Genomic DNA, 144179 nt, shown 5'->3' on the forward strand with positions numbered 1-144179 from the left:
AACTAAAATAATTTCTCAAGAAAAGAGAACCCAAATTAAAATGGAATAGATTGCAAATGTTGTGATAGAGGTTTCTCTGATCAGGCCTACAAATTCAAAGTACAACAACTATATTTTTTGCATTTATCAATGTATTTGAGACATTCAAAGATGTTTGCTAGAATGAAGCTGATGTTGAAGCTGACGGTCGACCTGGTTGAGTGCAGGCTGTTGAGCAGATGGCAGTGCAGTGGAATCTTGCAGACCTGCACACAGAACACCTTGTGACTGGGGTTCACTGGTTATCGATGTATGAGTGCTTTTGTCTGTCATCTTTGACCACTCTTACCAAAACGCTGTTTAATTCTTACTCATCCAAACAAGGCCAGTGTTTGGACGAGGACGACCTCAGTGGACTCCCTCGAATCCAAACCTCTGATCTTCGAGAGAGAGAGGGAGACTCTCCTCCAGCTCTCCAGGCTTTCTTCTGTCTTTTTCTTTCTCTTTTTTTTTTCTTTCTTTGCTGAGCACCCCAGAGCTTTGCCCATCTAGATAGGACACTGTCCACGGCTCGGGTTTCCTCCAAAGTCCAGAGACCATAATGAGGACAATTATTCCTGGACTCCATCTGGATCCCGTTCCACATGACACTTCTATTGCTCCTGCTATCTTGGGAGAACAATCTCACGCTAGTCCCCAACCCAGACTGCAAGAATGTAAAATATTCTCATCTTCTCTGAGGGGTCTCCGTCCCTCCTTCTCCTCTCTCCCCTCCCTCTGCAGGTCTATCATGCTTACATGCTGCCTGCATGAAGCTTAATAACACTCCCACGACCATTCATATACATTCATTGGTGTTTATGACAGCTGACAGGGAACACCTGCAATCACAATTGTGTGTGTGCTGTCAGTAGCAGTTAGTTAGCAGTGTTCGCAAACGCTTATGACAAGCTTTTCAACATATAACAGGGTTCTGTTTTCCTGCAGACATTTTACAGGTCTCATGTAGCCTTCCTAATTTCACACTTCACCGTCACTTTGAGCTCACGTTGTTGTGTACTTATATGCATTTTTTATATGTGACCTGCATAGGTACAGCAAACACTAACATTACTGTAGTAACAAAATCTGGGTTTAGAATTGGGATGCCCTCCTTCCCTCTCTTCACTTAAGAATCTTGCAGGCACCTTTGGAGCAAGAGAAGAGGGCATAAAGAATCATAACCAGAAATATAATCAAATCCTCTCTGATTTAAGCCCCCAACGCACACATTCACACTAACCCGCCTACATGCACACACACACGCAGATGCACACACACACACACAAAAAGAAGAGAGAAGTAAGACAGTGAGTGATTCATGGAAGTCAGTAAGCCACACGTGCTTCTTTTTCGGGGAGGGAGATTTCCACTGCTCGTCTATGGCACCCTGAAAAAGTCACAGTTTGGCAGCGCGTCGCCCTGGTCGCCCGCGGGGCACTGAGCACCAAGCCTCTCGCCCAGTGGGGCTGCCCTGAGCTGAGCCGATCTGATGTGAAAGACTGCCACTCTTAAAACTCTTAAGATTCCTCCGGTCCTTGTTGACACACACATGAATGGGGAAAACATCAAAGAAAAGCATTCTCGCTCCCCCCACCCCACTTTCCCGCGACCCCAATCTTCTTTAATTTTGCAGATGAAATCAAAGAGATTAATTTTCCCTTCTCCACAGAAGCAGAGCACTGAGGCGCTGAGTCCGTGAGGAAAATCAATCTGGTCTAAGTGACAGATCAAACTCGGCGTGCGTGGTTTGCTTTTTTGGTCACCGAGTGAATGTGTCTGTGGAAAGGGACGCGCTGCCGTCGCATAGGTGCAGCTTATTCTGCTTCAGTGTTGCCTTTGTCTCTGGCAGCGTCCGTGGGACGGCTTAAAAACAGTGTCAAACCATGCCACAAACAGCAATCCAAGCTGGCCGAGTGACACTGCACAGCACGGCTTTGAGGAGGACAGGTTTCCATTAGAGGAAGCTCTTTACTGAACATAATAACTAATAACACACAAAACCTATATGTATGTGATGTGTGAGATTTGTGAATCAAATTCTCTCATTGCTAGAAGTACTTTTAGACACATCTCAGTACTACTGGTCGCACTACTGACAGTAAGAATAACAATAAAGTCATTAATAAAATAAGTTTAATTATTATTTCTTACAGTTGCAATCATTGTTAATATTTTCATAGTTGTAAGATACTCATCTAGCCATACAGACACTTCCATGCACAGCTTATGATCATACAGAATAAATATACTGCTGTACTCCAACAGAGTAGCTATAACCCTGTAATTCATTCTCCTCTTTAAATCTGTCACTTTCTGTTTATCCCCAAAGTAAAGTTTTACAGCATTTACAAATGTAAGTCCCTGTACAGAGCAGTGGAGGAATCTCACTGTTTTGTTGCTGAAGGCCCTGCAGAACCTTCCAGCAAATGCGGTATTATTTGTAATTTTTATTGTAAGTTCTGATTGTCAGTTTTTTTTTTTTTTGGAAACAGTTCTGCGAATCGGCATGAAGAATGGCCTTGACAAGCCGGCAGTGTGGGATTGGCCTTAGGGCACAGCGCTACGCAGTCATTTAACTCCCTGCACGTTCCCACAGGGACAATGGCAGCTCCGGGTGACATATAATAACTACTCTTTCAAATGACGGACGCAGTTTTTTCTCTGCTCCATTACAAATGAATTGAATCAACTTCTGACACCCCCGGCAGTACTGACACATGCAGACATGCACACACACACACACACACACACACACACAAACGCATGTACACACAGCCCCCTCACACACACACACTTACACACATGTGCAGAATGAATAGTGAATTAAAAAGAAAGGAAGAAAAAAAAAAAATATATATATATATATATATATATATATATATATGAATTTACACCATAAATAATGTATTTAGAGTTTTTAAAAATGTGCATCTGGATTCCATATGTGAACTTTGTACTTAGAAACAAAAAACATGGAAAGTATTTTTAAATTAAAATATTTTCCATTTTGAATGTGACCTGACTCAGCTTTACATATTGAGAATTGAATATTCAACATTTTTCTTTGAGTATCTCGTATTTTAACCTGAGAGCATGGAGATAAATGATTTCATAAAGATATCTTATATTGGATAAGGAAAAAAGAAATCTATATCAGTCCATCATTTGAAATACTTAACTCAAAGCACACAATATGAATAAGGACAGCTCTATTTAGAAGCAGTTCTGATATTTTCTTAGCAGTTCCCATGTGTACTATTCTACCTTTGGTATTGTGTAGCCAGATGAAGTGGCCCTTCTTCCTGGAATGTCTTTCAAAATGTAAAAATTCACCATCATATTAACCTTCTGTCTGCCTTATTGGGTACTTCAAGGTTATGAGATATTTGTCTCATTTAAAAAGGGAAGACACAGAACTACAGTCTTTTTAAAATGTGAGGTCTGCTCTTTGTGGGCAAAGAAATCCTCCCGAAAAAAGCTGGACCCACTTTGACACCGTTGTCAGCAGAACTCGGAGTGGAGGCTGAAACAAAAGTGAATGAAGCTCTCGGGAGTACAGTTCCAAACCTCTGCAATCAGCAGTAGTTTGTGCGCGTTTTCCCCACTCAAACTTCACTCGCGCACGCTACGCTAAAGGTAGCAACATCCACAACCCATCACACCAAAGCAGACTGCTTAGACTGCAACCTGAAAACTGTTCACGGATTATGGTTCAATCTGTGAAAGGGAAAGAGGGAGAGAGAGGGAGGGAGAGAGAGATAGAAAGAGGGTGAGAGAGAGGGGGTGAGAGCGAATCTTTCATTCTGGTTGATTCTAAAGACAGAGGGAGAGAGACTGTATGAAGGGGGCCGACACGCAGTGTGTGTTAGCTGCTGGAACAGGCATGCATTCACTCCCCCAAACCAACAGAGAGAGCCCCACACAACATGTGCAATCTTTGTGTTCTGTGTTAATTTTAAGACCTCAGGCCAACTCTTTATATACCCCAGCCCTCCCCTCTCCCACACACACACACACGCACACACACACGCGTGCGTGCGCGCGCTCTTGTGCTGTCAGAATTCGTCTTCATCCTCACGGTATTTACTTCCAATCAAAGTCAACACGTCATGTCATCTCTGGCTTCTGGGCTAGCGGCGAATGTATCTCTCCAATCATTAGAAAACTACACCGAGTCTCCAAGGGATTTCTACCTTGTCTGTTTCCTCTCCACTGAAATAAAAAAATAAAATAATAAAAAAAAAAGAAAGAAAGAAACTTTTTTTTTTTGTTAAAAAGTATTAAGTCTCCCAGGAAAGCAGTGACAGCTAGAGGCCATTAGTGGAGGAAGTGACAGAAGTCTCGCTATGGCAGGCTCCCGTTCCTGCGCTGCCTGCTCTCCTTCGTCTGCGTATTGATGTACTGTATCTCCCCCCCCGAAACAAGTCATGATTTATTAACTGCTACCACCACAAGTGTCATCTCATCAACTCAGAGAAGAGCTGCAGACCCTGTGCTAACTTGGTGCCTGTAATAGCAGGGGTTTTTTTGATGGGGAGGGGGGGGGGGGGGGTTGCTGTTGCTTCAGGATTACTTCCCAGCTCATCGTGCGTTACAGGGGACTCGCGTTTAAGCGGCACTGTGCGGCGCGGGCGACCGGAGCTGACCGCTCGGCGAACGTGTGATAAACGCTTCGAGAACGCGGCGGGATTCGGCGACGGGGCCCTCGGCCGCTGGAGCGCTTCTCCGTGGAAACGCGCTCTCACAATCCCCCGCTTCCTTCTGAGCGTGCTCGGTAGCGTCCACTTCGCCCTGACGGATGAACACACTGTTTCTCAGATTAAAACCCCCTGTGCAGCTGAGGTTTTGGGTTTGGAAATGGTTGGGAAATGGTTTCTAATAGATAATTATATCACAGTATCAGAGGCAGAGTATCTGGAGGAAACGTCTCACTACCCACTCCCAATGGAACATGTGTCTGCTTGTTAAAATGCTTTTTTATTTGCAGGTTAGTCATGTGGTACATATATATCGCATTGCCGGTGTAAAGTAAAATCATGAGCTTACATTTTTGAAAATGTGTGAGCATTATTTCCGGTGCATTGTTGCTTACACCCAGTTCATGAGATTACATTACATTAAATTACATTGTTGTCATTTAGGATAAACTCTCATCCATAACGAGTGAAACAGCGCATCTAATAACATGCGACGTGAGAGGCTGCACCACCCACTGCTAACCGCATATGAACACGCGTCAGTGCCAAACACAGTTGCTGAGGTTGTACTTTATACCTTGGATCATTTTCTCAGTGCGGCGCACGCTTTTAAAAAGAAACGGAGCAGTCCCCACAAAGCTGACAAAAACACGCAACACAGAAACAATGCGGAGCAGCAACACAGGCTCCGGGCTGACATGCTGGCAGCGGGATCCCCACAATGATCTAACCAAACGTGCACCATAATTAATAATATTGTAATATTATAATAGACCAGACGAATGAGCGCTATATGGTAGTGGTGCCAAGCTAGATTGATTTGCTTTCATTTTGATTTCCTTTAAAGGTAGCTGTAAAAAGCCAGAGCAGGGTGGAAGCTCTGATGGTGGCCGTGGTTCCCTGCACGCCTCTGTACTGCGGCTGTCACTGACTCAGTCACATGACTCTGTTTACAGCCACTGCAGAAAAAACTAATGTCGAAGGAATTCTCAATGAGTTAAATTTTGTTAGTTTATTGGGGTCATCCAATCTTTTCTTGTGTGTGAAGACAGTAGAAATGTACAAGATACTTTCAACCAGTAATGGAGAAAAATCCATCACCCCACAACAGCTATTTGTATTTTTGTAATCATTGCACCTTTAATTAGAGCTTGTGTGGGCCAATCACAGGTAGGCTATGAACTCACCTGAGGCACGTGGTTTGTGTTTTTTTTTAAAAGAATGGCTAACTCCTGGGACTGGCTCACACAAGCTCAAATGAGACTCATATGAGGTTCAATGAAAACCCAGAGGAAGAGCTGAAATGAGCCGACCTAGAGAGAACGCACGAACTGCCGCACAGACTCATCAGTCTCGCCGCAATAACCCGTTCCAGCCGGGTCCCGGCTCTCCGAGAGGCCACGGTTATGAGAATGATGTGTGAAAACGCAGCAGGGTGTCTCTCACAGTAAAGGCCTGCCCTGCCATGAGGCAGAAAGTGGTAGCTTAGCAACATTAACCAAAACAGCCAGACCCCCGCACAGCACGGTTGTGGGTCCCTCTTAGTGTCATGCTGCATTGCAGCTGAGATCGTTACAGTGACCTGTTACAATGGCCGTCCCTGTGAACTAGCACATCGATAGCACAGGTGCCAGTCTACCTCTGACACATGCAAGAAGCACAGGAGTGTCTTTTTAATTACTACATGCTATGCTGGTCATTATGCATTGTCAAAGCTGCTCTTGAGTGAATATTTATCAGTCATGAACATGCAGATGAAGGTATGCTGTATTTAACCAGCTCTGACCAGACAAGATTTCACCGCCCTGAAGTCAAAATCCTGGTGAGATTTTTCAGTACCCTGGAAAGGGTGTTTCCAAACTACTTTTGAATTTGCGTCTCAAATGTCCTTGAAAGGTGGTGGCTTGGCTGCCTCCTGTTTACGGGTTTAAAATACTTTTTTATTACTATATTGAAATATAAATTGAATAATGTACATTAGTGAAATAGAAAATATAGTCTAATATTTTTCTGATGGTGGAGTGCAATGGCTCCAGAATTTCTTATTGATTTATTTTTGCGAGTTTGGGTTAACAGAAATGTGTGAGGAGACGGTTATCACATGCTGAGTGGAGTTGATGATGATAATAATAATCATAACTGCGTTTATCACAGATTATCTGAGAGTGTCCCATCCCTGTGGACAGTGTGAATGATAATATTTTGGGTATGACTTCAGCGTTAGAATCCCAGCAGAAATATTTTTGGACATAAAAAGAAGGAAGCATTTTTTAACAAAACCAAAAAAAAAGAATGCAATAGATTATGTTATTATTACTTATACTTACTTATACTCACATTGGTGAGATGCATTATTTTGATTTCCGCAGTTTTGGTGGAATGAACAACAGCCAGGCAGTTCCTAAAATCTGCCTGGTTGGGTTTTGGTGGCGTTTGGTTTCACTTTAGCTATGCAAATAATAAGGCAGGAAGGAACATTTCAAAAGCATCACCTTGCCTCGCCTCTGAATAAAAATTGGGCTCTTTCATCCTGTATTGATCAGAAAGGCATCTTTCAGAGCCATGAAAGTACCAAAAAAAAAAAACGCTTACACTTAAAAAAGATGCTATAAATTCAATACTCAGAAGAGAATAGCTATGAAACAGCGATGAAGGGAAATTGCTGAAATAGTAATAATGGAATCAAAGATGAAGCAGGAGGCTCAGCAAGGTCAGGGAGGGTGGCACAGATGCTGCAGTCAAATGCCTTTTTTGCCACAATAAGTTGTGGTGGGGATTTTCACGCAGAGAGGATTGTAATTACTTCACAGAAAGACTCACAGCCTTCCCAAAATCATTATTCTCCTAAAAAAAACTCCCCCCTCCTCATGTCCACACTAATTCAAAAAAATTCAGATAAGTGAGGATCAATGAAAAGGGTTTGTTGAAAGGCAAAATAATTATTCATCTTTATGTAAACAATGTATTTGAAAAATTCTTTTAAAGATACAGAAGAATTTCAGTGGTATGGTGTTTTAGTTACAGTACTCAGCACAATGGCATGAGAATCAAACATATGCTAAGGTTGCTCAGAGAAAAGAATATAAAGTGAAACTATAAGAATAAAACAGTTACAAGACCAACATCACTAAACAGGAACACAGAGGAAGATGTCTCTTGCTCTGTCAAAATACAAATAGACCTAGACCTTCCCATAACAAAAACAAGGAGAAACTAATTGTGTTTGCAAAAGCAGAGGCTTTGAAAGAAAATGAAAGTAAAATCGATAAACAGAATTTGAATGTATGAATCTGTCGAGCTGAATCTCTATAAAGTATTTATATAGTCATATAAAGTCCATCATTATTTTTTCCACAATTTGAACAGGTAAATCAATGAATCACAGGAAATGATCCTAATGAATAACTGGCAGCATAACATAAAGACCATCTATCAGTGCCTGATACCTTATTATTTCTTTGAGTTTGATTTGATATATTAAGCAAATTATGCCAATGATAATGCCTTAAATTAATCAGATCAATCACACTGATTGTAATAAATAAATGTAAGATTTGTTTTTCATTATTATTAAAACTCAGAAACTTAAATAAAAAATGGATGCAGAAGGGGTGATGTCTGTTTAATTTGGCATTAGGTTAATAATAAAAGTCAATTAAAAACAGGTTAAGGATGACTGTAAAATAACAGTAAGCTCTGCCAGTGTAGCTGCAGTTAGATCACCACCCGCTGTCTCTCAGCTTACCCGAGTTCTTCTTTTCATAAGGCAAACGGGTCATTTATGAATACAACAGGACTACACCGTTGCCCTTGGAGCACAAAGCTACTGATTTTCAGAATTGAATCACACTGAGTCAATTCCTCAGGTCCACACAAAACCTGTGAGGTTGTGAGGCTGTGTTTGCTGCAGGATTACAGAGACAGAAGGTAGTTTGAGGTTGAATTTGTCTGTGATTTCATGTGTAGACTGTGCTGTGTTCTGTTATTAATTATGTGTTCTGCTTTAAATGAGGATATGTCAAAAAACTAGGACTTTTACTCATTCTCTGTTTAGTGTTTTTATTAAATTATAAATTGCTTAATGTCAAATTCTACACATGTTATAATGCTTTTATAAAGGATATATAATGCATTGGCCACAGTCTAGAACACATTTGTACAGCCTTTACAGCTGTTTAATCTCAAAAACAAATACAAGATACAACCCTGGAAAAACTCCTGACACAAAAATGTGAAAAACTGTTACCATGTGCAAAAGATATTACCTTATACAGCTGCTTTCTTTATGATTTTAAAATATTTCATTTTATACTGACAGATAATTTGCTGTTACAAAAAAAGAATGAAAAATAACTACAAGCAGAATGCATGAGTTGAGGTTAGGCAATCACAGTGAAATATGCAGCTCACTGGTTACCTACACACTGTACAGATGGGGGATTCACATGGAAGAAGTTTGAGAGAATAACTTAAACACATCTCCCTTGCAGAGATGAATTATGAAAAAAGAAAAAATAATAATTGTAGGAAAAAAAGCTTGGTTCAACGCCATCACAGAGAGAGAGGATTTGGACATGCATCTTGGTTTCTGCTTAATTGTTCTATGCAGACCGAGGAGTTCCCAGATTGATTCCTAGGAGGGGCACTGCTGTTGTACTTTTGAGCAAAGTATTTATCTGAATGATCTCAGTAAATATCCAGCTGTATAAATGGATGACGTGCAAGTCCATCTGGATAAGGGCCTCTTCTAAGCTAAGTAATAATGATAAAATGACAACAACAACAAATGCTTGAATCACAGCTTAAGATACGATGGGAACTCTGTGTGAAAGGAGATTTCATCTTTATGAAGATCCATCAGATAGTAAATAAAATGACACTTTGCCTTTGACCCATACTATATGGTGATTTAGTATAAAAAACAAAGAGAGTTCCTGACCTTTTCAATCACAGAGGTGCTGTTTTTTCTACCACAGAGAATCTCTGTCCCTTCTAGAGTGTCTCTCTCCTTTCTACCAAAGAGAGACTCTTGAAAATAGTCCAAATGCTCAACTTTTGAGTTCCTCAAAAATTACAGGATTTTCTGAAGATACCCTACTTCTTTCCCAAAGCTTACCTAGCTAGCTACAAAGTTGGTTAGCTTGTTAGCGTTGATTATAGCTCATCAAGCGACAAGCACCCAATCTTATTCGTAGCTTACAGGGCTTGGCAAGCTAGCTACCATTTACACCAAACCACAGCTGGCCAAATTAATCAACGTTGCCATGATTAGTGCACATAGTACCAAGATAGCTAACTACAAACCTGCCTATGTTGACTGACTAATACTGTTGCAAGTGTAGCACAGGCTACAATACTATTTGGTATAAAACATCACAGAAAGAAAATGTACTGTATGTAAGGTGTAGGTGAAAAATCAGAAGGCAAAACTATATTTCCCATGATTTTAGTAGGGATTACCATTTTGGGTAACCATGTGAATCTTGGGATGGGGCCACAGGAGATGGAGTCGATGTCACCATTATATGCAGCTGAAACTGTCTACTAATTGATAGCTGACCTTGTGAGTTTACTTGGGTTTCTAAAACATTATTTCTTGAAGCGGCTGGTTGTTAGCTACTTTAACTGCATTTTGCAGTGTTTAAATCAGTGCTAATCGCTGGAACTTGGGAAAAGCTTCAGCGATCACTCTTCTTGTTAAAGTTGCTTTCCCGTTGAACCTTTAGTCATGCACAACATTGTTTTTCCAGTATTAAATTTTGTAATGTAACATATTATTCCGCTGGATCCCAAACTGAGAAAGCTGCAGTAGTTGCCAGTAATGTGGTTGGATACACTTGTGTGTGTGTGCGCGCACACACATGTTCGTGTTTATTTAAAGAATGGCATTAAAAATTGGTATTGCAGAGTTTAGTTCTCGGTTAAGGATAGGGAAATGCTAGCTGAATAGCCGAAGATTAATTTATTATTCAGGATATGATAACAGTGGATTGTTGTCATTATTTGGAAGGTTAATGATTGTATACATTACAATCAATCATTTTTTAAACTTGAATTTAAATTTTGAATCAATCCTTTTTATGTATACCCTTGTTCCATTCAGATATTTGAGTTGCTCTACTTTGGAGGTGTAAATTGTAGGTGTGTGCTTTGTAAATCTATTTTATTATTGATTATAAAATACAAACCATCAGAAAAGACATTGATAAATGTTAATAATGTCAGATTTCTTTTCCCAGAATTAAGCATTATACCTTAATTCATTCCTTTCTAAAGATCCTCTGAGTTCAGTCCATTCTTGTGTCATCTTACAGGCTGAAAGACATTGTGTGTCAGTTCATTTACAACTGTGCATTTCCTGGGAGACATTTTAGCACTCTATTGTTACTTAGTTATTCTATGTGGAGGCACCACTTATCCTGACCCTGACTTTAACAAGTGAAGTAACCCCTGGTGGACTACAACATCTGCTTCATTGAAAAACTCAGGACCACAGAATGTAGGTAGGCACTGCACAAGAAAATTCACAAATTATGAGGCGACACTCCTCCTCCCCCCGCAGATATTGCAATGTTGGATTTATCCTTGTGAATTGATCAGCAGTGGCCCAACCTAGCCATGAGGCAGCAGCCGGAGCTGAGGATCATGGGTATAATTTAATCACGGAGAGTGATTGGCTGGTTCCAATGACCAGTAAGCTTTGACTGGCAGAGCCCTTAATATAACCTCCAGCTCCAATCTGTTCAGAGCCCAATTCCGGTGAGAAAACTAAATATTTTAAAATACCACACCTGCTAAGACCAACACTGCAGGTGTGCTGTTAGTGGAGTGTGGGACAAATACTGAACATCTGCTCTCCTGGATGTCTCTCTAAGGAAAATTCTTCATTAACTTTAAACCAGTAAAAAAAATAAATTACCCAACTTTATGCCTTTTTGTATTTTTAGTGTGAGAGAAGTAGTGGATAGCAGGCTCAGAAGACCAAGTTTGGTGTTTGACTCTGAGAGATCAAAGTAGCATTTAAGCTCTTTTCAGCAGGTTGCCCCTGCCCCCAGACAGGAAACCAGTCTGTCTGAGCTCATCCACTCACACCTCACTCCCCTTACAATTAAAATTTTACTGCCAATTATAAGAAGCAATCATAATAATCTGCTTATTCTCATGACAGCAGAGGAGGAAATCTGTCTCATAAGCATTTATTGTACCATTATGCATGATAGATTATTAAACAAATTCATTAAAATACAACCTTGGCAACCTGAATGATTTCATTCAGTCCAATTAAAAGGAGTGCGTCTGGCCACATCTCCCACACAGAGAGGCAAAAGAGAGGGAGAGCGCTGCTGTTCCTGTTACAGCACTTGTGAAAACCATAGCACTGAGTGCAGAAGTGGAAAGTGAGTGGAGGGGGAAGGAAAAGTGTGTAGGTGGACCTGAAGGCAGGGTGTTGGTCCAGGGGCAGGACAGTGGAAACAGATGGCAGTGAGGCTTTGAGACTGCTGGGGTTTACACAGCCTCCCCAGAGCTACCACTTTCTGAGGTCTGTCTGCTTCTGATACAGAGCAAGGAGGCTCCAGACCCAAAGAGCAACACACAAGTCTCAGTAGAATAATCTGTCCATACTTTAGTCTCTTGAGTCATTTTGTTGCTTCAGAACCGTATATCAGAGCAGTAGGCATGTTCTTCAAATGGGTTATGTGTGACAGCGTTAATGTCTATTGTCAGATGAAACTGAAAGTCAAGGTCTGGTTTCATTGCGGTCATTTGAGACCCCATGTCCTACATTCCAAGAAGCAGGAGATTCCCCGCTGTCCTGACCAAATTCCCAAAATTCCTGTATAATCATCCTCCCAGTTTAATTGGCTAAATAAGGCCCTCCCTCTCCACCTCAGCAGGATGCTGATTGGAGGAGGTGAGCCACAGTGAGTCATGCTGTCACTGAATCACTGAGATCCATCACAGTGATGAAAGGTGCTGTATCAACTCATTCATTAATAATATTCATACAGAAAAATATTTATTTAAATTGCTTCAGTGTCAGATTTTCAAGAATTTTACACTTCTACAATTGTGTTAATTTACAGCCCGTTTATAATTTGGTCCAAAAATAATCCAAATATCTTAATTAGACAGTTTTGAAGAGAGGAGAAGGTGGGTGACATCACGTGAATCGTGTGACCCCTCTGAGCGCAAGGAGACACACTACACAGCAAAGTGCAGTGTCCAGGGTTCGCCTTCTTTGGCCAACAAACACAATCACGCTCAAGAGGCACAGCAGCTCACGATTTGTTGGAACTGTATGAGACTCAGTATTAACCCTTTGGGCGATCGATGGTGATGTTTCACACAGAGTGCATGCCCAAGTTCTCTGGTCTTTCTATGCTGGGGATTCTGGGATACTGAGACCCGCAGGTTTTGAAGGAACAAGGAAGCGGTTTGCCTGCCATGAGGACCACAGACGCCTGCCGAGGGTCAGATTGTCGAAGCCCAGACGTCTGCCCAGGGTCAGATTGTCGAAGCCCAGACGCGAGAAGAGGGCAAGCCGTGCCACCGTAAGGAATGCCACGTCTTGGCTACAGGTTACACCTACACCTGTGTTCACACCCATGTCTCAGGCCTCATTCATTATCATTACCATACCGTGGTCATTCAAGAATGCTCCAAAAATGTGTATTTTACTTTTAAACTTAATTGACAGGTACCCTCAGCCTAAACCCTTTCAAAGTCCTTCCTCTGTCTAAGTAGCTGTGCTTTCTCTGGATGAGCTGAAGTGAAGGACTGGACTCAAGTACTGCTAACCTAGGATTTGAACTCACAACAGTGATTGATCCACAGCTCAACACCTAAACCCCGACATCACGTGGCAAACAGACCCCTGACCGAAAAGGCTGTGGGCACTCAGAGAAGGAGGAAAAAGGCAGAGCAATTTGCACATACTAACTCTTTTATTAATACAGAACTGCATGCTACAGGAACTGTACAGCATAAACATTTATTCATTACAAAAAAATGGTTTTGGAACCATTAAAAATGATAACGAAAAAACAAACAAAAAAAATGAAAGAAAAAAGAATAAGAGCATAAAATCGAACAGGAACATCACAGCCGTTAGGAAACATTCAAACTATTCATCATTAGCATCTTAATAAACCAGAGAAAAGTCGAGACGGTCTACAGTCGCGTCATGTCAACTACAATGGCACCGAATGGATGATTTTCTTGTAGCTTTTTTTTACAGCCTCTTGCAACATCAACATGCCTATTTTTTGCTACCTACCTATATGTAGTAGTGTACTTAAAAGTGGCAGTTTGTGTATTTTTTTTTTTGTATTTAATATTTTTTTTATGAACCTCCTAATATACAGGGTTTGGCCCGTGTGGGTTTATACAGTACAACGTTCCGTCTTTTGTTCAGTTTAGATTTAATATTTGACAATCTGCTACCAAACACGTTTGTTATAGCAACATTTATACTACATACATAGCAATCTATGTAACGTCACAGCAAAGTATGGTTTAAAAAAACAAACAAACAAACAAAGAAACAAACAAACAAAAAACTACAGCGTTAGAGAGGGGAGAAGGAAATTATCACAAATTTTGGCACGGAAATCTGTACACAATTCTACAGTCTGGTAGAGATAAGACTGCGCATAAAAAAAAGAAGGAGGGCGTTTTCCCCACTGCTGAAGACACTGTCCCCGAAACGCTTTCAAGTTTTTATTTCTTTTGTATAATGGCTTATAAGGTGTGTTTCTTGTGTTGTGCACGTATCTGTTCTGAAAAAGCATCTACGCGGTTCATTTGGTGGAATCCAGGTTTCATTGAGGAAAAAACAAAAACACAAAACAAAAAAATACAATAAAACTTCAAAACTCCTTGTAAAAATGGATCATTTTCATATATATATAAGTTGCTTACGCTAAGGAAAAAAATATTTATACAATGTATTAAGAAAAGAACATATTTAAAAAGGGACAACGTACAAGATACAACAAGCAATCTCTAAAGCAATAAATACTACTGGTCCTAGCGTTGTGACTTTTTGTATTGAACGACCCCCCCCCCCCCCCCATTTCCCCTGCCACCCCACAACAACCACCCCCCACCCCCCACCCATCTACTACCCCCAAACAACAAAAATAAAAAAATTTAAAAAGACAACGCCATGGAACGATGCATATTAACACAGTATCCCCCAAATATTTCTGTACATTTAAACAATAACAAGTAACATCACAATTAAAGTTGTTCCGCACAGTTGAAGAGGTTACAGCGTTTCCTCATGCCCTCTGTATCTGAACAGATGGAAAAATGATTGGTTCGCAAGCTCGTATTTAATACAAATAATAAAGAACCAGAAACTCTTTTGGAAAGGGCTAACATAAGTCATTAAATGATCTAATCCTCTGCTTCTTTTTAATCTACTCATTTTTAAATTTCCTTTCTTTCAAATGCATCTATGTGGAACTACATAACGATTGTGTTTTCTGTTTCAATGTTAAAACACTAAAAAGACTTAGAACGTTTGCTGATAAAAATTTTGGCAGATTCACAAAGCTTACAATCTACAATTCATTGTACTATTTTTTCTGTAATATTAATTTTTTTTTGAGATAATGACAGGTCAAATATTGACCAATGAACTCGGTAAAAGAAACTATTTTTTTTTTTTCAAAGCCAAACGGCAAAATAAGAGGAAAACAGGAAAAGAAACTGAAAACCAAAAAAAATGAAACGAACAAACAAGAGAGCCCAACAACAGGTGACCGTAAAAGACAGCAGAGCCTAGCGGAGCTGGAGAGGCGAGCTATTCTATAGACTTGGTTACGAGCGAGAGGGGCTGTGGGAGCAGAGAGTGGGGGTGACACAGGTTGGGGGAGGGCCTGCTGAGTGCGGAGGACCCCGCCTGTCGGGGGGAGGTGTCGGGGTGGTCCAGCGGCCCGTTGGCAGCGCCCGGCTTGCTCGCGGCCGCCGCCGTTTCCAGCAGAACTAAAGATGTGGGCATGGACAGGTGGGAGGGGAGGGGCGCGGGTTTCATCGTCAGTGAGAGAGGCTGAATCTGATCAGTCTGAGCTTTGGAGTCTTTCGAGGGGGAGGTGATCAGAGAGGGGGAGGAGGGGGGGGAGTCTAACAAGCTTCCGTCCGAAGAAGGAGGGCTGGCACAGCTTCCCTCACCTTGAATGTAGCGGATACACTTTTTTTTTCTCCTGGAAACAGAAAAAAAATACATAAATGAATAAACAAACACCACACGTACAAAGTCGAACAAAACACTTAGCAGTGGATGACAGGACACGGAACAGGCATGCTGACTGGCTCACTCCATGTCTGTGGCAGTGAATGCTGATTGGCTATTGGGCTGTCACAGTCCTCTCTGCTGTTTAAATACCATCTACTCTGCCAGGCCCAGCGATGGACCTAATTCTAATTACACTTACACCAACCTACACCATCAGCATAAATTCACAACCTTTTCTAGCCCCGCAACACTTCTTTTTAAATTTCCTCTGGTGAGTTCTGAAGAAAAGGTGGTGAATTTAAGGTGTGAATGAATTCTGCAAACAGTGCCAGTGAAGCTGGATGCCTGATTCTGTCATCGATCATGTGACACTGGAGAAAAAGTAACAAATGAATAGAGAGGAGGAGAGGAGTGTGAAGAAGGCTGGGAAGGGAAGAGGAGATGGAGGAACGAATGAGGGTAAGGGGGTTTGGGTGGCGTGTAAACTAAGTCCCTAACATGGCCCCCTATGCGTACGGAGAACCCAGTGATGGGAACAGCATGTCCTCCATGTGAGGGAAGAATAAAAAGCTCTTCCTCTCAAGGCTCTATGCTGGATGGTTTGATTAAAGGAACATACGATTTACAGCGATTTCTCCTTCTTCCTCCTTCTGTTGTTTTTTTTTTTCCTTTTTATTTCTCTTTTCTTTCCCTCCACGTTTCTTTGGGGAATCCGCATGCAGGGGTTAGCACAGACGCGCTACACGCAACCTGCCTCACAGACATGTCTGCACCAGAACGCAGAGGTCAACGCGCCATGTTTCCATTTCTGCTGGGCTTTCCCTGCCAGGTCGCGCCCCCCCCCCCTCCCCCGCCCCCCCCCCACCTCGCTTGGCACGCCTTGGGCCAGTGGAGCGCGACTGTGGGAGACTCGAACCCGCTGCCGGGTGAATCGTGCTGACCTCAGAAAGGCCGGAGTACAGCTATCATTCAGGAAGAGGGAGGTAGAGGGATGGGTGTCTCTGAGGGGACGAAGCTCAGTGCAGTGGGGGTGTCTGGATAGGGTGGCTAGAGAGTGCCCCCCCCCGCCCGCCTCCTTCCTGACCCCCCACAGCTCCTCTCCACGAGGCCTTTGCCCGCCTGAGGGGCAAAATCGGCTGGGCTCAAGAACAAACAATACGGAAAGATTCAACATTTAAACTCAGCTATGCGCGTTCAGAGAGAGAAAACGGAAAGGAAGAAGAGGGAGTTGGAGAAAAACAGGAGCGTGATACAGAAATAAAAGAAGCAAGGGAACCGAGAGAGAGCGGAGTCAAAGAAAGCAGAAATTGAAGAGAATAAAAGAGAGGGTTGGGCACTGAATGCGTGTGCGTTTGCTTGATTATTAAAAGTCAGCACTTCTGTTCTGTGTTTAAAAAAAGAATAGAGATGGATTCTGAGAGGGAGACAGTGGCATAATCTGTGCCACTTGGGTAAGGTTCGTTTCTCAAGTCATACCCCTGCCTGTACCGATGAGGGTTCACGTTTCATACAGAAAAAGTGTGTGAGAGAGACAGAGAGGGAGAGAGAGAGCAAGGGAGGGAGAGAGAGACTTCTGGAGGTGATTCTGTTACAGACACATACGGCAACAGTTTATGTCGAGAACATGCCGAACTAAAAGAGCACATGCAGCTTTGGAAGAGTGGCCACAGACAGGAAGAATACAACACCCCCAATGAACTGAATGAAGTAAGAGGTACAGAAATGAAACAGACAGACGCAGAGAGACCTTTAGTGCCTCGACCGAATGTTAATAAGCCATTATAATGCGACACCCATACAGGTCAGGGAACGAGCTCTGAGCTGATCAGGCTAATGCCGGCATAAGCACCCGTCAAATGGTTGTAAATAAGGTGATATCCATTTTTAAAAAGACGTATTGATTCCCGCTATTTGCCTGTGCACGGTATCGATTCGGGGGCCCTACGGGGAATTCCCGCAGACACATCTGAAGGCAGCGAGTTCTTTTAACCCCACTGCACCTCAAATTTACACTCAATTACCAGCAGCCCGAGTTTGCGCTGCTATAGACTGCTGTGTGTCGTCCCCCCGCGCGGGTGGGGTGTCAGTGCGGCATTCCGACCGACGCCCGAGAGGGTTTGGGGGAATTTTACTGGCTACAAGACCAAAACGCTGAGAAGATCCATGTCTGGTTTTTCGACATGCTTTTAAATGAAGAGCGGTGGAGGTATGCGACTCACGCCCAAGAGTGAGGATCATTGGGGTTCACACACATACACACGTATGAGTATGCAAGTGCAACTGCACTAATTCAGTCTCAGAGAGGGCTTCCCCGCGATCACACGTGTCCTGGCTGAGAGTTCTGACAGGAGGGACACCTCCTTTCCCCCGGATTCAGGGCGGGGCTAAATGACTCACAGTGTTGACTCCTCTGATGCTGAACCAAAGCCATTACAGCTTCAAAGCCCAGACGGGACCGTCTTGGGTAGCACAGGAACAAACAGGAGGACTTCTGGGTCAGGGAACGATGTGGAGTGCCATACAAGACGGGTCAGAACACTTGAAAAAGAGGGTCCGACCCAGAACAGAGAAACTCTGGCCTCTGATAACATGCCTGGGATTGCAATGGTCGGGATGAGGTCATATCGAAAACATCAAAGTGCTTTTGGGCACTACCACTGGGGGGGTTACTACCCCAGTGTTTCAAACTCAAATCAGGCACCTTTTATCCCAGGTAAAGGACAAGGTGAAGAGGGAAGTAAGAGATAACCTTAACTTGGAAGAGGTTACCATGTAAGGATGCGAATTGTAAGCTTCACAAAGCGAGGAGAAGCACAGAGTGAAGCCCTCTGAGAACGATGGGCTGTAACATTATCAGGCCGTCTCTTCGGCTCTGTCCTGAAAGAGAGCTTTTCTTTCTGCTTGCATTTATCGTTAATGATGTTCACCCTTTACAAGTTCAAGGCTGTATCTCCTTTTCTTCAGATACGTTTTTACCATTTGGAGCATCTATTCTCTCCCACTAAGCAACACTGTCTCAATCTAACGGCACCACCCCCTGCAGTCTAGCCATACACACCCGCCTGAACTACAGGGAAAGAAGAGAGAGGTCTGAGAGTCCAAACGCTGAAAAAATGGTTAAAAAAAAACAAAAAAAAACAAAAAACAATGCAATGTACAGCAGGGGCTGGAGAAAAATCAGGAGTGACACTGTTTGCGTGTGTGTGTGTGCGTGCGTGCGTGTGTGTGTGCGCATGCGTATATGTCTGGCCCAGCAGATCCCAATCAGAACAGCTTTGGTGAAGCTGGAAAATACCATGTTGGGACCGCAAAGATGAAAAAGAAAAAGTATTCTTTGAGACATTTCTGGCCTCTGTAGATTAAACAGCACAAAGTGATAGTGAAACAAACAAAAAAAAAAAAAAAAACAGTGCATCGTCATGAAACTGAAGGGTTCTGTGGGCGTGAATAACTGACATCTAATCAAACACTTACCTACATGTGTCTCTACAACTGACTGACCCACCTCTTAGCATTAACAATACTAATGACTTTTCATTAATGACACAAATTAAAATGGATTTTACAACATGTCACCAGATAAAACAGAAATAATGACTCACAACCACATTTAATGAAAAAACGAAAAAATACTGGTAAATCTGGTGTGTAAGCTGAGGGGGAATCTTACCACAGAAAACCAGAGGAAAGTACCACAGAAACACCAAAACCACCTGTCACTGCAGCATTTTCCCAAATCTGTCCACTCAAATGGAGGGGGTGGGACTTATCTGCAGAGGTTAGCTGCACACCAGACTTGACAGTATCTAAATAAGGAATAAACTGATAAAAATTATGAAATAGTAATGGAACGTTAAGGGACTGGGCATGCCTCTTGAAGCACGGATGTGTTTCACAGCACCAGGGTCTACGATGGATGGGGTGGGTTGGGAGGGGCAGAGCAAGCAGGTCACAGAGAAGGGTATTACTTAGCAGAAACAAATACCTACCATGAAAATATTCCCAATTCAAAGACTGCTTGTGTCAGAACAGAAAAACAACAGAATGGGACTGAGTGAGGTCATAGAGATCAAGCAGGAGATAATAGGATTGGACAACACTGGTCCCTCCACCCAAAATTTAAGCTAAATCTATAAACAGACCAGACCATGGAAAGGTAGAGAGCTAGCAGATAGAGTTATGGGAGCAAGAAACGCAGGTATTTGCCCTGGTGCAGAAAATGCATTTTAATCTTAAACATATGAATTATCTTAAACATATGAATTACTGTATATTTACATATAGCCATGCTTGGGAAAAGATTCTGAGCTAGAATTTTAAACCCCTGGCCTTTCAGGACTTGCATGATAAACAGTTACTGGAAGGTGACACTCATGCTAGAAAAGGCCTGCTCCCTCAACAGCCAGGCACACGTTGGAGATCAGTCTAGCACCAGCACCAGTTAAATATAAGCCCTCAGGAAAAGAAAACAGCTGTTCAACATAATATGGTATTTACAGATTATATTGTATATTGTATATTTACACCTACGACATGATGAGTATTATGGTTTTCTATTAAATGTTTAGTAATAAGTAAAATTTTCATCTAACTCAGGGAAAGCATTCTATTGGACACTCCAAGTTATAAATGCTTGGAAAGTCCAACAATAAACTTTCACAAGGTTAAATTTTGTAAAAATGTATAAACTGTGAGAAGCTTAATTAAAGATAAAATGTGTTGAAACTTATTCTGAAAATAACAAAAGGTGCCTTCAAATGTATGCATGTGTCATATATATATATATAGCAGACTTACATGGCCAACAGCATAAATCAAACCCATCTGCTGCTGCAGTATATTCTGTACCAAAAGCAAAGTGGGGCTGTCTGGCTTGGCCTTACAGTGACATGGGATTCAATTCGCAAAGAGCTCTGACTGACAGCAGTGAGAGTGTGAGATAAGAGAAATTACACAGGACAGAAAATGAAGACATTTTAGGAGGAGGACAATAAGTTGGACTTCATTGTGCTTATCATCATCGTCACCATCGCCATCCCCAGAGGTACTACAGGGAATATACCTGCAAGGTTTGCACCATAAACTCAGCCGCTCGAGCCCGAACAAGGCACGACACTTCTTTGGGGTATTTGCATCTGTTAGCCAAAAGGTAAACACAAAAATACAACAGAAAAAAAGAAAGGTGGACACTGGTCATTGCGCTACACACTGCAGGCAGCCAGACAGCAGCCTTCAGCTGGAGTAACTGGCTTACCCCCCTGCCTCCCCGACTTACTGAGCCGGCAGCCCGTGCACATCCATCCCCACCCCCCACCCGACATGAGTGTGTACAGAACTTCCTCTTCATGATGTGTGATGCTCTGTAACATGTGGTGCAAAGGTCTGCACTATGACGTGTTATGAGCTGGGCTCTGTAAATGTATAAGCACCATGACATGTTATGACAGTTTTTAATGTCTGCACTATGAAGCGTAATGAGCTGTGCTCTGTAAATATACACACTATGATGCATTATGAGCTGTGCTCTGTTAAAGTACATACTATGACACATTATGAGCTGTGCAATGTAAATGCATACACTATAATGCGTTATGAGAGTTTTTAATGTCTGCTTTATGAAGCGTAATGAGCTGTGCTCTGTAAATGTATGTGCTATAATGCGTTATGAGCTGTTATCTGTTGTAATGTTGTTCTCTCTTTAAATGTCTGCAGTATGTTCTCTGTAAACACAGGGTCCAAACACAACGTGATGAAGAGGAAGTGCTGTACATACATACATGAGCTCTGTCATCCCAACAACACACACGCACACGCACACACACGCACACGCACACACGCACACACACGCGGAAAAGAGTGCTTTGGAATCAGGCACCCATGCTGCATCACCCAACAGCAGAGGGAGAGACTGAAGAGAAGACTGAAGATTGTGCAGGACTGAGTGGGCGGGGCCAGAGGCAGACAGAGAGGGAAGGTGGGAGGGGGGAAGACCAGTGTGTAAACCAGCTGAAACCTGCCCCAGCGAGTGTACCAGCGCCATCATACACACCTGCACGGACCACACCAGTTATTCTGCTGATCAAGGCCAAAGCGCGCTCGGCACTTCTTAGGAGCGCTCAGATCTGATCAAATCGGAGAGAGAAGCCAGCGGCGAGAGAGGGAAGAGAAGGAGAGAAATAAAGAGAAAAACGGAAACAAATGAATCTGCTGAGTTCCAGGTTATGGCAATTATGCATTTTCTCTTATGTCCCAGTGGATGCATTTCAATAGCAACACGAGGAAATGAATTTCTGTAGTGCCCCTTTACTGCGGCGAGTGACAGGAGGATGCTGTTAGTGTGTTTCAGACATTAGCAAACAAAGAAATGGAGAGCCAAAAAACAAACTAAAATAAATTTTAAAAATGCTTTTCAAAAATGCAAAAAAAAAAAAAAAAACAATTTTATTGGGATGCCAGCCTATCATTCTTTTTATATAAAGGGAGAAAGCCTATATCCAAGGCTATATTGTGTAAGAAACTCAAAAATATAAACAAACAAAAAATAACTACTGTGTTAAAGAATTTTAAAAAAAAAAAAACTTAAAATGGGGAAACTGCAGATCTGATTAACACTGGCTATGCCATGTTTTTTTTTTTATAAATTACTTTTTAAACAAAGAGACAGTGCAGTAGCGAGAATGAGTGTGAGGCTGCAGATTAAGCAGAAGTTTGACCCAGGCAACAGATTGAGGATTTGCACTCAAACAGATGCAGTAGCAGTCTCTGTACACTAGGGGAGCAGCTGAGCAGAGCGCGCGCAAGGTTAGCTACGTGCTAGTGGCAGAGGACAGGCGCAGCTACTGAAGCAGACAGATTAAGGAGGTTTACTCTTATTGTGCACATCTCTGGTTTATCCTCAAAATCCACAGATTTCTTAGAAACAGTCAATTATAAGTTAAATAAGTATACTGCATGTTGTACTGGCCAAATAGGGAGTGCTGTTAAGTAATGCATGACTTTACAGATAAACATTAATAAAAATAAAAAAAGAAAAATAAGAAAAAAAAAACATTTGTGGTTGAAGCAGAATAAATGAACGAATGAAACATCCTTATTAAACTGGCAATCAAAACAAAATGGAAAAAAAAAAAACATCTTGTCAATAACTACATTTTCGTTTGAATAACTGTTAAATATATACTGTACAAACATACATAAATAATTACAATTAACCAAAAGAGGAAAAAAAGCAAGTTAGTATTTTAAGACTCAAAATGACATTAAGCACCTGTAATCGGAGGGAGGGAAAGGCAAGGGTTTGGAAAATACTCTCTGTGTTCTGTAAAAAAAAAGAACAGACACAAGCCTTTAAACCGCCATCAGCAGCCCAAAGGACTGCAATAACAGTAATTCTACACTTCTTCAATGCACAAAAACGAATAATGATAAAAAAATGAATAAATTATAGAATTAGCAAACCTCCTTAATTTAGAGATGTGGGTGATTTTCCCCCCAAAAAGCATGCATTAGAGGAAGGCAGGCACAGCCCAGCAAGTACACTCAACACAAGGGGGACCAGTCAGGACCAAGGCACAGGCAGGTACACACACAACACTGGCATGTTAACAGCTCTCAAAACAATTAACTTCAAAAAACACTGTCAGAAGCATACACATCACAACATTAAAATAACACAATGCTTAGGTCAGGGGGTCAGGTGTGAAGGGTGAGGGGGGGGGGGTGGGGCTAGACATGCGAGGTCAATTTGTTATTGGCATTTTTAACAAAAGGGTAGTAACAAGCAGTCTACCATTTTTAAATGTTGCATTAGCTAGCAAAATCACGTACAGAAAAATGTGCCAGGCAAAATAAATAAATAAAAAGAAATGAAAAAAAGAAAAGCTGGACTTTTATCTGATGTCATAGGCTGCCACGCGTTGGCTCTGCTGCTGCTGCCTCACCTGCGCCATCTCCTGGCTGCTTTTCCCTTTTTCGCTTCTTCTTCTTTCCCTGTTTTGTACCCGACAAAAAAGAGAAATAAACAGGAACCTTAGTTATTATATTGCAGAAGACAAAAGCAGGAGAGGAAAAGAGAGATAAGAGCCACATGCCTCTCCTCCCTCCCTCTCTCGCTCTCTCGAAGCCCAGAGCTTTTCACTGCAGACCATGACAAGATCTTCCCTTTCTTTCAGCACGCTTTCCTTTTGTTCTCTACTCTTTCTTTCTCTCTCCCTTTTGTTAGTGATTTAGGGCTCTTGTGGTTCCTTGAAGAAGGATCTGATTTTCATGGGGGCTGGGTGGGCTTCAGGGGAAACAGACATGCAGTGGTCCATCTAACACCAGAACCCTGCGGCGCTGTGCACAGAACCACTTCCTGTTCGCCCAGATGTGGAACCACACCCATCTATCTAGGGCAAAAGAGCAGTGGCTTCATGGCTAAGGTGTGCTGGAATTGCTAAACTGATGAAAATAAAGCTTGAATGGTGGCATCTACATGACCTTGAAGGGTAGCACAGCTATGAGACATCTCACAGCCCCAGGAAACGGTCCATGAGGCACTTCCTGCGTCAGACTAACCAACTGAAGGGTTTCACTTCCACCTGCGTTAATGACCGAGGAACAGCTCTGCAGCGACTGGTCGATTCGTGATAGGAATTTGCTAAACACACACCCCTGAGCCCCTTACAGGTCAACTTTCACGTCTTTTCTTAGGAGGCGGATATTTTAATGTGGCAGTTCAGGTTCAGCACCTTACTACTGGCACCTGCACCTGCAACACCACACCACCAGCCAATAACAAGGCCAGATTCAAATGAGGTGCTTCAGAGCAACCAATTGGTAAGGACAGCTGAACAGCACAGAACCAGCCAATGGGGTGTTGGTGCAGCACTGAGGGGTGTAGCTGAGTTCCATGTGACAGAGTTTCCAAGAAGCGGCAAAAAAAAAAAACTCCCAAAACAGATGGAGCGAGAATGGAAGCCCCTGGAGTCCTCACTTGGGGAAGGAAAGCAATGTTACATGTTGAAAACTTAAAAACTTACATAGTTGTCTCGCGCTGACCAGCCTGGATACAGCTGCATGTGCAGTTGTCGCTCTTTCCTGGCCAGCTCGTAGTACTTTGCCTGCTCTTCTCTAGATAGTGCATGCCACTGCAGAGAGGGGGAAGGAGAGAGAATGCTGAGGGTTTACACAAAACAAAATTTCTTTTGCCACGCACAACAGGTTTAAACCTTGACTTGAAAGCAGATTATGAAATCTTAAAGTTTACTGAAATATTATCTACAATGAGCTCTGGCCTTTCTGTAACACAGACATACAGTCTCAGATCTGACATGCAAATGATGAACCACAGAAAGCCTTCATCCTATCAGCAGTGGTGAAACTGAAGCAACCACCCCTTACCCTCCGGCCCAGAATTTGATTGATAGCTGCGCTCTCCTTGAGTGTGCACTCTGCCACGACTTTTGCCCGCATCTCCTTCATGTAGAGCATGAAGGCGTTGAGCGGCTTCTTTATGTGCGGCTGCTTCTTCTTTTCATCCTCCTTCTTCTGGTCCTGGTGCTTCCTGCAGGAGGAGAGAGAAGGAGGGAGAACGCACTCAGGCAAGGGACACAGAGTTTGCCCTCTTATTACTACACGAGTTAAGTTCAGAGTAACTTCAATTTCAGCAGAGTGAAAGTTGGAGGAACCATTATTTAGGGCTTAAAAATTAATTAAAAATGAAAAAATTATCAAAATATATCCGAGGGCAATCGATACAATTTATGCTGCATTATACAGTTCTCACAGATGGCAGAGTAAGCCAATTACACTAGGAATGTAATAATATATCGAATTTCGCAAAATATCGCGATAAAAAAGTGTCTTGATACTGTCGTGGGACTGTGACAAAATCTACGAGGATATTACATGGTTATTTCACTTGTATAGCTGCATTGTACTATCTCTCCTTGTCGAAAATTGTATTGTTTTTGTTTTGCAATTGTACCAGGGGCGGTTTGTTCCTTAGGGCTTTCGGATGATGCACCACCAAAGGGGGAACGGGTGGGAATTTTTCTATCACATTCTACCACAGTGTTACACTCGCTGTGACTGTTCTAGACAGTTTGTCCTGCCTCTGAATATCACAGTCCAAACAGCGGCAAATTGTGTTCTGTGGAATACCGCCCCTTTCGGGCGATTTCAGTCTGGTTGAAAATCGCCCAGATCGCTCTGATAGACTCTCATGTTAAGACAATTTTTCTCAAACTGCAGGCAGTGCAATGCAATCTGTATGGGTTCCGGGTGGGCTTGCACTAACGTGCTTTCATCATACTTAACCTGGTGTAGGGATCGCCGGGGCAGCCAGCAATCTTGTCACATTCAAGGTCAACATGGCTAATGTTACCTCAACTCAGAGCAACTTGATTGTGTCATTAAGAGAAATACCGTTCAGTCGTCGAAGTAATCATGATAAATTGGCAACTAAAGAATTAGGACCACCCAGACCAAATTTAAACATCAAGCAAGTATCTACAAAGGGGGGGAAATCGTATAACCGCAGATATTCGCGGAGCTGGTATAAGCGGAAAACGTGGCTAGCAGGCTGCGAAGTAGCTAACGCTTTGTTTGCAATGTGACAATGTGAAGTTAGCTAACTGACTAATTTGCACAATGCAATGTGACAATGTCTAGTCAGCTAGCTGTTACTGTACCCATTGAAAGGGTCACCTTAGCCATCATCGCAATAAATATCGCATTGTGGACTTTTTATCGTGGTGTTATACCGTGAGTTTTTGGTATTGTTACATCCCTAAATCACACCACTGCAAAGCAGGATATTTGAGCTGTTTGAACTTTAAACTTTCACATGCTTGTGTAAATGATAGGTAATTATAATAGCAAATCTGATCAGAACAGCCGCTCTTTAAGTTTTTTTTCAATGACAAAGATTAAACTGAAGTTAAAAGAATACACCTTCAATATAGAAAAGATGATGGAGAATGTGGCAAATGTAGGTCACAGTTAGAAGAAGTGTTTATGGGAAATGTAGTTCACAGAAAAGGTGATGGTGGGAAGTGTAGTTCATAGTTAGAGGTCATGAAGCACTTTAACACTGCTCCTGGACTTCACTTCACCAGCATCCTTGTATGAGCACTAAAACTTTCCTGTGCTGGAACATGATTTTGAGTTGCAGCCGGGTCCTTTTTAGCATGTTGTTGACATTGGAAAGACATGGCTATGGTATTCTTCCCAGTGTTAAAATGCTATTTATAACGCAAGAATGCAATTTACAGTGCTGCAATGATATTTATATAATGGCATTTATTACAATGTGATTTATAGTTCCAGCACTGCAGACTGTAAAAACACAAATTAGCAGAGCTGGAACGGTGCAGAAGGAAAGTTTCCGTTTGTATAATGATACGGCAGGCCTGGCTGGCTCATAATGTCTGGGCGGACCAACGCTGGAGCTTAAACCGAGTGAGTGACATGGCTGCTACACCCTTGGGCAACCAGAGCTCGACGGCTCCAGAACAAATCCCACCGTTTAAATGGGTACAAGGGAACGCTGTGTTCTGTGCTGTCTGGCTCCCTGTGGGGGCATAAGCTTACAGTGTAGTAAGCACTGTGTGGCATCTCAAACACAGCCACAGATGGAGAACATTACAGAGGCTCACGGACTGGAGAAGGGAGCCAGAATGTTAGAGTGAGACATAAGCACTGTTAGCGTGATACAGGATGTTAGTGCGAGACACAGACAGTGATACAGTATGATACACAATGTTAGTGTAAGACACAGATGCTATTAGAGGACATTACTACGAAATGCAGACAGACAATGTTAGTGTGATACCAGATGTTAGGTGGAGACAAATGAGAGGTGAGAATAACACAGGAAGTTTGACACTCACGAGCTGTTGAGGGAGCCGATGTCACTGTGAGAGGACTCCTGCTTGACGTTGGGGGTGACGATGGCTGGGTGGGGGATTCCCGTGGTGTGCAAACTGTGGTGGGGGGGCACCATGTGCGGGGGGAACCTGGAGGCGAGAAAACTGTGTAAATCGTCAGAGTGACACGGGTGAAATGAGAGATGGACACACACACGCACACTCTCAAACACACTCACAATCACACGCACGCATGCACGCACTCTCTCACACACACACACACACACACACACACTTGTGCACTGAAGTACACATATTCTCACGTGCGCGCATGCAATCTCTCACAGGCATGCACAAACTCTCATACACACATACATTCTCACATACGTACAAAAACATGCACACACAGAACTCAATGAGTCACATGTTTAGGTAGCATATCTGGGGAGTGGGGGGGGGAGCACTGCTCTGAGGTCCACTGTTAAAAACATCTAAGGAGGGGTACGTCAGCACTGCATGCAGAGAACATGGTGGCAGCCACGGGGGCCAGCAGGGGGAACCACAGAGGAACAGAGCCGTGGCACTGTCCCAGAGGGCTCAGGCCATTAGGAGGCACACACTGTATGGATTTTAGGTGGGGGCAGATGAAAAGTTGACTCAGGGTTCCATTACATCCGCAGCAGAACCCCTGTGTGCATCCGAGTGTGTGTGTGTGTGGGGGGGGGGAGTATACACATGGCTGTAGGGGTAAATGCTGCGTAGGTATGGGTGTAGATACAGCTGGGATCGCAGGTTTAGGTGTGTGTGTGTAAGTGTAGATCAGACTGCTATAGATGTAGTTGTGGGTGCAGTTATTTGTGTAAGTGTAGGTAAGACAGTAGGTATGGGTATAGTTACAAGTGTAAGTGTAGCTGTGGATGTCATCTTTCCCCTCTTCTAATGCACTGTAGATGACACACACCTCTACAGACACCAAAAATCTATGCACAGTAACCCACAAAAAAAATTCTGCAGGCTGATGCCACTGGACAGAGAGGCTACTCTACATGCTCAAAAGCAGAACCTAATACTCAAGCCCTGCAGCAAAACCTAACAAGCTCAACAGCAGAACCTAACAAGCTCAACAGCAGACCCTAATGACAGAGCTCAACAGCAGGACCTAACAGCCGAGCTCAGCCTGTGCACCTTAGCATGTAGACCAGTGTGACTGTATGACTTTCCACACCATTCAGAGGCACACATCTCCCAGAATTCACTGCTCCCACCCATCTTCCGTTCTCATTATACATACTGGTGTCAGAGCGCAATCATCATTACCCCTGTTATTTTGATCAGACCCATCCCTGCTCTCACTGTGCCTGGTGTCCCTCCACTGTACTGTACTGTCACTGCTCTCACTGTGAGTGCACTATAAATACCTCACTCCTACACGGCGTAATGAGCAAAGAGACGCGCAGCCGGTTAGCACGCGTACGAGCGTGTGTGCGTGCACACAGTCATACGTGTGTGAGTGATACTGTATGCGTGCGTGTGTGTGTGTGTGTCAAGAGAAAAGTGACAGTACACAAAACTGTGAGGAAGACTGGATGATCATAAAAAAGGGGGGGGATTTTTTTCTTATATATATAAAACAGCTCATTATCTGCCCAGCGTCTGACTGCATGGCTCGGAGACAGAATATAATGAAGAGCCTTAACTTGCCAGGAACAACTATTTTGTGTTGGAGGCTCTCTCTGGGGGATGGTGTTTTCCTGGCCGGCCCCGCCCGCGCCTCCTCTCCTGCCTTCATCCCTGTCATGTTCCCGTGCGCGCTGCGTGTCATCGCTCAGCCCCTTCCTCCCCAGCCGCGGACTCCTTTGAGCTGCCGAGTACCCGGCGTCATTATCCTGCTACCCCCCCAACCCCCCCGCACCCCCAGACTCCCCCTGCACTTGTTACGTTTCGCCTATTCCCGGATCCAATTTTTTTTCCTCATTCTTCTTCTTCTTCTTCTTCCCCCATCGCTCCCCCCCCCCACCCCCCGACCTCCCCCTCCTCCCGGGCTGGGCTGTGCGGCCCAGGTTATGGTTTAAACATGATGGTGCTCTCTTTGAAGCCCGCTGCCGCTCCCTATCCGAGCTCATCAGGAGCGCCGCGCCGCGGACCAATTTAGCCGGGCAGAGGGCCCCGCAGCTCCCTCGTCTGCATCTGAAGGCGACGACCGCGCCGCACGGCCCGAGTGGCAGCCGGAGCCGTTTAATTGCCGATCCGAGGCGGCGGCGAGGCTGTTTAATGGATAATGACCCATCCGCTCTCTCCCAGAAGCCCTGGCTCTGGCGCGCGGGCGGGGCCCAATCAAAGGCCGCAGCGGCGGTGGTGGCGGCGGGCGAAAAGGGGGGCGCGCGGGCTGTCACACAGGCGGCGAGAAGCACCGTGTCCGTCACCCCATTATCAAAAATAATGTACTTCATTTGCTCTACCTTCTCCCGCTTCCTCCTTTCCTCCTTCTCCTTTTTCCCCTTTTCAGAGACCAAGGCACCTTCGGTTCGAGGGCTTACTGATCCAATACGGCGATACAAGGTGATGGAGAGCGTTTCCGAATACTAATGCACTTCAAGACGTGCCAGTCGGGGTCCCCAAACCCCCTCTCACCAAGATGTTCCTTCTGCTTTAAAAAGAAAGGTCTGGAAAGTCATACTGGGGCATCGGTAATGTTTGGCAACATCTGCCAAGCTCTCCTTGAGTCACTCAAGTCCACTTACGGCTGAAGTTAAAATGAGTGCAGGACCCTGAATATCTGGAATTTTGTTTTCTTTTCTTCTGAGATTTGTATTTTTTATTATTGTACTATTTTATAATTTTTTTTTGAGATTTAATTGCGTGCAGAACTGCAGTCACAGCAGAATAGCCACTTTTCCCTGTTTTAACATAAACATGCTAAACTGGCCTCACCAGAGACAGAGACCTTTACCTATTAATCTATGCTAATTCAATTAGGGATTATCAAAATGCATTAGCCATTCTGGGCCCATCCCGAGCTCACAGACCCTCCACCAATTCAATTAGCTGCACTGGAAATAAGATGATCACAATATAAACCCCTCATTAGGGGCAATTAGCCGTCACTTAAACACAGGTCCACTGGCTGCTGGGTAAACTCCAGATACACTAGATACAGCCCAAATTAACCAGGGTAGGGCTGTGGAGGGGTGTGTGAGTGTGCACACACAGGCACATCTGTGTGTACATGTGCATGTTTGTGCACTTGTGAATGCGCATATCAGTGTGCTTTGAGAATGTTTCGCTGTGTGTATGCTTGAGTGTGTGTGTGTGTTCTCACTAGCTCATGTTCCCTGCTTCATAACCTTTTCATGGCAGCAGCTCTCAGTCACGTTTATGCAGGTTGCTGGGAAGTGGAACATTCCGGGAACATATGACCGCAACCACAAACAGTTGAATGTGACCGCCGGGAGATCAGCTGAGACACAGGGTTTCAGAGAGGGGGCGTGGCTGACCCCCTGCTCCCTGTCCCTTTTGCTTTCAGAGAAGAAACTGCTGAGGTCCACACTGACCGTTACAGGGGTACGGAGGCACGGGCGTGCCAGAGGGTGTGTGTGTGCGTGTGTGTGTGTGCGCGTGTGTTTGAGTGTGCGTGCAAACACCCTGGCCCCACAGAGTCGGTTTCTGCATTTACTGTGCAATTACACAGCAGTGTGTCACTGTCTGGAGAGCAGTCTGACAGGCCTTTGCCCCGACTCTCACAGCTATAAACCATGTGTATTTTCTGACTTTCAAAAATGGTAATGCCATCATTACAGGAATGCGCCTCTCTCTGGGCTCCAGGCAGGCAGTGGGAGGGGGGACAGACATATGTTTTTTTTGCTCAAAAAAAAAAAAAAAAAAAAAAAAAAAAAACATATCTTAAAACAGCAAACCCCAGGGTGTGTGTCATCTACAGTTAACCCTTTCCCCACTTATTTGCTGGAGTACTGTGGAGTCTTTCCCCAGAGAACAATTTCACCAAGAAAAAAAAACCCCAACACAAACGCCGCTGCTCCCCGAAGTCCGACCCCTCCTCCCGTTAGCGGACTCCACGAGCCACATTCCACAGTGCAGCATGTTTTTTTTGTTCTTTCTTAAAAGAAGCAAACACGCAGACACAGGCCCTTCCATCTCCCAACATCCAGCGAGGGTAAACGCTCACTGGAGGCCTCATTATGAAAATGCTCATAATAATTAATATTTTAATATCTGCGGAGCCACTGTGGGGAATTTCTTTATTAATAGAGGAGGCAACAGAGCATTTCCTTGAGGGAGAAGTTTTTGCAGATCGGAGCAGAGAGAGCAGCTCTTCAGGAGACCCCTGGTGTTTTAAAAGAGCATGCACGTACCACCCCCCCCCCCCACCCCCCCCCACAGACCCCCCCCTACCCCCACCCCAACCCCCCTGCGTTTTGGTTCCAGAAAGCAGCTCACCTTGACATGGATGCGTTAACGGTGAGGGCAGTGGGGTAGGGGTGTCTAAATCCTCCCGTTGTGATTGGGTAGACGGGTTGACCTTGCCTGGAAAGAAGAAAGAGCGGCTGAGTAAAAAGGTAAAAGCTCTCCCCATGCGGGCAGCTTTACTCTCATTTGATCAGAACAGAAATCTTGGGGATTGCAGAGCGCGGATCAAAGAGAGCAAACTCTGAACAATTTGAATGCCACAAATCTGATAGGAATGGCTAATTAAATTTTATAACCCTTTGCTTATGCCAATGGAAACCCTTTCCCCAAGCTGGAACTAGGTGTTTTGTTGTGATAATTAAAGACGAAGCGCCGAACGCTTTAATGGAGCCATCACGCTAATTGAGCTCTACACATCCAAAGAAAAACAATAATGAATGTAAATTTATACCAAAATAAAGTACAGCGAATCAAAGAGCAGCAGCCCAGCTCCGGGCTTCTCTCGGTATTTAGATCGCGGTGAGAAAACATTAAATTAACAGAGCTTAATTTGTAGCCTTTTGTCATATTAACAAGTGTTGACAAGAGTTACCAGGGGAAGGGTCTCCGTGTGGAATTGTGGGTAAAATACTGGCAATCACAGTTCATTACTCTAATTGGACAATACAGCAACATGCAAAATAGCATTCTCTCCACAAAGAAGCAACTTAGGGTTGCGGGGGGAAGCAGCCTACGTTTCCCGTGGCCCGGGAAGGTGGTGGCGCGAGGCGCGCTGCATGCGTAACACAGCCAGCGCGTCAGCGTTTACGCACTGCTGCGTCTCTAACGCTGCCGGGGGACAGGGCCACACACCCTGGCCTGACCACCTCACCACGTAATACAGAGGCACCCCTGAGCACAACACCTCAACAAATAAAAAAAAAAATTTACTGGGGTGAGAAGCAGAACTCGAGTCATTCACTGAGCCGAGGGGTGGGGGATGGGGTGGGTGCAAAGATGACCCCCCCCCTTACCACCACCCCCCAAAAAAAAACAAGGGGAAAGAGAAGAGAGAAAAGAGGGCAGAAATCGATGGCTTGCACAGAAAATGGAAGCGCTTCCTTCATCTTACAAAAAAAAGTTCTCCAAAATGTGGCATTTAAAAAAAAAACTTTACTTTTGTGAGGCTTCACAATTTAACCTCAAATAAAACAGTCTACAAATCAAACGTATAGACAAATGCAGAATAAACATTAGTGCATGCCATGAAAGTGTTTTTTTTTATTATAATTCAGAATTAGAAAATAAATCATGAAGCCTCTGTGGCATTCTAGGGTGTATGGGGGGACCTTTATGTAAAATAATAATCAACAATTAGTCATCAATAATAAATAATGTGCACCAAGTGTCATGCTGCTCCTTGATTCCATAGCACTCCCATGCAGATTACAGTAACCTAACTGCAGGACACTGTCATCAGGCAGGAAACATTAAAACACTGTCTAAAAATGGTCATTTTATACAACAGTGACAACATAACTGCTAATTCAGTACATTAAAACGCACTGGTAAGCAACCATACAGCACATGGGAGCTTCACTGCTGACAGCATCAGAACATGCTGCTGACAGAGAACAGGATACAGTTATAGAGTATTAGGGAAAAAAGTGGAGCTGCTTACTGTGGTACTAACCATCCTAGCGGATGGGGGATTTGGCCGACGGTTCCGGGCGACAGGGGGTAGTATGGAGATATATCAGGAGGATGTGGAGGTCTCGGGATTCCTGGGGAGAGGGAGAGAGAGCGAGAGAGAGAGAGAAAGAGAGAGAGAGACAGAGGAAGGGAGAGAGAGAGCGGGAGAACAAACGTTTACCCCCTCAATCCTGTCGACCCTATTCCCCTATGAAACCTACAGGAACGTTAAATTCATCTGTTGTGATTTCCACAATTGAACAAAGTCAACATCAGAAGGAAGCAGGTCTCGTGCGCGCCGTGCTAAACCACACATTTTGATCAAAGCCCTTTGAGGTGCTGCCGCGGTAACGAGGGGAGGAAAACCCCGCCCCCGTCATCGTCATGCCAACCCGACCGGAGGACTACTGCGCGAGATAATTGTGGTTTCAGAGCCAAAACACAAACGCAAAGCTTTTGCCATGGTGGTATCTATACCTAGGCCACAGTCCCATCAGCTGCTGCAGAGAAACTTCAGAGCAGATGCAGCTTGTCCATTATTTTGGTGAAAACACGAAAACGCCAACGTTACCACAGCCAGAGTCGGGCAGGTACCGTGCCCTTGGCATGGGCAGCACGGCCGTATTAGCAGAAACTTCTGATACCACCTCCAGAAAAAGGCCGTTCACTTCTACTCCAGGGTTTACAGCACACACATTCTGTGAACGAGTGCTGAGCTGGGAAACAGCTGAACAAGCTTCTCAGCCCTCACTCCCCAACAGCTGGCTGCCGCAGCCGCTGGCTTCCTGCTCACATTCACTTCATTCCTGCTTTTTCGTTCAGAGATTATTAGCGGCGTGTTTTTCACCCGAGCGGTGAAAACCTCAGCAGCTGAACTCCTGGTCCCTCCGAACACTGTACCCAGTGCATTTTTTCTTCTCCTGTGTGTATTTAAACACTGAGAAATGCAGTTTCACAAGAAAAAATTCTACCTGGTGCTCAACAATGGGGAGAAAAGATGCTTATTCAGTCTGGCATCTTAGAGAGGAGGAAAAAGACAAACAGAAAACCCAGACAAAAGCTGAGAGATAAGAACCATCACCAGCTCTGACAACACAATCGAGTTTGCTTACTTTCAGAGAGCAGGACTAAAGAAAACGCAAAGCTCACACACAGAACATCCCAGAATCTCAACCAGAGATCTCAACTGCTTGTCATAAAACACACTGTCGTAAAAACAGCAGAAAGCAGTCCAAGGTGATCAATTTCCCAGCGATGTGGAGCGTGGTTTTTCAGCCTGGGGAAGTGCTTAGCTTCTGTGGAGTGTCCGGCGCTAAAGCCAGCCAAAACTGCACCTGGATTGGAACCAACCTGCTACATTCCACTACTCTACACCTCAAAAGACAGAGTGGATCAGAACCAACCCACTACACTCCTCAACACTGAGGAGAGGATCAGAATCAAACCCGCTAAAGTCCAATACTCTACGCTACAGCACAGTTGAGTGGATCAGAACCATTCTGCTGTGCTCTTGTGGTCTTCACTACAGTGCTCCACCACTTCATATGACTGGTCAGAAACACTATTCTCCTGTGCGTGGCACACAGAGCTCCATGTGGTAGCGGGTTAGAGGGGAAAAAAAAAAAAAAAAACAGCAATAAACATTCGATAAACCTCAGCTGTGTTGAGAAGTCACTCGGAGCTTCTATGCCCCGGCCCTCACAACGTTGTTCAGACGTCGAAGGAGCGTTGTGAGCGGCTCGGCGTCTCCGCGCCGCGTGGGTCATCCTGCAGTTTCAGTGTTGCTCCCCGATTAATTAAACTCTCAGCTCAATTAAGCAGCGCCATTACCCGCCGCGTTAAACAGCGCCCGCGTCATTAATCCCTCTCCTGCCATGACGATGCCGTGGAGGACATTTAAAAAAAGAAGCACGAAGAGGACGAGTCCCTTCCCAGCGCCAGACAAAGCAGATTCATAAAAGTAAGTTCACCTTTCACCTTTTCAAAGTGTTGTCCATATACACTGCTGCATTCTACTGCAACAATTTAGGTAATGAGACTTTCTGGAAGGAGCTACAGCCCCCATAGATGCAACTCTGTGCTACAGGCTGTCAGAAGCCCTCTGGGTGTGCAGCAAGTGCGTACTGCAAAAGACGGGCCCAAGTGGGGAGCATGGAGAATATGCTGCAGCCTGAAACGATCAATCAATCAATCAATCAATGAGCCCTAACTGTCACAGAGGCAGCTTGTAGGGTCTTCTCTTCATAACACAGGTGCTCCTTTCCTTCAAATCTGAGTGAAAGGTAAACTGAATAAGGAAAGAACATGCAGCCAGGAGTCGAGCGTCTGAGGGGAAAGACGCACCGGGACGCCCTGCAGGCGCACCCAAAATGCACCTGCGCTCAATATGCCAATGCCAGAAATGCCAGTAGGGGGCGCTAGGAATGCTGAACTAACCAGGATCCCAAAAAACCAATTCACAGAAACCAAGATGGCGGCTGCCTTTTCTCTCACAGTGACTAAGCTTCCACTCTGATGGGACATATACACCAACCAGGCTGTAACTGAAAACCCAGGAGCACAAAAACACTCCGATATGGGGGCTCCCAAACCGCGGCAGGAAAGGGGGGGGGGGGGGGAGGCACAGGGTGTGACGGGGAGGCGGGGCTCTTACCTGTCTTGGGGTCCACGTCGGTCTGTAGGTGCGGCGGGGGGTTTCCAGGGGTGAAATGCTCATTGCTGTAGGTGATCAGGGGGGTGAGAGGGTGCACATGGTGCGGGTGCTGGACCACAGGGACTTTATTAGACTGCAAGAGAAAAGGGAGGGGCAGAGAAAAGAAAAACACATGTTAATGTTTTAATGAAAGATCAATTCAGCCATCATAAGAAAGATTTGAGTTTGAGTAACCCCCCCCACCCACCCACCCACCAAAAACCACGCACCCATTCGACACATGCCAAACACAATGCAGTTTACAATGAACCCTGCGAGTGGACGAAGCAGGAGACACCCCCCTCCCTCCCCTAAAAGCAGGATCACTGCATCGTGCGTTCAGCATGCAGCCCACAGTCTGAGGAAGCCATAGACACACAGAGGCTCAGAGGCTAACCATGGCACTTAGGGCTCTGGCTTTAGGGTGTGAATCTTCCCCATCCGAGACTGAGGGCTGATGAGGGTTGGGGGGGTGGGGGCTGTTTAAAGGGCTTAGCTGCCCCCCCTTTTGTGCAATTTGCCGTTTTGATCCAGTACACTTCTGAAACGAATCAGCTTTGGCCCAGGTTTTTGCATTAGAAAGGAAAATATCATCTCCACATTTTTGCTAAATTGGTTTTAGTGATGTAATCTGCTCATTGTGCTCTTGTGTGGTGAAGGCTCTTAAGATTACAGTCCAGCCCGGGGGGTGGGGGGGGGGGGGGGGGGGGTGGGTACGGTGGGGGAGCTCAACCGTAACACGGCATTAGCTGCCTGCCAGGGGAAGCATATTCCCAGCACAACCAAACATAACCAGATTAGGCTGGGCTGTAGATTAGACAGGCCAAGAGAAGGTGATGGATGGATTAGAGTCTGCTCTCATTTCAGCGAGTGTCTTTATTTCCTTTCATCTTCCGCAGAGGCCACCGCTGTGGGATGCGCAGCCGGGCTCTCCACAGCGTCCCGGGACTCCTGCATGACCCCCCCCCCCCCCCCCCCCCCCCCCCAACTTCCATCTCATCAGCCACCTCTCCGCCCAGACCCAAACCGGACTGAATGCAGCTCCTTCCAAACCTGACTGACATTTTCAACAAACCTCATTTTAGCACACCTCAGCCAACCTGATTGGCTGACTTGTCAATAATTGATCCCTCTCAGATCAATCAGGTGAGGTGACCCAGTTGCAGAGAAAGTAGATCTCTCTGATCCTGTAACATGCTCTGTGGATTTTTTCCTTCCTTTCCTTCCTATAACTCAGTCAGTGGATCTCTACCCTCCCGTAACAGCTGAGTGGATCTCTCTGATCCTGTGACAGGTCAGTGGATCTCTTTCTTCTTCTAACACACTCAGTGGAACTGATCTTGTAACATGCTCAGTGGATCTTTGTGATCCGGTAACATTCTCAGTCGATCTCAGATTCTGTGACATGCTCTCCACAGAGTGGAATCTCATCGCTCGATAGACCTATGAAAGGTTTCTGCACACAGCAGTGGAAATGGGATTTTTTCAGGTTTAGAACCCTCAAACTGAAAAGCCAGGAAAAAGACAAGAAAAGTTTACATGAAAATAAGACCTAAATAAAGAAAAGGTATCCCCCAAAAATCTCGAAATCCTGTCAAGAGTTAAAGAAACAGGCTCTGACAGCTGTCATACAGGGAGGCCGCGCTGCCACTGAGCGAGGCCTGTGTCAAACAGCCCCTGCGGTAATGATGTGAAAGAATGCTGCCGATTCTCCTCCGCTGAAAAGCTTTAGTAAACCATTGAAATGGGCTCCTTTGTCAGGGCCTCTATTCAGCATTCCAGCGAATAGCCATCTACTGCCCGAGCATTCAGCAGACTGGGCAACTGATTTACATCACAGTTACTGCAGGATCTGCCCGTCCTTTAAAACACAGCGCGCAGACCATAGGCAGCCATGCGGTCTATCAGCCTGGCTTCCCGAGCCCACACACCACCACCAGGAGCTACAGTAACCCCCCACTCCTCTCCACTAGGGAGGGAGAGATTATGTTGGCCGCTAACCACACAGCAGGACCTTTGTTTTAACAAAGCTTATTCCCAACCATGCATCTACCATGTGCATATGCACCTGTGTGTGTATGCGCGCGTGCACTTACCTGGATGTGTGTGCGTGTATGTATTTGTGTATCTGAGCGCCTACATGGCTGTGTGCATGTCTGTGAGTGTGTGCATGTGTGTGTGTGTGTCAGATCCTTTCACACCAGCTCAGAGTGTAATATTTCAGTTATGTGGGTCAAGTTCAGCACAAGCTCCAAGCTGCTGACTATGCACAGTTCAGAGGCTGTGTGTATGATTATGTGAGTGTGAGTGTGTGAGAGTGTATGTGTAAGTGTGTGAGAGTGAGTGTGTGTGTGTATGCGTGTGCGTGTTTGAGCATGTGTGAGTGTGTGCGTGTGTATGCATGCGTCCGTGTGCGTGCGTGTGAGTATGTGTGTGTGTGTGTGTGTGTGTGTGTGTGTGTGTGTGTGTGTGCGCGTGCGTGTATGTGCGTGGTGTAAACTCTTCCCGCTGGGAGTTGCAGCAGCAGTAATGAGCCCTGGGCAGAGTGCTGTGCTACGCCTCCACTCTGCTGCCTCTTTACTAAAAGAAGGTCTGTCCTTCACAACCTCCACTGGTGACCCCTGACCTCTACTGCCTGGAGAACTGGCAGCACCACTGAAATGTGGCGAAGCCTGGAGCCCCCCTCCCCCCCAGTACTGTCCTAAAAGTGGCAATATTGTCCAACCCCCCCCACCCACCCCCTGCTTTTACCAGCGAAAACTGATGGAAGCAACGAGGTGAGCAGGTGGGGGGGGGGGGGGGGGGTCTCTCCTCCCAGCATGACCCGCCCCCTGTCTGCCACCAAATACGCTGCACAGTAAACTACACAACTGCAGCACCCACCAGGAAATTCACCAAAACTCTGCAGGGAAAGATCATTTCCCGTTTGCCAGCTGTAATGTTAAAGCAAACACAAATGTCTCACGTTCTGTGTACAGAAACCACACTATCACAGGTTAAAATCGACTGAGCTGAGCCTAAGGAGGTGGCCTAACCCCATGGGGGGGTGACAGAACCACACTCAGCTCAACACTACATTAGCCACAAAGAAATCGAGAAATAAAACTATTCAACTACAAACTATTAAAAAATTCCCAACATTCACATAATATTGCACTTACATGTAATAAAATAAATCAACAATTAACAGGACAATATCATAATACCTGTGGTCTCTTCACTCAAAGAACATTTCCAACTCACTTATCAACCCCAAAAAGACTTCCTACATGACCCCCCCCCCCCCCCCCCCCCCCCTTCCCTAATTCCATGTTACCCGTCCCTCCTGCATGCTGAAGGCCCCCGAGACCAGGCCTCCCTTCCAGAGTGAAAGCACTCGAAATCCCCCCCCCCCGCACACACCTTAACGCTATGCCACACAAAGGCAGACACACACTGTGGTGGCAGCACAATGAGGGGGGTATGCAGGAGGCCTTTCTCCGCCTCTCCGAACCCTCTCCAAGAATCACAGGAACAGAGGGAGAGATGACTTCCTGTTCCTGACTGCCACACTGTCAGCGCCACCCACGACTACACCCCCACCCCCCAACGTCCAAAAAGAAAGAGAGGAGAAAAAGAAAATCAACTGGTCTGAGCTTTCACCTCCAGCAACTTCCAAGTGCGACCACACACACATGTGGATGGGTGCGCACACACGCACACGCACACACGCACACACACACACACACAAAGATGGGATTAGCTGCAGTGTAAGGCCGCCTATCCACAGGCCTATTGAAAACGAGATCTTTAGAGCAGAGCTGATTGAGTGCTTCCTGCCAGATATGGAATGACTACATAACGTCCATTATGCAACAACTTACAATAAACCCCTCACACACCCCCACAAAACTACTCTACACCATTATTTACAATAAAAACAATAAAAAAAGATCAGTGTAAAAACGCAAAGATATTGTCAAAGGATGAGCTGGTTAAAAGTTCACATGCTGTGCACAAACAACAGAACCAGAGGGAGGGAGTCAAAGCACAGCTGCTCTGACTGAAAGTGGCTCTGTCATCCGGCCTGGCGCTACAGCTACACAGCGTGCACCATGAGAGAGGCTGTGTGTGTGTGTGTGTGTGTGAGTATGTGCGAGTTCCTGCATGTGTGCATGTGTTCCTGCCTGTGTGTGTGTGTGTGTGTGTGTGTGCAGGCCGTTTCAGCATGGCCATTAAGCAGAATGTCATTCCATTAATGGTAATTGACAGAGTCTGTGGGAGGCCAGGGGTCGCGACCCCTCATTGTGGTGTCACAATGCGCCGGGCTCTGGTGATGAAGTGAATGTGGGTTCGGGGCAGACAATGAGGGGGCTAATGCAGCTCCTCAGGAGGCGCTGACACATCGCAACGCAAACACTTACCCACCCAGTTAACACCAAAAACACGGCCGTTTAGAGCATGCACACCAAAAAAAAAAAAAAAACAAAAACAAAAAAAACTAAATATGAGAAAGAGAAGGATGCAGAAAAGGGCGCGACAACTTTCTGAGACTAAGACGAAATGTGTCCTCCGAGTCCCCCCGTCTCTGAGAAAGCCGTGGGGGTGGGGGTGGGGGTGAGCGCGTATCTCTGCGCTGTATGCCATGCCACGAGGGCATGTCACTGCTGCTGGAGGTGTCTAACGAGCAGAGCTGCCGTTTTGGGCGCGGGGTGATGGATAGGGGGCTCTCAGGCCAGCAAATTCCTGTGTAAGCAGAAAGCAGCCAAACACGTGAGGCGATAAGGAGACACTCCGAGGGCCCGCGTCCAAGAGCTCAGGGTGACAAGGAGCAGAAAAAAACGCTGTCTGCTCTATCTGCGTGAGAGTGCGTACGTGACAGTGCGGCTGAGTGTGTGTGTGAGAGACACCCTGAGCAGGAAAAAGAGAGGGAGAGAAAGGATGTGGGTAAATTCCCATGTTCCTGTCTAACTTTCTTACAGACTTCTGTATGTCGTTCCTTGCTGGCATTAGCCTGATGTTGCTTGTACTTTCAGGTCAGGAGGAAAAATTATCTGATACATTAGAAGCTGTCACGTGAGTATGTATGAATGTGTGCGAGTGTGCGCGTGAATGCGTGTGTGTTTGTGTGAGCACGTACAGTGGCACAGGGGCACCTGCGTTCCCCATCTAAAAACACTTTGTCAAAGCCAGCATCCTCAGCTGAAACCATGCAAGAGCGCCAGGAAGGAAAAGAGAAAGTATGACCTGAGCAGCCAATCAGAAGTGCTCCCCAGAGGAGCCTCATCCTGCTTCAGGGTTCCTGAAAGCTGTGCGCACTGACACATTTGTGTGCACTGACACATCCACTAACACACTGTCCCCTTTCTGCACAGTATCGTCACACCGCAAGACCAGATATACTGGAAGAGAAACAACCCAAAAAATCCGATTACACTTGAACTGCCCAGAAACAGATTAGATACATCATTTCACATTTAAGAACATATACTTCAAATTTAAGAATTTAAACAGAAGCAACTTCAGCACTATTTAACACACACACACACACACACACACACACACAGCTTATTGTTGTGGCCCATCGGTTACACAGAAACACCCCCCCAGGGAAGAACACAGGCCTCCTGGTCCCTACTCCATCACTCAGCTCCTACCAGCGTTTCTATCTGAGAAAAAGTAGAATAATCAGAGCGCTGTTTGCACCAGGGACAGGAGTAGGTTTAAAAGTTAATCTATTCACTTTACTGCAATGACAGGCTGGGCCTGTGATGCAGAGAATGATGGTGTGTTATCTGGGCCAGAGACTTCAGTGTCATCTGCATGTGCTTCTCTTTTATCCAGAAATATATGCACTAAGCATCAAAACTGTTTTTCTGTTAAATTACCCAAAATATGTTCTTTACTTGGCTTTAACTTTTTTTTTTTTAAACGAGATAAAGCACAAAGCTGTTAATAAAAAAAAAAAAAAACAATTTCCCTAATAATTACATGACGTTAGCGTTTTCCTTTTCTTTACCTCAGAGAGATCTGTGCTGCTTTTTGTTTTTTTTTATTATTGCTGAATCTGGGAGCAGGAGAGTGAGAGATCACACAGGACCTGTCACTCACTGCTGCTGCTTTCGTGCGCAGAGACCCGGCTCTCCTTGGGAGCCGAGCCCCGGCAGAGGAGCCAAACCCCCCGCTTTACAGCGCCCCTCCCACCACACTCCGCGGCCAAATGCCTGCCCCTGCACACCTGAGAGAGGGGAGCTGTCCTGGGGTTTGTTTTGGGAGGATTTTAGCAGGTTTACAGCAAACCAGGTTGGCTGACACAAGGAGCGCATCCTGAACATGAATCATATTTCTGCAAAAGATGAAAGAGCCGAAAAAGAAACATTTTCCTGCAATCGTCCTGTAAAATTCACCCATTTTCTCACATTCAGTTGCATTTTGCAGTTTGTAGAAATGTACAATTGTTATTTCAATTCAATAGTGACACAAAACCAGGAATATTTAACATGTAACTAAACTCATAATACATGTAAAAATCATATATCGTGTTGATGATATCTACAATGTGCGCAAGTTATTCTAAGCTTAAATTTATCAACTTAAAAACACTGTTTGAAAAGGTAAATTTATGTAAAATAGATATTTTGTAGAAATATCTAAAAAAATACAAAAAAAAACCCATAAAAAAATTTCCTAGGATCTGGAGATATTTGTGCTGAGAGTTCTGACAGACAAAAGAACAATGGCATTTCAGACAGTAACGGCTGTCTTTTACACTTACTATATGCAACACGACGCAAATCCACAGTTCACAGACGTAACCGAGTACCGAGTGCTTTAAAAATAGTTTAAAAAAATCACACAGCAGAGCATAAACTGAAGCACACTGGCACCACTCATTAAAAAGTCCTTACATCCCACACACACACACACACACACACACACACACACACACACACACACACACACACACGCACACGCACACGCACACACCACCATGCCCAACCCCCACCCCCACAAACCACTCTGCCCCCCCTCCCACCACCCCCCTCTACAAAAAAGAGGAAGAGAGGAATCTCTCCTTTAAAAAAAATCACAGGGCTTTCATGCAACTTTGAAGCAGACGAGGACGGGGTCGCCCAGACCTCCCGCGGATTTCCGCACCCCGCACCCCAGCTCTGCGGCTTCTGGGTTTCAGCTCATCGCAGCAAACTGGCAGATGCAAAGTTTTGGGAGGGTGACAGAGGGCAGTCAGAGAGGGAGGCAGAGGAGAGCCTACTCACCCAGCAGCTGAGGTTCAGATGCCAGCACCCGATGTGCTGGAGCAGGGAGAAGCCCGAGGAGACCAGCCCCCCTTTGCAGCTCACCTCTTCCATCCCCACGGAAACCGTATCCCGTGGGAACATCCCCACTGTCCCTCCACCTGAGGGGTGGGCCTGTCCCCCTCTGTCCCGCGCACGTCCCCCGAACGCAGCCTTGGGAGGGGCGCCCCCTCTCTCCCGCACATGCAAACTGCTGCACTTGTTTACTGTCCCGCACCGCTTTATATGAAATCTTTCCAAAACGTACTTTAAAAATTAATAAATAAATCAATTAAAATAATTCATGGATAAATAAAAAAGCCTCGCTGGAGATGAAGTGGAGTTTGGCGGCCTGACCTGGCGGCGGGCGTGGCCTGACCTGCTGCATGCAGGTCACGCCGCGGCTGGGCTGCCTGGGCTACCCACCGCCCGACAGCGGGAGCAGAGAGAGGGGACAGGTTTGGGGGTGGGAGGGGGGGTAGGGGGCGGTGAACTATTTGGGTCGTGACTCCTAGCGCAGTGGAGTGCTCCGATATAATCTTCCCGCCAGCAAAAAAAAATGAACGGAGATAAAACAGCTGCAGCAACAACAACAACAACAACAAAAAAAAAACGAGACAAAACAAACGTTTGTCTCAGCCGACCCCAGAGCTGCGCCCTGCCGCGTACAGGCTCACCATCGGAGATCCATCAGGACGCCCCGAAAAGAAGGGCCGGGCGCAAAGCGTCGGCGACCACCGGATAAAGCAGGCAGACAGAGGACACGGGCGAAGGAGGGAGGAAGAAGGAGGAGGAGAAGAAGAAAGGTACGCCACCACAGCATCCGGGAGGAGAGCGTGAGATCAGCAAGCTGGAGCAGGCAGTCATTTATCTGTGGTGCTGCAGGTCCCCTCACAAAAAAAAAAAAAAAAACAAAAAAACCTGCACTTCCTCAGAGGGGATTTTTCTCGTGTCACTTTGACACGCTGTGACATCTACATCACGCGCTTTTTACAACACATTGCTCCTTCTCTTACGGGTTTTTTTTTCTTTTTTTTTTTTTTTTTAGAAGTGGAACAAGAAGAGGGGGAGAGCAAAGAGGAGGAAGAAGAGGAGGAAGAGTCCCTGAGAGAAAGCTGCCAGAGGCTCCCTACACTGTCAAAGGGCCAGGGTTTGAGTTCCACATGTTTCATTCTTTCATTTTTACTTTATTGTATTGAAATCACACTCCACAATGTACAGCTCAGGGAGGCTCCCAGCACCCACCCCCCCCCAAATGCTGACCCCCCATATTTAGGGCTTCTGCCAGTGCACCCTAACCCTCCATCTCTGAGAAACCCGACTCGGGACCAGTGCGGTGTCACCGTTGAGAGACACATATCATAATTAGGGCATATCTTTAGCCCTAATTCAGGTGGCTCGGCTATTTTAGAAAGTTGATCAACCAGCAAGACATCCATGTTTTCATTCTGCCTCTTCTATATCCAGCAAAAATAATTTTAAAACACAAGAGAGATGTGGAAAAAAAAACACAAAGTAAAAACACACCTTCAGCAATTTTCAGAGAGAGCATTTAAGAATTATTACTATACATTTCTACATTTCTAGACTGTAAAAAACACCGTACATATTTCTTTTCCAAACTTTTCTTGCAGTATGTTATAATTGCATTTTATAAGTTATTAGTCAGAGCAAATAAAGACATCATAAAATACACACCAAATAATTTATTTTTGACTTTTTCAGCACTGCAACTGAAATGGAAAAAACACAAAACAAAAATGAACAAAAAAAGATCTGAAACAAAATTAAAAAAAAAAAAAAAACAAATGCTTTTTCCACGCTGCTCCTTTTCTCTTTGCTCGCCTGCCTAGCGTGTGCAACTTCCCGCCAGTGATCTCCCGGCCCTCCGCGCGCACAAGCGAAACAAAACCACCAGAATTTCCTTTTACACGGAAATAACAAAAGCTGCAAGTGTCCAGCGCGACACGCCAAAGCGCCACAACCGCACGGCGGCTAATTACCTCCCCTCCCTCCCTCCCTCCACCGCCCGCACACGGCCGGCTCTTTGTCACACGCGCCATGCCTTCAGTACCGCGACCATGGCGACGAGCCGACCCGCGGGCCCTGACACGCCACGCACACTGCTCACTCGGGACAGGAGAGTGCGGGGAAAAAAGTGTAACAAAGAGCAAGAACAATACATTTAAAACAAAATGAAGATGAGGAAGGCCGAGTTAACTACAATGGAGAGGCACGCATTCACGCTTAACTTTGAACTAAATCAGAGGAGACAATTTAAAAAGCACACACATATACTGCTGCCCACCTGCTAATGCCACACACACACACACACACACACACAGAGTGCTATCCGTTTACTTGGTTGTGGAAGATGCTAAACTACTGAACATTACTGAGAGCATCCTGCCAGACACTTTGAGTGAACCAAACACAAGAAATTAACAAAAAAACCATTAACTTTCCCTCTTGAAAATTTAAATCAATAATTTCTCAACATAAAATTAAAAAAAAAAAAAGTGACACAAAAAACTGACAATAACGATATTTACAGCTGCATATGTTAAGAAAATTTTCTATGGAAATTAAAGGCACTTCTGTTATAAATCCAAGTGCCAATTTTTTAACGCATAAAAAAGTATACAAAACCTACGAAAAAAAAAAATACACAGATCCTAAAATGAAATTCAACCTCATTTTCTGAGACAAAGAACTACACAAAGATGTAAGCTTTCATGATCAAATTTCAAACCTGTTCCTGTTCCTAAATAGCTTACACGTGCAAAACAGACTGTGTTAAACTAAGATAATTAAAAATAATAATTTAAAAAAGGAAATAAGAAGTCCACACACAGATGTGGTACTTAAAATAAAAGATTACTTAACAAAATGAAAAAGTAGAGCTTACCATTTAGTGCAGCTTGGTTTGGGATAGGCAGCGATGTGTCTGGATTCCTGGTTATAACAAGCATGCTGCCACTTGCTGTAGAGCGCACACTACACAAGATACACATTACACTGTCATCAAGGAATCCACTGGAGGGCAGCACCTTACCAACGGCGGTCCGCCGGCCAGATCGCCCGAGCCGATAACAAAAGCCGAGAGGAGACAAGCCAAGCCACACAGGCACCCGAAAGCAGATCCGCTGCCGGAGAGCCCGAACGCTCCATTCACAGAATTAAACGCGCCTGCACTGCGGCGATTCTGCCCCTCAACACCCATCCTCCGATCCCCCTTAATAAGCTCTTTTGTGTCCATCTTTCTTTCTTTGATAAGTTGAAAGAACAAAAAAGAAAAAAAAAAGGTTTTCTCTTCCTTCCATGGCTTGGCAAACATAAAGGTACTCAAGATGGTTCTATAGAAGTGACCCCTAACTTGGCTAAACTTGAGCAGTAGGTGTCCTCCGCGGTGTCATTAATCCTAAACGCGTCGGCCGTCTCACAGGTCGGGTACGAAAACAAAATAAAAACAAAGCTGTAAAAAGCAAAAGCAGAGAGTAATCCCAGTGAAGGAGGCACCGCCACCCTGCCCGGGGTCCTGCCTTTCGCTTGCCCACAATTTTGATGTAGAAACAGGGAAATATAAATACAGCCAAAGATAAATGAGAACCTTTTTTAACCAAAAAGAATGGAACACATTGTCATCACTTTGCGAGTTGCACGGCTTTCTTTAAAGACACAGAAGCAAAGGACCAAAACTTGAAAATCAAACAGACAAATCTGCAGCAAAACAACCCCCAAACAAAAAACAAAATGACACCCAAAAAAAAAACCAAAACAAAAAAAAAAAAAAACAACTCACATTAATTTCAGAAGCAGTGGCAATTGAAAATTTAACACGACCAACTAATGGCAATAAGAGAGGAACCCTGCTCTTAAAGCCGCGATCCGAACACACTCCAAACCACCGCTGGGCGCCTTTTAACCATAGCAGAAAAAAATTACTATTGATCTTCAAATAGCGATAATTGAAAAGATCAAAAAGATTAAACAAAATCGAGAATGTGCTGACTTACCATGTTATGCCTTTTTTTATGTTGCAACTTTTGTTAAAAAAAAAAAAAAAATTCGCTCAAAGATGCTGCATCGGAGGTGTCAAATTTTAGCAGAGACTCTTGATCGTGTTACTTCCGCAGTCCTGCCTTCCAATGCTTCAGAACTTTCCCGATTCGCTTTTATTTTGTTTGTGGTACCTAGCTTTTTTTTTGCTAAAGACTTTAAAAGCCTTCAGCTCAGTAAACCAGCACAAATTATCCTGCCACCTTGCACAGCTCTGATGCTTTGGCCGCTAACTTTGGAACGGCCTTTACTACTGCATCAAAATTAGCATTGTCAAAGCAGTTAATGAATATTAATATTGTATTTGTCATTGGAGCTGGCCCGTTGTTGAACTCCAAGTCATCCATCAGGGACAAGATTAAGAACACAATTATTTCTGACTGACAGGGACCAAATCTGCGAGATTTTTTTTTCCCCAACAATTTAAAGAAAAAGACACAATATCATCTTAAGGTGTCTCCCAAGAGAAAAGAGACCAGATTAATACACTTTTAATGAAGCAAGATTTTACTGTGCGTGAACTGCTGGGGGGTGGGTGGGGAGGGGGGGGGGGGGGGGGCGTGTAGCAATATTCCAACTCACAAATTCAGCATTTTACGGAAAGCACCCAAACCACAAATGGCACATTTTTTGCGACAGCCGTCCAAAAGATTTTTATTCACAGTTCTAAGGAGAGCGTTTTTTCATCCAGAATCTGCAGTTTGAGGATCCCTATTTGGACTCGCCTGGGACGATATCATCCGACCGTTAATTTTAACAGAAGGAAATAATAAACACAGGCAGCGCAGGAAATAATTCTTACACCAATTCAACAAGAAACACCTTCATCAATCGCCATCCCCCTGACCACCCAAAATGCTTTCACCCACACCAAGACCTCCCCGTCTCCAATGCAAGCATATAAATTACGACCAGATTTCAATTTCCCAGCAAAACAGAAAAAACATACACACGTATGAAATTTATATGCAGTGTATTTGTACAAAAGAAAAGTCCGTCAAGCTTTCAATCTTGGCAAAGGCTCCATCTCCACGTGCTCCCAAAGCAACATTTAACACCATATGCTTGAATTAAAAAAGAGAACATCAATTTACTTAACACACACACTTACAGCCTTGTCTACAACAATCTGCCACCATCAATAGCCCCCTTACCTGCGATTGCTTCTTTGAGAAATTAACAAAGTAACATGCCATTTAACACAACTCGATCCAGCTGCTTACTGACAGGGTGATCCTTCTGGTGTACATGGTTTAAAAAAAACGCAAAAGAAGAAGATCTTAAATGGTGAAAAAACAGCTTTTTTGTTTGGGTTCCGCAACTTGTAACAAAATATGAAAGGAAAAAAAGGAAGAAAGAACTGAAAAGGAAAGCTACACGGCGCAAGGTGTCTCCCTGCGAGCGTTATTCGTACCGTTTACCGTAAGTTTGCCTGCACGATTCTCCCGTAAGGGGGAGAAGCTACCACAAATCTTTAAGTTTAAAGACTTGCGTTTTTTTCCCTCTTTTAAACACAATTAAAAAAAATATTGCAAAAAGTTAAAGGGGGGGTTAGGGGGTGGAAGGGGTATGAAAAATGACAGATGCGGGCACTAATACTATCAGACCGAAGAATCGCTGAGGGTCTGGGTCAAACAGTGGCCTCGGCGCAGAATAGCTGGATCCTGCTGACCGCCCTGTTGGCCCCCTAATACCATTAGCAACCCTTAGATGAACATTCTAAATTGGAGTTTTGTTCTGGAGGTACCAACCTGACCCCTCGTCCCAGCCGCCCAGGGCTGCAAATGCAGATGGCAGAGTCTTTACCAAAATGGGGAGAAGAAGAAGAAACAAAAACAAAACAAAAAAAGCGGCTTAAGATTCTCCCGATTTTTTTCGCCGTTTTTGCTCCGAAGCCGCCGGCGTCGCAGGTTTTGCACAGCCCGTCACCATACTCGCGAAATGCTTCGGAATTAAAACAAAGGGCGCCGCATATTCAGGAAATTTAATTCCCAACAGTTTACTAAATTATGGGGCAGATGCAATAATGTAATATTTTTTAGGAATATTACAGGCATATTTTCAATTTCATAATTGTCAATATCACAATTTATAAAGAAATGAACATGAAGAGTAACTGTTTTGCAGGGGACTGCTTTTAATTCCAGAATTATGCGAGGCACCGAGACACGTCTTTAGACTGGATTTAAAATAATGTTCAAAACAAAACAGGTTTTCTGTTTGCTTGTTTATTATGCCACTCAAGTAGAAACAAAGGCACTTGTAACTGTCATTTTCATATTCCAGTTCTGCTCATGCTGACATTAAACATGATCCAAAGCATTTACCTCCCTAAGCATTAAAAAACGGATGAATCAAAGAGGTTCATTCATACAAATATAAATACTACTAATAATAATTACACAGATAATCAAACATAGTGGTAATAAATATTACTGTAATTATTGTTCATTTTATTATTGTTGGAAGTATTTATGAGAATAGCAATAATAATAATAACAATTATTATTATTATATCAGCAGTATGAATATGAAATATAATAGTTACTATTGAATAATAATTATCTACAGTATCTATTTTTGACAGTGAAAATGATACAAATGAATGAAATACATATGTTCTGTAATCACGCACATAAATGCATGTTGCACACTGTACACAGATTCACACTTGTACGTAAAGATAAAAGAAGAAAAAAGCTCATCGCTTGTGTTTACGCAGTGTGTGCAGAACGCGCAGTGAAAGCCGCGGCGCACGACGCGCTGTGTGCAGGGAGGATAAAACGCACCTCCAGCGGCACCGGCTCTTCCCGGCCATCGCCATGCCGACGTGCTGCCAACACAGCGTGATGGCTTCAGCCCGAGTATCAAATTAACTCTCCGACTTTGAAACTTATTGATCTGCTATTAAGACACTAGTGAACTTGATGAAGTGAGTGCTGTAGGTGACTCTGAGACTTCAAAGTCTCGCACAGCCACATAAAACAAGCCGCTTTGATCCTCGGCTCGGATCTGGAGAGGGCTTTGGAAAAGCCCGATCCGCCGTAAGCTCGTCCTTCACCGAGAGTCACATCTGATTCAGAACCGGCCGACAACTTGATAATGTTAATTGTGTGAGATTTAACAAATGATGAATGCAAAAGAAAACAATATCACACACGGACCTCCCTGAGAGTTACACACATACACACGCACACACACACACACACACACACACACACACACACACACACACACACACACACACGGCCCACATCATACAGCTAGGCAGTCAGCTTTCAGAAACAACCAGCGGATCACACAATGATCTGTTTCTGCCTGGCCACCATCCTGCTCACCTAAAGAAAACGCACATTTCTCTTTTCAACGTGCAACACACTCACGCACACGCGCACAAAAAACACACCATCTTATTAAACATCACAACACAGATGCGCAAAAATCCCATTCTATTCAATCAAAGGGCATCGACTTTACAATTCCATACCGCTCAAGACAGCGCCTTTCCAAACAGAATTTCCAATGTGTAATACTATGTGTTTATGAAGAACAATGAATAATTCTGAATAAAACATGGAGATTGTGAAGGGAAGTGTTCCTGCGTGGCCCGAGGCTGCCCGCCGCAACACCCTGACGGACCCCGCTCAGACTTCTCCTTTTACACCACTGGGTGGGGGTACACTCTGCCACATATTAGCGGCGAAAAAGAGAGATCGACGCCTTAGATAGATGATTAGAACGAGGGAAAAAAGATACCATCTGGAGGGGAAGAAAAAAACCTAAAATGAAAAAGCTAGCTGGGCTCAGTGCGTCGTACCGCAGGCTGAACTTGAACCCAAATGATGACATGATGATTCTTGCGGGTTTTACTTTTAAATTATGTTTCCATGTAATGATTCATTTACGGATGTATCTCACAATCAGAAAAATGAAAACACAACCTTTAGTAACATACAGATCGCTTGCTTATTTATTTGGTTGGAAGAAATGCCCTTAACCAGCACCCAAAAATTGCGTCTTGCACGGAAAACGGCTTTGGGTCACTCAACAATGTCAACCTTTTCATCAGGTTAATTCCTTTAATCCCGGGACACAATCAAAAAGATTTTTTTTTACACTGTAAACAGCACATTAAAAATAAAATAATGGATTTTAAATTCAGTGCATTGCTCAGCTGCCTTGTATGTGTACAGTAAGTCACAAGGACGTGTTTGCACACAGAATCCTTCTCTCAGGGAGTTCTGCTTGCTCAGTCCAGTGTCAGACCTAACTCACAAGAATCAGGAAGAAATAACCGGCAAATGCCAGACAGCTTAATATTTAACACAATATTCCTCTCACTAATTTATTTACACATAACGAGTATCAAAGTGGAGGGCTCTTATGTACTTTGATGGGAGACGCGAGAAGATCAAAAAGGTAATGGCGAAGATGCACACAACAGTCAGGGCAGAGAGAGAATCTCCACTAACGCAACACGCAGCACACCGCAAGTTAACACGCAGCCGCAAACAAAGCAAGAACACACACACGATCGTGTGTGAAAGCCTGCCGAGCTTTAAAAGCCTTGCCGTTTTCCACCGTGAAGCTAATTCAATTAATATTTGATCTTAATATCAAAAATGCATTCACGTTTTTTTTTTTTTAAATATAATTCACAAAAATGGGTTTCTAGTAACTACTGTCTTCATTATTATTTACAGCTATCATCTGAAGTTTTGGCCATATCAGGGCTGTTAATATTATTAGTATTACTACATATTGTAGTATCAGGTAGTGATCATTTTTATCAATTGCCAGAGGTATTGTTGCCATTCTACATTTAACAATTATCAATAAAAACCCTGACACTGTTCATGTTCCACTCACAACTGGATGGGGTGTATTACCCAACAGCTAATAATCCTCAATATGTAACATTGCCTACGGTAGAGATATTCTTTTACTACTGTTCTTTTTTTTTAACCCACTTGCAATATCTAACTTTAAGTTATCACTTCCACTGTGACAATGTTAAAGTAAAAGAAAAAATGGGGGGGTGGGGTGGGGTGTGGGGGATCCTGGTTGTGGAAAAAAAAAAAGGAGGAGAAAAAAAAAAGGCCTGTGCCACAAGCGCATACAGGAGAACTTTCACCAATTAGTGTGGGGAGATGGGAGAGAAGCAGGCACAGCGCCGCCGCTCAAAGAGCCAGGCCTAGCGGCAAAGCTGTCATGTCGGCAGGATTGATCAACAGACCCACTATTTCTAATGGCATGTTGTCATGAAGTCTCAGCGATGGGGAGCCACCTGCCTAACTCCTCATAGACAGACGAGGGTGTGTGTGTGTGTGTGTGTGTGTGTGCGTGTGTGTTGGGGGGGGGGGTCCATACCTATTCCTTGGCAGTGTCTTTTACTAACAATTTGAGGAGGGGGTTTTGTTCCTCCCCACCTATACCCCCCCAAACCTCCTTTTCTCCCCCCAAACACACGGATCCCTCTGTTGATATGTGACAGGTGTGCCTCTCAGCCTCGGCTCGCTTCGTCCTACTAAACAAAGCACACATGCCGGCTGGAAGCACTGCACGCTAGCGCAGGACCAGAAATAATAAAAAATAAAAAAATGTATATACATTTAAAAATACTGGAGTCAAAATAAATGAATGTTAAAATAAAAATGAATACGAGAGATTGTAAGTAGGTCACATGTATAGTTCACACCACTAACTGTGGGGGGGGGGAGGGGGGAGTGTCGTCTTTGTCAATAGCTACTACCTTTCGTCGAGTCAAATAAGTCTTTGTCTTCTTTTTATTTTTACAATTTAAAAAGGTCAATACTTTTCTCTTTGTATTTTGTTATTTATGACTTTATGAATTCAGTCTGTGACAGCGTAAATCATATTCCTGCTGTAAATATCTGCTCATTATCCATACTTTAATTATGAGGATACATGCTTATTAACATAAAAAAATGGCTAGTTTGTCATCTTCCTGTGGTGGAGAATTCACACGTAGACTCATTTCGTAAAAACGTCAGATCGAAATTTTAACATCCCCCCCCGCCCCAACACACCCCCACAAGTCAACAAAAGCGAATTCGTATAGCTTTATTTCTGTCCTCGGCAGTCTTACCTTGCTAACAAAAAAAGTCAAATAAAAGTTACAGAACTTTCGAGTTCAAGGTAGCGCCTGTATTCGGTTGCATGTCACGTACGTTAACCTTTTTATCGGTGCTGCCTCTGGTCTCGTCAGTCGATGAAATTCTCCGCCCGCGGCTATGGCTTAGCCGAGGGACACAGACCAATGAAAAAATATTTCATTGTGTTAGCATTTCAAATAGCGAGTGTTTGGGGGGGTCGGGGAGGAGGGGGGGGAGAAGAAGCGCTAACCGATCATTGCCAGCGGAATTAATTGGCTATTCCGAGAATAATGTCCCCTTGCCCAAGCTCCTCCGAGGCCAAACTCTGACGGAGGCCACATTTTGTTCGGTGTCTTCAAAAAGAGACCGCTTGGGGGTTGCTGGCCGTATTCGGGGTTTTAGCGCATTCCCCTAAAGGCCAGAAAATTAATCAGAGCCGCTGAACCAGACTCGGCTAATCCGCCCCCTAATTAAAACATAGAAAAAAACCCCCATTACGTTTTGCCGTATTGCGGATCGACAAATAAATAAAATCGATAAATAAATAAATAATTGGAAAAACATAAAAATTATAAAAAACTGCAACACGGTGAAATGATCAAAGAGTAAAAACAAAACTAAAAGCATGAGAGTATTTATTCATACAATCTCACACATATAAAGGAAAGGGAGAAATTCAGAACAATGGATTCAACTCGGCTCTCGGCCAACGCTCAATAAATGGCTCAAGATGGAGCTACCTTGGTGGTGCTTCTATCCTTTTATTCTAAGGGATTTAAGTTCGAGCTCTATTTCACATTGCCCAAGCATATGCAATGACCCTGACTGATATTAGTGTATCTGTAGACACATCTTAATCTAACCTTTTTAAAGCTCTGTGGCTTTCAAACTCAAAACAGCATAAACAATGAGCATTGTTGGGAGGCCCAGAGAGACTCTTCAGAAGTGTTGGCTTGGTCCGGGGCAGGAGCCCTCTGGATAAACAGCTGCTTATACACCCGAATCAGCAGCTCCGCACACCAAAGCGGGGAAACAACAACAACAAAAAGAGAAAAACAACAAAAAAAGAAGGATCGAGATTAGGGAACCTTCCCAAATGTTCCATCTTTCCATATCGACCGGCGGGCCTATAGCACGAAGTGTCGATTTCGCTCTCCCTGAGACGCAGCACACGAATGCGCAGCGGTCCCATTATGCGGTCTCTCCGCTCATTGTGAATTCCGCCAACGAAGTCAATCTTATTAACTTCCGCGCCGGTTCACACATGACATTTTCTTCAATTTTCTCGCCAACATCAAAAACATCAATTAGCAGCTCGAAAATAGGAAGGAGTGAATGACGGAGCCCGATAACGCTGGCTTATTTGAAGCTGAGGGTAAATCTATTCTCCGGTTTCTGAATGTGTTCATTACAATTGCATTTTCAAAGAAGACCTCCAAATAGCAAAGAAATTAAATTTATCTTCTAGAAATGTCCAGAAATTGTTTTTTTTTTAATCCTGTGTCTATCTCCGAGTCTCAGTGTGCCACACAAAGTATAGCAGGCCGGGTTTTTTCCTCTCATTATAACAGATCACAACTCTCACAGAGGCTGAAACCTGGTACACCAAGCAAAGCCGTCCCCATCAACACAAATAAATAAATAAATACAAACAATACAACACAACACAATGCCGACAAGCCTTAAACAAGCTAGCTTGAAAGGTTGCGATGATTTTAGTTTTGATAGAGTAACCCTGTTGGAGCAGCGGCTGAAATTGCGATTGGCCATTGATTTTCCTTCGTAAACTTGTAACGTCTCCCTAATTGCAAATTCAAACAAAGCAGTTATATAAAATACAATATACTCTTAAATATAAAGCTAGAACTAGATTGTTCAAACTCATAATAAATTGCGGCATATGAAAATGTACATGGTAATATGCTTATAGACGAAAAAATAGCTTAATTTTAACATAGTAGTCGTAATAGTATAGACTGTAATAATCTGTCGCTCAATGCATTATGTTTTCTAGGCTTCCACACGTTTACACATGCTCAAAAAATGTAATATATAATTATTTTATTTTATTTTATATATGTATCTATACAATTAAATAAACACAAATAATTAAAATGCTGAGAGCAACTAACAATAATACCAGCATTAAGAATCATTATTTTCACACAAAACATGCAAATGAAAAGTTCAATTTAAACAGTCAAATTTCCTTAATTTCGTAACATTTTCTGTTAATGTTGTGAACTCTCTGATTAATTTATTACAAATAACCACTCCCCACGCACTCATGCAAACCATGCAGAACTACGCAGAAATAAGATCCTCCACATAAAATAACCTGCTTTGCTGGAATGATGAACCCTCAAGGTTTTTTTTTTTTTTTTTTTTAAACCATGATGAATGTGTAACCCAATAAACCTCGGATCATAACCTTTAAGTAAAAGGCTATTTTTGCTGATATCCAAACATTAGAAGAGGGCTTCCTCATGCTTGAGTTACATCTCCGAGGGGGTGAACAAAAGCAACTCCAGCGCCCGCCTAAGACACTCTCGCGGACCTAATGCGCGGAGAAACACAAAACGCGCGCACCAGGGCTCGGCTCAGATTCCTACGGCACATTGATTTCTGATCTTTTGACATTATTTAGTTGCTTTTTATTTTCTTGCCTGTCTTTTTTTTCCACGTCACAAAAGACAGCAATGTCTAAACAAGCGACGGTGCGGATATCTACTATCTGTCAAAGAGCGGGCTTTTCCCGGCACTGAGCGGCGCAAGACCCGATGCAGTGCCGAGAATCGGCCAGATGAAAATATCACTCTTTAATGGGCTAGTCGGATTTCGTGCCCATTTGCTTTTGTGAAGGAGAAAAGGGTGACGTGTAACCAAGTGCAATGTGGCCAGCGCACCACATCCCCGGCCTGCCCATGTCGGCCAAATCCTGCCCTCAACAGCCGACATTCACCTCTGCAAACAGGCTCTACAGCGCTTACAGCACGGGTGGTTAATGCTTCAACGTCATTTACCCATTTATATAAATCTACACAAGTAGTTAACTGGGTGTTGTGACACAGCCAGCAGGAGTTCAGATGCACACTGCCTGTGTGGTTACATTACTTTTCCATTCATAGAGATAAACAAATTTTTTTTGCCGATTTAAAAATGTTCTGTTTATCGATACTGAACCCCCTCCCCCCAACCCCCCCATGTTCATAACCTAAATCGGATAACAGCCCATGACGGAACAAAAGCGTGGTGTGAGTGTGTGTGCAAACAGTATTTGCGTATTCAAAAGTAAACACTGAGTCATTTAGTACAAATTATGAAAGGACACTTTGGAACAATTTTGCCACATAATAGCCAGTGTCATCTATCACCAAGAGGCGAAAAACATGAGTCACACCCACTATAGCAGGGCATTATCTGAAGCTGGTGACACTTGGACAGGGGGGGGATGCAGAGAACTGTGTTTCTCATTTGGCGCACGCATTAGTATTCATATTGCTATTAATATAATTTTTTTTTTGGTTTTAAGCCCTAAATTGGGATGACAGAACCATGCTAACAAAGACGGGCTGGCAGGTTGTGCTTTGTGTGGAGTTAACAGGGAGGTCTGTCCTGAGAACACACAGGAGAGAATCACAAACATGTACAAAATGGAACTTAAAAATAGATCTAAACCCCATTAACCGATTAGAGCCTTTATTTTAAAAATGAATAAAAAATAACAAGAGCATGGGGTTAATTATTTCTAATGTCGGTAAGGTACAGGCACAGATGCAATCATGTCGTATCTCTGAATAAACACCAGGCTGCCGATAATGCCCTGGGGCAGGAGACTAATGGACTATCAATGAGATGGAGAAACAGAGGAAAAGGACAGCACCGCTCTGCAGGTGGAGAAACAGGTATGCTGCTAGCAGCACAGGTGAGCTAGAGGAAAGGGCTGGGGGGAGCATGCGCAGGAACACCAGGTAAAATGATAAAACTCAGGGAAAGCACACGAACGGACAAGCCTCAGGTGGGCTTTGCTGTGAGGGCATCCGTTATGGCCAAGAGAACACCCACCCAGAGTTTCATCTTCATATGCACTCTGTGATATATTTATATTTTTCCCCAGAGTGTCTTGCTTTAAGCAGAAGCTCCAAGGAGAAGAGAAGCGAGGGTGTTCAGGTGAAGCATTGATCCATTTTGCAGAGAATAACCCTTGCTGTCCTTTAAGGAGGGTAAGAGGGGGTCGAGCTGAAGTAACACACACACACACACACACAAAATCCCCACACAAGCACACAAACATAGACACACACAAAAACATAAACAAACTGGGTCATTAGATTGTGACAGTGAACGGGGGAAGAGCTGAAAAGCTCCTTTACTCAAGTGCTTCCTTAAAGACCTTCATTCAGTTAAAGGAAAATAGGAAAAAATACTATACAATTTACCATTTAATGCATCAGTGAGGCCACTTGTCTTTTTTTAAATCATCTTCCTGGTGTGACTGCAGTTAACTTAGTTTGCAAAGTTTTTTCTATATCATCAATAAAATTACTTTGTAATTGTGCACGTTCTCTGGAGCAAATGAGATTGACAGTTTTTTTTTCAAAAGGATCCTTTTACCTTTTCGAAAGTAAAATAAATGTGCTGTCTATTCTGAAGCCATCACAGAATCAAGGCTAACCCTTAACTCTAATAGACAAGTCACTGATAACAGCACAAGAATATTCCTTTAGAGTGCAGGCAAACACAGAGAAAATCTGACATATTCAGAAACCGGCTCCTGAAATATAACTGCTTTCCTCTTCCTTATAAAAACACTGTCATGTTTTCTCATATGAACACACTAAACATAATCAACATTATTACTTTTTTATTTCCAGCACTTTTATTTTCAGTTAATTTAAGTTATACCGTGTCACTTTATTAATAACTGCTCATATCTACCTTGCCAATTACTCTCAGAGTTTGGAGTTTACAAATTCTGTCTTTCAAGTCGCGTGTTCACAGATAAGTCACTCCTGTGCACCATGAAAGAATGTTTTTAATGAGCTGTGCCGAGGTTAATTGGTTAGCTAAGATCCTCTAGTCATGTGTTTTAATATGAAATTAAGCCATTTCCTGGAGTTTCCGAGACTTATTTAATTAGAAACACTTCATCCCAATTTTAATTTCCTACAGAGCTCTGTAATGTTTTTTTTTTTTTTATTATTACTTTTTTACCCCCCCCCCCTCCCCATTGTTTTGGGTAGGTATGTGAGACACAGAGACACAAACAGGAAGTAGCTCCTTGCATGACTCCCAGGATGCACCAGTGTAGCCGTGACCCACTCTGCAGTCAGTCGGTCTGATGGCCGAACACACTGCCACCACACACGCAACATGCTTCCTTACATTATGAAGGAGAGCAGAAACATGTCCTGCATGACAAGCACACTACATATAAACTGTATAACGTGTGTGTGTGTGTGTGTGTGTGTGTGTGTGTGGTCCATTCAAGCAGCATATGTGACAAAAGAGCAGCAGTCAAAAATATGAATAAATAAAATAACCTGCATCTCACAGAGACACACACGCCGCCCCAGCCCAGTAACACACACACACACAGAAATTAGCTAATGCTTTCTAAAGGGCTGGAACAGTCACTTGTTATTAAGAAGTACATGAGGTGAATCTGGCCGTAAAAGGGAGTCTGTAATTAACACGGCTGGATGTGTTAAGGTTGCCATCGTGGGCTGTCCTGACACTGTAATTACGAGTCCTCACTGAACCCTCCCGCTTGGCACTAATTCAATCCATCTTCATTTTGCAGACGCCGCCCCACTGATGGATGGGCGTCATTAGGGGGGACACATCCCCGTACCGGGTGGGGGACAGGGGGAAGGGGGGAAGAGGTGCAGGAATGTGCCGAATCGGGGATCGCTCCCCTCAGGTGCACACCATTGCCTCCGCGGAGCAGGGCCCATACATAACATCCCGGGTTCGAGCAGAGACAGAGGGGAGCGGGCGTACGGTCAACACGTGGTCAGCACACAGCAACCTGACGCACCAAAGCTGTAGATACCCTATATCCTGTCAGAGCAGGATGCTGCAGCCACTGAGAAACACACACACACACACACACACACACACAACCTGTACACAAAACATCAAAAACTTCTCTGACATGGGATATCAGCTAATTTAAAAAAAAAATCTGCAATCTACGCTGACAAATAACCACACTTCGCCTTCTAGAAAGGAAGTGGACTAAGGGTGTTAAACACAGTGAAAAACCACACTTACGCAGAAGAAATGAAATAATAGAACGCAGTTGCTCTCCCCTGACTCACCGGGAGCATAAAATGCCATCAATTGCAGCGATTTCATGCCAGCCACTTACGCCAGCACAAAGAAACAAAATAACCCAAAATAAAAATCGGCGTGGCTACACACGGTGTGCGGAGACACCTTGGTGCCATTTTCCCTCATCAGTCCCACTGTGCTACTGGCCCAGACCGCCAATTGACCAATCAGCGAACCAACCAGCCAGCTATCAGCCAATCAGACAACCAGCCAAAAGGTTCGGGTTCATGCTGCAGCGGAACGGTGGCAACTCGCAGCACTGTGGCATCACATAGTTCCCAGCATTCCAGCACTGGCTGGAGACGACCGCAAGCCAAGAGGCTGGTAGTCTGTATTTAAGGCCTGCGCTCTATAAAAGGAACCCGGCCGGATGTGCATCTTAAGAATGCGTTTTGGGGTTTTTCCTTGGGGGAGGGCTTTTGGGGGGGGTTAAGGACGAGTGCAAAGTGATTTTCAACGTGAGCCAGTCTTGGAAACGGCAGAGAAGAAGCAGGCCCCTGAAATGAGCACCCTCCGTTCCCCACGAGCTCGGCGCGGTTGGGTTTTGTGGTCTTGCCAACTGTGTGTTCAGATTACACCTCATGATGTGTAAACAGCTCTTCAGCTCTGCTCTCCAGCACACGCACAGGGCCACTGTTGCATGCCGCGGGACACGGCCGCCTCCGTCCCACACAGGTCAGAGCACAGGTGACTCCTCTCACCGATGGCCTCAAAGCGTGTTTACTGCCCCGCACAACTAAATCCCACATATTTAAAAGTGAGAAAATAAAATCTTAACTGTGTCACAATGGTGTATCAACCTGTTTAGTGTATCTGATTGAAGAGTAGTACAATACAATTATGCCTTCCAGGAGAGTCAATGCAAAATTCTGAAAACTTACAACTGATTTTTACCACAGACAAATTAACCTGGGGGGGTATGGCTCTAATTCTGATCACCTTCCTCTCCTTAGCAGCGCTGCCCCAGGGGTCAGCCATGCTGGATGAAGGCGGGTGAGTCTTGCCATTTCAATGATTGAATTTTGCCTGATTCTCTCAATCGATTAAGTTCGGTGAACCCCAAGCACCCCCACAGATGAGCTCCTATCCCAAACACATGCACACAGATGCACACACAAGCACACACACGTGCGTGCGTGCGCACGCACACACACAGACACACACAGACACACACAGACACACACACAGTCTGTATCCACTATTCATCACAAATGTAGAATTACAGCTCTTAACCAGGTCTTTCTAGTTACAGTGTGCAAACACTGCAGATTAGTCAATAGTAGTAGTAATACACACGCACACAATCTGTATCCACTATTCATCACAAATGTAGAATTACTACAGCTCTTAACCAGGTCTTTCTAGTTACAGTGTGCAAACACTGCAGATTAGTCAATAGCAGTAGTAATACACACACACACACACAGATATACACACATGCACTGTGCAAGTGTAAATGTTCTTTAATACTGAGGGACTCTAGTGGAAGCTTGACCGTGCTGGCTAGCATGCTAACAGAGCTAACAGAGTGCACTGAAGTGACGGCACATGGCGGATCACTGCGTTTGTCCCTTAGCCTGCTGATCTCACCTCTATACTGCGCATACTTCAGCAGAAACCACACCCTCCCGCCTCATTGGCTAACCCCGAGGACAACCAAGGTCAAACTCAGGTAAACACTGTACCGAGAAAGGAACAGAGGATGCAAACCTCTGCACACCTGTTTTACTGAAATTTACGGGACAGCTCTCTGCAAGAGACAGAGACAGAGAGAGAGGTAGAGGGAGTCAGAGGAAGAGAAAAAGACAGAGACAGAGATAGAGAGAGGGAAAGCGGGAGGGAGGGAGGAAGAGAGAAAGAACAAGGAGTGATGGAGAGGAAGGGAGAGAGAGAGGGAGAGAGAACAAGGCAGGAATGTACTCTCTTTTCAGCACCAATTCCCTCAGAGCCCTGGACATGGAGCTGCAGGCTCCAGCTCGAGCACATCCACACCCCTCTTCAGACACTCATCGAGACGGATCGAAAAACACACATCTTTAGGAACAGAGCTAATGATGCGTTTGGCCTGCTCTCTCCCCATCCCACTCCTCGCAGGAAGGAAGAACTGGCCATCTCAGGCCAGCCCTGCCACCCAGCCTGCAGTCGGCATAGTAGCAACGTGCCTGCACACCGTGCCCAAAGGCTGCAATTACGTTCACTTACACCTCAATTACTCCACAATTACACCCAGTTGTTTTTATTAAGGGGCACAAGCTGTCTGTGCTGGGGAGAGGGGCAGGGCCAGGCCCCAAGCTCGAAAACCCCACCCCTGGGCTGTTTACAGCCAACAGAAACAGCTGGGTGTTCGTGTTCTATCTGGATTGGAAGAAGAGAAGGCCAAAGTAACAAAGCTTTGCTAATCCTGCCTCTCTTCCAAAAAAGGTCAAATAGGCCCATAAACAAGACACAATTATACCAAGTATGATTATGATGAGGAAGAGGGAGGGAGAGTTGAAACATGGCTATTTAGGTTTGAATGGCTGTAATTTCAGTTTAGTTTCTGTGCTTCATTTTTAGCTGCACTTGGGAGCCCCTCTGTGATAGATCCTCAATGGCTCAGACGTGACCTGCGCTCCAATACACTCAACACATGGAGCACACAAAACCTCGAGGTAAAGAGACTGCCACCTCCCACATTTTTAACACTACACTTCAGATGCAATACCTCACAGCCCACTAGGTGGCAGTGATACAAATTTGACAGTATGCTAAACAGAAGCCACCAGCCAGATACAGCGTTGTCTATGATATGAAGCTACAGAAAGAAGCCGCCAAAGATGCCAGACATACCAAAGCCTTTTTCCTCTCTTGCCGTGATATGACGACAATAAAGATGCCGTAATAGGCAGACAAGAATGAAGCGTTAAAATGTTTTTACCACTGGAAATCTTTGTTGGGTGTGCTAAAGGCCTAGTGGTTGTAAATGGAATTACAGGTATGGACAATGCATGTACACTCAGAACAGTATGGAAAGAATGACACATGGCTAGTTTATGTGCATCCACACTAGAACAGCTTCTGCAGTAACCTTGCTCTACCACTAGAGACATCAGAGAGCAACACTATCAACAATGCAGTCACAGCCAAAAGGAATAGTGCCTGTCATTATTACTGCTGTCACAACTAGTTTTTCTTATCTATCTACAAAAAGATTAATGTCTGTGTATCAAGCTACCCAACAAATTAATATGCATATACAAACAAAGGCAATCTTTACTGTCCATAGCTCTGTTTACAAAAGGAAAAAAAAAAATATCGACAGTACAAACAAGAGAAGCATCAAACTGCTGATCTGGATGGAATGTTTCTTTCATTGCTACACACGCCCACACCATGAGAAGAAGGGAAGCTCGAAGGACTACAGAAAAGCCTAAACTGCCGAAGCCGAGCTGTCTAATTGTGCGGCATCCTCTGCTAAACACTGTCTACCATGTTTCTCTCCCTCCTGAATCTAGGGCAGGATCAATGCATGCTCTGATGATGTCATAATCTGCATCGAGGTGGTGATATCACAATGTGCATCAGTGGCCAAACACTTGGCCAGGAAATGTGGTCACAATCTGTTCAGTCCACAGTGGATTCTGCCCGTCAGTCACTATCCATCTCTCTGTACAAAAATCACACATCACTACTATTCTGACTGTGCCACAATGTGTGCTGTGATTCATAGAAAACCTTTAGACCACTAACAGGAAGGACTGTACAGCTGTGACATGCTTGAAACATATACACACAACCGTAGTGAATGATTAGTGACTCCCTGAATTGTAGATATATCTGCTTTGGATTCTTTGCATGTGAAAAAGTTCTCAAAATACTAAATATTTCAACTTTACAACTTTTATTTCTCCTCACTTACTCACTTAGTTCACCTGCAGAACACTGGTGTACAGTAAAATGGGGCATATTTTTAAAATGAGAGCTGATCTGTTTGGATGATGCCAGAGCAGCCTTTGGGCCAGGCCGAGGCCGAGCCATTTGATGGTGAAATTAATCGCGTTTAATTAAATGAAGACACCTGACCTTTTGAGAAAACTCACAAGGCGAAAGGAGCCAATGCAACAAAGCATGCTGGGAACTACCCAAGATTCTACATCCGAACCTGGAGGGCGAAGTCACTGTGAGAGCACAGAGATCACATGAAAGGGTCCTCACTTTAATTCATCTGAAAATTAAAAGCAAGAAAATCCTCTTCCTTCAGACAAATGAATCTGTCATTCCAGGGAGAGGCTTCTTCCTGCTATCGGGCTGTTTACAGATAAGTATCATTCCGCCTTTCCCATGTTGCACTTGGACGGCTTTCAAAAGGACATGGCGTCTCTCTCTGCGAGGAAACACACATCCTTAATGGCTTTCAAAACAGGAAGCCAGACAAAAACAAGAAAAATAAATAATAAAAATCAAAATGATAGTACTCTCCTAGCCCAGAGGTGTCCTCTCAAATCAGGAATCAAACCAACCTCACAGTTAATGAACCCTGCAATTAACAAACATCAATTCAGGATTAAGCCCCTCTCCGTCTGAAATATGCAGTGTTGAATGATGTTGCACGGTGTCTTTCAGAACGTTGCAGATTATCTGTTACATTCATCATCTGGTAGTGTTACTCCAAACATGATGGTACTCAGAGTCAAACGTTGCTAACTGGCACTGCTTAGCTAGCTGCCAGTACAGCTAGAGGCATGTCCAGGTTGATGGAAAAGTTCAATCATTTCAATAAATCTGAAACACGGGAACCCGGGCCCGTCACCGTTTGCCCTGGGTTTGCCACCGAATGTTCTGCCGATGTTTGTAAAACATACACGCGTGGAACACCAATCATCACAGCCACGGAGAACGTTGGGCAAAGAAGAGGGGGAAAAAAAAAAAAAACACCCCCAAAAAAACGCTGTGAAGAGAGAGAGAGAGCCACAGCCACGTTTCCACACAGCTGGAGAGCACAAAGGTAGCGGGCGCACCCTGCCTCTCTAAGGTAGGCTTTTTTTCCTGATAGTCTTGGATGTTTTATTTTATAAATAAATATATAAAGATTTTTTTCTGTACCAGGTAAAACTAGACCATCATTTTCAAAAACTGTTTTCCCTCATGTGCTGTTTCCAGGCGTGTAAAAGCGGTCGTCCATTGATTTCCTGCGTCGGAGAAGCTCTCCGCACTCCCCGCTACGCAAGCGGTGTCATTCCACCGCCATTCGGCGCTTTGCTCTTTACTCCAGTGGCGCGGCGTACAAACGATGCGAGGGGGAGAGGAAAAACTGATACACGCTCTCCAAAGTTTCACTTATTGATTTCTTTTTGATGCAGACGGAAAAAGGGAGAAGTTCAAAGCGGAGGGAATCTTTTTTTGATCACTATTACAGCTGTAGTACTGAGCTGTATATGAACTGTTTGTGCAAAGGCCTTTGTTCTGTCAGTTTTCCCCAGATTCTGGTTCAAACCCCGACTCAATGCGGTCAAGAAGGCCGGTAGATTACAGTTGTCGCAATTAGCAGCCCAAACAGAGGTAATGAATATTTGAATCATCTTCCAGCTGCAATGCAAAGAGTGGAGTGAGCGAACAGGTTTGGGTGAACATACAAGAATACAAAACTGCTATGAATTTCCATGTCTAATTACTGAGTGAATAAATTAACTAAGCGCTCAACTTCAGACAGAAGGAAAAGAAAGGAGTTAACTTTGTGATGTCACGCCTTACTCTGAGGAGAAGAGAAGGGTGAAATATTCAGCTGAAAGCAACCAAAAGAGAGATGTCAGAAGAGCACTGACAGCAGTCTGAAAAGGGAGTTCTACTCTACTACAGAGCCACCGAAAGTGACATCTCTCACAACTTCACTTGGACGCTGAAGCAAGGCTGCTCTAACAGCACACATACGTTGCTTCAAAACACTACTTGTGTCTTGTCTATAACGCACACCAGTGGAGGAGCAGGTGAAAACATGAAGACACCAGAAGGAAATGGGGTCCAAACTGACTCTCCTCAGCCACCACTGCTGTCTGCGCCCTCTCCCGCAGCTGCTCACAGGAATAGCTGCCTGTGACACGCTCTGGCTCCGCCCACCGGGACTCGGGTTACAGCACAGCTGCGCTCCAAACTGCACACTACCTGCGTGTGTGTTCCGCACAGCACGCTGCCAAGCATAACGCACCCAGCGTGCGAGCAAGCAGTGGGGCACAAAATTGTTTAGTTTTGGATCGCGCTTTCTGTGTCATCACATCGTGACCTGTGACCTCTCCGGGAACAGGCGTAATGGTTTGCAATGCACGGTGGGCTGCTGGTGTTACAGGCTGCACTGATCAAACCCTTTTACCAATGCATTTCAAAGAAGGCTATGGAAGCGATTAACAGAAAGACACCAGAAGGATATGGGTCCAGACTCATTCTCAATATTTTTAGTGAGATACAAAACAAACTCCTTTTTACCCGCAGAATCCGCCATCTGTACTTTTCTGTCCGAACAGGCAGCTTCAAACAGCAAGGACTTCTGGGAAAGTCTGTCAGTTATGAGTTAAAAGCCATGAAACCAAAAGAGCCTTGCATCTCGAACAAGCATGCAAATCATTAGCCTAAAACGCAGTGTCCTAAAACCTACAAAAACTCACTGATCCTGTTTCAAAAATAAAAAAGAATAAATGAAACCCTGGTAATTTGTAAAAATCAAACAATGGGACATCCGTGCTGCCAGAAAAAAAAAAAAACAGAACAAATGCAAGAGACGCAGGGGCTCCTGATCTTGGTTTTTACGGTTGCATGCTGGGACACAGACGCCAGACCCGATGTAAAGCTCCAACTGAAACCTGCAAAAACCAGGAGGGCGTTTCTGCTGGAAAGTGTGCGTGGGACGCCCCGGCCGAGTGAAGTTTTCGGCATGGTTACGGCTTTCTGAGGGCCATTCCGTTCTGGAACAGCTGCGGTGTACAGCATTCGAGAGGCTTTACCCCACCATTATCCTGCCCTCAGCTTTCAGTGGCTCCCTGCCAAGTAATTACACAGCAGAGCAGGGGAAGGCCTGTCTGAGAACAGCCTGCACAACTTAACACACACTCCCAAACACACTCACTCACTCCCACATACTAACACACTCACAAACTAATACACACTGACTCACTCTCAAACACACACTTATACACTCACACAGACACGTCCAAGCACGCACAATCATGAACACACACATCCATTTTAAAGCAATACAGCAATTACTGGTCCTAATTGAGCCAATCACAAGCTGACTGGCTCGGTGAAGACCAATCACCACGCGCGCTGGAACAGAAGCTCCACCCCTGCTGCTTCAACAGTATAAGCAGACAGCACTAAAGTTCTTGCTTCTCTGCGCTTAACAATTAAATTCCTTTCTCCTGTCTGCTTTTCGTGGAGACTGGACTGCCGCGTCAAAAGCAGCCGCTCCCGGAGAAACGTCTTGTTACAGAGAAACGGGGCATGTTGGAGATAACGGGCCTCTGCCGTTCAAAGACGGGCGGAACCAGAATCGGTGCGCAGATATTACAGCGCTGCGCGGCGTCCCTAATGAGACGGCAGGTGCCGCGCGGCGTGTCCACAGCACACTCCCCTCCACTCAGTGCGCACAAAGCTGTCACACGCCTCCCTTCCCTGGGCTCAGGAAGAGGATGTTAACAAGACAAATGAGCGAATAAATACACAGATAAGCTGTTTAGATGATGTTAATAATGGATGATGAGTAAGTTGCGTTTTGACAGAATCCTCCCCCCCCCCCCCGTCACAAATACTTTGGAGAACTCGTGCACATTTTTTATTTTATGTATTTATTTATTTTCCCAGCATGCAACGGGCCCGCCGATGCTCTGACACCAATCTCCCCTCACCTGTCAGATCACTGTGACAGGCGGCCCGACGTGCCCAGATCAGGTACCGGTGACAGGAGTGAGAGCCGGGCTGCTACGCGCCTGGCCCATGCAGTGTGACCTCTGACCTCTGTCATATGTCAGCCTTACCCACAAACATCAGCTTCACTACATGCTGCTGTAACTGGAGTCACTGGAGGGGTGAGGGCCCCTGGGGCAGGAACGCCCTCCCAAAACCTCATCAGGATTTATACAATTTAACATTTATAGTTTTTGAGCCTAAAACACTATTTAAACCTTACTGTTCCCTTTATTTGGAAATTAAACCCGAGGAAAAATGTCTGGTTGGACACTCCAGGGACAAGACAGCTGAGCGCAACCAAATGCGCTCCCTGGGTTTATCCCCGTCTGTGTGTTTTCTGTGCAGAGACAGGGGGCAGGGCCTGTTCATGCTGACTTTTAATCACACATATGGCTTCACGCACACTGGAACTCTTTCCATCTGAATAATAATCATTTCAAAAACTGGAAAAACATGTGTGGGCTTGCAGAGGTATGTATGTGCGCTGTATGTAAACACAGATATGCATGTCCTGGTGCTGTCCCTAATTTCCCCTCGGATTCTGAACTATCCCAGAGAGACGATAAACACAGATAACGGCTGTGTGTTCGCCTATGTCACACTGTGTTCCAGAACACAGCGAATCCACAGTGACAGGGACAAAAAATAACGAGGAATCAAATCCAAGCTGCAGTACTTGAGAGCAGCACACACGCGCGCACACACACACACACACACACACACACACACACACACACACACACACACACACACAAAAACAACAATGCAGAAGTATTTTGTAATGGGATATGGAGTGTTGCTACATAGCTCCCCTGCCTCTCTCTCTCTAACAGTGCAACAGCAGCGCATACACTCCTGCTGCCAACACACACACATGCAGGAGGTGTCCACTTCCACTGTCGTACTGTTCAGCCATAACAATAAATTCTTTTTTGGGGAATATACTCCCCCCTTCCCCCCACACCACCTCTGCCCCCCTGTTCATAGCTCATCATATTTGGCAGCCATGGTGACCCCAGTATAAACCTTGCCATCTGCACAAACCTTAAGGCTTTCGTCCAATCAAAACACTCGGTTAGTCTGTGAACACACTGTGGGTCTCTAGGTGGTTTCATCTGACTGGGAGCCCACTTCATTTCATTTATTTATTTGCTTTTTTTTTTTTACTTGGTCTATTTTTGAGCCAATCCTACAGGAAAAAAAACCTCTTAATTCCTGGATGAGACGCCTTCACGTCCTGAAACACAACCGAAATAACTTTTTATTAGGTCTCCTCCACTCAGTCTGTGAATTTATTCAACGGCAATAAAACGCCAGCCGTACACTTTATACAGAATAATAGTAATAATAAACAAACCCCTGCATTAATGAGCCTCTTACCTCCTACAAACAGGTCAGTGTTACAGAGGCACAGAAACCAGAGAAGAAACAGAGAAAATGGCCTTTTCCAAAGCTTTACGCTTCTCAGAACCACACAAAGGTCGCCCTTGTGGTTGCGCAAGCGCCATTCAGAGGAAATATTTAATAAAATACTAAACAATTAAGCGAAACGGAGAAGTGAGCAAGCAGCACAGGCCAACGAGAAGCAGCAGTAAAAGACCAGGCTTTTCTCCGCGCACAAAGGGCATCTGAGAGATAGGCAGCGGGTAACAATGACATTCGGGAAACAAACCACCAAAGCAGGACAGAAAGCGTAACCACAATCACCACAAATCACGTCCAGACTCTGCACAGAGACAGAGAGGCAGGAGACCAGCTGATCTGCAGCAGAAAGCACTGCAGGGAGACTGATGATAATGTTGCTGTAACATTGCCAAAATGTTCTCACAATGATGTGAGTAATGTGATTCTTTTGGCTGGGGGTCGTGGTGATGGCTTACGCACCCCCAGCAAAGCATGATGTGGAATCCCCTGATCTGAACCCCCACCCCCACACACACACACTTCCTGCCAGGCTGCTCCTGTGCAACAATTGGCCAGCCCTGTCTACCACTCAACAAGCAACACTTTCCCAAGCCCCTCCCACTTCAGCTCCCCGCAGGCCTGTATCAGCTTACCCAACGCCCTCTTCACCACACAGCCCTCCAAGACCACCCCCCCTCTCCCACCACCCACACCCCCCCGCCTGACACTAATTGGTAAATCTTCTGAACCATAGCAAGCCCCAACAATGAGACACCTGGAGTTCTGTCAAAACAAGTTTCTCTGAGATAAGAAAAAAAAAAAAACACTCAAGCACTAACACAGCGCTGACACACTCTCTCAGCCCCGCCCTGCCAATGGGGTAAAGCGGAGGGAGGGGCGAGGAGGGGCAGGGCACTCCTCATGTCAATCAACTGAACACAAATGAAAAGGAGTTCAAATTTCCATTTGACAGTTACATTTCTTTTCACTACAGAGTGAGAGTGAGGGAGTGTATGTGTGACAGAGAGAGAGAAAGGGAGACAGTAGGTGCATTTAAGAGAGAAGGTGTATGTGAATGAGAATGAGAGAGAGAAACAGAATGAGAGAGGGAGAGAGAGATAGAGTGAGAGAGAGGGGACCCCTTGATGCTGTTCCAGAAGCACAGCGTTCCCCTGTAGCCTTTCCCAGCACCCTGCCCTGGGGCACGCAGGCCTCTCGAAGCCAAGGGGAACGGGGAACACCGCGGGACCCCGATCAGGAGAAGTGAGCGCTCAGCAGAGGGTCTGCTGCCGAATCTTTCCTGAATGTACAGGGGTACATGAGCCGGCTGGCCGCTGGCGGGAAAGGGGGTGCAGGAGAACTCCTGATATACACTGCGGCCAAACAATGGCAGAGCTTTGTGCCAGGGCGATGTGGGGGAGGCTCTAGGGACTACGCTGGCTTACACACACATGCACATGCACACAGACACACACAGGCACACACACATGGCCGCACACACCCTGGGCAGGAGACAGGAGTAGGCTGTGGTAGGGAGGTCAGATATCATCCCAGCTGTTTAAAGCTGTAAAGTTGCAGATCTAACTGCTCCAGCAGACATAGCATGAATTACATGCCTCATGACATACAGACCTGTAACCATTACTGGCATTCATCACTAACACCAGCAGGGGGCTCAACTGACACCCCTCCCACCCCAGCACCCCTGTGACAGTAGAACCTGCCCTCTCACCCTGTCTGATGCTCACAGACTAAACATTTACCAAAACACGGGGGGGGGGGGGGGTACAAGGTATGACCTCTCACTGAAGCAAGGGCAATTTCAATAGCAACAGTAATAATAACAATATTATTAATCACCACAAATATAATGACAATCGTCATAAGAATAATATTATGGATAATCATAAGAGATCAGGAAGCTGGGCGAGGTGTGTGCACCAGACCTCTTCCTACCAGGACAGGAAGTCTCTCTGTGGTGTTTGGGCATAAGTAACACTTCTTCTACAAAGAGGTAATCTACTATGACCATGTGCAGTGTGTGTTCAGGTGACCTGCTATGAGCAAGTGTCAAGAGTGTTCAGCTTATCTCTCCCTGTGAGTGGGTGCAGAATTTCTCCCGACAACTTCACACTAACATCACACACTCTCTCCCTCTCTCTTGCTCACTCTCTCTCTCTCTCTCTCTCTCTCTCTCACACACATACACCCATACACACATACACCCACACACACACACACACACACACACATACACACACACACACACAAACACAAACACAAAAAGCCCAGCCTAACCTGGTTAAACAGGTTCCAGCTCCCCGACTCTGAAAAGAAGGGAAAAATCCCCACGATTCACTGCTCCAGCGAGAGAGCGACGGGGGCAAGAATGACTTTTCTCGTGAATGCCTGTGCAGTCCTGCGGTGCACGGGAATCAACAAGCATCATGATCAGCCAGAAATTGACAAAGACACAGGCCACAATGAGCAGGAGCCGCTAATCTTCACAAGGTCTCCATGACATCTGCATCTTGCAATGTTCCACCTCTTAACATTGAGCTAAGTGTGACAGAGGTGAGCGAGACAGTCTCAGCTACCTGATCCTGCAGGCAATCTGCTCGCCCGTCCAAGGCTACCTATTGTGTCCCTCTTTATGTTGCTGATAATATGTGGCCCTCCAGGGAGGCTGCACTCCTCTCCCTCTCCCTCTCCCTCACACACACACGGACACACACACACACACACTCACACACTCACACACTCACACACTCACACACTCACACACTCACACACGGACACACGGACACACGGACACACGGACACACGGACACACACACACGGACACACGGACACACGGACACACGGACACACACACACGGACACACACGGACACACACGGACACACACACATGGACACGGACACGCACACACACACTCTTTCCTCGCGCTGCGGTGCTGAATCTGGCCACACAAAGGCGGGAGGAAGAGACAAAACACACAAAACATCTTTTAACTGTCTGCCGGCCTGCAGTTGGGGTCCTTGGATCCTTAGAGCATCAGACAATGAAAGACATGGGAGAATAAAGTCTGATCTTATCCCAAAGTTCTTTCCACCTCCCGCTCCCTGACGGAAGCCTTCAGAGTCCTCCTTCACAACACAAAGCACCCCCCCCCCCCCCCCAAAAAAAAGCCAAAGGTGCACCACAAATGAAAAGATGCAGGCACAACGGTGAGTGCCGGACCTCACCGACTCCTCTGCTGACAGCGCCAAACCCTACGCCTGACCGATACAGCCCTGAGCCGCCAAACAGCGCCGAAACAATCAGCCCAAGACCACAGTGCCCCGCTATCCAACCCGACTCCAGAGAGAAGGGACACTCAGAACCCACAACCACCGACACACCAGATCACCAAAAATACTTCTCCCGTCCAGGTCACAGCACAAAGTGATCAAACAATCAGTGTCACTAAAACATTACAACATCACTTAAAGAAACTACGAAACAGGACCTCACCTTGCTTCTAACCACAATACAACCCCCCCATAAGCCCACAAACCTACTCCTAAAACAAACACTACACTCAACAGACTGTCTGGATACCAACACAGTTGCCACAGCCAGCACAGGAGAGGTGATCACAGTGCCCTCCATCAGCACCACTGTGCCAGCACAGGCAGCAGCACAGTCAAACAGCACACAGGAGCACAGGGTACATCATCAGCAGCAGGAGAAGGGTGGTGGGGGGGGGAGGGGGGGGGGAGCACAGTCAACATTCGCATTGCTTTTTTCCTTTTTTTTTTTTTTCAAAACCAGCTACAAGATACGTGGAATTTAAATTCTCACCAACTGAAATTGGTGAAGGTTCAGATCTGCCTGTCCAGGGAACTCCAAACAGAGCGGGGCCTGAAAGGCAAACATGGACGTCCCCAGTCACATCATTAGAAACGCACACTTTCACTGCACTTTATTTATTTCACTTCATTCTGCTACCGCATCAATGCAAAGAGTGGGATTCAGGAAAAAAAAAAATCACAACCTTTCTTTTCTCCCTCTCTCTCTCTCTCCCTCCCTCTCTCTCCCCTAGCATCAGGCCCTCTGGGCCAAAGCCAAATCACATTATACACACAGATACAGAGAACAGAAGATCATCCTGGAGTGTTTGATATGTGTCAGTCACTGCTATCTGGGTGTTAACACCGGACTCCTGCTTAAAAAGGACTTTTCCTGGAAGCTTATTACAGTGATATCTTTAGCTGAACATGAGGGAGTTGTGTTTGCATTGCGGGTGGGGGTGGGAGTTCTGTAACTCACACCGTTAAGGGGATGGAGAGGAGGAAACAGGAAGAGACAGAGGAGGAAGGAGAGAGGAGATGCATGTCTTTACATCACTTTACAAAACCTGATGCTATCTGCCAGGCCTTTTCACCACTGCTCGGCACAGACGCCTGGCACAGTCAAGACTAAGCCCATTTCCATATTGCAAATTACGTAACAAAAAAAGAAAAACTCTATTTAATGGTGTTCCATCTGGATTGTAAGCCTAATACCATCTGACAAGACTGTAAGTAAGGGGGAAAAAAGCCACTGCAAATGCCCGAACAAGAAACGGCTGTTCGAGCCGCAGGGTCAAAGGTCACGCTCCCAGACTCCGTGATGTGTGCAGGGTGTACGTGTTGCGGTTATCTCTGAACACGCTCCCCCCCCCAAACCCCAACTAGTCAAACATTCACCATCGGAGTGCGCTGGTGTGACTGACCTGGTTCCCATTATGACATAATCCCTACTGTAAAGCTCACACACATAGCACACACACACAGACACACACACACACACACACGGACACGGACACACACACACACACACACACACACACAGCGCGCGCGCGTGCACACGGACATGGACACGGACATGGACACGGACACACACACACACACACACACACACACACAGCCAGCACAACGACCTTACACACAGCACTCACATACTGCAGTAAGGGCTCTCACACACACCCTGGGACACTAACTCACTCATTCACTCGCTTGCTCAATCAGCGACTGACTCACTCACACACCAACTCACTCATTCCATCAGTGATTCAAACCCTCAATCACACAATGACTCACTCAGTGACTGACACACTCATTTGCACATTCATTGAGTGGCTCTTGTTGCGAGTGAACAAGCGAGTGAGAGCACGTTAGTGACCAAACGAATCAGTGAGCGAATCAGTGAGTGATACTACAGTACTACACTGTCCCAGCAGTCAGGGCTGGGGGTGTTTCAGGTAGACATTATAGATCTGGTGAAGGCTTATTGTGCTTCGGGGAAGTTACAGTGATTCTTTCCCTAAATGTGGCGTTCGATGAAGCCCTCAGGTGAAACACTTGGGAAAATTCAGGCAGTCTACAGACAAGTGTCAGCGCTTTAATTCAGATTTCACCACTGTAACAATTAAGCATATCGAGATTAATACGATCATATTTGTATCACTTCACCATGGGAACATCACTGGACCCATCATGCGCAAAGACGGCGAAGAAAAAACATTCCAAATAAACATGATCTCCTTACAACACTGGCAATCAGCTTGAGAAATTTTCCTTCAGGCACGGCTCAAGACAGACTGTCTGAAGGTGATGGTTCTGGTCACCCAGCATCCACAAAGGCTGTGGTACTTGACCTTGACAGCCAGGTGCGTTGATACAGCAACACGCTGTCTGACACTGGCAGCTCAGCCACGGTACCTCTGAAAGACAACAACCGACATCTACGAGGACCACTGACACTGCCATAACAGGAGCTGCTCAGCTTCCACAGGTACAGCTACCTTTAACCTTTAACCTTTAACCTGGTACCACCCCAACTTAAAGCAGGGCAGGGAGAGAGAGTGAGACAGGGAGAGAAAGGGAAACAGAGGCAAGAAAGAAAGAAAGAGCGAGAGCAGGAAGGAGAAGGAGAGAAAGAGAAAGACAGAGAGCTTTAGCAACACAGTGTTCATCCGTCCTGCCGTCCTGCCAATAAAGCACCTCTGATTTTGAATTTGAATTTGACAGAGTCAGAGGGAGAGCAGGGGAGAAAGTCCAAGTTGGGGGGTAGAAAGAGAGAAAGGGTGGGAGGAAGAAAGAAAGAGAGAGAAGAGGAAAGACAATGAGGGAGAGACTGATAGAGAAAAGGGAGTGAGTTTATGGAGAGAAGAGGGAGAGGGGGGTACAGACAAAAGCGAGAGGCCCAGCAGAAGCGGCTGATGGAGTTTGGGGGTGAGTGGAGGGGTCGCTGTGTCGCGCTCGGACACACGGCTCTGCACCATGGGGTGACGTCACCACTCATTCACAAACCCCAACGAACTCATTAAAAACAAAAAACAAGGGAGAGAGAGAGTCCCAAAGGCACGTCTCGTCCTCTGTGACGTAGTAAGAGGCTGGGGGATTACTGCGGATGCTTCCTCATCGCCACCTTCCAGGAAACCCTTCTCTTCCTCCTTTTAAAAGTTACAGCACCCACTCTGTCTTAGGTCTGGGTCACCACTGCTCATCATATTCCCTGCTCATACTGAACTGACTGCAATACTCACAGAACAGCACAACAAACCTCCCTCTCCGTCTCTCGTTCCTCCTTCCCTCCCTCTCTCTTCTCTCCTTCCCTCCCTCACTCTCTCTCCCTTCGCTCCCTCCCTCTCTGCTCCTTCACTTTCCCTCTCCTTCCCCCCCTCCTTCCCTGTCCACACACTCAGCGGCTCTGCAGCGGAGTGGAAGTGGTTAACACTCCCCCTCTCCTGGCCGGCTGTGAAAGCCCAGGAAAACAATGGGCACATTGTCCGGCGGAACAGGACTCCTAGGGAATGCCTTTTTTTTTGTTTCTGCCCCAGTTCCCAGCATGTCAGTTTTAACAGCTATCATTAAAACCTGAGTCACAGCAGCGTGTTCCTGCTCCGGAGATGCAGCAGCGACCAGCGTGCACTCCTCTCCCCGTCTTTATTTCCTCATCTGCAGAGTAACTGCCGTACACGGGGCGGGGCGGGGCGCTGACAGAGGGGCCACAGCTGGGGTTCGAACCGTCAAAGCAGCGGAGAAACCCAGACACGGGAGAGTGAAGCTTTGCGAATCCTGAAATGGGCAGGGCTGTCACATGCCACCACTGACTCAGTGACATGAAGAACAAAGGTCTTCTGACTGGTGCGCACAGTGACTGACAGCACCTGACTGCACCCGTTTCTTCCAGGAAACACAGGTGAAAAAGATCCTGCCGTTCCAAACTGCCCTGTCTGTTGAAACCCTAACAAAGTGCCTTGTTAAAGTTCTCGCCCGCAGATAATTATCCTGCAGTACATCCTGGTTCAGCCAATCGGCCTGCTGGGAAGAGTTTGATTTCATCCAGCTCACGATCATGTGAGGTAAGCGAGACTTTTGGTCACCGCAAGGAGAGGACTTTAAATCAATGGATTAACCCGGATCTGTAAAACACACTTCTGGGAACCTCCCTGAGCCTGACACTCGGACTGATCTAGGATCAGTGTCAGAATCAGAATCTCCCTGCGCAAAGCGCCAAAGAAATTTTTGTTTACGTTACAGTTTATTCTAGGAAAAAAAAACACTCACTGCTAATGGTTTTGTGGCTTTGACAGTTTATGTTAATTATCACAACTTTGAATATTTACTCTGGAAAACAAATTTAAATAAAAAAAAAAAAAAACTCCTGCTTTTTAAAGGGGACCAACGAGATGAACGGTTGCAAACGACTGTGTACAAAGACGTTGCTTTTTCTGTCACATCTCTTCATGTGTAGAGAAGACTAATTGCCCTGTGTGAAATCTCTGCAATAAATTACTGAATTCACCCTGAAATTCTGCGCAGCCCGTCAGCGTCAGGACGCGGTGTGTGGCTGCGTGCGCAGGACAGTGCAGCAGGGCTGGGGTTCGACGCCTCGCTCATGCTACAGACGTTCAGAGTTAAATTGCTCGGGAAGCGATCTGCAGGGCGCCGCGCGCTGGAATCCTTCAAAGCTCCCAGCAAGGAGACCAGCGGAGGGGAGAGCAGCCGTGCAGCAGCCACTCAGACGCAGAGAGACAGACGGAGAGGTGCTAACGCTACAGGCTTCCTTTAGGCCTTACTCCCTTTACCGTCAATCTGTACCTTCAAAGTTGCGCCTGGCTTTTCCACACTCGCTTCCCTAATCCTGTTACCCCCCCCCAACCACCACCCCCCCCCCCCCACTCCCTCCCTGCTTTATTAAGAGACACTTGAACTTCGTATCCCTCCCCTTATCGCATGTGGCTATCGTCTGCCCCTTATCGCTCCGGCTCAGGTGCGCATTCTCCACTCGAAAGGTCAAGGCGTCTCCTTCCTCACAATTCGCAAGAAAAACAGGTTAAAAAAACAAACCGCCCTACTGTTTATGGCTGAGGAGAAAATGCAATAAAATGAAATAAAAATTTAAGAAAAAGGCCTTTAATATCCTTTATTATCTGGCTTTAGAGCCTGGCGTCTCTCCTGGGGGCAATTAGGGGATCAACCCGAAACCAACCAAACCAGCACCATACCAGCACCCGCTCACTTTCCCTCTGATTGCACAGCCAACAAATGGCTCCTAAGTTGAGTGGGTCCTCTCCAAGTCTACCCAGCATGATGCAAACCGCTGCAATATCAAATCAAACCCACATAAACTCTCCTCGAAAGGCACAATACGCCATGCGTGTCACGTTCAATTCAATCACACCGGCGAACGCACAGCCCCCTTTCAGACTAGAACACAGGCCCCAGACAAACCATCCGCACAATCCAGGAAAAATACCAAAACAAATTCAAACAGAAGAAATATCTAAACATGCATGGGGGGGGGCAGCCTGGGCTAGGCTGCGTTTTTCAAATGTACTGATAACTGTGGCAAACTTACAACACCCCTTCTTACAAAACATCCATTTGTAAATGGCAATAAAAGACCTGACCTGATAGGTATTTATAACTGTCTGACTCAGAGGAGAATTAAACTTAAATATTTACCTGCCGGTTAACTGGCTGCTACTTTTTTAAAGAGCTTGAGTAGAACGTCTCTCTGTCTCTCTTTCCTAAAATATCCGTGTGGGTTGGCCTATTTAACCCTCAGATACAAAAATAAAACTCTGGCATCGCATTGGCAGCGCACGCAGGAAATGCGCCACGTTGCGTTGTTGTGTTTTTTGTTCATTAGAACACTCAACCGCACCACTTTGGTGTGACTCACAACTTTTGACAAGTTTCTGTTTCAAATGAACCCTGTTTTCTGTGGAGGTTATTTTTAGCTTTATTCAGATCAAATTGGCAGAAATGTTGAGTTTCTTTTGTTTGTGATTTTCTCCCTGCCTGACTTCTTTATCTTACACTGAAAGGCAGAGCTGAAACTACAGATGCAAGCCATTTACAACATCTGACTTATGAATAACAAGCAATTAACAATACTTACTAAATACAAAAGTGTGTAAGAATCGTATACGGTTAACTTTTAAAATTCACTTCACACAAAAATGTGAAATTATTTATCATTTGTGGACTTAGACATGCTCTACTTGGCCCACTTCCTCAAAGGTGTCCTTTAAAAGCATGGTCACACAGTCCTCATCTTCTTTAAATAAGAAAACCGATAAAAACACAGGCTACGCACAGGCTAAAAATGCTACTCCATTTATCTTTGGCATTTCCTCCGTTAAGCTGCAGCGCTAACCGCAAAAACATCTATCTAGGTTTTTCCTGATCACTGCCCACTTGTAAATAAGGCTAAAAAATGCAGATGTCATCACTCATAGAGTATGTAAAATAACAGCACTACGGCTTCTATAATTCAGGCTTTCAGGACTGTGTGTAAACACCCCAACTTGAAGAAAAGGTTATGTAAATATATCAGGTTCCATATTGATTTTTCTCGCGTGGATGCGGCCAAAACTCTCCAGCTCCCGCTCTGTCCTGTGATGGCCTCCTCCTTTCTTTGCCTTTTTTTTAAATATGTATAATATATTATACATAAATGAGGACAGCCAGGCTCTGCCCACGGCATCCTCATAAAAGTGCAGAATAAACATTCCAGAGTGGGAGGCCATCTTTAGCAGCCGGTCTGGCTCCCTGTGCGGCCGCTTTAATTACCTGGTTGGACAGGTACGCGGCTTCGCCAGCCTTCACACTCCTTATTAGGGGAGCGGTAGGCGCTCGGGAGAGTGCGGCCAGACGGCACGGCGCTCGGCTCGGAGCAGGAGGTGTGATCAGAGACCACATCGCAGCGTTTAACGCCTCTCTGTGTCCTTACACTACCCCTCGCAAAGCCTGCCCTTCTGCTGCTGCGGTTTTGTTTGCAACAACTTCACACATTCGGCCTGCAAAAGGCCAATAAGCCCTTTTCACACGTAAAAGCACCTTGACAGGTATATACACACTTTTAGCCCTCACTGTCTAATCCACATAAGGGTGGGGGATGTGGGGGGAGGTACTAACTATACGCAGGGGACAATGAAAGAACTCTCCGATACTCTGACATTGTATCACCCATCACATTCTTTTCAACAGTTTCGAGGGCTTCTTAACAGACTCTCATTCCATAAGGCTCATTTTTAGAGGAAGGCTAATCTCACAGAAGTGTAATCAGTAACGAAAAAGGGTGCAGAAGGAGGAAAGAAAAATAAAGAGGTTTGAAAGAAGCGTAATGACTAGTGGGAGTTACTTACAACGATGTGTGCTGGAGACGGAGACCTGGCATCTTTTAGGGCCTGTCTGCTCTGAAGGCTTCCTGTCTGAACATCTAGTAAGGGCCATTTCATCTGCAGGTACTGAGCGGCAGAAACAAACAAAAACGGAGAAACAAAGAAAAAACATGTTAACAATGCAGAACACAAAATGAAGAACGGAATAAATGCAGAAAGCAAAAGTTTCTCAAAAATGATCACATGGTTTCAAAACAACAACAACTAACATCAACAAAAAAAAAACATTAAAAAAAAACATTCAGGGGAAACGATGGCCCATGAGATGGCACAGCTGGAGTCTGATGAAGCTTCATGTCTGGTGTGAACTCAAACAAAATCACTGCACATATCTCAAGGTGGGAGGGTGGAGGGAGCAATTCAGTTCAGTTCAATTCAATTCCAAATCAAAAACACCTCCACACATGTTCTTCTGTTCAAACTCATACCCAGATGCTGCCTCATACCGAGACCACTTCCATGTCTTACTCATTGCCTTAATTGGAATCACACAGTTGCAGCAATAAATTCTACTTCAAGTGCAACATTTACAAGCCAACAGGAAGCTATACAGATAGATTCTTCTTGCATGAGACAGGTAGAAATGGGGACATATAAGGTAAAAAACAAACAAACCCATACAATATCAGAATAGTTGGCTGAAAGCACCCCAGTTTGTGGGTATGAAAGGGCCTTAATTGACTGAAAATAACCAAAATTAAACTCCAAACTCAACCCAGACACTACCCCTAACCTCAACCCAGCTACTAACCCCTAACCTCAACCCAGATACTAAACCCTAAGCCTAAACCAAACCTTAATCTCCAAACACAATCCTAACCCAGTTTGCAGAGACTAGCTGGAAAGACTACATCCATGGACAAGGCCAAGTGGACAGACCTGGCTATTGGAAGGCAGCACCTATTACACGGTAAAGCCCCAGATTACACACTTGCCGCATAATGGAGAGAAGAGGTAATTAAGGCACAAGCTCCAGGCGCTGGGGACAGTCCTGCCTGAGTATCCATGTCAGTGGAGTCCCGCTCGGCGGTGCCTCCACGTGTCCCAGCTGAGCGAGACTCCACTGAGCCGTCCCCTCGGGGAGAGCTGCTATAATGGCTGCTCATCGACTCAGCCAGGGCCTGCCCGTGCGCTGATAAACCCTTATCATGGTGAGGGGCAGGGGTCACGGTGATCCCTGTTTGTGTCCTGCGGGCATGGAGCGCTAAAGATCCCGCTGAAGAGGGGATCGCCAGGGCGCGAACCCGCCAGAGCCCAATCCCGCCACGCCGCAAACATACCAACAAGAAAGAGCCCCTCCCATGAACCCGCGACGAGACCACAGACCCCACACATCATGTACAGGAGTGGGACAGGAGCGAGCGCATTTTAGCAGTGCGGTCAACGGAGAGAGCGAACAGCTAACCCCACACCATCTGCCCTGCCTGCGGAACCATGATGGAGCAGTAACCTATAAAACCTCCAGAGCAGGCTTGTGGAGAACTGGACTACAACACACAGCTAAACAACTGCTAAACAACCGCTACACAACCCCTTACTGAAATGCAAGGAGATGCCTCCTCATTTTCACAGCCCCTCAGGTACTAAAGAAGATTTGCACTCTTGCACATTTGCATGGTCTACAGAGGAGGGTGTGTGAGTGCACGTACGAGTACGTGTGAGTTTGAGAGCCTCCGTTCACAGTATTCGGTAGTGATGTTCTTGCATCAAACGCACTGAGAATTTGTGAGAAGGCACACACACACACACACACACTCACGTTAGTTACTCCTCAGGTAACCCACCTGGACAAGGGCATTCTGAGCCGTTTGGGCTCGCTAATAACGAGAAACTCTATGCTGAACTGTGTTACTGAAAGAAAACTCTGAGGAGGGGATCCGTCCTGACATCTCTCGAACATCTCTCGTGTCAAGAGGCTCTGAAAAATGTGATATTAAAAACAAACAGCTGGCACATGACACACGGACAGGGCCTGCTCTGCTCCACTCTTCTACAACAGGAGACAGCTGATTTAGGATCAGTAAACGCACCTCCTGATTACAGCCCAAACCATTCTGTGTAAAGGGAGCTGACACAGATCTGAAATCAGTGTTCACCAGGGGTTGAATCCATCTGTACAGTGCCAGATCTGGAATGATGAAGCTCCGCCCACTGGGAGAGAGCACCAATGAGAAGAGAGAAACACCTGCCAAGTTTTTTCCTCAAACTATTGGGGGGGTTGGGGGGGGGGTACAAAAAAAACCCTTTATCACTCTGAATAAGAACTCCCACCCCCTACCGCACCCGGAAATGTACTGGCACAGTGCTAGCATTCTTCCCCTGCAGCTGGTGGGGGTTTGGGGGTGGGGGGGGGGGGGGGGGGGGGGGGGGGGGCTAACAACATCCATCAAACAAAATCATAAGGTTGCACATGGAGGAGCAGCCGTCAGCGTTGAGACACTCGCCTCATTGAGTGACAGAGGCCGTGTGAGGTAGGGACAGGGTTTCCCCATCACTCCCAGTATCACCTGATCAACAGAACCCACTCATTTCAAAACAATACGCCAGGACACTGAAAGAAACCTCTTCCCACAAACGACAAATGAGTGCTCCAGTCAAAATTCAGAGCCAAAATGGGAATAAATGAAACTACTGGCTGCTCCTTTTTTCTGGTGGGGGGGGGGGGGGGGGGGGGGGGGGGTGGACGGACCCCAGTACAGACAGGAAGGCACGTCTCTCCTCTCAAGTCTTCTACACTCTGTCTCTCCAAAGAGGAGAGGCAGAACTAAACTGAAACCATGTGTCGCAACCTTGTGTATGACAACTCTGTGGGGGGGGAGCCTGTCTGGGTCACATGTCGTTACCCCCCCACCCCCCAGCACATTCTGCAGATTCTGGCCACCTGCTCGCTCGCCTGCGGTCCCACTGCCAGCCCTACGCTGACCTTTGCCCTTTGAAAAGCCCTTGCACTCGCGGCAGACGGCATGCAGCAGGCCGCGTTACACGCCCGTCCCGTGGAGTCTGGTCACTGCCCCACGCTAGCCCCCCCCCCCCCCCCCCCCCCCCCCCCCCCCCCCCCCCCCCCCGCCCAAAACACAAAACTATTCCCCTGAAATTCCCCAACACCCCACACGCCCCCTTCATAGTCTAACAACCTTCAGCCTCTTCCCTCTCCTCTACAGGACTGCTTCTCCTCTGTCTGTTTGAAGGCTCGCTTATTTGGGGTATGAATCCAAACGCCTCCTGTGTGTTTGCACTGCGAATAGAAGGACTCTGTCTCTGTCACTGAGACTGAAATATGGCAGCAGCAGCCTGCACCTGTGAGACGAGCCCCAGTCAACTCTGCTGAACTTCTGTTAAGAACATGTGCAAATTCTGCAGTGGAGTCAATTCAAATAAACATTCAAATAATCCAACTAAAGAGTTTAAGCCCGACTTCATTTACATTATATGGCATACTGCAGAATTTAGTTAATGTAGTCATAACTGCAGAAATGTGTAGTGGACAGTGACCATCTGAAATGGTTCTAAAAATATTTACAAAATACTTTTTGAAAAGTAGTCATACTGTAGAATTCTGTTCTCTCTCTTTCTCTCTCTCTCACACACACAAAGGAAACACAAAGTCCTACTGATGTGGTGTGTGAAACGACAATGAACTTATGCTGGCTGAGTCCGATATCACACCTCTCACATGCAGCGATTTCCCAATCAAAGAAAAAACGAAAGATAAACCAAAAGAAGGAAATGGCACAAGACATACACACAGTACCATTGACTTCTGAAGCTCTGGGATTCCAAACCTCAGCAGCTCCACCAATGGAAACGGATTTGGAGTAACACTCAGAAAACACGAACGAAAGAAATGAGAAATGTCACTTTTTTATACTAAATGTATGCTTGGCTACACCACACCAGATCCCCGCAGGAAAGTCGTCTGGCCCTGTACCTTCGCCTGCGATGCCACTGAACCCCTGGCCAGGACTCAAGGCCAAACCCAGCCCCAGAGTGAGACTGAGTCACTTCATCCAGGCACCAATCACCCAATCACAATCCTGCTATCAGCTTCTTCTCTTGTGTTTGTTTTTTTGCATTTTATCCAAATTCCAACCTTCAAGAAAAAAGACGTCTTCACTGGTTAATGTTTTACAAACGGCACTGCATTGGACAGCTTGCTGACAGGCTGTGCCCTGGTACTGGCTCATCCAAACCCACTCAGCAGTCACAACAATGCCAGGAAGGCACCCCTCCCAGACTGACCCGGAACAGAAAACCAAAAACTTGTGAAAGCCTAAGATTAGGGAGGGCCCGTGTGGAGGGAGGTGCACTCAGCCTGCAGGGTTCTGGGGAAGGAGAGCCCCAGCACCAGCGTACTCAGCGGTGTTTTTCTTTGCTTGATTTTAAACTGTGGTTCACTTGAGTTTAGTGGTAAGTGGGCGGAGCCTGAAAGGGAGAGTGGCGGTCGCTTCACTCCCGCAGAGTGAAACCGCCGCTCTGCCCACTTCTGAGGGCGAGCGGGGCTCCTCCTCGTCTTCCTCTCCCCCCTCTCCCGCACCCCGTCGCCCTCTGCTTCCTGCCACTTCCTGTTTCTGCGGTTCGCTGTCACGCCTCGGCCTCTCGGAACCGCCCGCTGAAAGGGGCGGGGCCAGAGACGGGATTTCAGCCACGGCCCAATCACAGGGGAGAGCGTGCGTCTCGGCTGGACACCATCTCCCACCGTGCATCTCACACCATGACGCCGAGCCCGTCTCCAGATCACCGTGACAGCAGAGTAAGGGTCACAGCGGCATTCCACACCCTGCAGTCACACTCAGAGAGAGACAGCTTTACTGCCTGAGATTTCAATGCCATGATAATCTCTTTCTCTCTGTGACCCTTTCTCTCTCCAGCTCTCTCCCTCTCTCAGCCCCCAACCAGCCACCAGCTCTCTCCCTCTCCCTCTCCCTCTCCCTCTCCCTCTCTCTCTCCATCTCTCCCCCTCTCCCTCTCCCTCTCCCTCTCTCTCTCCATCTCCCTCTCCCTCTCTCTCTCCATCTCTCCCTCTCCCTCTCCCTCTCTCCCTCTCCCTCTCCCTCTCTCTCTCCCTCTCTCTCTCACTCTCTCGCTTCCTCCCTCCCTCTTGTTGCCCAATCGTTTGTAATTAGCAGAGTTCACTGCAGGATACCAGCCTGCGGTTTCTGCTGCAGTGGAAGCATTGAGTCACAGGCCCGGCTCAGCCTGTTTAATTGGCAGGTAAACTGACAAAGCAACAATTATCCACCAGTTTCCTTTTTTCGGTCAGCGCCAGCCCAGCACTGCAGCGGGTCACTCGTCTGCTCGCTGCGGTTTGGGGGTGCAGGCTCTGGCCGCTGTGGGGGTCTGCTGGGTGAGGGAGGGGAACACCCCCTTCAGTGAGGTTATATACATGTGTAAGTCACAAACGAATCACAGCAACTCACATCAGACTCATTAGCCAATGAGAGGCTGAAGGCAGGAGGGAAAATTTTATTATGGAGCATGAAACATGCGTAAGAAGCATACAACATGTGTTTACTCCTACTCATACTATACTTATGCCACACTCCTACTACTCTTTACTCCCATTCTTTCTCTCTCTCTGACTCTCCTCCCCCCCCTCCCTCCCTCTCCGGTAGCCAGGGGCCAGGTGATCACCTGTCTCTCAGGAAGGCAAGGTGACAGGTGTGAGTGCAGGTAACGCATGGAGACAGACAGGCGCAGCTCCTCTGTTTTGACAGCGCACACGCCCCCCTGCTCTAATCCCCCCCACGGGGTGTGTGGGCGTGCCAGGGAGGGGAGCTGCCCAATGCGCTAACACACAGCACGAGAAGGCCCTGACCTCCGACCCCTCAGGCTCCTCCCCCCCAAACTCTCCCGCTGAACTCCTCCACGCCACTCAAGTGTTCGCTGTGACAAATTACTCCACAGCGCACCCCCCCCCCCACCCCACCCCCTGCAGCCTGACAGAAGCTCCCGGAAACTGGGGTTCCCCCCTCTAATCCCCCCTCTCTCCAGCCTGGCGGCCCAACAATGGCAGCTCAATGACTCAATAGAATGTGATGAAGTGAAAGGCGAGGGTCTTCTCTAAATCCTCACAGAGGGCCAAGCCATCTCTCTCCCCTTGGCAGGACTTCCCGTGGACCTGCAGCGTGTCCTCGAACCCTGAACCTCACCCTCACCACAACCCCCAAAGCCCCAAACCAGCTCCACATAGCTCGCATAACACACCAAAAAAAAAAAAACCAGCACAGTAAATCTGTGGAGCAGCCTGTGTGTAAAACTGCAGGCTGGTATGCTGTTGTTTTTTCCCCCTCCTCTGTGCAGCATGACCCAGGCATACACAAGCTGTCATCACGACGCTAACGAGGCACAGCCAAACCCTGCAACAGCTCCCCCTGCGCCCACAGCGCAGACACACATCAGGGCACTCAGCGAATCGCCAGCAATAAACCTGAAACTAATGCTCTTAGAAACTCGCCGCAAATCCTGTTAAAGTCTGCAGCCGGCCGAGGCCACGCGCTGCACAGGCCCTTACAGCGCGGCGCTCCTGTCCGAAAAAAGGGAAAGACGACTCTGGCAGACAGGCAGGCCGTCTGTCAAAGCTGCTAACTGGGGGTGTGGGGCTTAGATGGACTTTAGTGGTTTTTCTCTGTAGAGTCGGTAAAAATGTCAAATGTCTCTAAACCAGTGACCATCTCTTTGGCCGACTATTTGGGGGCTGGCATTCATGTATGACCTCTTGTTGACCTCCCCAGGCTGGTCACATGACCCTGGGCCATCCCAACAAATAGGTGTGCCCTAGGACACAATGGCAGCTCCTCCTTTTGTCAAAAATGTGGCTGCCATGTCAACCTGGACAGGTAACGGGTGTGACATCACAGCTACCTGGCACTGGACACACCCCACTGCTCAGGACTTTGGGTGTCTTTCTCACCCAGGATCATCTACCCCTGCCATACTGACCCACGAGCATGGCACCTCAGCAGACACACACAACCGGCCAATCACAGCGCAGCACTGGCTCCCAGAGACCACGCCCGGGGTCTGGACCTCAGCACATGGATTTCAGAAGATAAAAAAAGCACATTTTTACTAGCATTGTGGCCACACTGTGCCTCCATAACACACACACACACACACACACACACACTTCTCACACCCTTGCTTGCATGTCTATGTATGTGTGCATAGAAACAGCATGTCATAATTATCGCCCAAAAACCAATAAGTTGGATTTTCACCCTCCTCACTGATCATCTATATCTGTAAGATGCATGTTTTTCTGGCGTTAGCTTTCTCAGCCACAGAGCTGGTAATAATGACCCGCTAACAAGGACAGCAGGCTGACAGTTCCTCCCCACGCTCTGAGGGATGAAAACATTCTCACAACGTTCCTCCCCTTGCTGTGAGGCCTGTGCATAACATTCTTACAACGTTGCAGTTGCGCATTATACAGTACCCCCTCCCCTTGCTTTGTTCTCGTCTCTTACAGGTGCTGGGGACAAGTACACAGCACTAGGGCACAGCTGCAATTTTCTGTAATTGTAGAGGGAAAAAAATAATAATACAATCTAAAGTCTTTGAAGGAGGGGCACTCTCGCCATTCCTCTATTTGTGTTGCAGGCATTAATGCAGGCCTCCTTTCCTCACAGGCCGAGAGGAGGAGGAAGGGACGAGTTGGGGGCCCGGGGGGGGGGGGGGGGGGGGATGGGAGTGAGAGAGAGAAGCAGCATAAAACTGAAAGTTAGGTTACACGAGGGTTCTTCATATCTGCTTAGTTCTTCTAATACACATTTTATGAGTAAATAAAAAAAAGCCCCACCAGCTCTAATAGCCAGAGGCGTTCTGCAACCAGGAAAATAAAAGTGGAATATGGGAAGGCCTCCGGTTTGTGTGCCTCAGGGCAGGGGAGGCACTGCTGGGCCTGCATTTACTCCAAAGCCAGAACCGCGAGGGGGTTCCACAAACTGACAGCAGCGGGGCACAGGCCCTGCTCCTCTCTCCCTGCCTCTCCCCGATTTCTCACTGCGAGACTCCCTCCGTTCCTCACCTCCACCTTTCCCCCCCGCTCCAAAAAAAAAAAAAAACAAAAAAAGTTTTTTTTTTCTTTTCCTTCTTGCGGCGTGTCCCTGAACAGTGTGAAAATGGCTGCCTTTGAACACAGCGCTGTAAAGCGGGGCGCGGCTGCCCCTCTCTCTCTCTCTCTCTCTCTCCCCCAATGTGCACCGGCCCCGGAAACAAAACAAAGGAAAAGAAAGAAAGAAAGAAAAAATACGGCCTTTCTATGAACTGATACAGGGGTAAAATATTCTGCTCCTCATAATTGGACCTTGTGCCGTTATCGTCGGGACCGGGCAGAGACAGGAATCCTGACTCCGCCCCCGCCATGTCTGCAGTTGTCAGTTGTCCCATTATTAACTTAGCGGGCGTGGACCGCACACTATTCAAACATGAGATTGCAGAAGCTGTCAGACGCCACGCAAAGCTTACATTTATCTGCAATCACAAGGAAAATTTAACACATAATGAACCAATGCTGAGCTCTCCGTCCCTTTTTCCGTTTCACCAGAAGGACAACTACCCCAGGAATCAACTTCAGGTCATCGATACTAATTTTTTTGTTGTTTGTTTTTAATATGCAAATTGATGAATGATACTGACGTCAGGGACAGAGTCCATGCGAGGTGGACGGGCAGGTTGGTCAGCGGATACCAGAGGGACCATGCTCCAGAACTTTGCCCACGGGACTCCATGGGAGGCGCACCGGCTCAGGGTCAAGAGGTCCTAACCTCTGTGCTGTTACACTACCCTTGGTCTTGCCACATTTATGAATTTGACAGTGACGTAATCACGCTATGGCTCGCTTTCGATTCGAGGCCACGATTGTCCACGATGGCTCGCTCTGCCACGCTCACGCTCCAGGAAGCAACGGCATGACTGCTTAGGACCAGATTTCCTACACTGCAGTCCATTCTCTCACGGTATGACCTCAACAGGACCAGATTCCCTACACTGCGGTCCATTCTCTCACACCATGACCACAACGGGACCAGAAAGCGCTGGCTACAGACACACAGTGGTGCTGCTTTCTGCAGCTGACTGGATGCTGTGTGGAGAGAGGGCACCTGGGGCGTGAGTGTGGGGGGAGGGGGGTGTAATTACTACACTCTTCCAGGGTTCGAGCTGCTCCAGACAAGGCACACCTCCTGAAGCAACACAAACCTTCAGAAGCGCTCTGCACGGCTTTCATATTCCATACTCCATATTCATAAGGCCAGACCTGAAACACTGCAGAGACACCTCTTTCTGGGAATTCACCCCCGTTTCAAAAACAACATGCAAATATCTATCTTACAGACAACGGTGTCACAGCTGGAATCAGTGGAAGTGGTCATGCCTTCAAACAGGAAATATTCTGGTGACAGGCGGCACTTTGGAGGAAACTGTGACAGAGACAGCATGGAGGCAGCACTCTGTCGTTTGCTGCTACATCACACACTGCGCTGCTCCACGGTTCTGCCGTGTCACGGCCACCATTATAGCTACTCCGCTCACTGAAATGCATGTCCATTCTTATTTAGCTAGTTAATGACTGAAATGCACATCTGTGATAATATGCTTAATGAAAAGCATGTCCAGTCTTTCCCACACATAGATTTTACATGGGCGGGCCGCCCAGGTATATTAACGGCCGCCAAAGTATAATTGGCTAACCATTTTAGCATTTTTTATTTTTTATTTTTTTAATCCGTCCGAGAGAACGACGCCATCCACGAACGATTAACTGTACTCCTGTACCCCTCCTGTACCTGTTCGTTCTGCTATCGCGAGAAGGGTGTACTGACAATCACACATGCTCTGCAGAGAAACACACAGAGAGAGAGAGACACGTTCTCTGGTATTACGTTAGAAGATGCAGACACCGTGGATATGTTACAAGCACGGACCAGATAAAGCAACTCCTTTTCTCCTTATTGTGTAATTGTCCTCTGACTTTGGTAGTAGCTTCGAATTCTATGAAAGAAAGCGGCAACTATGCTGTCTTGGTAGCTACAAGACTCAAGAGTGTATTAAGCACACGTAACTTGACCATTGCGCAACATGCAGCAAAGTTGTCCTGGCTAAATATAAGATTATAAAGATTATAATTTGTTTTCTCTTTGGGCTATGGCAGTTAGAAAGACACAGACTAAATTTAGCTAAGGTTCGACTACTAATTTTTCATGTATTTACTCAGCAGATATGAGTATTCAAAAATATTTTAAGACATTTAAGAAATGTGTGCCCATGCTAATTTAGCTACTTTGCTTACTTAAATGCATGCCCATGCTAATTTAGCTAAATTAGCATGGACATCCATTTCAGTACACAAAGTAGCTAATTCAAATCCTGAAATGGACACCTATACTTATGAGGATACCTCACTGACTGAAATGCATGCACGTATGTAACTCTTACATGTATAGGCTTGGCTTCTTTGTTTGATGGAGGACACTAGTGAACTAACTCCTTTGGGTTTGTGTTTATATTTCTCCATTAAAAAAACAGCGCACTCGGGAGGTGGGGGTAGGGGACAGCGACCTCACAGCGATTATTATTAACTTAATAAATAAATATATAAACAAATAAGGGAAGTGCCAGCGGTTATTAGCGCTCATTAAAATGTAGGCTGCAACAGCACCAACGAGGCGCAGGGGAGGTCAGCAGACAGGGAGAGCAGTGTCTCCCCGCATTCTCCCCTCGAACCAAACCCCTCACCTCCAAATCAACTCTCATAATAACCACCCCGTCACCCCCCGTCCCCCCCCCCAACCCCCCCCGCAGCAGCACTCTTGACCGCTCCTCTGCAGACTGACATTGGCCCCCTCAGAGGACCTGTCTCTCAGCTAATTACAGCAACGCTCAATCACACCGCAATCCATCTAAACCCCCGTCCACAAACACCGCGGCCAGACACCATCACACCAGCCAATTATTGATAAATCTTTAATACGCTCTTTTACCGTCTCATTTTTCTAAGACAGAAAAGTAATCCTCCCATCCACAATAAGAGAAAAAAAAGCTTTAAGTCCTTCCACCGATACCGCGAGAGAGGGAGAGAGAGAGACTTAAGGTTTAAAATATCCTGAAACAGACGTGCGTGCATAGCCTCTCGCCACCCAAAACCCATCTCAATTCCCATCAGCGAGATACCCCTGCAGACCAGGGGGGCAACGGGGCGAGAGAGCAGGAAACGGGATACAGCCCGTGATCAGGAGAGACCGCCCCCCGAAAAATGCACTCCAGCCGGGGAGGTGCAGGGGACATTGAAGCCACGATCTGCTTGTGACCTGCTTGGGATCCGCTTGATCTGTTTGGGATCCATTTGGAATCGCATTCACCGAGTTTGTGCCACCGAGTGAGGAGCTACCACACTCACGGTGTCCAAAACGCCTCAATAACCAGAAGGCCTCAAAAACCACAATGCCACTAGTATAGCTCAGATTCAACGTTCCACACTGATCAAACCACTTACACTCTGATACAGACACTGACCGCAAACAAGACACTTCACTCATATGAAAAAGGAAGTTCACTGACAACTATGGAGAAACCTGAGTGGCTGAAACCAGTTCAGCTGTCAGGTCAGCTAAGCTAACATACATATTACAGTAGGAGGGGTCTACATGTCTCACTTCATTTGTGCAGGGAGAACAGTGTTTAAGTGAAAAAATAATTATAGATATCTTAAAAATAATGCGCGCCTGTATGTACTGTGTTGAAAACACCTACTTTTTTCCCCCCAACGCATCCAAGGTAAACTATAATTTATGTTACTGTGAGAAGACCAATTGGGTCAGAAATGTATTTTTTTCCATCCAGCGACAACAGGCTCTTATATTGTCCCAATAGTACTCACAACCCCAACTGAAAACACTGAGTGAAATCCACCTGTCAAAGACTTTCCTCATCACTCCAGCACAGATATCCCTAATGTTAAATCCACGTGTTACAAAACAACACCATTCTACTACAAAATAATTCTCTATCAATTTGGTGTTTTTTTTTTTTTTTTTAAATACACTGCCAATTTGTGTTGAGCTGAGCACTGGGCTGGTGCAGATGCAGATTTCGGGGTTTGCGGAGGGATCTCGTAAAGGTTAACGCTGGGGGAAAAAAGCCGTGGCTACAAACTGTGGGTTTTTGTCAGCAGAGGCGAGGCAGTGGAGCAGCACCAGCGAAAATAAAAAAAAAAAATAATAAAAAAAAAGCCCTGAGCCGAGCCATCAAGCGAACATTGAAGTTCACAGTAGTAGCTGTCTTTCTCTGCCTCCCGTTTGATGTTACCTCCAAAGGAAAAGATCAAAGACTTGAAGTGTGGCGTGGGGAAGTCCTGGGCTCTCAGCCTGCCAGCCTGTGATATATGCAAAAGTCTACGCCAAAAAAGAGAGGGAGAGAGAGAGAGAGAGAGAGAGAGAGAGAGAGAGAGAGAGAGAGAGAGAGAGAGAGAGAGAGCCTGCTAGGAATGTGGTTATGGAGCATGTTTTAGCCTATGTTACACTGGGTGTGATGCAATAGCACCCATCAGATAATTTCACAGGAAAATAAGGAAATAATAATTAAAACATCAAATAAATAAATTTGTGTCATGAGCACCAGTGCCAGTGAGTGCCTACGTCAGCAGCTCAAAGCGTTTCACGTTAGGGGGGGAGGGGCTCCTATGTCACTTCCTACAGAAACAAATCTGCTGATAACTTGAAAAATACATGTATTAAAAACACACACACACACGACAGACAAGATGGCAGGGAGGTTACCCTGTTTCCTCACGGGACGACGTGTGCGCGTACACACACACACACACACACACACACACACACACACACACACACGCAGGGCTCAGCTGGGCCAGGAGCAGGAGAGGAGGTGTGCACAGACTGATGAGTCTTTATTGGAGTCCCACCCTGCGCTGTCTCCCTGGGGCTGTGGGATGAGGTAGCCCAGCTGGCTGACAGCAGCTCGCTCCTGCCTGCACACGCTGCCGTTCCAGCCAGGCGGCAGATGACAGCACACCTGAACAATGCATCGCCCAGCCACAGCGCCCCAAAAAAGCCCACGTGCCCCCCCTCCCCGAGTGCCCCAAAAATGCCAGCATGCCCACGTGCCAGAGGAGCACCCCAAAAAAGCCCCACACGCCTACACAGAGCGCCTCAAAAATGCCAGCCTGGCGGCCAGGGGCACCCCCATAATGGCAGCATGCCAGCAGAGTGCCCGAAAACACCTGTGTGCCAGACGAGCGCCCCAAAAATGCCAGAGACGCGTGTGCCAGACAGGAGGCAGGAGAACAAGCTGACGATTCAGGAGAATGAAAGCAGGGGAGGCCTCACAGCTTATTAGGACCGTGGCACGGGGGGGGGGGGGGGGGGGGGGGGGCTGACAGCGGGGGGTGAGGAGGCGAGGTGGGGGGGGGGGTAGTGAGAGCGAGATGACAGCCCGGAGCCTTGGGGAGAGCTGACTTCAACAGCAGACCCCCTATAGACACCACGTCTGCAGGAAGGCAAGGAGCTCCTGCGAATGAGGGAGGTGGACGACAACCCCACAACACACACATGCACGCTCGCACACGCGTGGCTACCTACACACTCAAGAGTAAGGCCTGTCTGCGCTGTAATTATACAGGAATAAACCTCCATGAGTAATGAATGTGTTTGTGCCTGACAGTGGGACCCACACAGGGGAGGAGAGAGGCTGGGGGGGGTCTTTCTGCTGCTGCTTCTTCTCGTCAGTTCTTTTCAAGCCTTCTTTTCGTTTCTTCCCTTTCTTCCTATCCTTCTGCCCACTGGCCCTTGTGCTGTGTTTTCTGTCCCAGTTATTGGATCCTGTTTTTGGGCCTACTACCCTCCCCCCGGCTGCTGAATAAGGGTCCACTCCGACCTGCCCCCGGCCCCGGTCCGGTCCTGGTCTAAGCGAGGTGGTTCGGCTCCGTTCCCGTACCCCGTGTGGGTCCCGGTTGCTGTGTTTTGGTTACAGAAGCTTTGAGAGCTGTGGCCTCCAGTGAGGCAAACAGCAGGACAGGTACAATGGAGTCAGTGTTGCAGAAGGACAGGAACACCCATAACATCACAGTATCCCATTACACTGCAGCTGCCAGCCTAGCTGGGGGGGTGTGGGGGGGGGTGTGTGTGTGTGTGTAAAGCAGTTGCCATGTTGCACTCTCAGGTCTGTCTACAGACTCAGCTGGGGTGGTTCTTGGCATTCATCATGGCGATATCCCTAGGCACTATGGACTGTCTGTTTGTCGATAGTACAACAACAAAGACAACAGTGGCCAAATGGCAAACAAAAAGAATACACATACTCATATGCACACATACACATATGCACACACATACACACACATATATATATATTATATATATATATATATATACATATATAAGTATCTATATATAGACACACAGAAGTAGGAACTCCTCAAAAGTCTTCAAAAGTAACACCTGAAAACTTCCCTGCACAGACAGACAGAAGATGAAGAGAGGACAGGAAACCAACATAAATGACAGGAGGAACTCAGTCTGCAGGAGTCCTTCATTCAAGGGCACCCCAGGCTCGGCCAACACCCCCCTCCAAAAAAAAAATTCATGTCTTGTACGTTTGGATTCAATTCAATCCCTTTCTCTCGCTGAAAACATGGATTCCAGTTTGAAGAGCTGAATTTTGCATTTCTGAAGAAAAAACAAGAGGGAAATGAATGATCTCTCCCTGGGTATGTCATTATCCCGCCATTTTGGAATGCAGCCACATTGAGTGCCTATTGTGGCAGACCTGGGGCAAGAGCATGAATGAGTCAGAGGAGTTTTTCAGAGGATCTTCTTTAGCTTCAAAATGTGCAGGCCGAGCGGAGCTCTCCTTACCTGCGCTTACCTGGCGCTAATAAAGCGGCAGATACTTCAGTCATGATAGTTAACTAATGAGAGAGAAAAATGCAATAGGCAGCACAACCTAAGATCACTGACACTGCAGAATGATAACTATACATCTCTCAGTGATGGATAAACCAGAGAGCCAGAGAGAGAGGGAGAGGGAGACAGAGGGAGGAAGAGAGGAAAAAAAAAAAAAAATCACAATAGTGACATGCGAGAGGGAAGCCCGATTAGGGATTTATTTTCAAAAGGGGCCTGATTGATCTTTTTTGATAGACCTGCAATAAATCAAATCAGACTGACTCACATGAGAACGGAGCCTAATCCTTTAGTCAGATCCAGAAGAACTCAAACCAAACCAGCTGTTAATTTAGGCTTTACAAGATAAAGCTCCAGAAATCCTACCTGATGTACCCCAGGGCAACGGCTTACATCATCCCTCTACAGCAATCAACTTATTGCCAGTTCAGAGAGGTAATCAGAGCACAGGATGCGAGGGAGAGGAGGAGGGAGGGACAGGGGAGAAAGCAGGGGAGAGAAAGACAGAAAGGAGAGAAAGAGACCGCAGTTCCCCTCACGGATGCTTATCAGACAGAGCAGGAGAGGAAAGGATCGTGGAAAACGAGTGTATGAAAGAGAGGAAAGAGGAGAAATCCCATGACCGGAGCACACCGATTGTACCAGTTCTCCAATAAAACGGCACGATAAACAGCTTTTTAATACCTATCGGAATCTGGCCTCACGGGGCCCATAATGGCCAATAACGATTTCCTCTGCTCTTCCTATCGCATATTTTATTGCAAGTGCGTCTGGTGACCAAATTTAGCTGAAGTTACCAGTTAGCAGCGGCCTTTGTAGTTATCGTGTTTTGTATTTATTACTTTAGGGTTTTTATAGCGTTTGCTACTCACATAACTGGCTGTTGATTTCTGACACATTCAGTCAGACAGGTCTATGTGAACTTGAAGGCCTTTGTTTCCCCAGAAACATGTCAATGGAAAGATGCTAGCTTATCTGTTTTTTGAGCCCATGAAAATCGTCCCTGCACCGTGCCCATTTTATCAACAAAATATGAAACCAAAAGAAAAACAAAACAATTTGTATTTGTTAATTTCTTCCTTGAGCCAGAGTGACAGTCAGGGGCTTTAATGCTCTTTGTGTTCCTGAGTTTTTTTATATGGCCAAGTCATCCCCCAGCCTGTGCCACCTGCTTGAATTATGGCTGCCATGGCAAAGCCATCATAATTAAAGATTTATTTTTATTTTTCTTCTAAACCTACAAACTAAGAAACCCTGCCCACAATGCATTTTGAACGTTTTCTGTGACGGTTGGCCTTGCTGCTCTCTGTCTGCTGCAGGGAACACAGAGGATATTCAGCATCTGCTTACACCAAGAACGCACACACTAATATCTCCACAAGACACAGCCTTCTTTCTGTATCTCTCTCTCTCACACACACACACACACACACACACACACGGGGTGATTAGCCCCATCTCTTTGCCTTTAATGTTCTGTTTACTACACGCAACAAGATCAAATCTGAAATCCAATTTGGGGAATTACAGGGCCTTCGTATTGGTTTTTAAGGCCCGGTGAAAAACTGCAGACCTGTAGTGTCTGGACTCCATCCAGGAGTAACTGAACCCTGCCGTGGAAATCAAACCATACGTGAAAGAGGAGTTAAAATGCTCGCCGCCCCCCCTCCTTCCCCAGCCCAGTTTCAGTGGCTGCACCCAGGGATCAGGAAGATCACGCCCGCCTCTTCTGCCACCCAAATTGAAGTGAAACCGCGGCGCAGGGAGAGCGGGTTACCCTGGCCTCGCTGTGTGGACACATTCATGCAAAATGATGCAAGAGAAGAAGCCTGCTGCCGCTCCACTCCAGCAGCTCTCGTTTCACCCTGAAAACCATTTCCCTTTTCTGACGCTGCTGCTGTTGTTTTAGCGAAAACAGCCGCAGTTCAAAGTGGCCTCTGACGGCCACGGGGTCACACTTTTAATTACGTAGAAGCAGTAATCTCAGCAGACAGATGGCCAACACAGAGCCTCTCTATTACTTTATGTCCAATTGAATCATTACTGATGTTATTTGCCAAATTATAGCGCACACAAAAACAACTCCAAAAAGGATCTGCACGCCGCTTAAAAAAAAAAAAAAAAAAAAAAGAGGGATCTGTGATCGGACAGAGCGTCTGTCTGCCGGGGCACAGAGGCGTGAAGGAAGCCAGGGCGAAGGGGAGCATTTTAATAACGCGTGCGCTAAACTGCACCTCTCTTCCTCCAGGAGAGCGGCCTCAGGCCCATCCAGGGTGAACCCGGTGCTAAGGGCCCCCTCCGCTAAACCGCATAATGAGCGCAATTTGAGAGTGACGAAAGAGCACTCTTCTCCAAGTTTGTTTTACGAGTTTCACTCGGCACCGTGGTTTGTCTAGGGGGTGCATCCCAGCCCTGAGAGCTCTCGAAAACGCAGCAGAGCGCCCGGCCGCTTGCTTGATGGTTACGCAGCTCCGCTGCCAATCGCCCTGCCAAAAATCAGAGCTTCCACGTCCCAGGCCGCGGGTTCCAAACACTGACTCGTAAATCTCAATCAGCCTCATTACCGAGCCTGCTATTCTACGAAGGTAGAGAGAGAGAGAGAGAGAGAGAGAGAGAGAGAGAGAGAAAGTGAGAGAGACAGTAAAGGAGAAAGGGGAAGCGTGAAAAGGAACAAGTGAGAGAGAGCTGCACGACACCAGTGAGCGAAATGGCCCATCCTGCAGGGTTCAGCAGGGGGGTGGAACTCTTCTACAAACTGTATTTCCCATCACGTTCCCCAGATTAACAGCACCCTCCACCAGCAGCGGGGCTCGGATGAGCTCCATACCCCCTAATACGGACCAAGCCGAAACCAGAGATGCCCTCCACTGTAGTGCTCTGCGGCCAGTTGCTCTGTGGTTACGCTCCTAATCAGCTGTTCCTCGGCTGGCTGCGGTTCGACCATGCGGGGGAGTGGCACCCCACACAGCCGCAGAGGGCGCTGTGGGGCTCGATCTCATGGAGTCACAACACTCGGCCACCAAATTCAATTACCCCAGTCCAGCACCTGACCTTGTCATGCTTAATTCTATCAGAGTGACGAGACAATGCCCTTCCTGAGAGTATGCACTCACGCACACGGGTGCGTTGTGTGTACCCAGTGTAGAAGTGTGGATCACGCTCTTTCAGAGAACCCTTACCCACAGAGTCCACCTACGGAGAGTGGCCATCGGATGGGGGGGGGGGGGGGGGGGGTCGCCTGGGAAACTGCACAGGGGCCCTATGGAAAATCTCAGGCTGCTTTTGGAGGCAGGGTGTGGAATTCCAGCCGCTGCAGGCCCCAGCAGTTGTTCTCCTGAGAGGGGTGTGTGAGGGGGGTGTGTGGGGCAGGGGGAGGGGGAACTGGGTGGTGATGGGTTAAGCAGGCCTTGTGGGTCTGGTTACAGGCGTCTCTACGGGCTCAGTGGGGGTGCGGGCGAACATCTGGGCCCACGGACCTGATGAGGAACCACTCAAATGCAGAACCTATGACGACCCATTTGCAGAAAAGCTCCATCGGAAATGGCTGAATTATCTATGAGGGGGGCTGGGGGTGGCGCTGCCAGTTTTTGGGGGTCTGGGGTCAGATGGCAGGAGCTTAAAGCTGCAGATGGTGGCAGCAAACCTCACTTTCCATTAAACATTAACAGACCAGTGCACTATGATTATTTCATGTTACAAAAAATACTGCTCTCTGGGTCAAAGGGTTAACAGTGCAACTCATTTTATTCCTAATTTTACACCATTACAGCATGTACTGGATTCAGTCATATTCCACACTGCTACAGAATTCTCATAATTTCAGTTATCATTACACTTCATTACACTGTTTACACTAATTTATACATGACCTTAACACTATGCTTTACCGTTACAATACACCACCATTACCATTACGCCAACTGAAACACCAATTTACCAACACCACTATTACCATCACGCTAATGTAAATGCCACCATCACACCAAATTAAACACCACATTAATATTAGACTTGGTTCAACCACATGCCCCTCACGAGCAGTGCTGAGGGGACCCACAGTGAGGCCTCTCCCTGTCCGCTTTCCCCCTGCTACTGAGAGGAAGCCTGTATCCCTGCCTGTCAGAAATCAAACCCCTCCCCACACTTTCAATCTGCGGCTCTGAGCCATGGAGCAAAACTCCAGGCCAGAGGGCGGTGCCGGAGTCTGAGCTCAGAGCGGGCGTAACGGGAGGTGTAACAGGGGCTAAAATTTTGCACGCAAATGGAGAACACTTTTCTCCAGCGACACCGAGCGACAAATTATTTCAAGCATATTAGAAATGCACACAAAAAAGTAAAAACTGAGCTTGGCGTATCAGGTGAAGCAGACACACAGCCGGCTCTGAAGACTGCACTGGACCACATGTGCCAAGCTTCCACCCTCCACAGCGATTCCTTTAGCTATAGCTGACAGTAACCCTAATACCAAAACTGCCTGTGATGTCAGAGAGGGAGAGACCTCGCCTTTACAACACACTGCTCTCTGCGAAGACATTTCAACAACAGAAAATAAAATAAATGAGTGCCCAAAGTGAAATGATTAAGGCCGAAATGACATTAGCTGACATTGGGCTGTTCCTGCAGTGGCCAGCGCACGTTTGCGTGCCTCGGGTAAGTGGGCGTGCTTCGGTAATGGGAATGTAATTACCAGCAGCAGTGAGGCTTCGTTCGGAGGGTTCACTCAGAGTGCCAGAGTCAGGCTGGGTCAGCAGCGCCATGCTAACGGCTAACCCCCGCCGCTGCACGCTAAACCCAGCCCCTCACTCACTCACGGGTGGCAGCTCCTCAGAGCACGGGCGTCGGTGGGTGAGAAAGGCGGGTGTTAAACGCTGGTGGGTGAACAGGGGGCGTTACGTGCCGGCAGGAGGGACGCCGCTCCGTTCCTGCTCCCGGCTCATTTACACAGCGATCCCCTTTTTCTGCACACAGTCTATCTTTTTGTCATTTCAGAGCACTGCGGCCATTTGTATTATCCTCTGGGGGGCGGGGGTTCCAGGGAGACAGCTTACAGCCGACACAGTGCATCCTCCACCACAAACACCCCCCACTGCCCCCCCCAACCCCCCCTGTCTGACTAATGCACCCCGACACTCGTACATCACCTGCAAATTGGCCAAATGAATTAAGCAGGGCCCCTGCTTAGCGTTACGAGCTTTAAATGGCTTTCTCCTCTGCAGGCCGGACCCATAATTGCGTTTATCCATCTTGTTGAAGTGCAGTTTACACTCGCTAACATCGCGCCGGTTCAGCCGGCATTTTCCGCTCCGCTGGTAGGAGTGCTGCGGGAATCTGTCATCGGATCATAACAGGTAATTCAAACAACAATTAGTTCCACGACTCGCCCGTATGTCAACGTCTCCCCAGCAACCCCCCCCCCCCCGCAAAAAGGCAGGCCCCGCCTGGGTCCCCCCACCGCTGCGCACAGCAGCTTCGCCCGGCTAAGCAGCCTTCTCCGCTCCGCCATTTCCGCTGCGGGCAGCAGGACCACCTCACCCCGTGTGCCCTCATGTTGCCATGGCACCTGGATTTATGGGTTGGGGGTTACAGAGGGCCCGACACTGCAAAATATGTTTGGGTCTCCAGAATAAAGACCACAATGTGCACGCATACACACACACACACACACACCCGGATAAGCATAGGCACAGACACACACACACACACAGGCATGAAGTGAGATGTTTGCCACGTGTGCTGAGTGGGTTGGAGGGGGGGGGTCACTTCTACACTTGTGTGTGTTTGAACAGTAGTGTGTTAGGCACACAGAGGCCCACAGAACAATTGAGCTGTGTACACAGAGAGTAACTTCCCCCTTCTCAGCCCATGCTGGGGACCACACTCTATCCAAACACACCAGCATTCCCAGAACCAGCTCCAACAAACACCGGTGCCCAATGCGCCAAGCCGGACTCCGTCAGGGCCCAGGACACGCCGAGGCACCAGCATGGAGCTGGGATAGACCTGCGCTCAGAGACCCAGCCCTCGCCGACTCAGACGACCAGGGCTTCTTTCTGACTCAGCCTGGCTTATTTACCCCTCACACTGTCCGGGGACATTCTGTTGGTCACCTGCATGTAACAGGGCACCATGAGAGAGCTGAATTTCTCCCATGATGACGGCAGCACTGGTGTGTAAACGCACTCGAATGACCTCACGCCTTCAGGGGAACAGCAACAAGCGCGCAACAGAACACAAATGGTTAAAAAAGAAAGAAAGAAAAAAAAAATGAAAGGCTTCGCCAGTGAAACTTCACCAGTCAGTATCATCAGACGTGGCGAAACGGTGAGCAATTCACCTTTACAGCCGTCTGAAAGAATGTAAAGTGTGTCGATTGGCGCAGATAGAGGGGTCATGAAACGGTGAAGGACGCCGGGACTCTAAAGGCCGCCGAGTCTGCGACACGGCCCCGCCCACAGGAAGCAGCACGGCGCAGCCTCGCGGCGGGGTCAGAGGTCGGCTCCAGCCACCTCAGGAGGACGGGATCCGCCCCCCCACCCCACGCTCCGCAATCCACTCCCGCCTCGCCGCTTGCAGCGCCTCTCCCCAGATCAGAACCCGCGATTCACTCACTCCCGGGAATCAATTACCGGGATTCGCAATTCGGAATTCATCGGGGAGCACGCCTCCCCCTCGGCGCTCCGCAGCACACGCGCAACCGCGGCGCAGATCTGACACAAGCTCCCGCGCGGCCCCTCCGAGCGTCACATCTCCCTCACGCTCGCACACACCTCGTGCCAGGGCTGGGACATGCTGCTGTGCGTCGCACTACGACTCTCCCGATGAGCCGCGCATCGCCGGACCCTGTGTAGCAGTGCACTCTGTAATTGTGTAACTCATTCTGTGTAAGCACATTTCTGAATGGTTCACGCAGTTCACTGTAGGGCATTGTGCTTTTTTTTTTTGGGTTTGTTTTGTTTTTACAGCTACGCACATTTATGTCAGAGGCTGAAACTGCAAATCAAAACATTTGCCGGGTCCAAATTTCACTTTATATACTCTCCTCAGAGAGTTACGCAAAATATGTAGCACAATAATCTCTGCTCGCTGGAAAGGCAGAATCTGGAGCGGTCTAACGCAGGGTGTTTCATTAGCCTTGTGTGCTTTTTGACGTCCACTAATCTCTAACATTTTGCTTAAAATCCCGTAGTAATCCTGCGATTAGCAGATTAATGTTCCTCTCCTTCACCTTTCGTGGTGATAGAAATTAAGCACCTTGACGGGCAAACAAGTGAACGAGCGCCTCATTACGGCTCACACGAGCGGCCCTATCCACGGAAACCCCCACCACCCACCCATCCACCTACAATTACATCTTTAACTGGCAGATTAAAAACACTCCGACTGCAGTTCTGGGGCCTCTCTCTGCTTAGCTCTGTTACGCACACACACTAACGAAGCATCACAGATCATTTACATACAGCACAATTCAAAACCCAAACATAATCAAACCTCAACCCAGCACCAAGCATCGAATCATACAGAATCACCGCCGTCAGCCCCAGAGGGTGCGTTTGAGAGGCTTGGAAATATATTCTGTGATATAAATATAGAAGTAAAACAAGGCTTTGTGATCAGACCTCATAGGTAAGAATACCTGTAGGCAGGTACAGGGCCCATCACAAAAGGCTTTGTTAAAACACTGTCATGACAATGGCCTGGTTCATGCATCTATTTTCCTTTTCAAAATAAAAATAAAATGATCTTTTGCCATATTCATCTTATTTATCTGTGACTGGAGTTATTGTTACTGTGCTGATGGTATCATCTCCTGTAGAGTGCGACAGACCTGTACACTGAGCAGAACCTGATCGATCTGTGACCTCGTTAACATTCCTGCACTGAGCGGAGACCCGCGTTCAGGCCCACCTACAGCTGTGACACATGCTGTGATCTGGAGCTACCGGAGGAAGGGAACCTCGCTTTGGGGTGCGACAGCAGCACCCTGCAATGGGCTCTCCTGACCCCTGACCCTCCTAAGGTCCAGAGTCCAGCACACTAACCGCCACAGTCGCCACGAGACAAGCGTCACAGGCGGCGGTCACCAGCCCGACACGGAGCCAGCACTTTCCCTACAGAGAGCCTGACCCTGACACCCTCCCGCCTCAATGCAACGCAGTGAAATGCAGCGCACACACAAACCCACAAACCCGTCACTCAAACCCACAACCCGTCACTCAACCCCAGGGTTCACCACTGCGAGAACAAGGAGGAGGAGGAGGAGGAGGAAGGCCCGAGGGCAAGGGAAACACTCTCAGGTTTGGAAAGAAAAAGAGAAAAGGTCGCTGAAAAGGAAACTCGAGCCACACACACGGCCCGTCAATCAAGGCTGGCAATAAACGTGTCGCCCCCCCCCCCCCCCCCCCCCCTTTTTTTTTTTTTACTACCCCGCAGTTAAAAAGAAAGAGGCGTGCAGTAAAGACAGGCCCTGAAGGCTCCATTGTTTGGACAGCTACCCGGGGCCCAGGCCCGTCCTCATTACAGCCGCATTAGCGCTAATTATGCGCCTCGTTCCGCCACCTCTCAGCCCCACGCAAAGGCGCTCGGCGGGACAGAGTGCGCCTCGCTCTCGTCCCCCGAATCCCACGGCCTTCCCGCCGCTGCACCCCTCTCCCCGTCAGATAATTACGACGTTACACCTGCGTGTGCGGTCTCGACCATGACCGCACAGCACACTTTACAGGGACCGCGTTTGCACAGGTTCAAACGCAGAGGCAAAGCCGAGGGTTAAATATTTACATACATGCATTTCCAAAACGCCACCTGATATTGCTGATATTAATTTCGTTGGAATATGGCATTTCCATGGGGATTAAAAAAAAAAAAGTGACACCTGATTTTTAAGTTTTTAGTTTGATCTCAAACAGCATCTAAACATGATCAATATAGCCAAACAGGAATATTCATAGTCTCACAATAAGAACCAGGCAACTTCATCCACATTTACAGGGAAAGCTAACCTCCACTGTCCCAGTGAAGGGAAATCCAACACTTTCACACCAGCCCAGTACACCCTGTGTGTCAACAGTCTTACTTCACTAAGCTCTCACTGAATTCTGACATCTCTCTGAATTACAAAAAAACAATAAACATAAACATATAACAATTACTAAAAAATGACAACAGCAAAATAGTCAACCGTAATAAATGTCAACCTACAAAATACCAGGGAACTTCAGAACAGGTACTTGTGAGGCAGGCAAGGTCTGTGGAATTAGTCAGTAAAATCCCCCCACCCCCCCTATAGAAGCCCTAACAACTTTACTGAGTGCGTGTCTGTCCCCAATGGAATTCGGTGGCCCTAGGACCTTGTTTTCGGGATGGAGACGCTCACTCCACTCACTCACAGAGCGTCTGACAAAACATTTAAAAAAAAAAAAAACAACACACAAAAGAAAAAAGAAAACAAATAATGTCTGATACAATACGATATTTATTTCTCTATCACCGTTACTCTTCAAAAAAAAACCCATAAACCAAAAAACAGAAAGCCTGCAGGCCTGGGCCACTCCGCTCCCCTCCTCAGAGCTGGCGGCCGGGTGGGCCAGTAGCCTATATTTAACAGATGACAAAAGTTGCATTCCAGATGTACAGACCAATCTCTGTGCTGGGCGCTATGGAAAGGCAGTGTGGAGGGAGAGGGGCCCAGCACAGCACAGCTGCTCAGACTGCGTCTCCCTGAGACGCACAACACCACCCAGCACAGTCCGATCCCACACACACACACGCACACGCACACACACACGCACACACTACATCCTCACACACGCACAGGCATACACAGAAACATGGAAACAGGCAGACACACACACATACACCCAAGTAAACACGCAAACACATACAAACACACACACAGAAACACATAAATATGGAAACAGGCAGACACACACATACACACATTCATCCAACAAATCCCCATTTAACATACTATTTACAGTTAGAAGGAAAATTTAAATACAGCTACATCCATGTTTCTGAATGCAGATGTTTTTTAATGGTGCAGTAAGTGTAGGTATGAGGAGGGCCACTGTTATGATCATGCTTTCAGACACATTGTTTTCTTTGTTTTCAGTGCAAAAAACATCTTCTTTGATTTGAACCATCCAACAAATCATTTTATCCCATCAACAAATCCATTCAATCACAATTACTACAATCAACAAAAAAAAAACAACAAAATATAACAAAGAACAAAAAATGTGTCAAGAATTTGTCCATAAGGACCGGAACCAAACCCAACGATGATTCAAACCGCTCTGGAACATACAGAATAAGGTTAAACCACTGAATTCAAACGCCCAGAAACGGTTTAACAACCTCTGCAGCAAACAGTGACAACAGCAGTCAGTCAGATAAAATGACGATGACCAACCTTCGCGCGTTTTCAAATAACTTCTCCTGCCAACATCATCAACGGCAGATCATTAAGCCCCGCGAGCAAAGAGGCCCGTAATCTCGGTAAATATTTACAGCGTGAATCTTTTCCATTCATTCTCCGGCCGCTCACAAACCCTTACTGTAACTCTCTACATCTGCAATTCATTGACTTTACAATTTACCACATGTCGCGATGGGAGCGGTCCCAGCTCCAACTGAATCACTCCACAAATATGCAAGTGATTTATTGTTTTAAAAACTGCAGGCCGATTTAGTGCAACTCCACTTTTCCTGAACATTACTCCTATTGGCAGACCATGAACAATTACAGTTTGCACTAATTAAGTTCTGAAAATGTGCAGTGCCCCACTAATGCCTACCAGGCCCAAAATTTATTTTAATGGTGCCAAACTTCAGTGCTGAACTTAACTCCCTCAAATCCAAACCAGATTGCAGTTTTATGGGTGTTTATCAAGCTCAACAAAATAGGAGTCATTTTGCTTTCTGCTTGTGGGGGAACCATGAGAAACTGAGCGACAGAACGAGGGAAAGAGAGAGTGAGAGAAAGAAAAGAGAGAGGGAGGGAGAGGGAGGGAGAGAACAAGCAACGCAGGAACTTTAGGCCATACGTGGTAAACAAAAAGTAATTAGCAAAACAAAAGGATGTCAACCATCTAAATAGACTCAGCGTGTATTTTTCTGTGGCTAACACAGAGCAGCACAATGCAGTCCCAAACCCCCGCGGACTGCAATTAGGCGCCATTAACATGTAAAGCCAATTTGATAAGGTGTAGGCCCCTCTCTAAGGCTCATTCACCTCACGGGTACGTCCCATTTACAGCCACTACGGCACACACATAATCCACATGATACTCTCTTAATGCGCTTATCCTCCCAAATTCACACACAGATACTGTCCTGCGCAATTACGAAGAGAGAGATATCTACACACACGCAACGTACAAAAGGAAACAAAAATCTACTGACATAAAAAATAATTTTAAAAAGGCATCTACAGTCACAGAGAGGATGCCTTTAGTATAGCAGAAATACCATTCCTCCACCTCAAGCTAAATGGCCATTTAATTTTGTTGTAAAAAAAAAAAAAATACCAAATAACATAAAAATGACCTTCCTGAATCAGGCAGAAAGCTTAATTCATTTAATGGCTCAGTCTCTTGCCGACAAGCTGAGTTAATTTTTTTTTTCAATAGGATCGACAGCGAGAGGAACACAATACAGACAAAACAAAGCACGGGAAGCCATTGTTTCCAACACACAATGTCCCACGAAATCTGCTGGCCGGGCTGTGGGGTTTGGGGAACGTGGGTTTGTTCTAAACTGAGGACTGCGCTTGGGTGTTGTGCTTTCTTTTTTAACTGCTTATAATTATATGTGGAAAGCGGAGACCGATGCCAGCGTCTACAGATCCTGGGCATTATGGGGGCCACTCTGGCGTCAAATATCTTAACATTCATGAGTCCTGGAAGCCTGTGAATAACCCCTGTGGATTTCCAGCCCTCAGCAGTTCGCTGGGGCGTTATTGTGGCCCGTTTTTGTGTGTGTGTGTGTGTGTGTGTATGTGTGTGTGTGTGTGTGTGTGTGTTCCCCGAGCAGCGGAGTTGTCCGGCTGTCTTTCAGCAAGTGCTCTCTCTCGTACACAGAGCGTCACCACTCCACACGCGGCCCGAGCACGACGCGGCAGGTCAGGAAAGCTAGGGAGCGGGCGCTTTCACTGAAACCGATCCTCCTATGACCCAAACTTCTGCCATTTTTAATACAGTGGAGGGGAAAGGGGGGGTCCCATTCTGGAAATGATTCCATGTCAAACTGTTAAATGATAGCGAATTATAACGCACTTCAGGCTTAGGTGGCTGGAAAAACAAACCACTTTCTGTTACGGGCCTCTGAGGGCGGACAAATTAGACAGCCCGTCTACCCCCCCCCCCCCCCCCCCAGCTCCCTACCCCCCGCCAAAAAAAGCCCCAGCTACCCCACACGTGCAGACACACTTACAAATAAAATGAAACATTACAAAATGAAGAAAGACAAAAGATATGAATGCCATGTAGGCAGCATGCAGGACAGCATCAGACTGAAACACAGCAGGACGGGGCTGCACTGTCAGAGAAAAAGGAGCCTACATTTAGTCTACTGTCCACAGAAACATCACACACTTCCCTGAAACTGCATGAGAAATAAATACAGACTCATACAGAATTATCATTTATTATATTTCAGTGTCAGACGGACTGCAAATGACAGCTCCTTATTCTATAAAACAAAAATCTGTGTACTTGAAACTTGGCAATATATAAACCCAGGGTACTTCAACACGACTACATATAAATTCAGGTACTTAAGTATTACACTGACTATTCAAACTAAATCAATTTTCATATGACACTGGAAGGGAGGCAGGGTTCTGAGAATGAAACAATAAAACATCCACAAACATGTCAGGACAACAAAAATGTAACAACCGATTCAAAAGCCAAACTGACAATGGCCAAGTTTGGCTGACTGATCAGATCAGAGTCTAACACAATGCTGAGAGGTTAACAAACCTTTTGTAAAGCTGCGGTGTGTGCACTGTTATTTTGCCCTTAATGTTTGTTTCCAGACAGACAGGTAATCAATATCCAGATAAAATATTTATGTTAAACTAAGTAATACATTTATGAATACAACAGTTAGAGCTTCAAAGCCATGATGGTTCAACACCCTGGCTATTTACCAGGAGGGAAGACCACACGGACAAACACTTATATGACAGCTTTAACATTTATTAAATGTATTACCACTGCAAGAATGAAATATGATTTACAGTGTCAGCAGGTAAAATAAAGCAAAGCAAAGCATATCTGGATAATTCCTGAATGCATTATCAAATCGACACCATTTAAGAAAACAAAAAAAAAAAACACCTGAAACATATGAGACAAAAGGACTAAAAATATCCCGACAGCCTTCCGTCTGCCCGGACTGAGCCGAGCTTTCCGCAATGTAACCATCGAATCTGACCGCACGCGCGGCGGTCTGTGCTCCCAGTGCAGGCTGGGACTGCAGCCTGCCACTGTTTTCTATGTAAAAATGAGCAAACGGTGAAAACCGCGCGAACTGAAATGATCAATGGGCAGCATTCTCCAGCACAGTCCCGGCTTTTCTGCGAGCAGCACCTGCACGCTCTCAGAGCGGCTCTCCGCCGCTGCGTTTGCACTGAGCAGGCCATGTGTTAAGATATCTGACATTTGAAGGCACATGTGCATACCCACACACACACACACACACACACACACACGCACACGCACACGCACACGCACAAACAAAGCACAAAGCAGGCCCATGGCACACACTCTTTCCCGTAAGCACACTACTTCAAGATCCAAATGAAATGTTTGTCCTCCATTTAGTATTCATTATAAAAACCAAAAATAAATGTTTTGGATATCTGCATATAGTTATTATAGTCAAGGACTTCTGTCACCCATTAACTTATGGCATTCTTCTGGTGAAATGCACAAAACAGCGTTGTTTGGGTATTACACCCCACAAACAATAGCTCTGAGGGGGTGGGGGGGGGGGGGGGGGGGGGGTCACTGCTACATGCCAGCAACAAATAAAACAAACTATACCATGATTAAATATGTAAAATTAATCAATCAATTATACCACAACAAGTCACACTGTATAAACCCATTATAAAATAAATCAGTTGTCATAACCAACGGGTCCTGCTTTATTGAGTTTATGTGTACTGAGTACTACAGAAGATCTGGAATTAATAACAAAGACTGCTTGTTTGTTTGTGTGTGTGTGTGTGTGTATTTTCTAATGGCTTTAAAATGTTAATTCTTTTCTTTCACTGACTCACTTATAAGGCAGCAGGTTTTCACCTGAGAAGGAAGAAACAAACACAATGTCATATCTTTCTAAGAAATGTGTGCCGGTAAAAAGGTACGAATTTTAAAAATTAGGAAAATGTAACAATCGATACTTTCTGTTACCAGCTGAGTAAAAAAACACCCGTATAATTATTATTTGAATTATCACATTGCTTGATGTTAAAAAATGCAAATGATAAATTTGCAGTATATTCAGAGTACACCAAAAACATTTCTTTGTGCAAAGGTGTGGGGTACAAACAATATTTCACAATGTCTAGCTGTTGCAATAGCCATGTAATATAACATGACAGCTCCTAAAGCAGTGCCTTGTAATTGCAAACAAATTGAATAAAAAAAAACTGTGGGTTTAGAAAATTGCCCCCCATATGCAACCCTATTGTCCCTGTGGGACTGGTATTTGGTAGAGGGTAAATTAGTATATGCATAATTACAGCAAAGCTGCTGGCTGCAAACAAATTGTTTTTACTGGACTTTAGTCTGAGGTGGCTGCGGATTTTGCTTTAGAGTTGCCTTTTTGCTTTCTATTTATGTATTTACATTCCATCATTTATATGCCACCGGTAAATTATTGATTATGAAATAAAATAATGAGAAGCATCAGGAAGTCTTTCTAACCTTTATGTGACAACGTCATGGAGGCAAAAATACAAATGCGCCAATATCAGATTTAATTAGCGTTCTATAGCCATTCCAGTTGGGATACTGCAATATACCACATAGCCTATGAATTTGTAATCGAAATACGCATTTACAAACAAAAAAAATGTTCTGCAATAAATTAATTACCATGCACATTCGTTCTTTTTATTTTATCGCTGTTTATTTCGTTAGTTTTCTTTACGTGCTTTAAAGATCAGTCAAAGTAAATGTGAAAGATGAAATACTCTGGTAAAAAGTACACACGTGCGTTACGTACCGAACACGGTAAATTAAAAAAAAAAGCTTTGGAAAGGTCGCGCCACCCGTGCCACTCAAACGCTTGGCAGAACGGCACAAAATTGTTGCACTCAAATTTCGGAGGAACCCTTATTCATGTGTTAAATAAGCGAAATGCACTTAAATAAACGACACAATAATAAAGCATTGTGCTTGCAATAATAATAGTAATACTAATAATAATGGCAATTCTTAAATGTATATAGACTGCATGCAAAATTTCACAAATATCAACGAGTAATAAATATGTATGAATACATTAGATATTAATAACAATTTGCAATTGTGTTACTACAGATTTAAGGAATGCTATGAAATATTTCAGTATTAGGTGCGTGAAAGCACAGCTGGTAACGTGCAGCCTCGCGGACGGAGGCTTATTTTTCTTCGTATGTGAACAGTGTGCACACGCGCGCGCACACAACACACAAACACACACACACACACACACACAGCCTGCTAGCTCGCGCTACATGCCATTGCACAGTACTGTGCAAGAAAAGTTGCACAACTTTTGCTGTAGCTAGCTGGCTAGCTATATTAATAGCTAACATGCCTAGCTGGCTAGCTAACTAGGTAGCAATGCGTGATAACACCACACTGATTTGTAATGTGTGTCTCCTTAAACATACATAAACAAGCATTTAAATAAATGAACTTACTGTGCGTGCTGTTGGAGAAAGCGATCCGTTTGGAAGGTAGGGACTTGTAAGATCGGGGATCATTATAAATGGATAACCCGGGTACGGAGGGCTCTTGAACAAACCTCCATCTTGCCTTTTCGCAGCTAACATGGCGGGGGAAAAGAAGAAAACTTTTGTAAGTGCCTTGAAAAGTTTTTAAGCGTCTGAGAATCCGTAAGAAAATCCACGGCACGCTTACATTGTACAATTGTGTAAAAGTCTCCGAGACAGACCGTGAACAAAAACTAGAAACTCACCCTCCTCTAAACTTTCTCTGGTTTTGTCTCTGAAAGTTTCAGATCTAGGCGGAGGCCGTCTTTCCGCCTTGAAATGCAATGAAACACAAGGTTTGCATTAAAGACGTATAGCGCAACGGTGAAGTTTTAATCGTGTAAAAGTGGTTTCAACACAAATAGCAGAAATTTAGAAAAACGTAAATGTAAACTAGGTTAGACAATCGACCTGGTTAATTTTCCCCACTTACCTCTGAATCCGACGAGCTGTTTTGATTCGTTTCTGATTCGTTTACAAGCGAAGATTTGACATCTGCTAAATCCCTTTCTGCCGAGGAGTTCTCCGAAATTTTCTCCTCCTGTTCCCCTTCGTCTTTGAAGGAGATCATTTCATCGTTCGCACCCAGATCGTCCCCTCCACCGCCGTTCAGCTGCGGCATTTTCCCGAGCAATTTTGGGGGGCAAAAACACAAAGTTTTTAAACCCTTGATCTTTGTGATCCCGGATCCGAGCTAAAGTTTAGGGTCTGTATTAGCGTTTTCCAAGGACTGGCGGTTTGTACAAACTAAAAAGAGTGGGAATCTTGGCAGAAAAAGGAGCCGGAGATGGAGCCGAGCCGCTCGGATTGAGTGAGTTGAAGTTGGTCGGAGTGGTTTTCAGTTCAAAGGCGGCGCTGATTGACAGATAGAGAGGGATGGAAATAGAGTCTGGATTCGGGATTATTGACAGGGAGAAACACACAAGAAACTAATGAGATTCAAACAGGGAGGGACTTGAAGTGACGTTTTCATAAATAGAGAGGGGCAGGAAAGCGGTGGAAAAAAAACGGGCTTGAGGAAGCCGGAGGACGGCTGTGCCCTCTGAAATAAAGCGAGAGAGGAAAAGACAGTTTGGAGAGAGGGAGAATTAGCTGTTAGCTGGCTAGCCGGCTAAGAGAGTCGCTCATGTACGCGCTGTGCAAAAAGAAATCGAGCAATAGACGCAGAATACTTTAATCCACGACGAAAATTAAATATATCGGCGGAATGGTGTCCCAGTTATTCTGCGTACTTCCTCATTTTCTTAAGTTTCAGTGGAACTCGTTATTTCACAGCTTTCTTTGCAAACTGCGGTTTAACCAGTGTGGCTGAAAGTTAACATGACCGCTTCATCCTAAAAATACGCAGTTTAGTCAGCTCTCGAAATATAAATTGGACTTTTTTCCTGTGGAAATTTCGCCTGCTGATTAGCTTGCTTGCTAGCTGTTAGCTGGAACGACATCTATAATTTCATTGTGCAGACGCGAAGGAGGCCAGTAGACACAATTTCAGCTTCCAGTGACCAAACAATTTTACAACTGAATGTTTTTATTTCATGAACCTTTGAGTTTAGCTATTTACAAAACAACAACAATAATAATAATAATAAATCTTAGAATCAATTATAGTATGGAATGTTAAATGAAAGAAATCGCTATTAACAAGAGAGTTCAGCGAAATGGCTTGCTTTAGTCTAGGTGTATTTATATTGTTTTAGCAGAGACTTGTTAGACTGGATAGGTGGGTAGCTAGCTGCACTGGCTGGGTAACTAACAAGGAGTAATTTTTTTGTTTTGTTTTTTTTAGGCATGCTTCCGTGATAAAGTTAAATTTGAACACAAAATAATCTTGACTAACAAAAAGCGACCAAGGTAGTTTGAATCAAAGTTGTTTAATCAGATAAATGATTACCTCTATATGTGTATATTTTTAAAATATATACTGTAATCTTCTGTAAATTGAAATTGATTGTTCCTGGTAGATTTGTAATTAATTCGCATATGGATGCATGCCAGGCGTGATTGTGAGATGTGGAAGCCGTTCCGGTGGCGCGGCGGGCGGAGGCTAAACTGTGGGAAAGCGCTAAGTGGGATTCTGCGATCAGCGCGGAGGTCCCTCTCTACACAATGCCGCGCAGACTAAACGCGCGGCGCTAATGAGGCTTCGCAGGTCTGGGGACTAACCTGTATTCATTATAAATAAAAGAGCAGGGGCTCGGTTTGTGCAGGATTGCAGGATTCTTTTCTCTGTCTCGTGTGTCAGTGAGACAGCGCTCCAAAGCCTGGGGAAAAATGCCACCAATAAAACTTTTGAGTTGGGCTGTGTCACTGCTATTTCCATGCATGTAAAATGCTGGATAGTATTTCTTTATGGTACCAATCTGAAGCGCATTTAATTGCATAGCCTACCTGTACAAATATGTGTGTGCCATCTATTTCTGAAATGTAAATGTTTTTATTAGACATTATTGGATAAAAATATGTTCTATAATTTATAAGAACAGTGCAACGATTGTAATAGTAATGTGCTTTACGTAATTATCTACTTCATGAGTAATTTATGTGACCTCCATCGTTCAAACAGCGTGATGACTGTATGTACGCAGCGAATGCATGCATATTATTAGCGATTATTAGCTACTGTTCGCCAGACTGCGGCCGCTTCATTAAGGTCGCGGTGAAGGAGTGTCAGGTGTTATCGGGTACCGAGACAAGAGCAGAATGTTGAGATTGTTTAAAATAAATGAGAGCATCTTTAGATAATTTGCATTATCATATATGAATAAAGGGGGGAAGAGAGAGAAAGGCAGTGATTTTATGGTTTTGTTTTTATGTGGATTCCATGCTGTAGCCTACATCTGAAATATTTCTTTGAAAGGTTCACACCGATGATGGAGGGAAAGGTTTATATTTAAACAGATCACTGGGTCACGCCGAATTCGGAGAGAACAGCAGCTGTAGTCATACGTCATAAGCTGAACGTAACTTCAAGTCATATTGTGGAAAATAATGACTTGATAAAAAAAAAATCCCATTGTCAATGTTTCAGGCGTCGTTCGCATTGGTAACTATTTTAGTTTACATTTTCATGAACATAAGCATTTTTGTATTATATGTCACAGTCAATATTATCATATTTGTATGACCCAAAACTAGCGGGATGCCTTCGAGAAAACTAAAATAAACGGTGTGGAAATAAGCAATTTATGAAGACGTGCTGACACCTCACTGACTGCAATAGAAATGCCTTCTTAGGTGCGCAGGCAACACAGGGCAAACTATCTGTAGTTCTGCATGTGCCCAGGAGCAGATAGAGCAACATCTTAAGCTGGTGACGAACCCGTGAAATAAATCACATATAAGCTATATTTACACTATGAACGAAGGGAGAAAAAACGAGATTTTTTTTTACATGATCGAACTCAAGGGGTTTAAAATTTTTATACAATTCGTTTTTTTTTCTTTTTTACTGGACTTAACTTTTTTTTCACATATTTAAATGATGTTAGGATCACGTTTTCCCCAGCCACAAAAGCCGCGTGCAAAACGTCACTTTTTCAGGAAAGGTGACTTGATCATAGAGATGCAGGTCAGTGTGGAAATACTAAAATCTAGTTTTTAATGTATAGGAAATAATAAATACAGGCTATGTGGGGTGGCACCATCCTTATTGTAGATGTGCAGTAACGCATGCGGAACAAAACAATCAGCAGCAGAGCTAACACACGTTTTCATAAGTTTTTTCACACATTATGAAAAGTTAGAAGATGTTTTCTTAAGCGTGGATTGATATGTCTTGTCTCTTCCTCATTAATCTGTACGTAAGGGACATCGAATTGCAACCACGCTTCCCCGCGCCCTACTTCCCACACCTCACCTTTGTAGCTATAGCTACGATCCCAGAGTCGATATGGACCAGACCAAAGCAGTCGATCCGGAGCCCGACACTGCCTTGGATTGCCCGGCAGGTACCCCACAGTAAAGGCCGTGGGGGGCAATTTCATTAGCCCCTCAGTGCCTGCTTTTGTGAAGCCCCTTGTTAGAGTATTTCTCATTTGCCCTAGCACAGGAGACGTTGCAGAATTCCACGGGACGTTTGCGATTTAGTTTGGCTTTTTTATCGCATCAAGTTGAAAAAAAAAAACAATTTTGGTTGTTTAGGTTTTCTTTTGGAAAAATCCTTTTAGTGTCTTTCCAAAACTCATATTCATAACTGGCGGTTTTGTGAAGTTTTTACAACCGCCAATGAGTTTTCACAGATTACATTTTGATTTCAAAGATTTGATTGATAATTACCGTGAATATATAGCGCTGTGTGGCTTCACTGTGTTCTAATCTAACCCGCCTAAAATCCAGGCAAAATCTCACGCTCTGCAGGTGCTTTTGTTCCGCGCGTAATAGATTTTCCACAAACGCCAGTGTTCAATAGTATCACTATCACTATGGAAGGTATGATTGCCGAAGGATCTATCAACAAGCCTCAAAAGTGAGGTGACAAAAAGTATTTTTAAAAGCAGCTTGTACGGAAATGGTTAAATGTGAAAATGCGTTGGTGTTGCAATGCAAATGCAGGCTTGCTTAAATGTTTCTGTTCTTAATTAAAATATTATGGGGTGGGTTAATGGTCTACCCCCGTATTTTTGTAGCAACAATATGTGCCTTTTAAAGGTTGTTTAGTAGTTACTACCGCCTGATTTATGCCAGATCCCCCCAGAGCGAGATGAATAAAACAGTATAAAGGTTTCTGTCTTAACAAGTGGAACTTGGCACTTAACCTTTTGCATTTAGTCAATTGCAAATTTCCCTATTGTGAGGGCAGCTCTGCTAATAATTTTAGCATTCTTTCCAAAACAGTTTAGATGAATTATATGTCATGAATAATATCCTGGTTAACCACAATTATGCGCTTGTAATGGCTTTATATTCTGTGTATATGGCAATAATGAGGAAGTTCATTTCAGCTTTATCCAATTATTTACAGCCTTACTTTATGGTGTGTATTTATTATTCTAAAAGCAAATTGAATGGGGAAAAATCAAAAGAGAATGGGATGCTGGTTTAAGGGTAGTTTGCATTTGTGTTTTGGTGGAGGGGACCCTACATTATTCAGAAGTAAATCAGCACAGAAGGGCACAGCTTTCATAGATACCAATTCTGATACTGACTGTGACTTAAGATACGATAGAATCTGAACACAAACTACCAGGCATCTACCTACCCAAAGTAGCTCCAACCCAAGGAAACGTTAGCGTGGGCTCATGGGTACTCAGAGGGCTACAGGCTGAATAATTTGGTGGAACAATGCCCTTGCTCTCATCAGCCAAGCCTGACCCGATGAACATCCAGCTGTAGAAATGCGCAATATGTAAAAATGTAATCGCCCTTAAGGAAAATATAAGAGCCTGCTGCTGGAGGGGTCATCCCTCCCACCCCATGGTTTAAATGCATTTGACTAAACAAGTTTAACTGATCCACAGTTCAGACAAAACGGTTCAGATCAACAATTTTGACATCAGAAGATCTGATGAAGCAATGAAGTCATGCTTTGGAATTGTGTGCAACATCTTCAGTCAGAGAGTATAAATCACTGTAAATGTACACTGTGATACATGAGAGGGACATCACTCAACCCAAAAGAGAGCTGTGAGAATGAAGTGAATGTAAATAAAGTCTTAGAAGGACCTTGACGGTGACAGAGAACTTGCATTGGTACAGAAAGCTGGGGGACAACAGCCTTGTGTTGGTAAACAGTAAACACTGGCTGAATTATCACAAAAAAACCAAGGCACTCTTTAGAGATGCAGAGGTTAAAATGTCTGTATTTGACTGGCTCATTCATTGGGAAATGTGTGTATTTAACAATGTGTGACCTCGTGTCTGTGCTGTGACGAGGCTGCAGATAACAGGCATCAGAAAACATGCCTTCTCCAGACCTGTGAAACAGTGGTACTTTAAACCAGGGTGCACACTCCAAAAGGCCAATTTGGCTGCTGTTTCTGATGCCAGTTTCTACTGATTTCTGACACATTACAGTGTGCCTTGGTATTTTTATAATTCAGCCAGTGTTTACTGTTTACTAACAGAAGGCAGTTTTCATCACCAGTCTTTATTTTGTGGTGAGAATGTGATGTTTAATGTTTTTCTCCATCTTTACTGCATCAGAACTCCCTGCTGCTCCAAGGGTTCCAAGGTTGAAAAGCTGTTCATTTGTTTAAGAGCACAAGCTCCTCTGGCATCTTCTCATGGTTCTCCAGCCCATCTCCAGAAATCTAACCTTCACGCAGAGCCCAGAATGTATTGCAGCACCTCTCTTTGTGGATTGTACAAAAATTCACTTGCTTGTGGTTGTTAATTCTTTTTAAAAAGTCTACTTGATCACTTCGGAGATTAGTACAGAGTCTAGACGTTTAGTTAAGATGTCATTTTTTATACTTTTTGTACGCAAAGCTGGTGTGTTTCTTTCTTTGAATTTCTGTCCATGTTAACAGCGGTAGTAGCCTCCTGCAAACAGACATACTGGAAGGTGGAAAGGAAATGAGAAAAACATTTGGTTTCAACCAAAATAATAATAATAAAAAAATCAAACTACATCTCACAATCTATTGCAGATATTAGAAAATGCATCAGTCATTTAACTGTATGTATGTATTGTATACTGTAAAATTATTCTGTGAAAATATTTCAGAACAATTGCATATATAGACGTGGTAATTATAGAATGCTTTTGTGATTTGTGATGTGCTTTAAGATATATTAAAGTATATTCCTCATACTTTGGGTTCCATGTTTCTGTTGTCTTTTCTAAAGTCCAGTTCTTTGGCACATTTAATCAATGTGTTAGCATATCTCCCAGCCATGCAGCTACCTACCCAGCCCTGTCATTCAGTGTTTTTTTTTTTGTTTTTTGTTTTTTTTTTTCAGAAAACGAGGGGATTATTTCCACTTTCCAACAGGTAAACTTCTGACTTCTGACAGACGGATGTGACAGCTGTGAAGCAAGGTGAGAAAGGCAAGGTCTTGTGAACATCCTCTGCTACCGAGCTGCATTGCTGCCTGATGGAGAATTCCACGAGACACTTATGAGAAAGAAATGAGAAGAAAGCGAGAAGGAATCTCTGCGAGCCGAAACAATGGAATGCAGCTCACTGATGGCCTCTGAATCTGCGGTTAACCCACATCAGCACCAGAACGGCTCTGAGAAACCACTGCACTTTCTCACAAAGAGCCGAAGATCTGTCTGGCTCTCCTCTGCAGGGCTGAGTGAGTCATTGCAGTAGGAGGTACACAGACGTGAGGGACATCTCCCCGGCTTCGTCGGTCTCCCGCGGACCATCTGGCCGGGACGCCTTCGTAAACGCCATTATGACACCAATATTTAGGGCTGCTCGTCCTCCCCCTTTACTCTGTCGTTTCTGTCGGAAAGCCAAGGCCTCGGAGGAGCGCAGCCATGGGGCGGGAGTGGTGCAGGGATGTCGCTCCTCCGACCCCAATTAGTGTCACTGACAGAGGGCTCTTTATGCCTGGCCCTGTCGTGTCCTCGGCCCTCCACGTTTGTCACGCCGGGTCCCCTTTGTGCAGAGAGAGTCACAGCTGGCGGGAGACGCAAGTCTGGCCGATGAAGATGCGTGGCAGGGAAACCCCTTTACTGGAGAGCAGGGGAACGCCACATCCTTGAGGAAAAGCAGATCTGGGATCAGTGTGATCCCGCTGTAGCAAAGGGATAAGATCACTGTTGAGAAAAGCCTTAGTGATCATGTGGGTCTTTTCTTTGCGTGACCGGATGTGTCTCTGTTTGGTTTTTGTTGTTCCATTAGTTTGCTACTGTTGTCATCTCTTTGTTAGAAAAAATAATGCAATTAATATCTGGGGAGTTACATTACACATCACAAAAATGAAGACAGTCTCTTTCACAGTCTTTTTTCATAGTTTCATAACAGATTGGAAGCAAAGGTGATGTTTCCCGATGATAATGCATATGAAACTGTATTTTTGTCAGGAATGAGAATATTTTGCATAGTTATTTGGAAGACCTCAATGTTTGTGTATCTCATGGAAGTATGGTCAGGCCTTCAGGTGTGCAGTCTTCATGCATGTAGAGTGCTGGGCAGCTGTTGAGGTGTGTATGTGAAAGGCGAGGATGTTGTTCAGCTATGTTGAGTGCTGGTTGGAGCGTGATCAGGGGGCATAGGGATATGCAAATAGAGGTGTGATTAGGGCCTCTGAAGAGTGTCTGGGTGCGAGGCATTGTAACCGCGGGTGTCATGTCTCTTTTTGCCTGGTGGGGGCGTGATGGCTCGTATGGTTATATCCTGGAGTTCCAATTAAGAAATTAATGGGAGAAAATCAATCTGCCCCACACACAAGTCCAATACATTCATAAGGGCTTCAAGCAAAGAAAAATCAATACATTTCACAAGGAATAGTAAAAAAAAATGGCTTTTCTTTTGTTTAAAACTTACAGCTGGAGGATTTGGAACTGATAATATGCTGAAATAAAACAGACATCCACCAGCAAACTGCGGCTTTAACAAAATATGTATCTGCAGGGGAAAGCAATGTCAGAATATGAGTGTAATATGAAATTAATTACACCTGGTTGGGATTCAGCTCACATGTTTGCTGAAATGTCTATATTGAAAGACAGGTTTAGTGAATAGTTCATGGCTTGCAGTTTACAGCAGATGGTCACAGGCATTCATGTCTCATTTGACCATACAGTAAATTTTTATGCGTTTTTCAAGAAAGCAGTTCCACTGTGTCTGTTCTCCGTCTCCCAGGGCATTCTTCCCAGCAAAGGAAATGGTTTCATATAGAGACTTTGAGTGCTATACTTAATGAAACGTTTGAATAAACAGCAGCCTTGAATTTCCCCGTGTAGCATGAACAAATGCAACTCAAACCCCACTGTACAAATACAACAGCACTGTGAATCAGGCCCAGACAAAAGAAAGTAAAAGGTGAATGTGTATTTCATTTCAAAAGAGAAAAAAAAAAACACAAATGACTCATTGGCTACATGCAAAAGATAGAGACTCCCGCGCAAATCACATGCAGACTTGTTTTTACATTCAGACCGCAACACAGGAAGGGCGACAACACCTCTCCCAGATTATTCTCCAGAAACGCTATAAACTCACTCTCCAAGACACCCAGAGTATGAAGCTCTTTAACGGCATAAACTCACTCTCCAGGACACCCAACGCATGAAGCTCTTTAACGGCATAAACTCTCCAAGACACCCAACGCATGAAGCCCTTTCTGCTAAATGCATCTTGCTCTCTTTTTGGTCATTAACCACCACTAAAATGCATTATATGTACACAGATCAGATAGAGTATATTTTATCAATATTAATAAGGATAGGAAAAGTCTACTGGTAATTAAGAGAGTCCCTTTGCTTTGATTTAGCCCATTACCAACGCCTCTGCATCTTTAGATTAAAAAACCGACCTCTTTTATTTAATAATATTAAATCCCGACATGTATCTTCTAAAAGCTTTAATAAGACAAAGATAAGATTTGCATCCCTATGCAAGTGTCTTTTTCAATTGATTATGAAGCCTCTATTGATGTGTGAGAAATTGATGTTTTCCTCTGTTCTTAAGGGGGTCTAATAGAGAGGGAGGGATTGGAGGAGGAGATTTCGCCCCTTTGATCTTCAATCAGTAAAAATTCCCTCTTCTTCTTTGTCAGGCTATATTTGGTAAATAACGGTGACAATCCATGCGCTTTAATAAGATGAAAAAAAAGCGCCGTTTCACTCATTCGTAATTTTCAAACGTTTCAAGGTACAGGAAACACACAGGACCCCACTGCTTTCTGTCAGAAACCTTGTATGACTTCACACACATACACACACACACACACACACACACACACAGTGTTCTCGTTGGTATCCTTTTTTGGCGGTTCTGAACAGTCACCAGAAACAGGCTGTGCTGGGCAGCCTAGTGGATCCTGAGAGAGCGAGGTGGGGCCCACACCTGATTGGCCAGGAGGAAAATTAGGTGTCTCTCTCATTTGCTCTGAGAGAAGCAAACCTCTAAGGCCTGGCTATCACATCAAGCACATGAGTAGTGCCTCACTGTGCCTCGCTGTGCCTCACCCTGCGTCTCTGTGCCTCCTCCCACCTCCGCATTCACACAGCCCGGCGCTCGTCCCACGATCCCTTCGTCTCCTCGGGGGTGCGGGGGTTTTGGGGTGCGCGTGAAAGCGGGTCGCGCTGCCGTGCAGGTGAGGGGGTGCAGAGATCTCGTAGGTGTTCTCCAGATGTCCCCACCGTAGTGTGAGGGGGGTGTGAGGAGATAATTAAAGACAGTGGGCGCACAGTGAGCTGCCGCCGACTTCGTTACTACAGAGGAGGAAAGGAGAATATCGATCAAACAGCAGCATGTTCAGCAAGAGCGAGGGCCCTTTCTCAGGAGCTCTGACGCTGGGGTCACACTGCGGCGTTTCCACTCTGTCACGAGGTGCACCCCAAAACTGTCCCACCCAAGGGCACCCAATCCCTACCACACCACCACGTTCCCACAATGTCACCTCAATGTTGTGCTAACGTTATCTGTGAGCTGTGGGTTGCCTCTGAGTTACAGAGAAAAAAGATACAGAGACTATATATCAGGTGAGATTTCTTGTTGGACAACCCTGGCCCATTTTAATGATTTATTTAGAAAGAAAAGAGATAGAAATAATGTTGAAGAGGTATTTGCCCTGGTTAAATACTGCAACAGTGTGGTGATTACATCTAATTGCCTTATGACTGTGCTTTCTGCGCATTAGTCTCTGGGGTTTAATAAGTCAGAAACATTGTCTTAAACATTGTTAGGACGATAAAAAGGCAGGAAGAGAGGGAGGGAGAGAGAGAGAGGCGGGATGTGGAGACGCTGGGGGCTTGCTGCAGGCAGTCAGGGGTGAGGGGGGATTTATTTAGCAGATCAACAATAGCACACTCAACAACCCCCACGGACAGAGAGCTGATACGAGCGGCACCTGTGAGTGATTATTTACAAACACTCACATCCTGTAAGGAAAAGAAGCAAATCGCTATCTGCTCGATATCTGCAAACGATACAGTGGTAATGAAAACAGCCCCCACAACAACACCACACACACACACACACACACACACACACACACACACACACACACACGCACGCACGCACGCACACACATGCGTACACACACACTCACATGCACGTATATACACACACATACGTATGCAAATACAGACACACACTCACAATAGTTGTGACTTCTTTCCTAAGCCCCCTGCAGGTTTTGCGTATTTTGGGACAGAGATGAAGAGCGCGTGCAGCACTGCAGGGCTCGGGGGAGTCCGGCACGCAGCTCACCCTGGTGTTTTCATATGAAGCACCACCAGCATCATATGTTTTTCTTATAAATCACTAAAGGCATACACTGATAATTTGATATAATTATCATATTTGCCTGCTTAACCAAATGGCTCATCCAGGTTGACTGATTTCAGATGGACACCTTACAGACCTCACCTCCTCAACCAAACAAATGCATACGGGTACAGCAGGATATTTATCAGGACAGCTGAGGCAGAAAGCCTGGGATCACACCCAGTATTACCAAGCTGGAGTTCAGTCCTCTGACCACAACACTGAAGCCTGTATGAATAGTACTTTCAGTGGTCTCTGTAACAAACTGTATAACTTTAAACATGCACCTTTCGCAAAATAACTTATTTCTTCTTGTCACTAAATAAACTATTTCTGCAGCAGATCTGTGTAGAAGGTAGTGTGTTCATTTCTTTTAACACTGGTGATTATTCCTTCAGATACTGTCCTGGATACAGTGATATCAAACACTGCCCAGGGTAAAGAGGGAACAGGCACTGTCCTGGGTACAGTGATATCAAACACTGCCCAGGGTAAAGAGGGAACAGGCACTGTCCTGGGTACAGTGGTATCAGTCACTACCCTGATATCCATGCCTAGACCACCCTTCTCCTGAAAATCTCCTGAAAACATCCTCCTTCTAAAATATTCACTGTCATTATTCTTACTGTATTCATTAGCCAGACCAACTGAACCAGTGCAAAGGAGTTCAGAACATACTAATAATGATGATTTAAAACAAATACAGCAAACAGCATCACACAAACACAAAAACAGCCAAACACACACAGTGACGGGCGAATCCTGCCATCTTAAGCAGGGCAGCAGCGGCTCCTTCAGCCTGTGCCTCGCCCCCTGCACAGGTCCAATCACATTACAGCATCAGGTGCAACTTTGTTTCTCGGCAGAAGAGAAGTGAGACGATCTGTCGTCACGGAGACTCACCTTCCGAGTGCTCCCGCGCTCGGACCTTCCTCTTATTATCCGTCAGGAGTAACCGAGCCGTCGCCGTCGGAAACCTGTGTCAAAAAGTCTGTTTTCTAACTACGTCTCATTTGCATATTTGAATAATACATGTGGCTTATAAGCATAATAGATGGAATATATCCGCACGTTATTTGAAGGTAGAGATTAGGCCTTCCAAGTTAATTATAAAGATGTCAAATGTCAGTGAGCGAGCGGCAGACTCAGGTTAGACCCTTTAGTTTGGTGATTATATGCACAAACCACAGATAAATGACATCATACAGACTATTACAGCGCTTGCTGCTGAATAAAGATCTCATTTTATTGTTATTAAACTGCAGCTGAGAACACCTACTGTGGGCACCGCACTGTTCATGGAGACATGCTAATATGACACGAAAATAAATCTTAATAAAATAATTTATTCGCACACACACCATTTCAAAAAGAAGCAAACAGGTAAAGACTAATTAAATAAAAAATCTGGAAACAAGCATAAACTCTTATCACTCTATTTTCCTGATACTTAGCCTAACCTGAGGAGGTCACATTCTTCAACTTCCAATTAAGAGTTTTCATTGATTTTATGAAAAAAGAGGGATTATGCTTTCTGAGTGAAGACCGTGTCTGACACTTTTTTTTTTTTTTTTTTTGGTCTGAGGAGACGATGGCTTGTCTTTCAGAAAGAGTGGCGAGTGAGAGAGTGTGCTGTTTGGGTCATTACTGTACCATTAAAACAAAAAGCTTCAGACAATCAGCAGGTGGAAAGGATGCTTGAGGAGCCTCAGTCTGCAGTTTGACAAACGCCCGTCAGACAGGTGAACTCTCTCTGTGTTTCTGTCAATCTCTTCCCTCTGAAGTTAATTTAAAGTGAAAATGGACGCCTCAGTAGTTTTTAAGAGGTAGAAGGGGGCTATAATATCAGCTCTCTTAAAGAATCCACGGGTCTGGTGTGCTCTCCCAGCCGCACTGAACCTGACTGAAAAAGAGAAGATTTGTTCACTCACTGAGAAAGAGACACCGAGGGAGGGAGAGAGAGAGGGGAAAAGGGGGGAGAGAGGGGGGAACAGAGGGAAGGAAAGAGGGGAAAGGAGGAGAGAGAAAGAGAAACAGGGAGAATGGAGAGGAGGATAAGAGAGAAAGACAGAGAGAGAGAAAATGAAGGAAGGGAGGAAATAGGGAGAGGGAAAGAAGAGAGCTACACAGAGAGAGATAGAAACCGGCCACGTTAATTGCGTGTGCAGGTATGCCGTCCTGCCAGCGTTTAAATGAGGGTGCTAGAGGGGGGCTAAGCAGTGGGCTGGCAGGTGCTCCACACAAAACAAACACAGTGACCTCCAGTCGAACCTCGAAGTGTGCTCAATATTTCATGAAGGAGGGCCGAGGCGTTGAGGCCCAGGGAGCGGGCACAGCAGGCCAGCTTCACACGGCACACTCTGCATTAATCCAGCATCTCCAGCACTGACCACAACACACGGCTGCAACAGGTGGGCCATTTCTGCCCGCAGTGCTGTCCTTATCAACAATGGAAGAGGTGGTCACCTCTGTAGAACGGATCCATACTGACACAGTAATTACCTGCATGATCCGATTCGCTGTGTATATGAATATTAGTTGATACTTGTTACTATGTTCATGTGTGCAAAGCTTATAGTGATTATAGTATGGCAAACGGCTTGAGTGTTTTGGTAATTTCCAGCCTTACACTGTACTAACTTTGTGGTCCCTCATGATGATGACATAATTGAGGCGATGATGTCATTACTTGTCATTTTTTACATTACATTATTGGCATTTTGCAGATGCCCTTATCCAGAGCAACTTACATCAGTTACAGTTTTTAAAATGTTATCCATTTATCCATTCATTTATAGCAGCAGTGTCGCAGTGGGGAACTGAACCGGCAACCTTTCGGTTACGAGTCCTGCTCCTTTACTACTATGCTACACTGCCACCAGCCGAAAGAGGGTCCCCCCCACCTACGCCCGATCACTCCCATCAGCTTTGCTGGGATCAGCCAGGGCAGACTGAAAGAGGGGATACCTGGTTGATCCTGCAAGTAGCATATGTTTGTCTCAAAGATTAAGCCATGGTGTCCTGGTGATTTCCTGCAGCATGTCCTTTCTGAACATCAACACTGTGAGGAGGACTGTGAGTTCTTCACACTGAATACTGGGTAACAAAAATGTTTCACCTCTGAAAATGCCAACTTTCATGTCTATTTCTGTTTTAAATGCATTTGTCTGAACATCAAGCTGAGTCTGTTCTTTGTGCTGTGCAGCTCTGTCTCACAGCAGAGGGTCAGCTGAGCGCCTTTATTTCAGCTTTGCACGTGTGTGTGTGTGTTGTTTGCATTCCTTTTAAAGCCAGCGGATCCTTCGATGTATCTTTATTTATTTCTTTTTGGGGAGAGGGTGTGGATGTCCGTCAGGCTCCGATGATCATGTGCCCCGGTGCTTCAGCGAGAGCAACACCCCAGCCAGTGGCGGCCCTGTGTGTGTGGGCTGGGAACACAGGTGACTTAGGTAAGACAACCAGTCACATGCATGCAGGTGGGGTGGCCATTTTCAAAGGAATAGTTCTATAAGGCTTGGCTGATTCAGTTTGACTGCATAAGGACAAATTAGCCTCATACATTTATCCACCTAATTCTATTATTTTTGAAAGGAAGAATCAATGACTTTGACACTTCAAAGTGCGGTAAGACCACTCACACTCACAGAACCCTCTAGAAAATGTCAGTCCACTCTTTTCATCTTCGTCTAATGAGTCAACATGTCAGATACAGCTGCATGTCTATATCTTCAGCAGAACTAGGAGACCTACAGCAAGGCTGGGAGATCTACAGCAGAACTGGAGACCTACAGCAAGGCTGGGAGATCTACAGCAGAACTGAGAGACCTACAGCAAAACTGGGAGACCTGCAACATGGCTGGGAGACCAACAGCGGGACTAGCTGAGGGGTGGTGGACAGATGTCTGGAGGCTTCTCTTTCCACCTCTGGGATGAACTCAGAGAAGAGAAGGCAAGCAAACAGGTGAGGCCATGAGGAGAGCATAGGAAGCCAGCTGAGGAGTCAGAGAGAGACTGCCTCCCTGCCCACATCCCTTTCAAGACCTTCACACATGGGGGTCTCACTCACAATGGACCCCCCTTCCCCCAGCTGACAAGCTCAAGCCTCTTTATTGAAAAGACAAAAGAATGACATTTCCCCCTTCAAAGACTCCAAGGCTACATCCTAGTGTCATGCCTTTAAGAGTTCTTCTGTTATTTTTATATGAGTCTTTTTTTGTTGTGGTGAAGAATTATTAATCAACACTCACGTATAATCTCTTGTGTTGAGATTATATTGACAGCACAATCCAGCCCCCCTTTTATTAAAACAAACACTTCTCTCACTGCGCCTTTCAAATTTCTGCTCTCTGCCTCTTGTCCCTCACAGAATGCCTCGGCCATACAGAGGCACACTCTTCACTGCAAACGATCCTCATGCTTCTTTCAGACCGTTGGTGGAGAGGAAGAGGTGCACAGGCCAGAGAGCTGTGGCCTTCACCAATGTGGGAGATCTCTCCCCCACAAACTCCATCAATGTGCAGCTCCATCCAACTTCACTTTGAATAGGCTTTCTCTGGGAAAATGAGATGATTAATCCTTTCATTTTTTAGCCACAATGAAGCTTATGCATGAAAAAACGAAGACAGCATTTACTTGTATGATCTATACATTTGTATCATTGGCTCAATTTTCAGTGTCTATACAACCCAACCACAGACAACAATACTTCAGTAATGCTTGTGCTTCAAATAATTACCAGCAATTCTTGACATGTTTGCAATGCCTGTCCTTCACTGAGAGGGAGAGAGGGCTGCCACAGTCTCCTCAGAGGGAAGGCGGTATCTGATTGGCTGGAATACCAAGAGGAGACAGCTCTTCCACACCGCCCATGTGTTATGGAAAACTCCAACACAAGATCCCAGAGATGCCGCAGTCAGGAAGCAAACTTACTTTATGCTCAGTAAACACAAACTCTCACCGATGAGCCAGGCCTGTGTTTATTCCAGTATTTTACCCCTAACCAGAGGCAAACACACATATTCTAACATTCGCTCTGTGACCTTAGCCCCCTTTCTGTCCTCGTTTGTCAGCTGGGTTTGGAGCCTTTTATCCTCCTCGATGGGTCCAGAGCGCTGCCAACTCCCCCCCACACGCACCCCCCACCCAAAAAAAACGTGGAATATGGAAATGAGCTGCAATAAATTATTCATGATCAGCTTCTCTCAATGAGGCCTCTCCCAATGAGCTTTAACAATATTACACACACATCTGATAAAACAAAGACCACAGCCATTTCAAACAAATATTTAAAAGAATACAATATAAAGTCAATATTCTGAAAAAATTATTTCCATTATGTGAATGTGTGTTTGTTTTATAATGACCAGCGCCTACACACATACTCTCTCAAGTGTGCGAGAGTGCTGTGTGCACAGAAGTGTGTGAGAAGCCTTGGATTATGCTATTACTCTCAGGGTCAGTGTCGTTTCGGGATGTGTCTGTGAATATGAAACACACCAGGAAGAAACACTCTTCACTGCCTCTGTGAAGCAGTCAAACTCTGGCTGATAGTGTCAGTTTTCTGGATATGCAATCTGATATGGCTGCCTGCCAGTTTATTAATTGTTCTTTTGATTAAAAACAACTCAAAGTGAACCTAAGTAATCTGTCTGATACAAAATTACCAGATAAAATTTTCCAAATGCAAAAGCAAGTAGACACTCCATCTGTGAAATAATTGAAATGTTTGATGTTTCCATTCAAAGTAACACTAATGACAAGCAGAGAACATGACAAGGAAATAACCTGGGACAAGAAGGAATTCATCCTGGTGGCAGGATATTCATCATTTACGGAAAAGAAAGGCTTGGAGGCCGATGCCCAGGTTTACTAGTGTTGGCTACCATTGTGACAGCGTTGTGACAGCATTGTGACAGCGTTGTGCTCTGCAGTGCTCTGCAGATTCTCTGAGGCAAAGCTAGGTTGCTATGCGTAACACCACGTCTCTTTGGATGGCTCTTTACTACGGTTCCGTATTCCGGCACGTTTAAAGGACGCTGTGCCGGTGCTCCATCTCAGAGAGCAGCACCAGAGAGCTCGTGTGCCAGGACAGTGCGCGACTGGAAGAATGCTGGCTGTGGCTCTGATGGTTATAGGGTCAAATCCCTCCTGGACCTTTGCTAGCACACCCCACCAAAATTAAGCAAAGTGGGTTTTGGGGTGCGAAGGCAGCAAACTATGAGCCAATCTGGCCGCTTTTGGGCACACAGCGGTGTGAGGAATGTTTTTGTTTTTTTTTCAACTTGCACGAATAAATGTCCTTACTACGAACAGAGCTTCTCTAACCTCAGACTGTACAGTGTGGTGCTGAAGGCCATGACTTCCACACAGGGGATTTATGCTGCGATTTGCAGGGCAGGTGGGGAGGCTCGCTACCTGTGGAACCTGCATGACAGACACCTTGTGCATCACCCATGCAGGACTACGCATTATATTCTGTTTGATCATTCCCCTTTCCTACTTGATCCGTTATGCAGTGCATAAGCCAATGACCATTTGCATTTCTCTACTTGTGTACATCTTCATAATTTGATGTAATAAAAAAGTAAAAATGAGCATTTAACATCATTGTCTAACAGTACATGGGCTTGGCCACTGTGCAGTTTAAATCCAGCTCGTCCAGTTCACTGGGGTTCAGAGCCAGGCGGTGTCTGCTCCATATCAATCAATTCCAGCAGCTAAGGAGAGATGGGCCTATCACCTCTGTCCATTCTCACGTTCTGCTTCAGGAATAGCAGCATACCGCATTCTGTCTGATGGCCTGAATGAGTGTGCATTTTTATGTTTATTTGTTTTTCACGGCTGGTATTTTCGGGGATTGTTTTGCGCTTGAGTTTCAGCGCTCGTCTCGCCCGTCTGGCAGGAGTGGGATTCTTCTCCCGGTCTGATTAGGATTTCTGCCGTGACCTGTGGGATCCTGCGATTTCAACATATTTTATTTAACCGCCTTTGTAAAAGCTAATATTCAGCAGCTCTGATCTGTGGCAGAATTACAGTTTTCAGGGTCAAGGAGGGATTTTCATATGAGAGGGCTGGGCACAACCGTTGTAAAAAAAAAAAAAGAAAAAAAATCTCACGAGTTGTCTTTAAAAATAAATGAGAAAATCGGTAATCCCACAGTCATTGTAGAGGGTAAAAAAAAATCAATACTCCCTGTCTATTCACCTGGGTCATCAAAAAAAAACCTTGAAATGAACTAAAGTTGAACATTTTGTTGCTGGTGTAAAGTACACATCTCTCCCTCTCTCTCTCACAAAAAAAACATCCGTTAACTTTTAGAACACCATTTCACTGACCATAACAGAATTTTCTGTACAAGTGTGCATGAGCGCATATTTGTGTATGTGCTCATGCATGTAAGTGTACGTATGTAAATGTGAGTGTAAATGTGTGTATATAGATGTATGTAAATAATGTGTGAATGGGAGTGAGAGTGATTGTAAATATGTCAGTGTAAAGGTGTAGGTGTGTGAGTATGAGTGTATGTATGTAAATTCTATTAGGAATAACCCCTTGAGATGTACCATCTCATTTTCGAGGGGGTGCTCAACGACAATAATACAATATAGACACAATCAGACAAAACATTCAACAAAACAAAATAACAAGATAATTAGGCAATACTAAATGTGACAAAAAACAAACAAAAAACAATAAATACCAAATAAGACATACAAAATCAGGAGATCATATTTCAGACAGAGCATAAAAGAGGATCATTCACTCATAGATTATAGAAAGGTATTAATGTTAATGATAGCATTAATACCTTTCAAGTAAGTAATAAAGTTAATATAATAATACCTTTCAGCAAGTAATAAAGTTATAAAACATAATTATAACATAATTAAACATTATAGAGGTGTTAAAATGGACATGTACAACTGATCCTATAATAAGACGACAGGGCCTTTTTGAACAAGCTGAAAGATGATATAGACCGAATATTCCAATCAGAGGGAGCTTTCAACATAAAGGCTTTCTTAGCTATTGACTTAGAGACTGCAGGTACAGAACAAAAGGGCTATATAGAGTGTCTCAGTTGGGATCAGAGGGAAAAGGAACCATAAACTGCTTTAAATGTTGAGGGTAATTGAAATGTATACATTTGGAAATAAATTGGAGCCAATGTCACTGTCTTCTTATGATGGGAGAGGGCAGGGTATGTGTGTATGAGTGTATGAGTATGTGTGTATGTGTTTGAGTGTGAGCATATGAATATGTGTGTGAGTGCGCGTGTGAGTATGAGTGTGTGTGCATGCGTGTGAGTGTGTGTGTGTGTGTTTTAATGCAGCACAGGTTCTCCTCAGCAGCAGGAGACAGCACGGTTTCTCCCGCAGCCTGCAGGATGGAGCTGCCTCTCCAGGGCACTTGGGAAAATTAGCATGACAGCCAGTGCATAAGCGTGCTCTTCCGCCTGGACCCCTCCGTGGCCGGCCCTACTGCGGCAGAGAGGGAGGAGAACAGGACATCATACCGATTGTGTAACCTTTGAACCAGCCATTCAACTGACCCTGCATGCCAGCCCATGGGGCCCCACATCAATCAAATCCCATTTCCTGCCCTGTAAGACTGAGAGGGAGCTTGCTGATTGGACGTTTCAATCATGAATATTTAATGACCCCCCCCTCCCCAAAGGAGACCACGAGGGAGGGGGGGGGACTCTCAGATTTGCCCTTTACAATACAGCACACACAGACAATACTGTGAGAGCTCTCTTTTTTCCTTCATGACAGAGACACCTCACGGACAGCAACGTTCACGTCGTTGGACCTTCAATCCAGACCTTGTAGATACAATTCAATTCCCCCCCCCCCCCTCCCTCTTGGTGCCCCCCCCCCCACTGCCCCCCCACTGCCTGGCCCCGCCTGCTAAGCGGTGCCCCCACCCAGTTCATTAGCAGGCTCTTCAGTAGCCTGTCACAGCGGATGCACTCCATCAAAGCTGATTGACTCCTGTTTCCCAGAAAGATGTCCTGGGTTATCACCATTTGCTCAGATCTCCAGCTACGAAGAACATGAATGGCAGCTCGTCTTCAGAAGGCAGAGATTTCACTGATGCCTCCCAGTAGGAAATTTAGAATCTTGTCTGGTAAGACATCATATGCAAAGTAAACTGTACCAAGAGGCTCAGCAGACAGGCTGGCTCTTTCAGCCCGGCTTTCACTCTCTTTGAGGCAGCATCGTGGAGTGGTCATCTCGTTGCTATCTCAGATCAGTGGTGTGGGCAGTTCAGGGGCCATGGGTGCAGAGGTTACAAGCAGTGTGATGTGTACAAACCCAGCTGGGAAGCAAACGGGTCCAGAGTGTCGTTACCTCCACTTCTGCACAGCAACTACAGTGCGTATCTATACACACACACACACTATATGGACAAAAGTATTCAGACGCCTGACCATTACATCAACAGTGACTGTAATGACATTGTATTCAAATACATACACTTTAATATGGAGTTGGTCCCCCTTTTGCAGCTTTCCACAAGATTTTGGAGTGTTTCTGTGGGAATTTGTGCCCATTCATTCTGTAGAGCATTTATGAGGTCAGGCACTGATGTTGGACGAGAAGGCCTGGCTCACAATCTCTGTTCCAGTTCATCCCAAAGGTGCTCAATGGGGTTGAGGTCAGGGCTCTGTGCAGGCCAGTCAAGTTCTTCCACACCCAACTCATCAAACCATGTCTTTATAGTCCTTGCTTTGTGCACTGGGGCACAGTCATGTTGGAATAGAAAAGGGCCTTCCCCAAACTGTTGCCACAAAGTTGGAAGCATAACTTTGTCCAAAATGTCTTGGTATGCTGAAGCATTAAGATTGCCCTTCACTGGAGATAATGGGCCGAGCCCAAACCCTGAAAAGCAGGTGTGGCCAAATACTTTTGTCCATATAGTGTGTGTGTGGCACAGGGATAGCCATGTAGCATAACTCTTGCAATTTTAGCCATGCTGGCAATAGCGTTAACCGTATAGTGTTAGTCTTGCAATGTTAGCCACGCTGGCCATAGTGTTAGCCATATAGCATTAGCCATAGAGCATTACTGTTACGTCCCAGGACGTATTTGTGTGTGTGTGTGTGTGTGTGTGTCTCTCTCTCTCCTCTTGCTCCCCGTCCAGTTTACTTTCAGATTGCCGGATCTCGGTGATTGGCTGGAAGACGGGTGGGGAGATTTGAAAAGCAGCATCTGGGCAGGCACCTGGGGCTTTTACCTCCTGCAAACCTTGCGAGTGTGTGCTGGAGTGTGGACGTGGACGTGTGCGTCCGTATTGTAAATATTGTAAATAGTTTATATATGTTACCTTTGGGTTGTTTTTCTTGCCAGCCTGAATGTTTGTAGGGGGTGGGTGCCATTTTTGTTTATTGACAGTTTTCCCCTTTTTCATTAGTTAGGGAAGTTGCTTTGAATTTCGTTTCGTTACTTTTTTCGGTAGAATAGCTAGCTCCCCTCTTCCCCAGTTAGTAGTGTTTTTTTGTTCAAAGAAAAAAAAATAAAAAAAGGCTGACTTGAAAATTGCAGTGTGTGTGTGTTGGTCAGGTGACATTGGTCGGAGGACGTCAGGTTTATGTTCACCCCACCCTAGATGGGGTCGTAACAATTACCCATGCTGGCCAAAGCATTAGCAATGTTGGCTGCAGCGTTACCCATTATTAACTGTATTTAGTACGTATTGACATATTCAGTGAGGCTGCCCCCTGCACAGGAAATGCAGACTCACTCTGTCTGTGGCCCCGCCTCACTTCCTGCTGTGCTGAGAGCCTTGGTCTCGGTCACATTCCGGCGGCGTGTCTGTAGGCTGGTGTTGCGGGGCTCTGTGGCCCTCTGCCGGGTTTTTAAACAGAGCTCAGACGCTCCGCTCTGTTCCTCCCAGCGGGCTGCAGGGAGCGCCACACAAAGGAGCCTCCGTCAAAGGTAACACACCTGGCCTGCCCACCTGCACTCGCCAGAGCCAATCCCAAGCTAAACGAGGAGCTCTATTTCTCTAGTAACAGCACGCCTTCATACCTCCAGGGTCTCCTGTTGAGAGGTGTCATAACATGAAGGAAGCAGGATAAAACAGCCAGACATGACAATGCAAAAAAACAACAGTAATGCAATAATAAAAAAAAAACAGCAAAAAAGAAAACAACTGTAAACACTTTAGTCACTGAAATGCAATACTGTTTTAATGACATAGTTAAAGGACAGGAACATTCCACACATCTACGCAGTTCACTATTTAAAAAGGGACAGCAGAAACAGGCAGATCACCTTGAGAATGGAGTTAAAAGGATAAATACGAGACATGGAGAAGGATCCGGGAGCCGGTACAGCCACTGATATAAACACAACAGCTCAGATGCAGTGAGCTCATTACAATAGCGCGGTGTCAGGAGGTTATTCCATTCAAATCGCTTTAATTAAGGAATATTTACACGCACAGTATACAAAAAACCCCAAAAAACAACAACCAAGAAAAAAAAAAAACAAATACATTATAGGTGACCACAGCATTATTTCTTCAATAAAGAACGAGCAATTATTGTTATTTCACTCTGTGCAAACCAGCACGCTCTGCCACGATGAATGAGACGACAACGCATTCCTACAGCAAACTTAACCCCCGCCCACAGAGCAGGGAACAAGGGAGCGAGAGTGAGGGCGGGGGGGTGGGGGGGCAGGGGCGCAACAGCAAACAGAGGCAAATTCATCTGTGTTGTCAAACGTTTGACGCTGGACACGGGCGTGACTTGCGGGGGACGTAGGTGGCGGGGCACAGACGTTGGTCCCGTTGAGATCCAGCCGCTGCCGTGTTTTTGCTGCCTGCTCTGAACACGGCCGCGTTTGAGTCTGCAGCGCGATCACCGCGTGTCACGCCGCTGTCTGTTACACACGCGACAAACACGCCAGACCACGCAACCCAACCTCTTCGATTCGGGGGGGGGCAATCTACAAATCCGACTACAAACCTGTCTTTCACTGGGGAGGGGGGCTGAATGTGCTGTAAATACCAGAACTTCATGTGTTCCTTTCTGCCTCTATCGCGTCAGACACTGGGAGTGGAGTGGAGAACATTCGCAATCAACAGCGACAAAACGTGCGTCTAAGCTGCCTCGGTAAAACAGGAAAAAAAAGCCGCCGAATTTACACCACGAGGCAAAATGCTCCATCAATAACAGGTGGAACAAACATTGTTCTTCAGATCACATTTGTGCTAACCTCCACCAGACAGACGGACAGAGGCTGTCTTATGGTGCTGGATTAAGAGCAAGGCGCTCGTGGTCCAGGCTGCAAATGAACAGTTATGACTTTCTCTCCAGAGCTTGTATGTTACTCACAGCTAAAGTCACTTATGGGGGTTAACATCAGGCTTAATTAAATATTAAAGTGTGTCTGTACCTGCTGCTATTGTTGCCCCTTAGAATAAGATATAACCTATTTTTGACAAGTTTTCATCTTTCTCCATGGAAGACACTACATGAAACCAAATCACTGGCAAAGAGGAGGGTAATGAATAATCTATTTCACATTCCAAAGGCACCCCCCGCTCCGCCAGGGAGAAAAAAATCTGAGCAGATGATAGGAGAGTCTGCCAAGGATCCACATGCCGGGACTAATGTTTAAATAATACAAAGGGGGCATAAACAAATCGTTAGCCCCCCCTAACAGTTGTTTAATGCAATTTCTTAATGAACATAATAGCCAGAACTAATAATGAAAGAAAATAAAAACATCTAAACGGGCACCAAGTTGTCGGCGATGCTCAATTATTTCCTTGTCAAGTTTTTATGATTTAATGAGATCCTCAGGGACTGACGGCTGTCAGTCAGCCGTGACTTTTTGACACCATTACAACTTCAAATACAGCAGCAGAAAAACCCAAACCATCTGACAGGCTTGGAGAAAAAAGTACAGCATGCTCTCACACACACACTCACACACACAGAGCATGCTCATACACACACACACACACACACACACATACACACACTCTCACAACCAGAGCATGCACAGGGACACGCACATACACACAGCATGCAGAGCGACACACACACAGAATATGCTCTTATACACACTGACACCTAGCATGACAGACACAGACACATAGACACAGACACGGATACACACACACACACACACACACACACAAATACACCCACATTCATATACATGCACACAGCATGCACAGACACACACACACACACACACACAAATACATCCACATCCATATACACATACCCAGACACACACGCAGGCACGTGCACACGCACTCACACACACACACACTCACACACACACACACACACCCACACACACACACACACCAAGCTCAGACACACATATTCACACTAAGACACAAACAAGCATACATGAACACAATCCACACATACACATGTGTGCAACGAGATTCAACACACACACACATACACACACAATCTCACACACACACACCAGACAAACTCTATGCTGTTTGTAATGGAAAAACCAATCACTGAGGTCATTATCTGATGAGGTTTGTCAAACTGGCAGGATTTTTTTCCCTTGTCCTCTTCCGTCTCCTTCTTCTTCGTCTTCTTTTTTTTTTATTATTCCTCTGCTTAATGATAACTCTCGACGGGTTCGCCCCACATGGGACAGACAGAGCCGCACAATTTTGTTGGCCATTAATTTGAACCTTTGAAGCTGGGAGCCGCGGTGCTGCAAGAGCACAGCCCCCCCACCAAGGCGCTTCCAAAATAAGACAATCCGCCGGCCCTGAAACGGAATACCAAATGGCCTTCAGCGGCCGCGTCCCCGCCCGCCCGCGCCCCTCAGGGCCCCGGGCCTCCCAAACCCCGACAGCGCCACGCCTGCCTCTCAGCCGCCCGGAGAAAAGCAGAGAGGAGGGAGACTGACAAATAAAAAATAATAAAAAAAAAGCTTCAAAAGACAATCTTCTCCTGTGCACACTGTTGCTGTGAGAAAATTTAAATATCAATAACTGTTTTTTTAATTTAGCTGTGAGATTTGATGATTTGATGTTACAGCACACACTAACCCCCCGCCCCAAAAACCGTGAGTTCAGACTGTAACCCTGGTGACACTCGTGTATGAACCTCTCGGTGAGGACAGGATATGACCTCACAGAGGGGCTTTTTAAAGGAAGCAGCCCTTTACAGGGGGAACATGTCACTGACACTCTAAATGACAGCAAAATGGGGGCTCCAGGTTTCACCTCTCAGGAACACTGACCCGCTTCATTCGCATACTATCTACTCACATCTGGTCCCGTTATGACAACATCAAACTCCCTGATACACACATCTCCCAAAGACTGATCTGGAATCAACAGTGCTCACAATATAAATTCACACTCCAATTTAATTCTGTAAATAAATCTGCCATCTGCCATATTTAATAACTAAAATCCTACTCCTTTCTCAATATGTGTGTTCACTTATATCCTACACATATATTTTTTCAATTAAAATTTTGCTTGCAGTGATAGTGTGGATATTATATTTTATTAGTAGAACCAAGACTGATCATGATGGCTTGCATTTTAGAGCTAGTGTGATTAAGCTAAGATAATAGCATTTTTGTGCTGTTTGACTGAATTTTTTTTTTTCCTAGACGTAATATAATAGTATATACAGCAGCCAATCCACCTGCAGGTGATGGGGGTGAATTGCCTTTAAGTCCTGCTGTGTGTGTGTGTGGCCCCTAAAGTGGAAGGTGGGAAGGCGGAGCGTTGGGAGCGTTGGTTGCTCTGCCTGCGCGTGGTTCTTCCCGTTTACGCTGGCCACAGAGAAGAGTGTTTATCTAATCTCCTCCTGCATCCTTCCTCTGCGTGCCGCTCCTGGACAGCACGTCCGAATGTTTATCTAACACAGAGAATCCCTATCGCACAAAAGACGCTGATTCCTTCAACACTACACACAAAAGCACAGAGTAACGACAAAATGCAGGTTCTGACAGCTACGTCTCTCACCGAACCTTTCCACACACACACACACACACACACCCTCCCCCCAACACACACACAGACACACTTTACCACCCCACCCCGCCCCCTGCCTTGAGAGAGCCACAGTGATTGGTTCTGTTCCGAGGGAAATGGAGCTTCCATGCAAAGAGACATGAGTGACAGTGAGCGGATCAGGGACAAAGAGGGCCGGCAGAGATCCTGCTTGGTTTGCACCTGAGTCAGGGGGAGGCTCGGCGGCCGAGGACCTCGCCTGTCAGGGCCTGAGAGATGATTCATGTGTCCGATTTGTCCTAATTACTCCTGACGAAACGCTTTCTGTCGCTATGGATCCGGGTGTGGCGAGGCAGGGGCTCAGTGGCCGCGGAGGTTGAAGTACAAGGCCAGAACGATGGTGAGGAGGATGAAGGCTCCCAGGGCGAAGAGGAGGATGCGGTTCTGGATGATCCTGCAGAGGGACAGAGACACGCCGAGGCCGGCCGCTTAGTAACTGCCCAAACCGCACACACACAACATTCCAGCTACTCCAGGCCTTGTAAATTCTCTCACAATGACAAACTACTGCTTAATTATTATAGAATCCTAAAATCCCCTCCTCCCCCCTTCTGATTAACTAAATACAAACTCAAATTTACAGTCATGCACAAATTTTAAATTACAGGACATTGTATTAAGCCTTAGCACTTTCTGACTGTGCAGTTAATATGACAACATACATGCATACATATTACATATTCATATTAAAAGCTGAGGTGTGTGTGCATTTCTGTCACAAGATGTGAAAAGGTTTTAACCTGCCAATGATGGGCAAAAAACTAATGGATAAAAATGTACCACAGTGAAAAAAATGGTAATTGGTCCCATATCAGGTTATTATTTTATTTGCGATATTATAAGTCAAATTGTTGTTTTTTCTGTGACTATTTCAGTTAAGACTATTTCAGTAAAATAGGAATGTTCTTTCAGCAAAGATAAATGAGCATGCAAAAACACATGCATACACATACACACTCACACATGCATGCACACACATGTATGCAGACACACTAATTCACACACACACACACACACACACGTTCATGTGCACACACTCATTCACACACGTGCTGACAGAAACACTGGCTGACTTTAAAACCTTTCTTTTATTGTAACCTGGAAAAAGTGGCTCATGCAGTTGATTGAGGTAATAAAGTCAGTGAATTACTGATGGAATTCTCCATAAAGACGTTTCTCTGACCATTCTAAACTTTCCCACAGTCACCGTAATAAACACAGCGAACAATAGCAGCTTTGAATGAAAGAAAAAAACACAGCAAAGGAGGGAAAAAAGAAACAACATTACAGAGGATGAAAACCCAAAAAAAGGAAGAGGAAAGTGTGAAATCTCATCGTAACTCTCCAGTGACACACCCGCCCCCCCTCTGTCTCCCTGACAAATGACAAAATTATCACATTTGCTGACATGCCTTGGAAAAGCAGTCCAGTGTCCAGGGTTCTAAGCAGGAGATGAATGGCCTCAGTTACACACATTCATCACTTGCACAGCGGACCCTTAACCCCTGTCCCAGGCCCTCGCCCTCCGCCCCCGGCCCACAACAGCATCCCCATGGGGGGCCTGCGCCCCAAAAGTCCCTCTGTGCTTCAGCCGCCACGTGCGTGACTATGGGTGTGGGTGTGTGTGTGTGTGTGTATGTGTGAATGTGTGTGTCCACAACCAGAAACTCCCATCAAAGGAGTTGAAAATTGAAAAGTACCATTCAGATAAACAGACAAATTAAACTGTTTTAAGAGTTAACTTTGTTTGTTGGAGGGAAAGTTTTCAGGAAGGCATTGTTCAGGAATTTATGAAAGTGTGCTCATGACCGTGTGGGTGTTTGAGTGTGTGTTTGTGCTTGCATGTGTGTGTGCACATGCATGTGTGCGTATTCTGTGCTTATATTTCCACTGGGGTGTTTAGAGACACCCCCTACCCCCGTGTCTTTAATTATCATGCATTATTTAGAGTGATTATCTTGCTGCTGACGCCCAGCAGAGACACTGAGATGGGTCAGTTCTGGGGGGCGGGGCTGCGCACCCAGTTTCACAGCACAGAGGATGGGGAGGAGAAGGAGGCGGGGCTGTGGGGGGTTATGGGGGTTGGGGTGCGGGCCAGATCAGTCTCTGCACAGATTAGAGCAGCAGTAGAGACACTGTTTGTCAGGAACTTCGACTATGGTCCAGGGGGTCATGTTTCGCTGTCCAGTTGCGGCCCCCCACACCTACCGCTCCGAGAAAAAAAGCCATAGAGCCTTAGAAACAGCCAGGGGCAGTGTTACACCTGTTCCACTGCTGAGCTGGAGCCAGTGAGAAAGGGCTATAATGAGCCAGCCTGGTTCCAGCTCTACAGAGGGAAAGGGGCATAATGAGCCAGCCTGGTTCCAGCTCTACAGAGGGAAAGGGGCATAATGAGCCAGCCTGGTTCCAGCTCTACAGAGGGAAAGGGGCATAATGAGCCAGCCTGGTTCCAGCTCTACAGTGGGAAAGGGGCATAATGAGCCAGCCTGGTTCCAGCTCTACAGAGGGAAAGGGGTATAATGAGCCAGCCTGGTTCCAGCTCTATAGTGGGAAAGGGGTATATGAATCCATTTGAAGGTTTATTTGTAACAATTAAAAAAATCCTAAAATAACAAAAAGTTAGCCAGTTAGTCTCTCAGGGTAAATCAGGCTTAAGACCACAATGTAGCTGTTTGTCTGCCTGCAGTTTTTATTCATGTACGTAATATCTATCTACTGGAAGGCCCAGTCTGCAGTGACTCAGTGCACATCACTACCTTTGTATTTTGGTACACATGGGTGCCGTTACCCTACATTTTTATTCAATAAATGCACTCTTATTCTGTTACCAAGACGGTAACTGAAAAAAAAAACTTAAACAATGATAACAATAATAGGGCCAAGAATGAATATATTGGACAAATGAATTAACAGCAGCTGGTGAGTCTTTGAGCAGCTCCTGGGTGCCAGAGGAGACAGGTCAGGCGCATAAGTGGATGCATGTATTCAGACTCGGCCTGCCTACAGTAATGTAGATTAATATGCCTTTGGTACAGCTGCCCTGACACTCGTGTGGGAGGTGGGAGGAGAGAGCCCCAAGGCAGACCTAATGCTAATCCAAAAGGGATTCAAATGGACTAATATTCACTCCAGCAATGTTTAAATCTATTTAAAAAAATGGTATCTGTGACACTTTAGGAGTGTAAGCCCTGGCCTCTGACAGCGGGCTGAATTAACTCCCAGCCCTTAGAGTGCCGTCATTCCTCTCCCGCCGTACACAGCCGCAGCGGAGCCGGCAATGGGCGCGTCAGACACGCCGTTACCGCTGCTCCGGCCTCGTCTTTCCCGTCATGTTTATTAAAGAGAGAGAGGGGAGCCATCCCATGGCCATTATTAACGGTGGCGTTCTCTCTGCGGTTGTCGGGGCCGAGCCGTGCTTTATTATTAATGCCCTGTCGCTCCTCTGCTCCTGCTGCATGCTCTCTCTGCTAACTTCCTGTCCACGCTCACTTCATTTCCTGTCCACTCTATGCTAACTTCCTGTCCACTGTTAGCCAACTTCCTGTCCACTCTAAGATAACTTCCTGTCCACTCTCAGCTCTCAACTCTCAAACTTAAAGATGAGAGGGTTAAGAGGAGTAAAGCCAGGGATTTCAGAAACTCTCACGCTGAGCATGTGTATGTAAAGCACAGTCTTGCAGGAGATGTACTTTTCCTGTACTCCTTTCAGACACGGTCACCATGACAACGTCACCGACCAAGCAGTCCTGTGGCAAGGGTGTTTGCCCCGACACCAGAAGGTTGTGGGTTTAAGGTACATTCCGGCAGTGACCTTTAGGGCTTGGGTTTTTGGCCCTCAGATCTAGGTTGTTTTAGACAATGTATGTAATGTACTCAGTAATGTTCAATGTAATGTATTCAGATTCAGGTTGTTTTGTTACAGTGTAACACACTTAATGCGTACTGCAGCAGCAACATTTTGGATGTTTTTGTCCACTATAAAGCACTCAGACTTTGGTTGTTTTGGTCCAGTATAAAGCACTCGGACTTGGGTTGTTTTGGTCCTCACTTGGATTTGGATTAGATTCCACCAGCAGGCAGGTTCAAAATGACACACCGGAGCAAGTGCCCTGGAAAAATCCAGAAGCCCTGAGTGCTGGGAGTTTAACAGGAGGCCGGGTGAGGAAAGCCCTCTACCCCTGAAACACTGGAACAGGGTCCAGCACATGAAACAAACTGCAGCAGGAGAGAAAACCGCCGATAAACCCCGCAGAAGACTGATAAAAGAAAGAGAGAAAAAATAACAGAAATCCAAAAAAGTCCGTTTAACAGGGGAGGTGGAGGAAAAGAAATTCCTCAGAGACAGATAAAAATAATGAGGACTTTTCTGTCAGGAAAGATTTACAAAATCATACCAGTGTTATTAAAATTTAAAATCTTTTTTTTTCAGCAGTTTTCCAGCACCTCTTATTACCCGCTCTAATGAGAGCAGAGATCCACCTCCACAGACCTGCGCACTGTATAACACTCACACACAGTACGCACACTATACACTACACACACACACACACACACACACACACTCGCACACACATTACGCACACTATACACTACACACACACACACACACACTCGCACACACAGTACGCACACTATACAATGCATACACACATATATCACTCACATGCTACACACACACACACACAATATACAGCAACATCACTTCTTTACAAAATAAGTGAAATGTTCCAGCAATATTTTTTTTCTTCTTTCACAAGTCCAATAACACAGGGCTAAGTGTACTGTTGTCTGACTTGTTCAGGTTGTTTAAAGATCCTGAGAGACCCCCCAGCCTGGCTCTGTACTGGGGGGAGGGGGTGGGGTCTGAGTGTTCAATGTATTCACAAATGGCTTGACTGATGGATAACCGTCTTCCCCTCCACACAAAAGTTGGGGGGTCGGTTTTGTCGTAGTGGGGGCTAAGCACTCAGCCTGTAATCCTAACACTAACAAAAATAAATTTTTTATTAGACTCCTTTTTTACTGCCTCCACCAGAATGCGTGTACTTGTCAAACCAGCCTTTCTCCACACGCGCTCAGATGAGGCAGTTTACAAACAGCCAGACCTTTACAAAAATACACGCAAAGCACGTCACTGCCATGTTCAATCCATGAGTTTAAAAAAACAGAGGAAAAAAAATCAAATCAAATACATCACCATCAGCTTCTGAGCTATCAATTACACAGAGCCAGTGGGCTGCACTGATTTCTCAATCCTGATAGTGGTTAGAAGCTCTTTTCTCTCCTCGGCGCTCCCGAAGGCTGCGGGCATGGAGCGCTTTTAACGCATGGCTCTGGGATCTTCCTTTGAGTCACCAGCAGCGTTTCACCAGAGAGAGAGAGGCATTTTAGGGATCCACGCTGGCACCAGCGCAATCCCCCCCTGAATGCGCTGCAGAGAGCTGCGTGCAGTGGACAGAGTTGCAGACGCATTAATGCAGGCGTACGCTGCACTACGCAGCACCTGCGATGCTTTGATCACGCCGCAGAGCACCAATGAGACATGCGCCCGGCACCGTGGCCCACCATCTCTATCACCATACCAACCCACATCCCATAATTTCAGGGAATCACAGCCAAAATAACGGCAATGAGGTCACCTGTTATGAAAGAAAAAAAAAAAAGGCATTCTCGCACTCACTTACACTGAGAATTTATTAGTGAATATTTCGGTCAGCTCAGCCCTCCTGAAGACCTGACAGTCTTTTTTATTTTTTTTTTTTAGTTTAGACCATCTGCAGTCAGTGAGTGTTCACTGCTCCTCTGTGTGGCTGTCACCCACATTCACCCAAATTCTTTAGTTTGTGTTCATTAGTTTTAGTCTGTTTTTATCTATATTCATTCATTATCCATGTGAACAATAGAAGACACACAACAGCATGCATCATTGTAAGATACATACAGACACACACTACACTACGCTAACACTATACACACACACACACACACACACACACACACACACACACACTTATCTGCAGCTGAAATACATTCTAATAAACAGCAGTATTAAGGATTTTTTGCCTCAATACTGCCATCTCATAGTCCTATGAGAGAAAAAAATCAAAATCATATCATAGCTGTGTCAATATATCACTTTATGAATTACTTTGTCCAATACACACACACACACACACACACAACCATTTTTAAAATACCACTTCCTCACTGTAATTCTCACCCTCCAAAAAGTGTACGGCTTCACGTGAGAAATGCTCTCCTACGATCAGCCCCAAATCCCCCCCCCCCCCCCCCCCCCCCACCCCCCGGGTGTACGCGCAGGTGTGTGCAGCACGCAGACGCAGACGCAGGCGCAGACGGCAATGATCGGGGTTCCCCGCTCCCCACTCCGCCGGGTTTGATAAATAAACTCA

General features: G+C 45.6%; 2 protein-coding genes across 24 annotated transcripts in view; both read right to left on the minus strand.

The window, feature by feature from the left end:
- Positions 1-15490: 15490 nt before the first annotated feature.
- Positions 15491-112261, minus strand: tcf7l2 (transcription factor 7 like 2). Of its 20 annotated transcripts, XM_036549576.1 has the most exons (16): positions 111786-112261; positions 111559-111625; positions 111281-111405; positions 80408-80509; positions 73567-73626; positions 36559-36691; positions 33895-33997; positions 32265-32351; positions 27834-27974; positions 25342-25504; positions 24981-25088; positions 23901-23964; positions 23228-23278; positions 22010-22082; positions 19950-19974; positions 15859-15928 (listed from the first exon to the last, which is right to left on the minus strand). In XM_036549576.1, exons 1-15 carry the CDS (start codon positions 111972-111974, stop codon positions 19968-19970), a joined length of 1473 nt encoding a protein of 490 aa, XP_036405469.1. In that variant the 5' UTR covers positions 111975-112261; the 3' UTR covers positions 15859-15928; positions 19950-19967. The 20 variants fall into 20 exon arrangements, with proteins under 20 accessions (XP_036405352.1, XP_036405332.1, XP_036405343.1 ...); XM_036549459.1 differs by lacking the exon at positions 19950-19974 and having other exon boundaries at positions 15491-15928; positions 23901-23949; positions 27834-27959; XM_036549439.1 differs by lacking the exon at positions 19950-19974 and having other exon boundaries at positions 15491-15928; positions 27834-27959.
- A 25532-nt stretch (positions 112262-137793) lies between these two features.
- Positions 137794-144179, minus strand: part of vti1a (vesicle transport through interaction with t-SNAREs 1A) — a 137048-nt gene continuing 130662 nt past the window's right edge. For 2 of the 4 annotated variants that reach the window (XM_036548323.1, XM_036548314.1), the window contains one exon: positions 137794-138160. In XM_036548323.1, the coding sequence (XP_036404216.1) occupies positions 138067-138160 (94 nt within the window). In that variant the 3' untranslated portion in view covers positions 137794-138066. The remainder of the gene's footprint in view (positions 138161-144179) is intronic. The other 2 variants (XM_036548339.1, XM_036548330.1) reach the window with 1 other exon arrangement.

This window comes from Megalops cyprinoides, chromosome 1 (assembly GCF_013368585.1).
Source record: "Megalops cyprinoides isolate fMegCyp1 chromosome 1, fMegCyp1.pri, whole genome shotgun sequence".
Taxonomy (NCBI): domain Eukaryota; kingdom Metazoa; phylum Chordata; class Actinopteri; order Elopiformes; family Megalopidae; genus Megalops; species Megalops cyprinoides.

What these genes read in the sequence shown, in the direction of transcription:
- tcf7l2 (XM_036549429.1), bottom strand. Translation starts at nt 111,974, where the DNA reads ATGCCGCAGCTGAACGGCGGTGGAGGGGACGATCTGGGTGCGAACGAT. An exon ending in TTTCTCCAACAGCACGCACA is followed by an intron (nt 80,510 to 111,280) that starts GTAAGTTCATTT and finishes TCTGCCGCTCAG; the next exon opens with TACCTGCAGATGAAATGGCC. An exon ending in TTCCCTCCCTCCGATTACAG is followed by an intron (nt 22,083 to 23,227) that starts GTGCTTAATGTC and finishes CGATTTGATCAG; the next exon opens with ATCTGAGCGCTCCTAAGAAG.